Source organism: Calliopsis andreniformis, chromosome 6 (assembly GCF_051401765.1).
Source record: "Calliopsis andreniformis isolate RMS-2024a chromosome 6, iyCalAndr_principal, whole genome shotgun sequence".
In the NCBI taxonomy this organism is placed as follows: domain Eukaryota; kingdom Metazoa; phylum Arthropoda; class Insecta; order Hymenoptera; family Andrenidae; genus Calliopsis; species Calliopsis andreniformis.
The window spans coordinates 9,070,248-9,192,143 of NC_135067.1; the positions used below are offsets into that span (position 1 = coordinate 9,070,248).

Here is a 121,896-nt window from a genome sequence, read left to right on the forward strand (position 1 = left end):
TCACTTATGTAGGGCCACCTAAATATCTCTTTTTAGAATTATGGTGACATGAAAAATATTTTACATGCAATTTGAATGGTATAGAGGGACCAATATACTGCAAGGAATCTTTTTTTCTTCAAAGTCTCAAATAAAATATTCTTTATATCATCACAATTGGAATAGATATATAAGTGGCCTTATTTAACTGGACCACTCTGTAGACATAGTAACTTTAAGGCATTATTATTGCAAAATGAAGGCAGATCGGATGATATGTCATAGGACATTTTGTGTTCCATTTGAGCTCCTCTACCATCTCTTACAATATTTCAACATATACTTGTTACATCCTGTACACAAAAGCAACGTATCAAAATTGTAAATTTCAACGATATAATAAGTACTGAATTCTACAACCTTAATGTTGAGGTACTCTCCAGCGAAGCAAAATATGAATGCTTCAAAGGAACAAACAGTGTAGAACATAACGGATTTTATGAATACCGGAAGTCCGTTCTCGTTGCCAAGGGACTGCACGTAAAATCACATCTGTCTAAAATATAGCGTGCATAGGTGACATGTACGTATGCGTAAGAATTAATATGCTACTCACAACGACCATAAGAAATCCTAAGCAGCATGTAATTATGGTGTTGGATACAAGCTGACTAAGCGCTATGTACGTAAAAAGTTCTTCAGTTTTCTCTGTAAAGTTGATGATTTCTTGATGCCTGTTGATGAAGAATCGCAATTGTTTTTTACTTCCGTTAGCGATATTCGATAATGCCTGACACATTATGTCGACTTGACAGCCTATGTGAAGTATCTAAAAGTAATGTCATTATTGTACAATTCGAAAATGAGCTATATTCATAGTACATTAAATTATTGGTTGACAGAACATTATTTAATTATAATATTTGTAACATAATAGGTTGACTCATAAGTCAATAAGACTTTTCATAATTTACTTGCTTGATTAACAATGAGAAAGGAGTTATAGAATAATCAAATACTTGTAATAATGATAATTCATATGAAATGAATATCTAATTTTCATGTTTAAACGTATACAATTAGTTTACTACCTTCCCCGGTTAAGTGATCACAAGCGGGCCCAATTTTGATCAAATAACAAGGGAATTGCGAATTTTCAGGATAGACGTAGAAGGAAAAGCCCCATTAACCCGTTTATTAAATAAATAAAATAAAATAAATACTATTTGTAATGAGCTAAGTATCTCTCTTGCCCTTGTACAGTACCACTGACATCTTCTGAGCTCCTAACAGAATATTTCTCTACACAATTCTGTACAGGATAATCAAAAACAGTTGTTAGACATTTTTAAAGTTGATTTTATACGTCAAAATAAAACGAAAATGAGGAATAGTGAAATTCTATTCAAGACTTCGTTTCCATGATATTAATTGTTAGAAGAACGTCTAAAGGGCACGTGAAATGTGTCTGACTAGACTTACTCTACTGTCTTATTCTACTAACATTACTACGTCTGACCCAGCTAATTCTTGTCAGAAGTAGAATAATTCCGCGAGTCAGACACATTTCAGAAGCATTTTAAATGTATCTTTAACAACGACAGCTTGGAAATAAAACCTCAAACGAAATTTCGTCATTCTTGGTTTTCATTTCACTTTGGCTCATGAAATCACTCTTGAAAATTTCTGGTATCTGTTGTCGAACAGCCTGTGTAATTAACAACAACCGACCTGTTGTTCATTATTATTAAAATCATTGAATCGTTAATAATACATATTATCATTATCGTATCGGTATACTATAATATGAACGAACGTCGCACCATAGATTAGGTAATCAAAATTCTACATCCATAGTTAACCAAGTTCTCATTCATTTGACTACAAAATATGTATTAAGAGATGCTTCAAAAATAGAATTAAAAAATTAAAATTCACCTAAATAACATTCACTTATTAAAATCCCTAAAATTCTTTATTTATAATTAAGCTTGCCGTTAAATATTGCAACTAAATTATGTAATATTATTCCACATGAAGTAGAACTTATAGACCCATGAATTTTTTCAAAAACATATATCTTACATTCTACCAATTTACAAGAAAATATTGCGAACTCTAAATTTCCGATTTCGACACGTATTTTTATTGGTAAAAAGAAGATACATGTCGAATATTGTCGGCTACTCTACAATCCTGCCAGGTTTCATAAAAATCAGAGATTTACACTTCGTAATGTTTCTTTGTTAGTGATCTTTTAATACAGATGTATTCGCCTTCGATTAGCAGAAAAATATTCCCATTTTTTATTATGTACATTCAATTATTTAATCATTCGTAAAATATTCCAACTACTGTTCACGTAAACATAATTAATTATTTATACTCACCACCATCACAAGTAACCCACTAAAGATGCCAAATGTAGAGGCGCAGGTCGTTTGATGAAGGAATTGCATAGTTATCACGAGCTCATAAATTGGCGACACGGTAGTGTCAAAAGGAAAATCCATTTTAAGAAGAAGCTCTCTGGGCAATGAGTGATTAGTTGGTTGACATGCAAAACCGACTCCGTAAAGAACACCAGATAGTAAATAGACAAGTATGATTAAAGTCGTTATACGATAAGAAAGGCTTCCCGTTTTCGATATTATATTATTCGTATCCATAACAGCGTATTTCTTGCAGTCCTTCTCCATAGTCGATAAAATGTAGCGTAGCGCACTGCGAAACATTATTTTAAGCATTAATCCTTGTGAAACAGTAATTGTCTCCAAACATTTGGAATTACAGATCCCAATCAATTTGGAGTAATGGATTAAAGTCATACATTCACATTTAATTCTTGTATGGTGTTAGTACTATAACATAATGTGGCAGAGTCGTTAATGACATGAATGTTGATGTAACATTAAACCCTAATAAAAAAGGAAAAAAATGTGGTAGAGTCACACCATTGCACTATCAAAAATGATTAATATAATAGTAGTAAACAGAGAATTTTTTTGAAATAGTTCGACAATGATTATATGAATTGATCAGAATTTTCCAAAAACTGCAATGATTTATAGTGTCAAATAAATTATTTATACTGTTAATGATAACATATGCACACTATTAATGTAAAAAAGAATTCTTTAATCACAGAAAACTCTAACACTGATCTAGAATTATAAAATGTAATGTAAACTCATATCCAACATAAACGAAATTAATTTTCCTTTAACACAATTTTAAACACAGTTGACAGACAAATCAAGACAGCCTTTTAAGAATTACTGTTTAAACACTACATTTCAAGGCACAAAATTTTAACTTTGATACCTAGTGCACATCACAATATACACTGTGTCACTACTTGAATACGTGACTTAAAATATTAGAACTATGACTGCAATCGTGTACACACATTTTCTTTCTTCTTTTTTGCTTTTGAAAAATCAGGTCTAAAGAATTTAATACACAGTAAAAACAAAGCTGCAAAAATCAATTTACCTATGGTTCTTCCAAGCAACAATTAATTTGATAAATGTCAAACCAAATGCTGCCGTGAGGCTCAGAGTATCTATCATATCCTCAAGACTAACAGTCTTGAAGTACGATATGATATACTTGTACTGAAAGACTTGAAATAAAAGTGTGAACGTCACCCAAAATACTTTATGCACTCCTGGCCATGGCGTACCAGGCCAGATACCAACAAAATGAAGACCACATTTAACAGAATAACTAATTGTATTTCGTATCTCCTTTTCACGCATTTTTAATTTGTTCTATTTACAATTACAACTTCACTCTTTCACGAAATCGCATCAGGTGCCAACTCCCGTCTCAGATACAATCTTCAGCACTGCTTGATATTGCCATCAGTAATGCTTCGGCAACGTTCTATGACAGACTGAAAAGTTTGTAAAAATCACCGTCAAAACGCAAGCTTCTAGAGGAGGTCCCATGACAGCCATTATTTCTGCATACATCTATAATTCACGTGAATATTCTCCTGCGTTTCGCATAAATATTGCAGGCATTGTAATGGTCACGGGTTCCTCGAAAACGAAAAGACTCCTTGGGTGAGCGCTGGTGAAACTGTAGTATCACTTTTGTTGCAGTGATGACAGATTTCTATTAAAAATTCATGGCGAGCATAAGACACGCGAGCGCATATTAAATTGATTATATGGTGCCTCGGAGAAACTTCAGAAGTTTCGAAAGAATAAAAAGAAGTTTACAGAGAGGAAATTTTTCTGTGAAGTCTTCATAAGATGATACTCTACAGCAGTATAAAAAAATGTGGAAAGTTGCCTTCGTATTTTGATAGCTGAGAGAAGCTACAATTTTATATGAAAGTAATATACTTTGTTATCAATTTAATATATTTAAATTCTCAGATGTCGAAAGATGTGAATACAATTTTCATCTATTGTCTCAAACTTTATAATTGATAAAGAATTTGTTCGAATATACCTACATATATGTAGTGTACACTGAACAACGTACAAGTAGTTAAGGTTTTAAATTAAAGAAACGTAAAAGTAGGACATAAAAATATCTGACATCTAAAATTTGATGTAAGCGAAAAATCAGAAATTTAATTACAGGTAACATTTTATTTACACTTTGCCACATAATTTAACATTTAACAAACTAATTTTTTTATACCGATATTTGTAATTACACTAGATAATTAGTCACATTACATAATTTTAATCGTAGAGAATAATTTCTAATCTAAATCAATTTTCACACCACCTGGCCAAATTATAAATAGTGCTTTTACAACTCTAATATGTTAGTTTCATTTATTCTTCTTGCTGAAACATTTAAAAACTTACTTACACTTTAATCGAAATTATTGTCACATTATAATTGCTTGCCTGAATATCTGAAGATGTTCAAGGTCCCAATTAATCTTATACCATCCCTTGTTAATTATTTCAAGATTAATACATCGCGAGCAGTAATGAAATGTAGGAAGCAGAAGCCTTTAGCATCTAAAAATTTAAATAAATTTATAATGTTAAAAATATCGTATACAGAATGATTCAGTCGATCAATCACAAGGTTCGTTAGACGATGACAAAATCATTTCTTTCCACTAAATATTTATTTGTATGTGCTGTATTAATTTTTCTAAATTTTTTAGCTATTTTTATAGCATAATCATCACATCAACTTATCCGCAATTTCTTACTTAAAACTTTAGCACAATTCCATAGACTGGCAAGGAACAAGTGGTTTTCTAGGGGCCCACTGCATGACGCGCTGCTCTACGCAGGCGCGTACAGTTGACAAGAATAAACATATATTAACTAAATGAAAAATCATCGTTCTGTTCACTCATTATGCATCCCCAAGTTGATTAATCATTAATTCTGAATCATCCTGCTTAATAAATTGCTTGTAATTAACTTTTTTAATTAACTATTTTAACCATAAAATAAATCACTAAAATTATAAATACAAGTACAAGAGGGAACATTTGTTCTGAATAATGTACGAATAAGAAATAAGATATAATTAATAACTTAAAATAACAATTGAGTAATAATTTGATAATTGGTAATTGTTATTCTTACGCTGGCAAAGGTTTCCAAAGAAATATCTAAAAACTTCCCAGCTGTAAGTTTTACTGGTTTTTTAGATCGCATCAGCAGTAGCATCAAAATTCGACTATCTTGAGGTTCTAACTCGTACCAAGGTATATTATATGCAGCTTCATCGATGTTTATACTCTAGAAATAGAGTATTATGCTAGAACTGAATTTAAAAATGAACGAATTTTTTCTCATATTATCGTTGTTACCTTTAACGTTAAATATTCACTGGTGTAACAAAGTATAAAGGCTTCACAGTTCACACCAACGTAGTAAGGGAAGCATTTCGCTAATATTGTAGGCCCTTCTTCCGTCCCTATTGACTAAAATGTTTAAAATGGTTACAAAATGTTTAGAATCGGTGAACATCTTATTTAGAAGAGAGTGTATAAACTTAACTTACAGTGACGACGACGAAACCTAGACAACAGATAACTAAAGTATCTGCTAAGAACTGCACCAACGATATGTAGGTAAATAAATGTCTAATATCATTAGATAAATTAATAATCCGCTGATGCTTGGCGACCAAACATTTTAACTCCCTCTGTGTGTCTTTTTCGTTAATGCTTGAAAAATCTATGAACTTCTGGTATATTATATTAATTTGTCCACCTACGTGCAGCGCCTAAAAGTTTCAAGTTTTCCCTAATTTTTATGAAACATTTCATTTTTAAATTTTAATTTCCTATAAGTTATAACGTTCTTTTTTTTACTGTGTTCAACTACTGACAAGAGAAAATTCGAGGGTTAATTATACACCTCAGAATACAGAGTGCTCCACAACAAGTGTCAGAAATTTTAAACAATGTTTCTGTATGACAAAATAAAAGGAAAAGCAAGAATATCAAAATTGTGTTTAAAGCTTCGTTTCCAAGTTATTGAGAAAATGAATAGACGTGTAATGTGTCTGACTTAAGAACCCATTTTACTGATTTCGCTGCGTCTGTCTGACTAATGCACGCCAGCAGTAGAATAAGTCCCAAGTCAGACACTATTCTCGCGCCTTTTATGTGTATTTTTCTCAACTAATAACTCAGAAACGAAGTTTTAAAAGCAATTTCGCCATTCTCAAAATTTTCATCTTATTTTGGCATATAGAATCACTCCTTAAAATCTCTTTAAAATACCTCTTACTGAACCCCCTGTATAGTAAGACCTCGACTCATTTTCTTGACACGAGTGTCAAGTCTCATGCACCCTTTTGATAGCTGCTACTTCATATTATTCTCACTCGACTGCTATTAAATCATAGTGCAAGTCTCAATCGACGTTCTATTGTATTGTAATTATTGTTACATCGAATAACATTAGTCTTGAATAAAAGGAACTGCGAGTAACTGAGTCTCAGTTAATCGAGCTTTTGCTACAAGATGAAAATAAAAAATGATAAAAGGATGTTTGAGTCTTCGTTCATCAATCAAAAGCATTCTAAAAAAGATGGTGGTTTCTATCACACCTCATATAGCTAGAGTCAGATTCTACATTAATTATTGCTTTTCATGAGCTGATCCACCACAAACTTCACGTTGACAAATACCCTATCCGATTTATCAATTTTAGATGTATCTTAATCTTACTAATTTTGGAATATTATAATTAACAAACGAATACTCAACCTCAATTTAATTACTTTTTATTTTCAAACATAAAGTCACCCTTTAAATTTTGCCTTACCTGTAGTCGAAGAGTGTGTACAATTTAAACAAAAAATATCAAAGGAATTAAACATTAAATTATTCTCATTTTTCTAATCCTATTAAAAATAAGTATCCCCAAAATATACTTAACGAGTATACAGTTATAATTGCAATTATAAAAACTCACTAATGCCGCATATAACGCCATCAGCGTCGACGCTATAAATGTCACAGTAAACTCAAATGCAAATTGTATCATTATAAATATCTCATATAACGGAGAAATTGTAACTTGAAAAGGAAGGCTCATCTTAAGTAAGAATTTCTTCTCGTTCGAGGCCAATTCTTCGTCAGTGTCGTCCTTTATAAACAGTGCACTTATTAAATAGAAAACACAAGTCATCAAATAGGAGCCCACTAGAAAATTCGAAATACGGTTGGATAAAATGGCTTTGTCCAACATAACTTGTTTACACTGACTGGTTAGAGAATAGTTGTTCCAATCGTCGAGTATAATCGTCAGGATGTTGTGAAATACTCTATACAAAATTAATTTATATTTAAATCTTTATTATGCAGTAGATCGATACCTTGAGTTAATTGGAAAAGAAAAATTGGGGTAGTTTCTTGGAAAATTTATGTCATTTCTATGATTTTATCTATAATAAGTACTAACTGTAATCTCGCAACTCGTTGGTGATTTATTTTTGCTTGACAAAAGCGAAAAAAAAACGAGGAACTAATGATCGATTTGTATGTAATGAGAAAATTCTGTAATTTATTTATTAATTGACTTGGTAATAGCTTTTCACACTATACATTCGATACTGTTCTAAATAATATTTTTTGAAAGAATTTCTGATTTTTAAAACGCATATTCGTAACCCTTGTGAACTTTTCGAGTAAAATTAACCCAACTCAATGCTCAATTCTAATTTTGAATGTCTTTTTTGATAAGAATTCAATTCACATAAAATTCAGTAACTTGCAATAACAGTACTTAAGATATACGTACCTATTTCATGTATTTAATAATTCTTCGAACAGTGCACAAGGGTTAAAAAAAGCTTTTTAATAGAACTTCCATCTAAGAATTCTGATTCAAGGATACTGATGTAAAAGGCAACAAAATTTCACTAATTTTTAGTTTTTTCATTTAAATTAACTTCATCCCTAACATTCAGAAATTTATTTCTTTAACAAAAGAGAGAAAAGACAGCTTTCAAGTAATATCTTACCTGTAATTACACCAAATAATCATGAGCTTAAGGAATATAACAATATTTGATACGGTCAAACTCATAGCGTCCATCAAGACACGTAAATCTGCAGATTTCAAGGAAGAGATACAATACCACACCTGGCATATCACACACATTCCTAAAGTGACGAACCAAAAGACACGTCGTAAAACAGTATACGAAGATTTCGGCCAGATACCAATCAAGCGTAGGCTCAGTTCAATGGACTTGCTAATCGTACTTTTAAACATCGTCATTAATATAATTCTTCTAACAAATCGTTTCTACGTCTAAAGGAACTAATCAACGCTCTCAACTTTTTAATTTCGAAACCTTGAATGCAAAGAAGCAAACATCCCTTTACCTCTAAATCGACTATAAATCTTTGATCGAACAGTTTCTTATCCACTGAAACGTCTGCCCGAACGTCACTTAATTATTCAAAGCACTTTTAGAAATAAATTACAATTTCTTCTCTGTGCTCCTCGATCAATGCCCATTATCTATTGTGTATTATTATCTGATATTATATTCAGGCTGAGCATTTTCAATCGTAATAGAGACACAGTCGATGATTATATGTTTACCTTCTGTTTCTTTTTTTGTGTGCTGTTGCAACATAGAGCAGCAATGCGTTCGATCGAAAAGTGCAATAGCTACAGCACGCGTTCTCCTGCATTTAGTCACATTTCGTCGTTCGGATAACTTGTCTTATGTTGCATGGCAGTGCAAAAATGAGTGAACGAAATGTTTCGTATGAAACAGTGGATAGCATGTTTAGTGAAATGTGTTTGAAATAGATATGTTAGCGACAACCTATTTTAAAAGAGTTTAGAAGGCAGTCGAAGCTACTCCATATTTTGAGGGACTTAAAAGGAGGGCTCAGGATGTGTAGCTAAGAAAGAAGATGAATTAGGCTAAACAGTAAACAGTTTTGTCATCTAGCGACGGCTGGTATACGAAAATTAATCCTTTTAGTACCTCAAAGGCGATATATCAGTTTGGTGGATTTCCTGAGAAATGCTTTGGCCCGATATTTCAGCTTTCCATTTTTAATAGAATTCAAAAACCTGTGAAGACACCTTCATGTTAAAGGAAATTATGTTAAATTTGATAAATATCTTTAAAAACGCATATTTTCAAGATATTTCGGGCAGTACTTGGAAAACTTGTAAGGTACTAAAAGAGTTGATAACATCGAAAGGTCAAAACTATGGTCAAACATAAAAAAACAGTATGTCAGTATATGAACGATATAACGAAAGGATTTAGGACTTAGGCCCGATGGTTTTATGATAGGGCCTGACAGGGATGGTATGAAACTTGCTGTTCAGTGACGTCACGAGGTAGAAAGGGACCTTTTCGAATAGGGTGGGGATTGCACCACCAACCAGTGGTTGCTAAGAATCCCCATCTCATACGAAAAATACCCTCTCTACCTCGTGACGTCATTGATCAGCAGGTTTCATATCCCTGGAGCATGATGATAATAAAACAAGTCGATGGTTCTTGGATAAGTGGTATGCAAAAACATCTACCGACGCCATTCCTTCGTTAGACTTTGAAGTGAACGCTAGCAGCGTAGTGAAACGTGAAATAGCTTATTGTTAGTGTTGTTTAATTGTTACACTGGTGACTGCGATGGATCTTCCAGTTAGAGAGTGTCATGGGATTCTTTAGAGAAAAAGAGTGTTTGGGAAGGACAAGAGGCTTCATTTCTAAAGGATAAGAATATTGTTCCTGAAGGCGAACCCTAAATGTTCTAGAACTGTCGATTAAAAATGTTTTCTTAAAGAAGTAACAGGTATGTGTATACTAATCTAATAGGTATGTGTATATCTTTTATATGATAAATATATAGTACAGAATATTTAACTATCTTTTTGAGGCAACTTTCAAGGACGACATAGCTATAATAAAATAAAATAATGCATTACTTTAAATATTTTTTCAAATAATGTTATTTCAACTTTAATGTTCCCATACTGCATTCTATTTTCGACAAGTTCTGAGTTGGAAACTTTTGGCATCTCTAGTCGAGCAACTTATATAGGTATACATTTTACGATTTTAGCAGTTTAAAAGATATAAAATATGTAAAAGTATAAAATAAAAGATATAACAGATATAAAAGATATATTGTTGTTATTCCTAGATTCATTATACGTAAAACAGATTCATCAATAATAACAATACAAATCCACGTACAAAATATATTCTTGTACATATATTTTGTTTTCATGGATTAATAAATATTTAAGAACGATAAGTTGATTATTTGAATTAGGACTACATATAAATTTATTGACTTATTACAGTACGCTATAATTATAACATTTGCGACTCAGGTTTTTAAGTTACTGCCAGAAGCATCGACACGTAAGATGCCGATGCTTTCATGACCTATAAATAAAAAAGACAGAATTTAACAGGTTACTATTATATAAATTATAACATAATAATTGCATAAATATTATTCCGTCATATTACGTGAACCTAAAACTTAATTCATCATGGAATTTTGTATTAGTACATGATCTTAGAAAAAATTATATTGACGAAGCTGTAATATATTATATTTATAACTTATAAGTTATAAAATCAATGAAACATAAATTTTAAATATCTTACACTTGTAAAGCTTTCCAAAGAAAGCTGCGAAAATTTTCCAAAAGTAAGTGGTAAGCCTTTCTGAGACCTCAATAGTAAAAGCACTATAAGTCTACTTTCACTGGGACGTAAGTCATACCAAAGCATTTTGTAAGCTGTGAAACCGATCATTTCGCTCTGAAAATAGAAAGGAAATAATAAAATAATAAAATAGGATAATAATTGTAGTAAAATTGATATAACAGATATTAAGATAGTCTCAGATATCTTCCTGTAGCAATAGAGCTAGACACATTTCAAATAACATTATTTAAGATTTCATTTTAGACACTATTTTATATTATAATTATTTCGTTTTTACATAAACCCTAACGCTAACTTCATTCAATTTTACGTTTAAATTCTAATTTTCTAATATATTAAGTACATCTAGTTAAAAATAAAAAATAAAAACTGGTGTCATAAAATAATATTCTCAGTTTCTGGGACTTCATAATTAAAGTATCGGAAGATTCAGTTTTAGGCTGATTACTTAATGGGACATTTGATATGTTAAGTGTTTAGGTATTGGGACATTTATCTTAGTAATTGAAAGTTTATTAAGAAACTTATTGTGTCAAGTTGATTTACGATAATATAAAATGTTAAATATACATTAGACTCTCAGTAGTTGCATTTTATTAGCACACAGCAGGAATGGTAGTTTCGAATTAGTTAGAACTGAACAGGTTGAAACGTGATAGTGAGACAGAAAGCATTAAAGCCTTGCCATCACAATTAATCCTATTGCCTGATTGTTTATCTTGTCCATTGCATAGACATCAACGCTTGCCTTCATTTTCAGCCTTGTTTCATGCAACAAGTGAGTTCCTACTGCATATATGTAGATCATAAGGCAAACACTATCCACAATATGTGCATATGCGAACTTCTGGAAACATTTCTCACGTGCATAAATACGTGGTGTTCGACAACAGGTGTCAGAAATTTTGAAAGCTGATTCTACACGTCGAAATTGGTTGAAAATCAAGGATCATGAAATTGAGTTTGGGACTTCATTGTAAAGTTATTAATTGCGGCAAAAGCGTATGAAGTTCGCGTGAGATGTGTCTGACTTGAGATTTGTTCTATTGCTGGCGTGCAGTAATCAGGTCAAACATTGTGACGTCAGTGGAATAAGTCCCAAGTCAGACACATTTCACACGTATTTTATGCATTTTCTCCACAGTTAATAACTTGAAAATGAAGCTTGAAACTTTAGAGAAAAGAAAGATATAAAGAGAACATTTTCTTGTTTCGACCTATCTTTTCTTCTAAAAATAATTTGTGCAAAATCAGACACATTTCTCGTTCATTTAAGACATTTTTAACGATAAATAGCTCTGAAACAAAGCTTCAAGCGATAATTTTGTTATTTTTTAATTTCTCCTTATTTTAGCTTATAAAATTATCCCTTAAATTTCTAACACTCGTCGACCATCCTGCATAAAGAAGCAGCCATGTTCAACAATCACCTCCAATCGACAGCCACCGACCAAATTTTAAATGTAGAAACGACAAGTTCAAGATAGTAATTATACCTGACAAATAATAATGTTACTTGCAAATTATCTACTGTGAGTTATTTCTTAGATATAATTATTGTATTGAACCTGTACTTCCTATGTTTGAAAGGTCAGTGGCTGACGATCGATGGTGCTGGTTGAGCGTGACTGATCTCTATCAACCAAAACACGACTATACTAAATTAATTCAGGATATAGTTGATCTAGCAGTGAGCCTATGGTGAAGGGGTGTTGTATTTGACAGAGTTTGCGCAGTAGAGATCAATTACTTTATATCATGTCATTTGACAACCTTTATGGTGAGATATTCCCCAGCGAAGCAAAATATGAATACCTCGACGCAAATACTGACGTAAAATATAATAGATCTGATGATGATGGCAACTCCGTCCTCTTTGCCAACTGACTGCAACATAAAATCAGATTTGTGTGAAACACAATACGCGCAAGTGACGTGTATGTACAGTATCTGAATGTGAGAAAGGTATTCGTACACCATACGTGTGTTACTTTAAGTGACAGCAGGTTTGTTTAAATACTGTTAGTGTAATAAAGAAACACACGTATGTTGTGTGTGAATAACCTTTTGTTGATTATAGATATGTAAGAATTAGTACTCACAGTCACCATTAGAAATCCTAAACAGCATGTAATTATAGTGTTCGATACCAGCTGACTAAGCGCTACATACGTGAAAATTTCTTCAATTTTCTGTGTAAATAAGATGATTTCTTGATGCCTGATAATGAAGAATCGTAACCGGTTTTTACTTTTATTAGAGATATCCAATAATGCCTTACACATTATATCAACTTGACATCCTACATGAAGTATCTAAAAGCAATAACGCAATTGCTGTAAAACTCGAGAAACGAGCTATATATTTAACTACAGTACAATGAGACCTTAATAACAAGATTTTACAATAGACATTTTCAAAAGAGAACATGTTCAAGTGAAACTCTTTCATAAACTAAGTACAAGCAATCCCATATCAGCTATTTAATTACTGCTATATGTCCAGTTCTACTATTTCGTAATTTACGTTTATAATATATAAATTAATAGAGTGGTAAAAAGAAAATACACTGATGCTCGCTTTAGTGCCCCACATTTTGCCCACGTTATTGTCCATCGCTAAGACCAGTAATTCTTGGAACGGAGGTCTCAACGTGAGCTTCGAGTTCCATATCAGAGAAAAATAAAGTCTGAATAGCTGAATTGAAGTACAGTACAAGTCCAAAATTAGTAATTTTCAAATAATCCCAAAACTGTGTCTAGATTCCAGAACCAAAGTATATTAATTCATTCAGAAAAGTGGACTTAATACACTATCTTTAGAATCCAGATATCTAAAATGTCCCGAATTACACGTTGGAATTAAATATCTCAAAATATGGTTTTTGGATTTGTACTGTTCTTCAACTCACCGATGCATGTTTTCACGAGTCAATTTTAAATTCAATTTGATCTCGCGTACACTTGTTCTTTTTGCTACTCTTAGGCGAATATTCAGAAGGTATCTAGTTTCTGCCAAGATAACCATCTAGATATGGCCGCGGACTGCAACATTGCTGTCTGTACGTAGTAAAAAAGTAACATTTTGTGCGATGTAGATACAACTTAAAAATTAATTTTAAAACATTACAAAGCACAGAGAAGGAGTTTTTCTTATTAGAATGCTAAGAAACGTATATGTAGGTCTAAGAATTTGTCATCTAGGAAAATCAGTAAATTATAATACAGTAGAAAAGCAAAGCAAAAACGCATAATCGTGTAGGTAAAAAATCGCATACATATTCAACAATAGGAAAAGAATATTTTGATGATTATTAATTTGAAATTAAATTTAGAATTACAGCAATTACACGCCATAAGTTTGTCTCTGTCTCTACTATTTCATGGAATTACGGTCCCATTTTACTTTAGTCTATCTTGTTACAAAGAGCATGTTGTATTGCATTAATTGCATTCATTCATTCTCCGAACACATTCAGTGCTATTAACGAGTTTCGAGATTATAAAAATTGTAAATAATACAAAATTAATAAACTGTTTTGAATTAATTTTTGAGATAATTTGACTTCGTAGATATTCTAATCTAACTTGAGTCCTAAAATATTTAAATCTAACTTGATTTCGAAGGCTGTCCAAATGTTTGCACAAACATACTGAATTATTTACTCTTACCACCATTAAAAGCAACGCACTGAAGATACCAAACGTAGAAGCGACCAGCAGCTGATGAACAAATTGAGTAGTCGTCACGAGTTCGTACATAGGCGTCGCGGTCACCTCAAAAGGCAAATCCATTTTGATGAGAAGCTCTCTGGGCGTTGAGTGATTAGTTGGTTTATACATGAAACCAATTCCGTAAAAAACAACAGACAATGGGTAGACAAGAAAAACCATGGTCGTTAAGCGATAAGAAAGATACCCGGCCTTCGACATGACATTAGTTTTATCAGTTATAGCATACTTCCAACAGTCTTCCTGCATGGTTGTTAAAAGATATCGAAGCGCGCTGCAAAAGAGTATTTCAAGTATTAATCCTTTTGAAGTAATAATTACATTTCTAGTTATTTAAAACAAAATTTTTTACTAATTCTGCAATACATTAAATTTGGACATGTTATCCTTCATCACGTGTGAAATCTGTCTGACTGGTGACTTATTCTACTGACTCCGCTGTGCTTGGCTTGACTACTGGACGCTGACAGTAGAATAAGTCCTGAATCAGACATATTTGAGGTAACAATTAATAACACTGAAACGAAACTCCAAACACAGTTTCATCAGTCTTAATTAACGTCCTATTTTGACGTGTAGAACCAATCCCAGGAATTTGTGATATCTGTTGTTGTCGAACACCCTGTATACAATTAATACAAAAAAGCTTCTTCCGTTACAAAAAGCACGAACAGTTATTTAAAACATTGTCTTCGTACAAGCAAGGTTAATTTATTTCTAATAGAATCTTAAATATACTAAACTTTTTTGCTCGGTAAGAAGACTAATAAAGACAGCTTTTTTATTTAAAACTGTCGAGCGCAACATTTTAGCTATTTGACTGATTTCTCTATATCTGACTGTCTTAATCTAGTGATTTCTCTGTGTCTGGCTTAAGCCTTATTCTACTGATTTCTCTGTGTCTGGCTTAAGCCTTGTTCTACTAATTTCTTTGTCTCTAGTTTGGGACTTATTCTACTGGGTTTACTATTCCTGACATCGAACTTATTCTACTGGTTTTACTATGTCTGACTTGGGTCTTATTCTACTAATTTTCCTATGTCTGGCCAGGCTTTGAATTTGAGGCGTTTTAATCCATTACTGATCTTAGAACTTTCTCCAAATACATATGGTGTCCTAATACTTTTGGACGGGGGTGTATATCCACATGAATTTTTTTCATTTTCTACATAAGTAGAAAATATCCTCCAAAAATGTCACACATGTTTGAAAACACTCTATATTATCAAATTTTATTACGTGGCTTTACATAGCTAAATAAAAACAATAATAAAGACGTATCATGTATATCAATAGTTGAGAGTTAAGAATCACTGTTTGAAAACGACGTTTCAACATACAAACTACGTACAAAATTTTTAGCAACTCTTTGTAATACACAGGAAAAATGAAATTCTGAAAAGTAACTTACCTATGTTTTTTCCAAACAGTAATTAATTTGATAGACGTCAAACTGAACGCTGCTGCAAGGCTCAAAGTGTCTATTAGGTCCGGAAGACTAGTAGTTCTGATGTTCCGTATGATGTATTTGTACTGAAAAATGTGAAATAGACCCATGGTCGTCACCCATATGAATTTTCGTAGCGATGGCCATGGTGTCCCAGGCCAGATACCAACAAAATGTAGACCACACTTAACAGTGTAGCTGACTGTAGTCCACGATTTCGTTTCCCGTGACATTACTTTCTTATCCGCCGCCAGTCCACTTTTCAGTTATTAAAACCTACAGGACTGCCTGCTGCTATGATATCAGTGGTGCTTTCGCAACGTCCTAAGGCCGACTAGGAAGTTCATGAAAATTATTGAGAAAACAAAAGTTTGTAGGGGTAGCCCCACGACAGACATACGTGTTGCATTCATCTATAATTCGAGTAAATATTCGTGCATGACTGGCATAAATATTGCAAACGCACAATCATCGTAATGGTGACGGTCTTTCTGAAGATAGACATAATTCTTGCAGTATGGCTAACTCTGTTGCAGTGATGACAAATTTCCATTAAAAATCCATGACAAGCATGAGACACGAAGGCGCATTGTAAATTGATGGCCTCGCGTCTGGATGAAACTTCCAAAGTTTCGAAGGAATAGGAAAAGCTTAGAAAAGAAAGTGTATAGAATCTTCGTGAAACCAGAATTTACTGCAGTGTAAAAATACTTGTGACTTTCTTCCGTGATTTGACGTTCTGACTGAAGAGGTTACAATTTTTTGGAGAAAGGTGGTCATGAAACTCGTGTGCTCAATGGCTGGAATTTATAAGTGAACGTAAAGAGTGTGGATATTCTTCTAAAGCTTGTAAGTACTGTTTTTATCAAATGTTTTAAAGCTTTGGAGGTAATTTGACATTTGTTGGAATATATATTTACTGTACACAGTGTTCCACAATAGGTGTTAGAAATTTTGAAAAGTGATTCTACATATCAAAATACGACGAAATTGAAGAATAATGAAACTGCATTTGACGCTTCGTTTTAGAGTTACAAACTAATGACTGAGAAAAGGGGGGCTTATTCTACTGATTTCGCTGTATCTAACGTGGAACTTATTCTACTGATTTTGCTCTGTTTGACTTGGCTGGTGTGCAAGGACAGTACAATAAGGCCCAAGTCGAAACACATTTCATACGAATATTAGGCATTTTCTCAACAATTAATAACTCTGAAACAAAACATTAAACGCAATTTTATCTATCTTCATTTTTGTCTTATTCTGCCACGCAGAATCACCCTTTAAAATTTCTAACACCTGTCATCGAACACCTTGTATCTTTGAGAAATTAAATATTTATCAATGCTTTGTTTTATCGTTAGAGAACTAAATTTGTAAATCCAATGATATTTTAATAGATTTAACAACAAATTCTCAAAACTAATCTGCTCTAAATACTGTTAAATTAAAATTAATTTTATCATAACTATGTACGTGTAACTGCTTACAAATTAGCTTCACTCGAGACGATATTGTATGAATACGTCTTTAGTAATGCTTATGTAACTGAACAACAGTATCGACTAAAAATTTAATAAAAATTTAAATTAAATTAGGAGGAGTTATTTATAAAATTAATACACTGTTAATAAATTCTTAGACTGCAGAAAATATAATTAATAGAATCAGTGTGGCAAACCACTCTTACAATCAGAAACCCACCTTTTATACTATAATATAAACTCGTTATTGGTAACAAGAGATGAACTTATAACGAATGGATTTAGATATTGCAGTAGCTATGTTATTCGAACTCGAGGGCAGCATATTCTTTTAGATTTTTATTTGCTCACATCACATGGAAACTTCGTGTATGTACATAGCCCGTTTGTAATTTTTAACTTGTAGTAATATTCCAACCTTTACCTATCTCTATTCCTTGTGGAAAATACTTCCATCTCCATGACTAGTACATCGCATATAACACTGACATGTAAGATACAGATGCTTTCAACATCTATAAAAAAGAAATGTTAGTTTAATCTTATTTTGTACATTGAATTATATCATTTATAAATGATAATATGTTATAAATATAATATATCATATGAAATTATACACATGTTCAGTGCTGTCTCCAAATATGGTCTGCTGTCTCTGTATTCAATGTATAATCACGATCGATCTTGAAGCTCGACCATATTTTGAGACAAAAATGTATGCTATATTATCTAGTCTAAATAAAACTCTATTTCCCAATATAATATAATGCTACTACCATATGCAAGAATAAATATATAAATTAATTCTAATTTATTTAAATTCTATCTCGACTTTTACCAATTATTCTAAAACATAATTTCCAGGGTACTACTGTATCTAAATAATTTCTTATCTCAACATATGAAACTAATTATTTTGTTATTTAACTTTGTTAATATTTTTAAGGGATATTTCCACTTATGTCAGTATCAATGAATTTAAATGAAACACCTTGTATACGTATGACAGGAGGCATTATAAATGTTTTAGTAACATTTAATAAGTGGCTCGAAAAATTATAGAATTGCTGCCAAACACTATCACTTATGTCTTTGGCAATATCACATTATTGAAATTGGACGACCAGGTTGAATAGACCTCGGAAATGTGTCCTTGTTAGAAACTCATTGAACCGTGAGCCTCTAGCAAGGAGGCATTGTATTCTGTGTATTCCCTATTCGAGTCATTTATGCATAACAATAGTTAATCTTACATTAGCGAAACTTTCTAAAGATAAGTCCCCAAATTTCCCAGTTGTGACTGTCAATCGTTTTTGAGATCTCACCATAAGAAGAAGTATGGCACGAGTTTCGGTAGGCTCGAAGTAGTACCAAAGCGAATCGTATGCAGCAAAGTTAATCGATGTGGTCTGAAAACGAGTAACAAATAATTATAACTATAATTATCAGATATTTTTGTTATTGTAATTGTTGTACCACTCTATGATAGTATTTCTACTATTAGTTTCTAGGTTCATATACTAACCTTATTGGTGAGATATTCTCCAGCGAAAGAAAAAATAAATGCCTCTAACGTAATAGCAATATAAAAGAAGCATATTTTTAACATGATCTTAAAGTTTTGATCCGTATTAAACGACTAAAGCAAGATATAAAGTAAGAAATATTTGTTGAATTGGTATTATTATTATAAGTTTCCTTTACCAGTATTTTCTTGCTGTAAGTTCGTACTTGTTATTTCTGTAATTTCTTAGAATAATTCAAAGTAGACAAATTTGGCTTTTATGCTGTTGCACTTTAATAATTATGAAACAATAAAGAGTGCACCTATAACAGCGAACTCTATAAGGATAACAATTTTTACGACACGAATTTATGGCAAGAAAATGCTGTATTAACTTATACCGATATAATTGTTTAAATCACCTTTTGCTAAGTAAAATTAATATAACTGAATAATGTAATGATAATATAAATGATAATATAATATAAATAAAGAAGAATGTCTAATATTAACAACGAAAATTAATCTATATAAAAAATTTATAAATGTTACTTACAACTATTATTACAAATCCTATAGAACAAATAATGATCGTGTTGCATAGGAATTGCATCAAAGCAATGTCAGTGAAAAGATTTTCAATATCTTCTGAGAAGATAATAATTCTATAATGTTTATTAATTAAACGTTTTAGAATACTTTTCAACAATCCACGACTTCCTTTCTTGGTAATCATGTTTGCTAGAACATGCTCTATTATTTCCACCTGGCCTCCGACATGAAATACCTAAATATCATTACAAAACATAAAATACCAGCGTTTTTAAGCGTAAAGTACATATTAACGCAATTTTAATACAGTTTTTTCTCGTTATAAAATAAATCCATCATTCTAGCTCTTACTCCTTACAATTCGACTTATTTTATTCTTTTTCATAGAGGGGTAAGAAAGAGGACACGCAGCAGTGGCGAGCCATTAATTTCGATCCTTCTTAGTCCCTAACTTTAGCAAAGAAGGACAAAGTACAATAAATTTTCATTATATGTTCGCTAGATTTTATTCGTTACATTATCATCCCAGCCACTTGGAATAAAGAAAGAGAGAGTGTTCGCCTTGAAGCTTGACTCTATAGCAGCGCTGTCCAAGTGATGGTTCACTCGCCCTGTGGACTTTCCCACTGCGTTTCTGTCGTCAGAGAAACTACGCTATAAAGGCTAATATGATATGATAGTGTCTCTTTTGTCAAGAAAGCTCAAACACTATGAATGATATATGTATCAGTGGACTGAAGAAACTATTGGAAGGGGAAGTATAGCGAGGAGTTCCCTCAATGAATAGTGTTGCTCTATAGCAGCGCTGTCCAGGACTCCTCACTTGCCTGCTTCCCCTTCCAACCTTTCTGTTGTTCCACCAACACATACATCATTCGTAGTGTTTGAGCTTTCTTATAAACAGGGACACTAACATATCATGTCAGCCTGTTCAGCATTAATTTCCTTGACATTGGAATTGGGAGTGGGAGAGTCCACAGAGCTCCGCGAGCCCTCGCTTGAATAGCACTGCTCTATAGTCTGTAGCTGAACTGTCCAGCCTAGGGTCCATCATACGTCTACTTCCCCTTCCAATGACTACTGTCCCCACAGCGATTCTATGTTGTTATGGAGATACACGACGCTAAAGAGGTGGTCATGGCAAGCTGTATAGTGTGTCTATTGTTCTCCATGACGATGTGAATGAGTGGGGAAATCATCGAGGGCACACGTGCCCTGGTTTGGACAGCTCTAGTGTATAGGCTGGTTCAGGTTAGTCAGGTTACTTGGATTCAAGTGACTTGAATACAACTAATTTTGGACAACTTGACCAATGTGAATCTGTTAAGGTAAATGTCTCAATCACTGACTTTCAAGCAAGTTCAACTTGCTCAGTACGCGATATATGTTCCTGACTGGTCCCAAGCAATGAACATATAACGAGAATTTACTGTAGGTAGAATAAAGTACACGATTCAAAAAGTGCTCAAGACTGGTTTCGAGATATTATCATTTTTGGGGACTAAAACTCGTTTTCAATAAAATGAATACAAGCCTCCAAAATTGCTAATTAAGAGACTAACGTGATAATGAAAAGACTAAAGCTATTTTGTGAATAAAATTAGAAAAAGAATAGAAATCAGCAAAGGAAGTAAATAGTAAATTAGTAACAGTGATTCGAAAAAAATAATTTTCTCTTTTTCAATGAGACGATTCTAATTAATCTTAAAAAAGGTTTACGAATTTTGAATATATAACGTCTAAACAATATTTTTTTATGTAGATATATTGTACGTGAACTTTTTGCTTTTCTTATAAAGTCGTTAAAATTATTTTATAACAAGCTAATAACTAAATTAACATGTTTTCTTTACTTTGTATACTTACCAATATAAGGAAAAAGGAATTCAGTAAAGCAATAGCAAACGCAACACTTGACAATTGAAACAGTTGTCCAAGAAACAGACATTGATATATCGGAGTTTCGAAGCTTTCAATTGGAATTTTCATTTTAAGTAATAATTCCGGAGACTTCGGATCGATTTCGTCTTTATCAAGTTCGTAAACTATCTCGATAAATACACCACTGTACACAACTACGGCAATCACATATACACCCAGAATGAGATTTGACCAAAGATTTGAAAGCTTGGCTTTGTTTGTCATAGTCTCTATATTGAATTTAATACTGGAAGAATTAGCCCAATCAGTCTCCATTTCGGTTAACATATTAATCACTAACCTGTAAAATATTAAATTACATGTAACAAAGAGATTAGTATGTGTTTACCAAGGTTTTGCAAAGTACCTTTTCTTATCCTTTAATAAAGATAGTCCTGTTCTCATAGTTCAAATTGTGGCAAAATATGGGAAATTTCCTTCATTTTTATTTCTATTGATATAAACTGTTATAAATAAATGATTTCAAGGAAGGACACATTAAACCAGAGCTCACACTAATTATTTTGTTAAGTAAAATAGTGAAATAGGTACAGTAGAATCTTGATTGTTGCAATAAAATGAAGCTAACAATGCATACACTTATCGAGGTACACACAATTATTGAGGTAATGTTCAAACCAATCTAATGCTTCCAAATCGGAATCTACACTGCTAGTTTTATTAATAACCTACTAACATAACTTAATAGAATGTAATGAATAAGAGTTGTGCGAAAGTATCGAAATATTCTTACATTATTGTTAAGATCATTTTGCACATGTCGTACCCGCGCCAGAACTTGTGACAAATGACCAAAAAAGAATAAAGAATTTTCAATCTTCACTTTATTGCGTGGAATATCTCCTAATATATAAACCCTCCATAAAAGCTCGCGAACTTTTATCCAGGGAATACTGCAATTTCCTCTAAATCGATTTTTCTAACTGCGTTTGCACAATATAATGTCTTCATTGCATAAAGAAATCATATTTTATTTAAAATTTATTCTCTCTTTATTAAATTTACCCTCTCGTTCCCTCTTTTTTGCATAAAATGCAAAGTTGTAAAGAAACTAACCATTTTATTGGATTAGCAAGTATATGAGTTTCCCAAACGTTACTTGTGAACAACTAAGGACAGTGCATAATTAATACCAAAAAAGGCACAGCTTTCGTACCATGTGATTTCACAATACTAAATCTAATATTGGATTGATGTATAAATTCATGCCGCGTCACTGTTTCCCTTTCTTCATGCATCAGAAATATATTTTCTTATGCTATAAAACAGTTTTCTTATTTCAAAATGACAAATATCACAAATGTTTTACATTAATAACATTTTCTTTATGAATATCAACGATTCCACGAAGAAAAAAGGGAGAAGTGATGTAGCAGGAACTTATGCATCCCCCCAATATATTATATTCGTGAAATAAAGTAAAACATATCTCACTGATGTTTACTCCAGAATATAATCAACTTTAAATACAACAATGTGAATGGCAATGTGGTGCTGACACTGTCCACCAACTTTGCCATATCGTTGAAGTCAAGATGCTGGATTATGTACCAGTATTGAAATATTTGAGCCGTTGTCATTGAAATTATCCAAGCGAGTCGAAACAGGTACCAATAAGTCGATGGGTAAATCCCAGTCACCCATAATCCAATCTGTACTATGCGACCAATACTGCTGCTGGGCGTCATTTAGGATCAAAATATTTGTACAATATTTTTAATTCCGCAATTCCAGCCTGTTAATAACGAACAGACTATTTATTTCTATACAGTATTGCAAATATTACGTTCTGAAATCGAACATATACCAACGACTGAACTCTGTGAATTGAAGATGCCTTCAAACTGGCACCATACTATGTCTTGCGCATTGCCTACGTTTCGATAAAATATTCATATCGTGCGAAGAAAGATACAAAAACCAAAGTTGCAGCGTTGAATTCGTGAATCTATGATTGAAAAAGAAGAACAAGTTCTGTTTAGTAGTTTTGTCCTCCTGCATTCAAAATTTAAGAATACGCTGTGGCGTCTCATGGTTTCCTGTAACAGGCAAAGGGGGCATTGGAGGACACGTCAGAGAAGTGACAAGAGAAACACTAGTGTAAGTCTAAGGGAAACTTGTTAAGCATAAGTTTAAACATAAGTACAAATTTACAGCACAGTGGAAAGTGAACTTACGTGAGCATCAGTCCTTCAACGATGGCGCATTTTTACTAGCAGGAGTACTCTGCAAATAGAAATGAAAATTACGTCAATTAGAAAGTTTGTGTGTTCTAAGTGAAATGATACATACACATTTGCTAATTATTAGAACATTTTTTTTCTTAAATTGTACACAGAACCGTGGCACATTGCATATTATATGCATTTAATGCATTTAGAAATGGGAAAAGTGACAATCCGTATCTGTGACTAGAAGACAAAATAACATGAATCACATTTTCAAAAATATTAAGTTTAGGTATATCTCAGTTGAAATACATAAAGTGAAACCTGTGATACTAACAAAAGAAGATTGAATCAATAGAACTTTTTTTCTTAAAGAATGAGAATATAATACGCGATGTCAGTAGAAGAAAATCCAAGTCAGACACATTTCAAACGTATTTTAGGCATTTTGACTGAAACGTAATTTAGTCTATCTTCAATTTTATTTTATTTTAAAATTAAAAATCGCCCCTTACAATTTCTGTCATCTGTCGTAGAACTTCCTGTATAACAATAATGACAAAATATTTGTCAAAATTTTTACTCTTAAACTTCTTTTCTTCACTTTTATTCGGTTGAAAAGAAGTCTAAAATCATGTTCTTCTCTTTTTTAATAGTCGTATATATATACTACAAAATATCAAAGAAATATTTTATTTGATAAAAAACAGAGCAAATTGTTTCACGTTTCGTTATTTATAAAATTTACCAACAGTTGTTTATTCAGGTGTTCGAATCTTTTATTAACAGTCGTGTAATTGCCATTTTCTATTTCACCAAACAGGGTCTATTTTTTTGTTTTTACTTTTTCGCTTCAGTTGTTTTTTTTTTTTCGTTTTTTCCCTTGTTTGATGCATGTTTTATCAGGAATCCTGTTCATCCAAAAGTCGTTCAGTATAGAACTGTGTGTTAACTGACCAACAAAGGTTGATTCGTATTATTGAAGTTTGTATAAGTTGTACGTATGGATAATGGTATTTAATCTTTTTTTTTTGCTTAAAACTAATGGAAACGGAGTGTATACATAGTAGATATAAAAATAAATCACAGAACTCTTGATACACAAAATGTTTGAATAGAGATGCACATAGGCAAATAATGTAGGCATATAATATAGGCAAAACTAGTATACGTATAATTGTTAAAAAGTAGTGCTTTCTAACTAACAATAGTACATGCATATGGATAACTTATTTACACTTTATAAATATAAATTTAGTGTTCAGAGCGCATTTCCTTCCTTTCAGTTCTTATATAGAACTTGTTCATATTCAATTTTATATTGATCCTGCTAAGTGGATCTTCATAATCTTCATTTGTTAATAATCTTCAGATCTATAGATTCGTTCACATATTTCAAATTTAATTATAAATTGCACTTACAGGATTATAATTTCTTATTAACTTTCTATTTTTTTTACTCCCATACTTACAATAGTATTTACTTTTTACTTCGTTCTAATTTCAAATTGCAATTATTTATTTGAATATCTGAATACCTTTAAGTTCTAATTAACCTTATACTCCCACATGCTGATTATTTGAACTCCTAGTACATCGCGAGCAATATAGAGACGTAGGAAGCAGAAGCTTTTAACATCTGAAAATTTAAACACACTATCATATATTCAGTTGATCGAGCAGAGAGTGAGTAGGGTACGATAAAAGACACATTTTTATCTCTTAAATATAATACAAAGTACATCAGAGAAGGGACATTTTTGCAGGGTAGGTTCTAGACACGAAGACAATGAAAAAAGTTCGTTCAGAGTTCCTTAACCATTTTAGTTATAAAATAACGATTATATGATAGTTTCATAATTTGTAGTTAATTCACAATCCTTACGCTGGCGTACGTTTCCAGATTAAGATCTACAAATTTCCCAGCTGTCAGCGTCATTGGCTTTTTAGCTCGTATCAGTAACATCAATACAATTCGATTCTCTCGGAGATGTAACTTATACCAAGCTATATTATATGCAGCTTCATTAATTTGTGCGCTCTAGAAATAGAATTTACTGTCAAATCTGAGTTTAGAGTTCGTATAATTTTTTTCTTGTTTGCACTTACCTTCGACGTTAAGTATTCACCAGTGTAGCAAAGTACAAATGCTTCACTAATTATAGCAACGTAGTAGGGGAAGCATTTGATCGCTATTTTGGACCCATCTTTTGTCCCCAGTGACTGGAATATTTAAAACAATTGTGATATCTTTAGATATGGTAAATATTTAATTCAAAAAAGTTTAATAATTTAAACTCACAACAACCACAATGAAACCTAGGAAACAGATAACCAAAATATTTCCCAAGAACTGTACCAACGATGTGTAAGTGAACAAGTATTTAATATTATTTGATAAATGAATAATCTGCTGATGTTTAATAACCAGAGATTTTAATTCTCGATATGCTTCGTTTTCATTATCCATGGGACATTCCCTAAGCCTTCGGCACATGATATTAATTTGTCCACTTACGTGTAGCACCTAAAATAAATAATGGTAATCGAAGTTCTCAAAATTTTTCGCCTTTTTCTTAATTTCTATAAAAACATTTAATTTTATTCGGTTTATAAAAATACTAGCTAATGAAAAGCGTTTAACAGCATCAATATACCATTTTTTTATTATAAAGGATATTCGACAACAGGTGCCAAAAATTTTAAGAAGTGACACTACATGTCAAAATAGGACGAAGATGAAGAATGACAAAATTGTATTTCGGGCAATTGCATTTTTTATAAAAAAAGTAGTATTAATATCAATTGTTGTAAAAACAAGTAGAATAAGTACTATGTCAGACATAGGTAAACCAGTAGAATATGTTTCCAGCCAGGCATAGCAAAGTCAGTAGAATAAATACTAAGTCAGACATCACGAAATGGTAAGGAAAAGTTGCAAAACAGACACAGAAAAGTATAGAATAAGTTCCACGTCCAACATAGTCAAGTCAGTAGAATAAGTCGTAAATCAGACACAAAAAATCAGTAGAATAAATTATAAGTCAGGCATAACAAATCAGTAGAATCAACCTCGAGTCAGACACAGCAATAACAGTAGAATAAGTCGGTAATATAATTCTCGAGTCAGACACGACGATGTCAGCAGAACAAGACACACTTCACATATGTTTCATTTCACTTCACAATCATTTTCACTGGAAAACGAATTCTTTTTCGAAAATCAATTTCGTCTTATTTTAGCATGGAGAATCATTCCTTAAAATTTGTGACTTCTACTGTCGAATACCTTCCACAAATTTAAAATAAAATGCGAAAAGGCTTTCAAATATTATTCAACTACAAATAGTTTCAATATAACAACTATCATCATAAGTGCAATCATAAAAAAGTGATCAGAATGAATGAACCCACTAATGCAGTGAATAACGCTATAAGCATTCCCGCGCTGACAGCCATAGTGTACTCAAATACAAATTGTACGATCAGAAAGATCTCATAAATCGGAGAAACAGTGACGTCAAAAGGAAGTCTCATTTTAAGTATGAGTTGTCTCTCATTTGAGTCTAGTCCTTCGTTAATATTATTCGCCATGACCAGTAATGCGCTAAAAAAATACACGATACAAGTCGTCGAATTGGTTGCCGCTATAAAATTCGAAATACGACGGGATAAAACGACTTTGTCCATCATAAGCTTTTCATACTGAGTGGTTAGTGTATAACTGCTCGAATCACTGAAGACAATCGTCAAAATGTCCCAAAATATTCTGTACAAAATAAATTTCAACTTTCATTATTTGGTAGGATAATAGAGGGTAATACTTGAATAGGGGTAGAATAATTATTTGGAAAAATAATTCAATTCAACTACAAAGATAAAGATTCTTCACAACATTGAGGATCATTTTAATTATGAATATAAGTTGAAGAACTAATCATTAACATTCAACATTTAAGTAATGACGCTTCAAAGTACAGTTAAGGGCAGAGAAGAGATATGACGTACCTGTAATTGCACCAAATGACGATAAGTTTAACAAATGCAACAATATTTGATATGAATATACTGATACCATCCAGCAGGTCAGGTAAATCTGCAGACTTGATATAAGACACGCAATACCACAACTGAAACGACACTAAGATTCCTAAAACCACAAACAAAAGCACACGTCGCAGAATTACATACGAAGATTTCGGCCAGAGACCCATCACACGAAGACAAATCTCGATTGGACGACTAATTGTACTTTTAGGCGTTGCCATTAATATTATTCTTCCAATAAATCGTTTCCACGTATAAACTAACTAATCAGACCTCCACTTTCTAACTCTCGAATCTTGAATGCAAAGTGGTAAGCTCCGCTTTCAAGATTCAACGTAGGCCATTGCGTAAATCGAGCGTAAATTTTCGATCGAACAGTTTCTTTTCCACTGAAGAAAACGTCTTCCCGAACAGTGCTCAACTTTTCAAAGCACCTTTATAAGTAAATTATAATTTCCTCTCTGTACTCGTCGATCAATGCCCATCATCTATTGCAAACTATTATCTATCATTAAATTCAAACTGTACAATTTAAATTTGTAACAGAGGTATAATCGGTGATTATATGTATACCTCCTGTTTTTTATGCCTGCGTTGCAACCTCGCAACATAGAACAACAAATTATTCGATCGAAAAATGCATCAGCCGCAGTAGGTGTTCTCTTGCATTTGGTCACATTTCGCTGTCGAGATATAACTTGTGTGTTTTACTGTACAGCAGTGGAAATATGAGTGAACGAAATTTTTCGGATGAAAAAGTAGATAATATGTTTACTGAAACGTACGCTTGAAATAAATATGTGCATATTGTACATTCTTTATAAATTGTATTTTGATCCTATGACAATAGGATAGAAATTTGTAACTTTAATTAAGCTGTAATTTGAATTTGATTTGTATTGAAAAATAATCTGTTCGTTTCATGTGTTTCTTTAAGTGTAAAATACGTATTAATATTTAGAATAATTAATACTTGGGATTATTTTATATTTTTATGGTTTTGTTTCAGGTATTTTACCTGGAAGGCAATACTTAATAATTTATTTATTGAATTAACGTTATAAAGACTGATTTGGAAAAGTGTGTTATATGCATGTACGTAGAGTGCTTTCGCTGACAAGGAGACCCCTGGCAGCAATGCAGATCTATTGCTCCCAGGAACCTTCTTGTCAGCGGAGTACAGTATATATTCATTGAGTCGTACTACTGCCAATGTTACAAATGCTGCCGTGTAAGTAGAAATACTTGCGATATATCATCCAAATATTGCTCACAACCAGTCGTATCTGTAAGTAATTTTATGAAAATGATATTTATTATCTATTTTGCTTTCGTATTTTACAAATATCATCATTTTCTCAAGTGTATCGTGAATTATACTTCGCTCTATACAATAAATAACCAAATGCTTTATTCATTTAGCGTTTGCTTTAAAAAATGAACATTTAAGAACTAAGAATACTAGTTCGACATCAAGTGTCAGAAATTTTAAAGGGTGTTTCTACATGCCAAAATAGGACGAAAATCAAGAATGACGAAATTACATTTCAGACTTCATTTCCCAGTTATTAATTGTTGCAAAAATGTTTAAAATTCGCGTAAAATGTGTCTGACTCGGGACTTATTCTACTGACTCCGCTGTGCCTGACTTGACTACTGCACGCTGCCAGTAGAATAAGTCCCAAGTCAGACACATTTCGCGCGAATTTTAGATGCTTTTGCAACAGTTGATAACTTTGAAACAGAGTACCAAACGCAATTTCGTTATTCTTAATTTTCGTCTTATTTTAATATGTAGAATCACCTCTTAAAACTCGACACAAATATTTCTTTATTATACGAAATGATTGGCAGCAGTCTTGTGTATGCACAGATTTTTTCACTTGCAGTGGTCTGAACGTTTAAATACTAACGCGTAAGTGAAAATACTCCGTCATAGACAAACATGCGTGTCCAAGTAAATAAGTATGTAAACTCCAAACAATTTTTCTCAAAAATATAGAAGTTCACTTACAAAATTTATTACGTTTCCCTTTCTTTATACAAGGAGCTACAATTTTTTATGATACTGTAAATTATGCTTTAATTACTATGATTAATAAAATGAATGATTTTGTCGCATTGTGAAAACATAAGCTGAGCGAGCTGCAAACCATTTATTGCTCTGGATCTTCAGATCCAGGGTTTCTAGATTAAGTTGGTTCTAAACCGAACTAGGATTCATCTTGAATCACTAGCCTAGGGCCAGTGACTGTGTGAAGAAGATCTTCCCCGAAAAAGACCCAAAAAAGATGGGAAGGTATTTTTCGAACCTTTGAAACGTAAATACAAAAGTTAGTCAGCGATAAGAAACAAACGCGAATGTAATCAGTTCCTTAAAAAACAGGTTGGTAAAAACTGAAAAATTAACATTTTGAAATGAAAAATATTGTTTTTGTATAAACTCGTTTTATTGTTTCAAAAATCAATACAGTTATTAAAATAGTATATTTTATTATATAACATGATTATGTTCTTAGTACATGATTAAATTGGTAGACTGAAAAATATGGTGCATCACTATTATAGGCTTGAGTATTTGCAAGCAAAAGTGCCTTGAATTAAATACAGTTAGTGTATTTGTGGTGCATACCTAATAGTAAAGCACAATATTTTTCGGACACCTTAAAATCACACTGTACATAAAAAATAAAAAAATTGCAATTTAAGAGCTTGTTAATAATATATATTTCTCAAGTGAATCGATAAACAAAAAATATATAAACTTTTTCCTAAAATTATGAAAGATATAAATATTTAAAAAATCTCTTATGCTAATAACAATTCTTCAATTTGATTTCAGTTAGCAACTAAAATAAATTGTATAGCGGCAGTGAACAAAATTCAAGTTTAATTTACCCTTAAATCAATTCAATTTAACTATTATAACACTAGAGTTTATAAAATTCCGTTTCACTTTCTTTATATGTTACAAGTATCAATGAAAATATTTTTTTAGGTACATATGTACATATTTAAAAATCGCTCTATTAATTTATACATTATAAAAATATTCATCATTTTATCAGTTTCAATATTTATACGTTAAACAGATCCCTTATATTATATAAATTATTATAACCAACTTGCATGTCATTTTTTTATATATCTTTGTATAACAATATAAAACAAAAAATGTTGTTTACAAATTAGAGAATTCATCTGACTATCTTTAAAGCAATCGTGTTTCAGCCATGGTAGAAAAATACGATTTATATGTATAACAGTATAAAAAATTTTTAACAACAATCTACATTCCATTGTAAGCTGGGCCACCTCCACCTTCTGGCACAACCCAATTAATATTTTGGCTTGGATCTTTAATATCACATGTTTTACAGTGGATACAATTTTGTGCATTGATCTGCAGTCTCTCTCCCTCTCCAGATTCTAGGGGTACGAACTCGTACACACCTGAAACATAGAATATTGAAGTAAAGTATTATTTTATAAAAGTATTTCGAAGCCAATAAAACTCTAAAGAAGTACTCTTATAATAAGAAGACTGTATTTTACAAAATCATTACGTAACAAAAAAACCTGTCAGAGAGAAATTTGCACCAAATTAATAAAAAAGCTACAAGAAATTCACGACGAAGAAATGCACATTTAAATTTTACTTTTATAGTCAAAACATTCCTTCATTTATACATAAGTTTTCTGAAGATATTTTACATCATAATTTATATCATTATAAACATGTTCATCTACTTGAATTAAAAAAAGTGTCCTTCAAGAGAAATCCACTGATAATCAAAGACTACAAGCACTCAACGAATTTGCAAAGTCTATCTTCTAGAAATGGAGTATCGGCTAACAAACACTTTACTGCATGCTCTTGATTTATTTAAGAGGGAGGAATCACCCTATACGCGCTCATGTCATCGTTATCGCCACACCCTGTACAGGCGAATGTGCTTTTCCAGAGGTAAACGACCAGAGTTTCGTTTCGAAGGTCAAATTGTACCCTCCGCCAGACAGTCGATAACCTGGCCCCCACTACTTTCCAGACATTCGAGTTATCCTGTAGGAAAACAACTCCCCATCGAACTTCTCCCTGTTTCCACGACGACGAGCCATGGAGAAAGGAAGAAGCCGCTCCACAAGGGAAATAGAAAGAAGATAGGGCGTAGTGAATATCAAGGGTGGCAAGAGGAAGTAGCGAACACGGTAGACATATAAATCTCTCTCTTCAGATCGCGAAAGAACTTTATACTTTCTTCGTTACCTCTGAAGTATTTATGCGTCTCCAATGACTCGTAATTTAGAAACATAATACACTTTAGCATTTTACTAAATATGTAGCTATTCTGCACTAATTGACCGTATTGGTAAATTTAATTATTTTGACTAAAGAATAATTCTTCGACCACTGTTTTACTTATGAGGACGAAATATCTATAACAATCCAACGGATACATAATTCATCATCATTAATATTTACTGAAATGATATCATTGCTACTGTGGCTATTAGGTATAATTCAATTAATAGACAGAAATATGAGGTATTATAACGATATTTCCAAATTAATTATATACAAAGTATTTGTTACCAATGCTATATAGGACATTTTTTGGTGCATCAATTAAAAATTTCTTTCTAGAAACGTATGCTTGAAGAGTATGAATTCTTGGAAATTATTTAAGTAGTAAGCATTGTCTGCGTTTCTAGTAACAAATTGAAGGGTACATTGTGCGACAAGGTTGTTGGCCCGTGGTTATTTCGTGCACCCTGAATTCGGAAACCAAGCTTGATCGAGGGTAGTCTAGCCATGGGGGGTGCTGGGACGGCTCAAGTTCAAGGACGCACCGGTCGATAAACCCAGACGAGAAACGGAGAGGGAGAAGAAAAAGAAAAACTGGTGGAGGAGAGAAATGGAGAAAAAGAGGAAAGTAAGAGACGGCTGACAGCTTTTGATGAAAACTTGCTAGAAGTGTAAAATATTCGATCTACGAAGCATAAAAATCGACGTTACTGCAAACGGCATCATTACTCGAATTATGGGTCTTTTAAAATAATTCTTTATGAATTCTTTATGATAGAAAATGGAACTTCAAAGCATTCGTAGTACACTAGTTTTCTCAATAATAATTGGCAAGCTTTAAAACAGAAAAGTAGTTTAGATATAAAATCTGCAAGCTAGTAAAGATTATAAATTCTTCCTCATAATCACGCATAAATCTACAACTTTATTTATGTGTTATCTACATCCACGAACATATTTGGTTGAATTCTTCTTGATGTAAATATTACGCAATAATGGAAGCATTTTTTTCAGTTAGAGAGTGCTTTATTTTATAACTGAATAAACTATTAAATAAATACAAATACTTACCAGCAGGGCAAAATCGTCCTTCTGGCCCAGCAAATACTGCTAAATTTCTTTTTACTGGAATTGTATCATCGGCTAAGGTAAGATGAGGAGGTTGATCGCCTTCATGATTTGTACCAGTAAGAGCCACAGAGGACAATAAATCGAAAGATATTTTATTGTCTGGCTTTGGATATTCGATTGGTACACATTCGGATGCTGGTTTTAGTTTCTTGTAATCTGGACCTAGACAGACGATTTTCGTATGTGATAATGATAATCGAAGTTCTATTTCATCATTTAATTCTTTCACAAAGTTATCTTACCTCCATGAGACAAAGTCCATGGCTCTCTTCCATTAATCAACATCGAAAATCCAGAATACAGTAGACCTCCATATATACCAAGACTTGTATGAAAACTTGGTCTTATATTTCTGACAGCTTTCAATTCTTTATAAATCCAGCTACTTTTTATCTTATCTGTATAAGTCGTTGGTTCTAAGCCTTTGGTAGGTGAGGGTTGACTTTCGGCATTTATTATAGCCTCAACAGCACTTTCTGCTGCAAGCATTCCACTTTTCATAGCATTGTGCGTTCCTTTAACTTTAGGAACATTAAGGAATCCCGCTGTACAACCAATAAGACAACCACCAGGGAACTGAAGCTTGGGAATAGATTGAAAGCCTCCCTCTACTAAAGCTCTTGCACCATATGATATCCTGAAATAATAATTGAAAATTTAATGACAGAAATTGTAGAGATATTTCTGTTTGTTTATATGAAATTACCTTTTTCCTCCTTCTAGTATCTGCTTAATGCTTGGATGGTGTTTAAATCTTTGAAATTCTTTAAATGGATGTAAGTAAGGATTAGAATAATCTAATCCAATCACAAATCCTATGGCAATAAGAGGTGTGTCTTCGCTAAGGTGATATAGAAAAGAACCACCATAAGTGTCTTTCTTCAATGGCCAACCAACTGTATGTTCAACTCTCCCAGGCTTATGATTCTTTGGATCAATTTCCCAAATCTGATAAGAATTGCTTTTGTTTTATATTCTTGAAATTGAGTTTAGAAATGTGTAAACATGGAGAACACGTGTTAGTCACCTCTTTCAACCCTATACCATAGGTCTGAGGCTCACAATCCTTTCGAAGATCGAATTTCCTTGTAACCTGTTTCGTAAGATGTCCATGACAACCTTCTGCAAAAATGGTACATTTTGCATGCAATTCCATTCCACGTTCAAAAGTATCCTTTGGGGAACCATCTTTAGCAATACCAACATCATTTGTTGCTATTCCTTTAACTGATCCGTCCTCATGATAAAGCACCTCAGCTGCAGCATATCCAGGATAAAGCTCGACTCCTGCAGCTTCGGCTTGCTGTCCAAGCCACTCTACAACATGACCTAATCTACACAGAATAGTAAATAGAAAAAAAAATGTCTAAAAACAGTTGCTTATGTAATTAACTTTGCAATCACTGTGATTCACTACCTGACTATGTAGTTTCCATGATTATACATTGGCATTCCCTTCAAAATTGGTATATGTATTCTGCCTTTTTCAGTAAGAAATGCAAATTTGTCTTCTGTAACAGGGGTATTCAATGGCGCACCCAATTCCTTCCAATTTGGGAACAATTCATTTAAAGCAATTGGATCTAAACAAGCTCCACTGAGGATATGTCCTCCAATGGTCGAAGCTTTTTCAACAACGGTAACCCTAAGCTCTTTTCCATGTTTCTCTGCTAGTCTGCGTGCTTGAATTGCAGCAGATAATCCAGCTGGGCCACCACCAATGATTAAGATATCAGTTTCATCTGCATATCTTTCCATATTTATATCTACAAATTGTATTGTTTTATAAAAAAGATAAAATGGCAGTAACATCATTTATCAGAGCATTTATACAGATGTACTGATATATTTGTGGGTTTATACCTTTCCATCTTGGGTCTGTTTCTCGAGGTACAACTGTGTAATGTGTAGTGATTTTTGGAAATTTTTCTTGCGAATAGGCTCTTTGAAAAATCCATTGCAACCTCTGTACTGCCAAAACACATAAACATGATTACAATGAAACATTAACGTATGAGTTACAAGTTTTTCTTATTCTTAATCAATATAAATTCTCTTTATCTATATTCACCTAAATTATTAGAGATTGTTTATTTAAAAAAACTAAATGCAAAGTGTTCTCACAGCATTTACTTATATTTATTTTCTTATTTATCTACAAATTAATTAATAATTACACGTATATTTAAGGTATACAGTATTTGTTTATTGTTTTTCTTATCACGTATAATTTGGTACGTGTATTTACGTTATTGTCAACAACACCAGGAAATAAACAAAAGACACTAACCTAACAGCAGAATTCTAATGAATCCGTTTGACTAAAACATACGTTTCCACTTGTTTTCGCTTGTTTCTCATTCAAAAATGTGTCAAGACCTTCTATCATTAGGCGATCTGCCCTTAAAATTAAAACAATTTCAAATGTGTGTATACGTGTACTGTTTATACATATCGTCGGTGCAAAGTTCACTAACATTACGTACAAGAAAGATAGCATAATAAAATTTATCAAAAAAATGTATTTTTAAGATAAATAAAATATACGATTAACGAACAATTCATAAAATAACTTTCTTGCTTAATTTAGACAGTGTTAAAAAAAATAGTTAAATAAAATGAGATTAAATATAAATTTTACACAAGTATTATACATTTCATAGATTTAGTCATATATTTTATAGATTTATATTAAATGTTGTATATGATATACTCAGAATAAAGATTTACTGTTGACAAAAGGAATTCATTACGACCTCATTTAAAGATAACGTAAATAGTTAACTTTCAATTTTATTGACCAATTTATTAATAAAGGAAAAATTTGTTTTAATTGTTTATTTAAGGAAATAAAAAAAAATTAATTGTTTATTTAAGGAAACTCAGTGTTATCGATGAACTTACAATTGTTTGATGTGTTAGATATCGCCCGAGCCATAACTGTTCATTAACAACAAATAAATCGCTATCTAAGTAATCGAAACCGATTAAGTGTTTCACATCAGTCGCGGCCAGCTGTTACACTGCAAGCTTATTCAGAAATCAGCCTTCAAAACTGCAAACATTGCACCTTGCACCCTCCTTTTCCATTCCAAGAGTTGGACAACACTCCATACTGACTGATTATTTGAAAATGTTCGTTGTCGCCACCTGTTCATTATGCATCGTACTGTGGTCTTAGCTAGAACGTTCTACATTATCTAGAGATGATATTTTATCCACTGACGATTAAACGAATATATTCATCTCTACTTTATCATTACAGATAAGTAAACGCGTCTGCACTTTTTCACACAAAATAGACTGAACAAACAATGCTTTTCACTCAAAAGTTTTGAGACTCTAAAACCCTAACCTTATTACCATTTTTGTGTCATGCTCAATGTTAGCGGCTGTGCGTGAAATAAGAATGCAGCGCTATGAGTGGCAGGAATTAAAATTATATTCTGACGCGATATTAAATATAGGGTGTCCTGATATCAATAAGTTAGTAACAAGTTGATAAAGCATATGCAGGAATTTGATACCCTGTATAACACATTCAAGTTGCATTTCAAATCTACTATAGCTGTACTTGTACCGGTATCAACTGTATACTGTGTACAGTATAAATTGAGGGGTGTTTTCGACAGTACCGATCACCAGTGTTAGGTTAGAATATAAACACGTAAACAAAAGTGTACCAAAAAAATTTAAGAGAAGTTAATCATTCGAGGAAATATTACGAAACTAATATCGAAAGGCATGTGACACCTGGATATCAAGTTGTATCAGCAAAATGACGGACGAGAAGCAACAAACACAAGAATTCAAATTGGATCCAGATTGTGAATTACGATTCGAAGTAGAAACGAAAAATGAAAAAGTTACACTTGAGGCAAGTATTAAGAATTCTGTAAAATATAAATACATATTTAATACAATAGAACCTTCTGAATTAAAATGAAAACATAAGTATTCGAATAAAGAAATTGTGGAATTACGAAATAATTACTTGTTCCACTTTCATCGTTTTGAAGATTTTAATTATCTCACATTTTGTGTGGATCATTAAACTACACATTTCTATTTAACTACCACAATAACACTGTACAATGTTAGTTTCACATTAAATTGTTATGATCAAAATTCATTTTGGAAATACTCTATTAAGGTATTCAAATATAGAAGACTCTACTTAAATTTATGTCTTAACTTTCTTAATTATATTAATTATTGTATTATGCTTTCTCTTACAAAATTTATATGGATCTATTTCCTTGTAGCTCAAAAATGGTTTGGCAGAAGTCTTTGGTACAGAGTTAGTAAAAGGAAAAAAATATGAGTTTACAGCTGGAGCTAAAGTAGCTGTATTTACCTGGCAAGGTTGTACAGTAGAATTAGTAGGGAAAACTGATGTTAGTTATGTTGCTAAAGAGACTCCAATGGGGCTTTACCTAAATTGTCATGCTGCAATGGAGAGGCTTAGAGAAGCCTCAGAGAAAGATGATACCAGAGGACCAATAACAATGGTCGTAGGGCCTTGTGATGTAGGAAAGTCAACACTCTGTAGACTTTTACTGAATTATGCAGTTAGAATGGGCAGACGACCAATTTTTGTCGACTTGGATGTTGGCCAAGGCCACATAGCAATACCTGGTACAGTTGGAGCTTTACTAGTGGAACGTCCATCAAACATAGTTGACGGTTTTAGTCAACAAGCACCATTAGTTTTTCACTTCGGACATAAGTCTCCACAGGCCAATGTTGCCCTTTATAATCTCCTTGTAACACGTCTTGCTGAGGTCTGTTCTGATAGACTTCAAGCTAACAAAAAAGCAAGAGTTTCAGGGATCGTAATAAACACTTGTGGTTGGATCAAAGGAGATGGATACAAATTATTAACTCATGCAGCACAAGCTTTTGAAGTTGATGCTATTTTAGTACTAGATCAAGAGAGGCTGTATAATGAACTTGTCAGAGACATGCCAGATTTTGTCAAAGTCGTTTTTCTACCGAAAAGTGGTGGAGTAGTAGAAAGAAGTCAAGCACAGAGAACAGAAGCTAGAGATCAAAGTGTCAGAGAATATTTTTATGGTTCTAGAACACCACTTTATCCACATAGCTTTGAAGTAAAGTGGAGTGAAGCGAGATTATATAAAATTGGAGCTCCTGTCTTGCCTGCATCTTGTATGCCACTTGGAATGAAGGCAGAGGATAATTTGACAAAATTAGTGGCTGTTACACCAGGACCAAATCTTCTCCATCATTTGTTGTCAGTTTCATTTGCTGATTCACCAGAGGATGACGTAGTGCAAACTAACGTCGCTGGATTTGTTTGTGTGTAAGTATTAAGTAATTACATTAAAAAATGTATTAAAGAAAAGAAAGAAGTAAAAGTTTATTATTTGCAGAACCAACGTTGATGTGGACAGGCAGACATTCACAGTTCTAAGTCCACAACCAAGACCACTTCCAAACACAGTGTTATTACTTTCAGATATTCAATTTATGGATAGTCATTAATTTTTTATAAAAATATGGGTATTAAATATTCAGATATTCAATTTAGTTAAAATATGAATAAAATTAAGAATTTTTCAAGTATATGATCTTACAGTCTATCTTTTACAGTCAAAACACACCAAATTGTAGGTTCTCCTATACTTTGTAATAATTATTTAAAATAAATTACAATTGGCTTAAGGAACATATGTACAAAGTAGACTGAGAATATTTTAATCTAAAGGTAAATAATACTTCTATTAAAGTATTAGGAAATTTAGAAATGATTTATATATAACAGAACAAACTTATGCAAAGAAAACAGAAAAATTTTTTAATTTAAAATTAAAATTTCATGACTTCTTGCGTGTTTATATATTCATTAAATTTCATAAATAAAATAAAATAAAATGTATATATTTATAGTCCATGAATAATTCATTTTTATTACTATTTCCAGTTAAAAATTATTTTAATTTATAATTCTGCTAATCACAATCTAAATATAAACCCTTTCTAGAAGCTAATTCATTACAATATACATGATGTATAAAATATATATTTTCTTTTTTTAATTTTATAAAATATGTAAACATATCGAACACCCTATTATTTTATCCATTATTGTATACTTTGGAGTCCTAATGAAAATCCACCACGTGATTTCAAAATGTACGTATATAGAACGCTACCTATCGGCCTGAATTATTGTCTGTGCACGCGCTAACTTGTTGTACAAAACTTGTATTTAAATAATTTAATAGTTGTTGATTAAAAAAGTATACATGATTGCTTTTAAGAGAAAATTATTTATATAATAAATAAATAAGAGGTTAGTAAATATGAACAATTTAAGGAGGTTACGTATGTTCATGAGTTGCTTAAATAACCGGCGATTACATACCGCAAAATATGTATTAGATGCTGAAAATAGACAACTTTATGAAGATATTTTTCCTAGTATTTGTATGTAAGTGTTTTTAGCGATCGTTTTATTTAAATATCTATTTTTCGGTAAATATAAATCTGAGAAATATAATGCACTACTGCGATAAAACAAATTTTTAGAAAAGAAATAAATGAACTATGGAAGAAGCCACCGCAATGTGTTTATGCAGGATTTGACCCTACTGCAGAAAGCTTACACATAGGAAATTTATTAATTTTGATCAACCTTTTACATTGGCAGCGTTGTGGCCATCAAGTAATTATTTTATTAGGAGGTGCAACAGCCATGATCGGTGATCCTAGTTTTAGAACAACAGAACGTGCAGACATAGAACAAATTGTAGTGAAAGAAAATTTGAGGTGTATAGAAAATGATATAAAGAATATTCTTGCAAATCATGAAAGTTACTTCTGTAAGAACATTAATAGGATGATTCCTATAAAAATACTTAATAATTTAGAATGGTACAATAACATGAATATACTTTCCTTTATTAAAGAGATTGGAAAATACTTTAGGATGGGGGCAATGCTTGGACGTGCTTCTGTACAATCTAGACTGCATTCAGAAACTGGGATGAGTTTTACAGAATTCAGTTATCCAGTTTTTCAAGGTTACGATTGGTTACATTTACAGCGTAACTATAACTGTAAGTTTCAAGTTGGAGGCCAAGATCAAATGGGAAATATAGTAGCTGGCTATGACCTAGTAACTAGATACATTAAAAAACAAGTTTATGGATTAACATTGCCATTGATCACAGCTGAAGGTGGAAAGAAATTTGGGAAATCTACTGGCAATGCAGTATGGCTCTCACCTTTAAAGTCTTCTAGTTTCCAATTGTACCAATATTTTATTAGAACATATGATTCAGATATAGAAAAATTCCTTCACCTCTTTACATTTTTACCTACAGAACAAATTAAAATAATTATTGAAAACCATTTCAAAAATCCAGAACTGCGAAGAGCACAGAAAATTCTAGCAGAGAAAGTGACATTATTGGTTCATGGTGGTAGGTAAAATAACTAAAAGATATTTATTTTGTTCGTATACTGGTTCTTTAAATATAAGTTGTTATATTGGGTGTAAAAATATTTTTTTTTTTGTAGAAGAAGGATTGGTAGCAGCTAAGAGGGCATCTGCTATTCTTTATGATAAATCTATTGAGTCATTAGCAAGAGTAAGTGCAGATGAACTAGTACATGTATTAGAGGGTGCTACTATAGTGGATGTCCTTGCTCAACCTGGTGTTAGTGTCTATGAGTTAGCCATGAAAGCAAAATGTTTCAAAACTGAATCTGATGCAAGAAGGATCATCTCAGCTGGGGGTTTTTATATTAACTATCAGCAAACTACAAATACAGAAGAAGTTATTGTACCTGGAATACATATATTGAGTAACAATGTAACACTACTTAGAGTTGGAAAAAAGACTTATTATATTGTACGATGGTTGTGAAGTAATTTTCTAAATGAAAGCATTTTGCCAAAACTACTAGATATTTATGTACAGTAATTAGTCTTTATTTGTAAATATTGAAATAATAATTTTTAATACAAGCTTTTTTCATATTTCTTAATAATTCATTCCTTGATAGTTTATTTTTACATGTATATAACTAAGATTTACTCTATCGCAATTGTTTACAAAAGTAATCCTTATACAAAACATTCAAATAACATATTTAAAAAGCATCTGCATGTTGTACAAAAGAAATCACTTTGGAAATATTTTTAAGACATAATATACAACGAACGATCATTTATTTAAGTTATCGATAAATTTCATAAAAATATCATTAAAACGATTAAATTAAAGAATCTTCTGAACGAATATATTCTCCTATATCAGCTTGATGAAAACATACTGTTGCCAGTGGATCTGCATACTTACAATCTATGGTACTTTTTGCTGTAACACCAAAACCCTGAAACAAGAATTGCAATAATGTAAAAAATATCAGCACTAGATTTCCATATTTATTTCTGTAATTTTACATCACTAATTAAACTGATTAATAATTAGTTTTAAAACTGAGTAGACAGTGTTGTTAATCATATGTTTTTGTTGTATGACAGTGTTTGAAAGGGGTAATTATAAAATTACAATACAATTACCAATGGTATGTCATTTGTAGAAAAAACAATAACTCCTTGATACTGTGGTGTATTTTCTGTAATTCGATTTAAGCCAGATTTACTAACATGGTGTCCATATAAAAACTGTTGCTCAGCAGATGGTTTCAGCCAAATTTTATGCTGGAAAAATTTATTAAAATGTTAAAACAAATTTAACAACTATATAATTCGATTTATTTTTGGTTACCTTAAATCTTTGCCTTTTTAAGCTCTATCATTACAAGTGAAAGCCATCAAAATTATAAGCTATTCCATTTTTAAATAATTACCTGTGCATATGGAGCTAGATGATATAGAGCAGTAATGTGTAATCTGAATTTTCCTGATTTTGTAAATTTCCCAAAACATGTTCCACAACTTACTAATCTATCTGGATTTACCATACTTGCCAACGGTAATATTTTTTCTGAAATGTAATAGACTCTGCCTTTCTTTTCTCTGAAGCAGTAAATACCATCTGGACGGTCTATCAATAATTTCACATTGTCTCCAATACTAAAAAATGAATTTTGTATAAAACATGTTATAACATAGTTACTATCCTATTTTATCAATAAAAATGAAAATATATCAAGCTAATTTTAAAGTAAAGGATTAGGTAAAATATTAGGTAAAAGAATTATTTTAAACTCAGTAAACATTGTTAATTATAGGAAGTTACTTACTACTTCGTCAATTTTTCTAAAACAAGCTTCGTTTTTTCTTCAGTTAAACGTTTCATTTTGCCTTACGATCCTATTGACAATATAAACAAACTTTGATGCATATGAAACTGTGAATCCAATGTAGAATATTACGTCAAAGTTACACCTATTCAAAACGCTATAATTCTATAATTTATTTGTATTATTTGCAAATGCTGTATTAATTTTTAATCATTTCTACAATAAGCTTCAAGTTTTTATATTTTAAAAGGCATTGAAGGAGGTTAGGATATAAACATGCTTCCACCAGCTTCCACGTGCTAACCAATACACGTAAAGTTAAAAGGTGGGAAAACAAATCCTCTTTTCATAAGTTCTTCGAAACGTAACTATTCTTTTGTTAAATTTGAAATCAAGCATTTCACATTAATTTTTATACATTAAATGAGAAATGATTCAATGGATAAATTTGTTTTTTATTTTATACAGCATCCGAACAGTGTTTTTAACTATAATAAATCAAATAAGCAAGAATGATTAACATTAGCATTAACACGACGAACGACCTGACATCTAGTCAGAAGTCCAAACGCTACAAACCTAACTAATAAAAATGGTAAAAGACGCAAGCATAATCCGAAAAAGCACCACTACTACTACCAATCATGTGCATTTGTCGTAACCTCTTCGATGCGCGTCATCGAGCGGTCGACGGAGCACTAATCCCACGCGCATCTTTCTCGCGCATCGCGTGAGCTTCGCCCAAGTAAGAGAAAGGGATCCTCTTCCTTTGTTCCTGCCGCCTAGGGTGGAGCGAATCAATTGAGCCGCGTGTCCCTAAAGGCTCTCGAAATTTTCACCAGGCTACGTTTCATCAGCAACTACGCGAGGGCACTATGATAGGCGCTTGCGTGTCTTCTAACTAAAGATGGCGCCTTGCGGTGTTCTACCATTTGCATTTTGCTGGGCCGGCGGCGTGCGGGAAAACGATTACCACTGAGAGTCTGCCTCGTTCCACCGTATTCAACGAATATGCCTACTTAAAGCAGGCAGCCGCGACTGCCCGCTTGTTAGTGCGAGTCTCTGTCTTTCCGTGTGCACAAACGAAGTAAAACAACGGTCCCCAGTGATCCACCTTGTGTCTTCTCGATCGACTTGTTCTCAACCACCTCATCCTCGGCCCACTTTGAGGTATGTATTTCCTCTTGATTTTCACCTTTTTCGAAACTTTCGTACTCCCGACACCGGGAACCCCTCGTCTCCGCGACGAATTTATGTCACTTCGCCGCTTCAAACGTCGAGGAAACCATTCGGTTCCTGATTTTACATCGAGCACGAGTCGAAGTCGGTCGTGAAAGTTTGCGCCCACCAACTATTACCTATTAACCGCTTAATGAACGAATTTTCTACATTCTTCAGTCCCCTTTCAGGTGTTCTTGGTCCTGCATCTTTCCGAAATTTTACTCGTACGCGGTTGCCATTTCCGAGAAAGGTACAATATTTGATACTTGATGTCTCACTTTGCGGGTTTTTCTATTTAATACTTTATTCTGCTATTAATTGCTCGATTCTTCTTGTATATTTTCTCTTGTACGGATTAATGAGAGTTGAAGTGATTTTGATCGACTTCGGTGTTTATCGACTTTAATCTAATTGGAAATGATTTGTATTTTCATTTTTGTGAATTTGGTTGTGGTTTACGTTCTATTTTATTCTTGAGTTATTATTGGACCTTCTGTTTAGGTAATTTTAAGGCGACAGTGTTTTTAGTTACACTTTTCTTTCACCTAACTTTTAATATAGAATATTTCTTTTCTATAAAGCAGGTTTAAAAATTGGATTGTTAGAAATCATTGTATTAAATCTCCTTGAAATTGTCTTTTTTTTATAATTCTAAATTGCTACTTTTTCAGTCACATTTGTGTAGGGTTAGGCGCGCGGTTTCAAATAGTCTCGCTGATTCGCGAATAATCAAGATTATAAAACAAGTAACAACGCACGAACGAAATAGAAATGAACAACTTTTGCTCTCGAAACGATAGCAATGCTCTGATTCTCCCTAATTCGATTTTCGCTAGCATGAAATTCTGTTACTATTTTCCTTCAATCTTCACATCTAGAAGTGCTCGTCTTTCGATACAGATACATTAAGGAATTCTACGACTTGATAAACCCGTGAATTTTATCGCTTAGGATTCTCCATCACGCGAGCTAAAACTTTTATCTTCGTTTCTTTTACTTACAAACACATGTTATATACATGCTCGAACACGTGCTAGAGATAAACTGTCCAAAATCTGCTAGATACGTAACGATGTTTATCCTACGAATTAACAAACCGTTTACTATCTGCTGTGTGACACGCGATCGATTATAATCCATAATCGCCTACTTTCTTGTATGTACATTGAAAGAAGACGAATTTTTTTCAGTTGTATATTAACGAAGGTTCGGTTAGGGTTCTATCGGGTCGAGTGATTCCCGTTTTTTGCAACTTTCGCGACTCAAAATATTTATTTCCCGCGTCACTACGCTTCATTCTGCGCGTCGAATATTTCCTTTCAAACTGAAAAGAATCACAATGACGTCATACATTCATCAACATCGTTTTTTCGCGGAATTCATTATCATACATTACTTCTTGCCATAGACTTCTCTACGAAACGAGTGCATGGTTAACCATATGTGTACAAAGAGTTCGATATAAATTAATAACACGTACTATCTCCTTTAAATAACCCTCTAAACTCTGCTGTTAATAGAATCTCGATTAAACAAGAAGTTAAGACTGTCTCGGAATCTCGGGAAAAGAAAAGCCACGCGAAAGAATGCAATACGATCGGGATTGTCTGCTGGTCGAATTATCTAAAGCGAACGGAGCGCGGGGATTGGTCCAGCGGCGGCGTTCGGGCATCACGTGATTCGTCCTGTCTGGGAACGGGACGGTTCGTTATTTGGGATACTCTCGGTTACGGAACTCGTTCCATCGAAATAAGGAAAAAATGGAATTGAATAACATTCGAGTGCATCGGGAATCTTTGGCCCGCTAATAACGTCCTTATTTACCGTTTTTTCTCCTTTTCCTTGTCGGGTTATTCCTTCTGCCCCACTCGGCTCTTTCCGCGCCTGGGGCGCAGATAAAAGAAGTCACTCGATCATAGAGAAAGTCGTATCGCGCGATATCTTTCGGCACGCGCATGTGTAAGTTTGACGTGCGCGCATCACGCCACACGCAGAGTGCGCTGCTCGATGGAATTCGAATTCAGGACCTATTAATTATTCAAGGTAAACTGCTATTAAAAATTGTATTATGCACGAGTACGAACGTGGGTAATTGTCGCCGCGTTAACCACGTGTCTACCACGTGGTCCTCGCTTGGGAAAATTCGTGGAATTCTGAAGATGTTCCGAACCTTGGGATCCGCTATCTTCGTGTCTGTAATTAAAGTTCGAGCGGCTCATTTTTCATTAGAGTTGCTTTCTTAACGAAATATTCATTTAAGTAGCTATAACGAATAGCTAAGAAGGTGCATTAAATTACTCTGACTTAATTTATTTTTACGGTTCATCGTTTAAGACACTTTTGCAATGCAAATAATGTTTGTGTTAACGTCTATCGTGCTATACGCTGCTAGAGAAAAGACGACGGTTTTAATTGATAATGAGAGAGAAATTGTAACGTTAGATAAGTTATGATTTAGTTAAGTTATGTTCACAATATTTCGTGTTTTTGTATGTAGATAGTTTTTGTTGAAGTATTTTGAGTCAATTAAGATAACTTAACTAACGTTTTTAACTCGGGTAGACACCTCTAAGCACTAGTCTTAAAGTTACGTGATTTTGTCGCGTCTACAGGACTATTAGAAGTTATTAACATGGTTACAAAACAGCAATAATGAGTCGCGTAAAATGAAGCAATCCTACTCTCGAAGGTACTCGGCAGAAAACGTCTGATTAGTACAAAGTCCGTTGTACCGTTATACGTGCCAGTGTCAAAAGTATATTTCACACGATAACTGTCAATGTAATTTATTTTTGAGATAGGTATACGCAGTGGAAAGTAATTGGGAGAAAGATAAGTAATTTGCTGCATTTATAGAAAATTACACGTGTAGAAAAGTAAAAACTTTCTTAATTATGTTTACGCAAGATTTGTAGCCTACTTTTATTGTAGAATTTTTCCTTTAATATTAGCGATATTTTTTATCATGATATCGCAAGATCTTCGAGATAAAAATAATTAGAGCCAGTTTAATTTGTTTCTAGTACTTTTTTTTTAATTTTCTTGTCGGTCAAGTATGGCACAATGATAAGAGATTTTACTTGTTTTCGTTTGCGATTTATAGAAGCAAAGGTTACTTCTTTACTGAACTATGCCTTATCCGTTACATTGTCAAACAATGAGCTGATCTGCGCACGCATCGATTTTTCGTGCCCAACCGGCCGCCATATGCTTTTCGCGTGTGGCGTGATCTGCCGCTGTGACACGTGCGCGACTGCCCAAATATTTTCGTATAAAATTGCGTAATTCCCCTTGACCATCAACCGTAACCTTAGTAACAAACACACTTTCTTCGATTAATTAATAGTCATCTATTACATTATTCTTGAATATTACTACGACGTCGTTCCCACTTTTTTACATTTTACCCAATTTTTCATATTTTAAATCGTATTTACTCGATAGACGCATTCAAAGATCGTAAAATACGATACTGTGCATTTTAAATAGTAAAATTGAATAAAGTTTCCATTGATTAATAATTTAAAGTAATTTGTGCCTGCGATATTTTAGGTTATATACAGAATGTCCTAGAATGGATGATTCAAACGACTTCAAACGAGTCGAAAATATGGAATCATGGGATTTTGTTCTTGGAATTTGTTTCATTCTGGAGAAAATTGAATTGCAGTTTTGTTCGAATATGAGCGTATTGAAGTACAGCTTCAGACGCTGGGAGAATATGGAGGGGCAAGGGGAACGCGTCTCGCTTGCCATAGGCAGAATCCTGGTCTGACCACGAGTAGGTATTCCCCTCGCCCCTTTGTACCCCGCGACATCTAAAGATAAACTTTGGCGCATTCATAGTTGGGCAAAATTCGAACTCGATTTCCGCTAAAATAAATTTACTTATAGTGATTATTATTTTATGACTGGCAAAAGTTTTCAGTCATTAATGTAACTTCGATTTCTAACCTTTATATTTTCTATCATTAATGTAGAGGAGGAACATATTAGCTAGGAAAATACAGAAACGAATTGAAATATTTGAGAATATAGTCTTATTAGACATGAATTTTCAAAAACGTGGATTTTTCAAAATATACTACACGAAAATTGATTGAAATTAGCATCGAAGCTATAAACAGAAATAAAAACTACAAAATTATTCTGTGATAAAATTACGTTCCGAACAGCGTACTTTGGTATTAGTTTCACGTGTCTTTTTGTGCATAGATGTTTGAAAAATGCAACTCATTCTATTCAATTGCTGCTTATATTTTCGTACGCACCAATCAATGTCCTTTTTTTATTTTCTAGAAAAAAAGATTAAGTTACTTATGTTTCAAAATTATCATGTGGTGCCATGTAGACATAATAAAAGACGTTTAAAATTGAAATAACTTAAATGGCGGAAAAAGTTTATATGTCGTAAAGTTTTTTTGATTAATTATCATGTCTGGTTAAGTGACGTAAGTAGAAAATAGATTTTTTTTTGAATAAGTTTCGTTTCCGAAGAATTTTGTTCTGTTGACATGATATATTACGAAGGACCTTCTTTTTCGATGCTCGCCGACCCGTACATTTATCTTTTTAAAAAGTTTCATACTAAACACATTGTGCGTCATCTTAGCTTGTAGGGTGTAAGATGTTTCAATAAAAAAATTTTCAATGACGCATTATCGTTTTAAGAATTATTCACAGCCAACAACATTCAAGCTTTTTGTTAAATGGGAATTACGTAGTGAAATAATTTATGATTAGGAAACTTGTTCTTACTTTTTACATGCACAGAAGGGTCTGCATAAATTCTTGCTTATCGTACGTCTATCATACAAACATTTTTGCCTTTACGAATAAATACAGAAGTTTAGAATACTTTTAGATAAAATTTAATTTCAAGCATATTTGTTATCTCGTTTGCAACCTATATTTATATTCAATGAAATGAAGGGCGATGTCTGAAATAAATAAATTTGAAAGATACGAGTTCTGATAATGTTTCTTGAGTACGATTTTTTATGTTTGAAAATGTTTCGGTAGCTTTGATTGCGATAATAAATTTTGTAAAAATTTTAATTAAAACTAGTTATCTCTTTAAGGAATCCTTTTTTCATTAAAAGAAGATACTGTTTCTTTGAAAGGTGATCCAATTAAGTCTGTCTGATAAAACACTGCTTTGCATATGTTTCATAAATTCTGATCTTGATAATTAAGAAAAATTTCCGTATGCCAGTAAATGAGAAATGATTTCAGTGCTCAGTTCAGAAGTCTAAAAAGATTTTATTCAATAATAATTAATTTCATCGTCATCATACAAATTTATGTAAACGCATGCCGTGCACTTGGACGCGTTCATTCAATAATTTTATATAAACTTTCATTAAGTATCGTTTCGTTAGCAACTGTAAATTGCTTCTAATGAGATGTAATTTAATGTATTATGTGGGGTGTGTTTCATTGACTTTATTACAGAGCCAACATAATCTTATTAAACTCTACGATACAAAAGAAAACTTTTGTGTTATATTAAGGAGAGGATTTAATGTTCCTACAATAAAAATAAAACTATAATAAAAATATGTATAACTGAAGATAATAAATGAACGGTCCATTTTTTGCAGTTTTTAATTATTTTCATAGTTTATTTATAAAACGAGAAAATACAGTGTTAAATCTTATGTTATGATATTTATTACAAACAAAGTAAAATTAATTAATTTGTTTTCAGTTTTTGTTTAACATAAATATGATTTATGACTTTACGAAAGTATAATTCATAAATTGACTAGAAAGCAGTGGAAATAATAGTGCAGATATTCTGTATTTCGATTTATTAAACATCTGATCTGAATATGTACATGTGTCCATAGTACTCAGGGGGTTAACAAATATTAAAGTGTTTCTAATGCAAAGTGGGGCTGCAACGACCCCGATAGTACCGATAAAGGTTAATGAGCAATAAGTAACAAGTAGTTTGATACCTAGAGTGGGTCCAAGTACACGCTATAAATTTTATGGAAGTCTACGTGTACGTGAATTTAATTGTTTCAAGTACAGAGAAAAAATTAAATTTAATAATTCTGTCGTATCGATCAGTGCTATTCTTTTGAAACAACAATAATAAAACAATTTTCAAATTAAAGTGACGCCACAGCTGTGCCATTTTACCTGAAAGAGTTAATGCTTTGTTTGCAACACCATATTGATTGGAAATTCTTCCAGAGCATGCACAATAATTATAACTTTAAATAAAGTTGTTTTTGTTCATTATTTTATGTTATTCTTCACTGGGCAATTTTGTATACTGATATTACATACATTGTATACATAAACAGTATATAATGAAATTCATTTACATTTGAAGTTGACGTGTTTAACTGTCATTATCGTTGTTTTCCATTTAAATGCAATTATTTTTGCAGTTACTTAAATTTGTTTGAATTATCTCATATTGCCTTCAACTTACAAAGTATTTCTAAACTTACGAGTAGTAGTAGATATATACAAATAATATGCACATTAGTCAAGGTGTAAAACAATGAAGGTATGATTTTGATTACGAACTTCAAAGAATGCGGAACACTACAGTTTACATCATAAATTTACTTTCTCTGTTTTTATTTGGGGAAGTGGACCAACGTGGTTTCTGGGAAACTTACATAAAGAAGGGCAAATTTTTCCGTTTGCGTCAATTGATACTGTAGAAAAAGTAGTAAAAGAAATTATTCTTGCATTATCCTCGTATGTGTAAGGCAATTATAAAATACTACTTGGAAATTATTTCAACTCCACTATAACTTAAACTGCTTGTAAATTGATAATTACATTTTATTCCTTTTTTTCATTAATACTAGTAATCTTTGGTAATTGGAAAAGCGGTTTATATTAAGCATAAAAAACTAATATTTGGTTATCAGTGCACGTTATTTACAATGTTATATAATTCAGTATACACACACGTATATATGGCATTAATGATCCTTCTTTTTGCTATATAGAAAACATTAAAAAAGCAATCAATCATTCCAGTTTTTTTGTAGTAAGAAACCACTTAAAAGTTCGGAATAATTTTCTAAATTCAAAATACGACAGGTTATCTTATTAAATGTAATATAAATAATAATAAACAATTATATCGATTTATTCCATTATATAGAAGTAAGAAACAGTGTAATTATTGTACCTATGCAAATCAATCTTCGTTAACAATACGTAGATTCATAGATAATTTCTCGCAGCAATACTTATATCATTCTTATAAAATGAGTTCTTAATTAATTGTTCTTAGTTATTTCCTAACTAGTTTTTATATTTAGTCTTCCAAAACAGTTCTATTTTTACATAGATTTTATAACAGCGGTCTCTAGAAAGTTAAACGACTTCCAATCATAATTCTGAATAATCGACCTACTTTCTTTCTATTCCAACGTTACGGTATTGATATAGCAATTATAAAAATAATATCACTTAACGATTGAATTAACTACAAGATACACATATCAACAGAAACAAATTAATGTTTGTAAACATAATAGAAACATGTGCAAATAATGATAATTTCTGGTTTCCTGCTCGAGGAACGGAGATATATATTTCATATTTTTGTTTTCACTGGCTTATAGCAAGATATGCAATGTTTTTTGTTTTCGGTCGATAAAATTATACATTTCAAGTTCCAATCGAGTTCACCCGATACAAATGATTCAGCAGTGCATAAGAAAGTGATTATTATTATGAATTCAAATAGGGGGCTTCTCTGTCGTTTTTAGAGCGATATTTTGTATTTGTTTTTGTATTATTATTTCCTGCACATGATTTGCGTCATTGTATTCTCCTGAAATAAAAAATTAAAAAAACAATTTTAGTCTATGGATCAGTCACTGCCGACTGTGAGTTAAAATAAAACAAAGAAAATTTTGTTTAAAGTATAATTATAAAATTTTTGACTTCTTTAGATGTTAAAAAAGACTATTGTAGATGTTGGCATAATTTCAGTTTATATGATAAAGAATATCTATTTAATATGCGTATAATAAAATTTGTTAAAGATTTATTAATCTGTTCTTGAGATATCATGACAGCTATTCAGAATGATACACTACAGGAAACTTACAATAATCTGAGTAATAATAAAGATAATTGCATAACAATTATTACACTGTGTCATCTTGAAAAATAATTAAATATGTAAGAAAAATTTCAAAACTTTTGCTCTGTAATTATACAATAATTCTTTATTTTAAAAATCACTTAAAATTGACGCCTCCAAGTGGGAACTCCCCTTTAACCCCTTGACCTATAACCGTGTCAGACTCGTGCGTTTTTTACAATATCTCGCTGTCGATTACGCGATAACGCGCGACGAGAATTTTTCACAAACTTCTGTTTCAAATCACCAGCGAAGGTAATAAAATTACGAAAGGAAATCGTAGTTCAAGGAGTTGCTGATATAACAATAAACACATTAATGAATAACTAATAATAATTCAATCATTTTGTGTCTATGACCTCAAATCACTAATTGCTTCGAATGCATCACCTGACATAATTAACAAATTAACTGTCACGCCATTTTAGGGAAACCCAGATAACTACAAATTATCTCGGCAGTTAACGTATTTATTAATAATAAAGCATTAATTACAGTCGAAAAGCAAAAGATTAATATTATTATTTATTACTCGAATACTCGTCTGCAGACGATTATTATCAGCCTTCATAAAAATGTCTCCTTAAAAAATGTAAAAATATCGAACGACAATTTTTATTAAGAGATAACTCACTCTGATAACGAATTTATCGGTTCTCGGGAGAATAGCGTGATTCTCTGGTTGCTTGTTGCGCGGGGTGAGAGGTTGGGTCAGGGAAGAAAACTGGTGGGGATATCCCGCGTAACTCTAAAGGCCAATTTATACTGTCCATTCTAACGCCGAGCATTTCCGGCACAGTTCCGTTCAGACATTATCCTGGGCGAATATTTGCACGATATCCCGCAATCGTAATGCATGGTGCAGGTGGAATTAATATACTCGCGGTTCTACGCGTGGAAACAAGTCGAAAATATGGGGTGAAATTTTCTTCCAACTCCCTTCGTTTTCGAGAAAATTGGGTTTGAACTTTGACCGAGTACGAGTGCACCGAAGTGCAGCGTTAAAGTGCTTGAGAGTTAAGAGGCAAGGGGAACGCTTCTCGCCTACTGCAGGAAGAGTGCGATTTAATTAAGAGTGCTCCCCTTAACCTCGTGTAATGTACCTCGGTGCATTTGTACCTGCCCAAAATTCAGTCTCGATTTTCTGGAAGTCAAATTACGACATCGAATTATTATTTTTTTAATGAATTATTAATATTGTAGAATTTACGACAGAAATGATTTTTGTCAGTTTTTTACTTTTTCTAGGAATGTAAAAATACTGCAGCATCTTTAATTTGAGCCGCTCATTTGCCAAATCGATTAACTCCATAGAACAAAAATATTTACATATATTTATTTTAAATATAAAAAGCTGAGCATCAATCAAGTACTTTGGTACTAAAATTTTAAAGATTCAAAAAGTCGAGTTTATCATTTTGACTTATCAAACGGCTCGATTCTTGTTCAATTGATTAATATTTTCATTAACAAAATATTCATCATAGTACACATTGTATTTTTAATGGAATAGAATGGTTACTAAAGTGTGCTCTTATTAGAAACTCGTGAAATTCGATAAATACTGCTTTTATGAGCTCTTCAATTTTCTGTGTTCCAAATTTACTTTTTTATGTGAATGGAGGCTGCTCAGCGATAGGGCTATTTATTCATCTGCATGTACACTGTCAGTAAAATATGTGGAGCGGTTTTCTAAATTAAGAAGAGTAAAATTTATTGTACGATATTGGATTAAAAAATATTGCAACACTTATTTTGAAAGTAGGTCGATGTTGTATAACTTCAGAGTTCAAGAGGAGAAATAAAAACTTCGGGTTATGAAGGTTTCGTCTTATCAAAGTTTTCAAGTAGCAAAGGTTTAAAAAACGTTTAGGAAAGATAAACGAAGTTTGAAGTTTAATAAAGATTTAACAAACAGAACAGAGTTAAAATACCATTTATTAATGCATATTTGCATATATTAAGAATAAATAAAAAATCGTCGAATACATTTTGTTGTACCTGTTACAATTTAATCTTTACGAAACCTATAAGGATTTAATATCTACAAAGTTGTGGAAATGAACTTAGCTAATCTGTGCTGGTACTAGGTTAAAATCCCTGACCCAGCGATAATCTGACCTGTTCACCACAGTCACAGAAGCACTGTCTTTAAGAACCTTAAGAGCTTTCCAAAACATACATACACTTTATCGAACGACTGAAAAGTTCAGGTCGACAACCTATTTTAATGTATTTGTCTCAGCGATATGCAGAAGCTACTCTACGACCCCAAATCGTATTACAGTACTGTCTCGATACAAGCTTGCGACATGGAATCACTTAGGAGCGTAGAGGACATATCGACATACAGGAAACTCGTTCTCGTTAGTTTTCACTTTAGCGACTCGCGTCTGAATTCTGCACTTTTACTATTTTTTAAAATGGAGATAGATTGAACATTATGACATAGAATACTTAGTGTTCCTGTTGAACTCTCCTATCACCCCTTAGAATATTTACTCTTCTTTCACCCCTTAAAATATTTAATACACATATTATTCACATTAATATATATAGGGGAAGGTTGACTAAAATAGGATGGTGGTATAAAGATGTTTTAACATTTAATAAACAATTAGTAGTAAACACTATGATACAACGATGAAAATATATTTTTTTTAAATAACTTGCTTCACTGTTTTATTCTTCAAATTTAAAAAATTTTTTTTATTTAATATTGCTGATAACAGTAAATTAACTAACAAAAAAGATAACGTTTTTATACTCTGAAGATATTGTAGGCATGGTTTCTTATTTTAACCATTACGGGTCGAAGGCCTGGATATTTACAGCACATTTAGTTTATTTCCAATACTTCCGACCGCTAAGGGTTGGTATAGGTAAATTACATTATTCATGGTGTAGCTTATGTATAGATTATCTAAAAATAAAAATGAAGCATTTTTATAATCATTTCACGTTGATTTATATCGATTTGCATTGATTGATGTATTTTAATTGTACATTACACCTTATATCATATACCTAAATGAAAATATTAAATCTAATCTATCTATTTAGCCCAGGACAAGCCGTCAAGTTCCAAGTGAGAATATTATCGATCGAACATTAACCCTACACGTTGAAAATGAATCGAATATCCACTACAAAATGGAAAAGAATAGCTACAGTACTCGTGCTTTAATGACAAACATGGTAAATGAGACTTAACCCGAGCTGTGCACCTATTTTATAATCAATCGTGGCTGTATTAAATTATCATATTTACATTAAAAAAGTTGTTTTAGCGTGAAAAGGATTTACGTAACGATTTACGTAGTTAGTTTTAACTTCGCAAAATCACATTTCTTTTTGTTTTCACATTCTAATTTACTACATGTCTATACACTGTACTTAACATGCTCTTTTCACACGTTCATCAATTCATTCTGAATAAAATACGTCACATACATATATTATTCAGCTTGCAGTGAATATTTGTTATTCAATATATGGTTAGTGCTTCATTTAATCATTCCTTAATCCCTTTGAATGTTTAAACTTTTCTATTTTTAGCTTGCCCCGCATAATTATATCTACGTTGTTCGCTGAAACATATGCAAACTCATTTAAGAATATTAAAACACTATTTTCACCGAGCTTTCGCTTTGTCACGTGAATTATATATATATAATAATTATTTGTTGAACATATATTCCAATATGGCGCAAAACAAAATATTTAATACATTTCATAATACGAAAAATTTATTATGTAATTTATTATGAATGTATATATGAGAGTTCATAATACTCAAAAATAATAAGCACTTTTGTATTTGGTTTGTTTAATTATAGTAATAACTGATAAAAATGAAACTACCTTTAATTTCTGCCTATAAGTAGTATACAGGGTGTTCAAGAGTTTAAAGGTTGATTCTAAATGTGGAAATGAACCAAGAATCAAGCTTAGAGCAAAGAAAGGTGTAGAGAGAACATTTCCTCATTTCACTTTTTTTTTGCAATTTGCAAAATACAGCACTGGCAGGTGTATAGTATAAACATACTGATTCGAGTAGTCTTGTGAATCTTTGAAAAAGTCCATGTTCTTCCTGCTGACATTCCTGCATAAAATAAATTCCACTTTAATAAATCTAGCCTGTAAACGATAAGCAAAAGCAATTTGGCAGTTTTTTGGCAGAATCGCCTTGTGCTTATTTACTGAGACAAAGCTGAAACTGTCGACGAACCGCCTATTAGCCTTGCAAAATTTTTCCTCAAGGAAACATTGTCAATGTTTCCTTCTATATCTTCCTTTACTCTACGAATTCAAGACTATCGGAATTGCGTTTATACAAGTCTTCATTTGTTAATCATAAGCATAGCCACTGTCGTAAGAGACTACCGTCGATAATCGAATGACGTCATCAGAGCGAAATCGCAATGAAATCACAATGAAATCACAATGAAATCGCATCAGTCGTTTGTGTCGGGACTTACACAGTTGCGGTGAGATTCTACGACACTTGACCCGGACAGGGGCTATGATAATCACTGTTCCTCGTGGCTTGACCCCTGCCACCGAGGTTCACACAGATAATATTGCCATCCGATTTGCCGAGCTTTAAATGGATTTCACCTATTTTCAAACGCTTGTAATTGAATCGATAAATCGAAGAACAGTATAAATCAAAAATTAGTCGTTTTTAGATAATCTCAAAACTATATCTAGAATTCTAGAATGAAAGTATATTTGAGCCCCTGTGGCAGCTGCCACTTGAAAGCCTGTAACTTTGGCACTTTTTAGAATTTGTGAAATTTTCTTTCAACTATTCTTAAAGTTATTCTTTAAACATCAAAGAAGTGAAAAATGTAAAAAGAATCGAATTTTCGAACCTATGAACTGGAACACCCCCCTAAGTCATATGGAAAACAATAGACTCAATATGTAAAACACATAGAATATCTCAAAATTTGGTTTTTGAACTTGGACTTCTTCAACTCACTGACTCAATTAAAAAGTGGAATCAATCATAATTTTTATTCTTATTATTATTATTCTTAATTTTCGTCTCACTTTTATATCTAGAATCACCCTTTAAATTTTGTGATGATTAGGCTGCGAATTTTTGTGCAAATTCCAATTTTCATACACAAAATTTAATCTAACTAAAAAGTCATTTCATTCTTGAAGTATTATATGCAATTTGAACGTTATCTTGAAAATTCCAAATAAAATGACATAGCAAGAAAAGTGTTCTTCGTAGTATATTGATCCCTCGATACCATTCAAATTGCACATAAAGTATTCCTTGTGTCATTATAATTGAAAGAGATATTTAAGTAGACTATCCTGTATATTATTGGTAACATAGATTTCGTAAAATTTTGTCAATGATAAACCGTGGACACGTGAAAAATTAATTGCCTTCTCAAGGCTGAACTTCGTACGTAATACCTACATAGTTACATGCTTCTGTTGCCAGTCGAAGACCGGATGTGCTTTCACTATCATTGCGTTCTTAGGCATACGAACTTTATCATACATAATTGATGATGACTTAGTTCGTATCCTTAAGCCAGTTTGTATCAAGTATATAAATTCAGTCTTTTGAAATATGTTCGTATCGAGGTCACATTACAACTTTTTCTTGAGCGTGAGGGGTTGAAGTTCGACTATTTTACGCGGTGGTGGGATTTCTGAACTTCCTAGTTGAATAGTAGGCCTAAGAAAGACACTGTATATACACAAGCGGATAAATATAGTATACATACTACAGACCATACTTCTCACTTCATTTTTATTGGCGTTCTCGAGTGAACATGTACGTTGATACTCAGTACGTAGATCGTTATTAAAGTTGACCTGTGATTTTTCAGGTAATCAATTTTTTTCACTACGTTTCTTCCACTATCTTTATTCTGTTAGATGTAACCAAATAAAAAGTAAAGTAATTAGTCTTATATTACAATAATAATTGTACATAACACATTCAGAATTTTCGTGTGCCTGTCAATTGGTACTGACAAAACATTTTTTCAACGCAACTAAGGTTTTTAGATTAGCTTTAAATTAATTTTGAGTTAAATTAACAACGAGAGAACTGTAATGCAGAAGTCAATGAATATATAATTTGCAAGAGTCATTGACGAAGATCGAAAGTTAAATACTTGTCAAATGCACTGATCAAAAAAACATTAATCATTTCATTTGTGATGTTTGTAAACATAAATTTATGAATGAAAGCCTTCTATTATAACATTTAAGTGCCTCTTTACTAACACTATTATCTAAAGAATCGATTGCTATTGTATGACAGTTTTTCATGTTACTGCAAGTTATGACTTTTATGAATTTTCTGTGTTTTATGAATTTCCACTTATATCACAAATCAGTTTTTCATAATTTCATTTTTATTGAGAGTTTCCTGTGTCACAGTAAAATACTTAGAATGGTACTGTGTGGCACTCTCACTCTCCCTTATACAAATATTTAATGGTGTAGATTTTTCAAAATCGACTGTATGATCCTTTCATTATTTTAAATATCTCAAACATAAATTGTAGTTAAATAAATCGTAATTACTTAATCGTCAATTTATAAATGCTTTAATGTTTTAAGATTTTGAGAAGTACAAAATTAATCCACGTCGCGCAGTTTTTTTTAATCACTATATCGAATAGCACAATGGACACCCACTTTCTACGCAATTGGGTCAATTACATACAACTTATTAAAATACATTGCATTAAACAAAACGTAATGTTGCAAGTAACGCGCAGTAATGCAAGCCACAACGCATTATAAAGAACCTTCGCCATATAAAGTAATCCAGAATTGAATTATAGGTTTCATATATTTATATTTTGCTATTAACAAAAAATTGTGTGCAAGCATCATTGACGACCAAGCATTAGTCACAATCAAAAAGTGAAGTTCAGTTGAAAGAATTCTTTGCGTATCAACAGCTGTGCCTTGATACTTTCAATTTTAAATACAATGGAAAATTTTATTGCAGACAATTAAAGTTGTACAAATGAGTTTGAGGTTTCCAATTTTGTACAGTACATATCAATTTTGTATAGGATCGCGAAATCAAAGACAAGAAGAATATGCTTAAATATTATAATTATTGCTTGCTAGTGTACTATTGTATATCCATTGTTTTCCGTGAACGTACTTATTATTCCTACATATCTTTTATTCAGAATGATAATTTGATACACGCATCGAAAAAACTTATTCAATATTTCTGCAACATTCTGCATACATTGAAAAAGAAACCAATAACAGCTCAATAGGATTCTCACATTTTAAGGAAATACACATGCATCTATCTGGAAGCTTGAATAAAGTCCCATTACAGAAGTCATTTTCTTGTAAAGAAGGAAAATATTGAGCTTAAAATTAAGTAGAATTGTAAAGGATTCCTAATTTATCTTTATAATCAGTTTCGATTTTTTGTTTCATATAAATTTTGAATTTTTCAAATTTTGAGCTTTCAAATATTGGAAGCTTCCAAAACTTTTAAATATCTCTAAATTTTCAGTTTCTCAACTATTTTATTCCTGAACTTCCAAATTTTTAAATTTTCAAATCTTTCGAAGTCTTGTTATGTGCTGAATTACCTAATAAATGTAAATAATTGGATAGTTGGATTTTGATTCCTAGAACTTTATATTTGAATTCTAAAGGACGATAAGGATTACTTGGAACGATAAGGGTCTATACATGAGAATGCTTTATAATTTGATACCTCTGCAAAAGGGTTTTGCAGAGTTCTTGGAAGGTATAACGATTACACATAGAATAAGGTTTATGGAAATAGTGTCTCTACAGAATGACCACTTCCATCCCTACCGTCTCCTCTTCCTGTCCTTCATTTTTCGAATCAATAATAGACTGTTCGTTACGTAATTCGTGTCTCTTTTGAAAGACTTTTCGCTTGCCAAATATTTAAAGTTCATGAAGACGGAAACACCTTATTCGTGGTATAACTGCAATTATAATTAATAATAATACCTTATGTGCTGGCAGTTCCACTGTGAACTGATACGTGGATAACACAATCTAATGCATATATTTCTTATAAGCGTAAGCGAATTCTATTGACACTACTTTTTATGAATTTTAAAATTTTTGAAAAATTGTATTCTTTTTAACATGTGTTATTAATTTTTTAGTTGTATTCTATGGAGTTAATTAATACCTAATTAATTAATGCATATAAAAGTAGTTAATTAATACATATAAAAAATGTGTAGATTTCAGAGACATTAATTTAACATAGGCTGCACATGAAGTGAGAAATATGTACGTCGCGAGCTAGGAAAATCGAATTTCAAATCATTTTATGGACTAAATATTTGAGTATGGCAGATGTACAGTCGCCGCAGAAAGTAAGTTGACACGATTTCTAAAAATGACCTTGCTGGAAAACAAAATGTAAACAGTAGACACACAGAGCTAGCGGCCCTATACGTAACAAGCCAAGCTTGATCTTAAGTTTATATAAAACAAGTGTTGCAACAGGACAGTTTAGTGAGTTAGGAAGGAAAACCTTGCTTCGATCCTAATTTTATGGCGCGAAAGTAAGTTGACACGCTTTAAAAATAGAATTTTAGTCGTTCAATGTAAAATAAAATGTTGGAAAAATGGTAAGATATGTCATAAATGAATAATAGGTATATATATTAGAAAAGTGTTGAAAATAATTGTACAACTTTTGGGAAACTACTTCACATGCGCTATGTGCAAAAACTTTATAGCATATATGCCTTATAGATAGGCACTAATAGTAATTGCAGAGTTAAAAGGAGTAATCATTTTTGCGTTAAACAAATTTACGTATCTATAAAGGATTGCAGTACATTTATACTGACATTAGTGATTTAAAATTAATACTGATGATGGAAAGAGATATAATTGCTGATCAATTACTCATTCAATTTCGATGTAGAAGTAACTTCTTCATTTATTACGTTTTTATGAAATAGGTTTCATTATGTTATGAATTTCATTTCTGACCACTAGAATGTGTACTTATTTAAAAAATTGTAAATTTTAACAAGGATTGATTTTGTTATGAGCTCTTCAATTATTAGCTTATTGATCAGATCATGCAAATATATACCGTAATTAGTTTTAGATAAAACTGAAAAATTATCGAACGACGTAAACACCCTTAATATAAAGGTCTCTCGACATAATAAAAGCTGTTATCAATTTCTATCGAGTTATCGCGAATCCTGTCATTGGTTGCTCTAGCAACATGCGACCGACTTATCTACGCGTACAGATAATTCAATGAATTCAAATTGACAAGTTTTTACCATTACATACACGAGTTGGCGTTTGAAATTGCTCACTGATTTTATGTTTTCTGTTTTATAATACGAAAAAGTGGAACTGTTGATTATATACGCAAGCAGGCTTAACGAAGGAAAGGAAAGAAGTTAATTAGATTCATTTTTTAATTTTGTTTCGCTGATTCTAGTGTAACCGATTTTATGGAACTTTAACTTCTGTAGAATGGTTTCATCTTATTATACATATTTTTGACCGTTTTTCTACTATTTTATCAAAAATTTATTTTATATTTTTTTAGAAGATTACATTAAGTTATGTTCCACAAAGTGTTCTGTTCTTTGGGTCTAGATTTCTGTTGGAACGTTCCCAAGTTTCCAAGTTGTCAGTTACAGGAAAATAATCAATAAATAAGCCAGAACGTATGAATTATTTGAGGGTGTCGTAACAGTAACGTAAATTTGAACACACGAATCAACTAGGGAATATTTAGATGAAAGTTGATTGCTGATTTCTCGTATGTTTTTTCTTCTGCTCTTTCTTCTTTCTAAATGGAAACTTACAGAACTCTTTTTTAATGGCTTTCTACGTTTTTAAAACTTATCTATTATTTACTTGCACTATTTTTACAAATATGATTCAGTAATATTTCATTGGAAAACAAATATTCGTAATAGAAGAAATATGAAGAATAGTACACTATAATTAGTGTCTATAAAAAATAATGGTCACGCGGTTCTATCACCTCGTTCTCTTTGCTTCCATTACAAACATTAAATTCAGTCAGAACTGAAAATAAAATTACGAATTCAAAAGCAAATTCAAATGTGCTGAAACGTTTAGATATATTTTAGAGTTGAAAAAACTGAATGAAAATTTAAAACCTTAAACTGATAAAGGTGTAAGAAAAAGTACATTGATAGTAGTCTTTACAACTAAATAATGTTTTTTGTATTTTTATATATTTAATTTGCATAGTTATGATTAACCACATTTATTTCTAATAAAGATTACCTACAAAGTGAAAAAGTAAAACTACTATAATTAATTAAAAACAGCTTTATTTATTCTGTTAACTAGAAAAGATAAGCTATTCATGAAAAATTTCTAAAGGAACCTATTGATTATGAAAATTTAATATCATCTTTAGATACATTATCATAATTATTTAAATTTTCCTTCTGAGAAAAACTCTAGAGCGGAGTCTATATGAACAAATAAGTGATAAATGTAAATTTCTATTTTGTTATATTCCATAACAAAGGATGAGCCGTGAAACAAATATGTGTATTGGTTCTCCATATTTCTAAATATATGTATTAATATAAAAATACTTTTTGCTTAAGAATTGTTACAAAATTGGAAATGACCTCTGTTGATCTTCTAAAAATATTCTGCCATAAAAAAAGCCTATTTTAAATATGCCATTTTATATCAAATTACCATATTATAATATTTTTTCCTTTTATATATTTCACATTTCAATACGAAGTCCTCCTAAAATTACAAAAATTAAAAATATTCTTTCAAAATACCTTTCAAAGTTCTATCGTTCTCTCAATTTCAGCTTCTGTAATTATTTATTTATTTAGAGTCTCGATAAATCAGAGGCAAATGCTAAACAGAGCTGTGAGTTACTGTGTCCGCTATAGTCAAGATAAAAATATTGATCGTTTGAGATCGTGCCTCTCCAATTAAAAATTCCAGCACGACCTAAGTTCGCGAAAGAGAAAATGAATCCCTAAACTTAACAAGATCTAGAATCGTGCAAGTGTTCATTCGACTTGTCATTTCCTAATGACAAGATTTTCCACAATTTTAACATAATGTACGACTCCATCTCTGAAGTGCGTGTTATGTTTCCATTACTTGAGCAAAACTGTCATGTGGACAGTTGGTCGACAGTGCACGTCACATATTTCTTTAGTATAATCTCATGAATCCTTTACACACTAATAGATGGACAAACATTTTCTCTTGATCATTCTGAGAATCAAGCACAGAGCAATAATTCGCAAAATATAAGTTTCGCAAAATTGTTTTATGCAATTGGACGTGAAAATTGTATAATGAATAAGAATTTTCAAACATGTCGAACTAATACGACTCCATTCTATGTTCATGGGATTTTGATTATCGAAGCACAAATAGTTGCGTGTCTATTTTAGGAGATCGTGTTTCACCTGACCATATTAGATATGCAAATTCTTCTTTTATTTTTATTTTTATTTTTATTTGAAATAGGTATTTCATAAGAAGTGAAACACATGACGATTCAATGTATAAAGGATTGCTTATGTAAGAAGATCAAAGATTAATTATTTCGATTTCCTTTGAACTTGGACCGATTTTTTAAATTGCTATAGTTACGTAATTTCATTTTTATTTACTTATATAAATCTATGGCTGCAAGACAAAATGATATTGGTCACGTTTTATGCAAAAGTTTGAATTTATGTCTTCGTTGAAATTTACGACGTAGAATCTATATTTTTTCAAAAAAAAAAGTGAGTTAAAGGATATTTTCTTTTAGGAAACGAGAATATAATAAAATGGAAGTCTATAAATAGGTATGGATTTGATATTTAAAAGCTCGAACGTCAATATTATCTAAATAAAAATATTCGACTTTTACAACCACAGAAATATTTTTCGAAGTGATTCAGAAGAACAAATTCGTCCCGAACGAAATTTTCTAAGCTCTTTTTGAGTCATAACTTTTTATAGCGAATATTTCGAGAGTATTTCGTGAATAGTTATCATGGAGAATCAAATGGTTCAAATATTTTCGAAATTTTATTAATAGTTTAGTTTATGATTAACAATTTATATAGTTGTGAATGAAATTCGGTAAAAATAAAGCATGACAGTTAAAATTTGTGATACTATATAACTAAACATTTCTGCAAATTTTTATTTTCATACACAAAATTAAAAAAATGGAATCTAATTAAATACTGGATTAATGAATATAAACTAATTTTTATGAGACATTATGTATGTATATAGATACATAAATATTGCTTATCGGGCATATTTCTCGTTTATGATTGGCTATTATAGCTTTTTAAGGAGCTTTGTATTTAACAATGAAATTAAACGATATAATTAATTCTATTATGATATTAATCAAAAGAGTTTGCAGTTCGAATCATTGCCTTCTGTTTGATAAAAAAATATGAGAAGTAGAAAATATGGCCTTGCAAGAGTAATGCAGCACAAATGAATTCGCACAAAAGATATTTGCAATTTTATTCATGTGTAAGATTCGCTGACATTGCACCGTTGAACGCTAAATGAAACACAGTTTTTGTTCATTCATCATTTTAAATACTTTATAGGTATTATACATATTTGATAAATATTATAAATATATAGTTTGATATTATCGTTAGATTCTATCTTTTTTTTTAAATTTTAATATACATAAAGTTACCTCAATTTAAAATGCTCTGTTCGTTTTTACAAATTTATTAGTATCTGCTAAATTCTAAATTTCGAACTTTTTTAATACATATTTTAAGGTTTCTTTTATTAAACTAAATGCCATAAGTTTGTTATATCGGCTTACTTTTGAAAGCAATATGGAGTAAAAGGTATGAAAATATAGTCTTACTGTAAAATATCAACGTCCACGTGTTGTGATAAAAGATAAAGTGAATGACATAACATCAAGGGATACTGAACTTCAACAACTGAAAGTATATGGACAAAAATATTTTCCATGCAAAATAAGCTATGGTAAAAATGTTGCACAAACATTTAAAATATGTAATTAAGCAAATTATATCAAATTGCAATATATAAGTGTATCTCATTCGAAGTAAATGCTTGTCAAGATACTCAAGATTATATTGAAGGTCATTTCAAAATTTACTGATGCTGTTGAATGGAGCTTTATACTCCTATTTATGCGTTAAAATGAATGTATGCAACGAAGATTGAGTTTCTTAACATTATTAAATATAATGATATGTTATTTCATTGTGATAAATATTTCTATTTCTTACGCAAAAGTACCGTTAAAGAGTATTTCCTAAATTTGTAATTACGTTAAGTGCCAACATATACGACTTTCTAACAACTTGTTTCTTTTTATTTTCAGTACATTAAACACAGAACTGTAATAAAGTAAGTTCTACAATTTTTCGTGGGAAAGGCAGACTCTTGCTGGAAGGAGACAGAAAAAGAAATAGTCCAAGATGAATAAAGTGGATTATATGGAAGTCACTGTACCAAACTACTCATATGTCTTCAACTTTGAAGAAACCTTCAGTCATGTGGATACCAAAATATGGATGAAAAATAACTGGACAAATGGTTTCTACTACTGTGGCATTTACATGATTCTAATTTTTGGTGGGCAACATTACATGTCAAATAGACCAAAGTTTGAGCTAAGAGGCATACTTTCATTGTGGAACACATTGCTTGCAACATTCTCCATTATTGGATTTACTAGAACAGCGCCAGAATTGATCCATGTGCTTAGGCATTATGGATTCCGCCATAGTATTTGTATACCTAGGTAATCTTTTTTTTCTTTCTTTACAATCAATTTGTATTTGTTAATTAATGGATAAACTTTCGAATTATTAAAAAAAAAAGAAATAATAATAAATTAATAATGAGAGTATAATTTTCTTTTTCAGCTTCATTGAGCAAGACTGTGTGTCTGGTTTCTGGACATGGATGTTCGTATTATCAAAGCTTCCAGAACTTGGTGACACTATCTTCATCGTGTTACGAAAGCAACCCCTTATCTTTCTACATTGGTATCACCATATAACAGTACTTCTTTATTCATGGTTTTCATACACAGAGTATACAGCATCTGCTAGGTGGTTTGTTGTGATGAACTATTTTGTTCATTCTATAATGTACTCGTATTATGCTTTGAAAGCGATGCGTTACAAGCCACCCAAGTGGATTTCCATGCTGATCACTACATTGCAGCTAGCACAAATGGTTATTGGCTGCATCATAAACATTACTGCTTACCAGTACCTGGAAAGTGGTCAGATTGACTGCCATATCACACGTGTTAATGTCAAATTCAGTCTGGCCATGTACTTCAGCTACTTCGTTCTCTTTGCTAAATTCTTCCACAAAGCCTACCTGGGTAACAAACGCACTAAGATCGCGAAGAAGAGTTATACTAATGGAACAGCGGATTACGAAAAGCTCAAGGCTAACTAAAGCACACAAAACATTTTTGGAAACATTTTCTAGAGGCGCTTTCTAAAGACATTTCTTGAAAATGCTATCTGAAAGTGTTTCTTGAAGACATCATTTGGAAAAGCATCTTTCAATAAATGCTCCTTGGAAATGTTTTTTTAGAAGTCTTTGTTAACTTGAAATCATAAAAAGTTGTGGTAGGGTGAAAGTGGAGATGCGTTACTTGAAGATATAGCACACTGAATTTTATGATAATACTAAATGTTGCGCACTGAATATAGTAATAAATTTAATGATAACTTGTTTAACATGTTCAATGTTAAATGCGTTATCGAAAATAAGAAGCTTCTTAGAAGTATTTCTTGAAAATATTTTTTTTTCTAGGAACAATTTCTGAAGAAGTTTCTTAATGAAATACCTTCTGGTGACACTTCTTTATGAAGTTAACACATTGTAATAATTTTGGTAGGATGAGGTTGAAAATGTAATGCCTATAACATGTTATGTAAACATATTTAATATTGTATTATTTAATACTGAATAATGAGTCATACATCGCGCCTTTAATTACAAATATAATATATTTTATAATAAATTCAAGAATATGTTGAACATATTTGATGTTATATCTATGGGGATATATAAATGTATAATTTATGTGAATATAACATAAACTAATATTTAAAAATGTATATCCGCGATTCAAAAGAAATTCGTCTTACACTGTTTTTTTATACTAGTATAAAATTTATACTAGAAATCATCTATAAAACTACTATTGTTTTAAAGAACAGCATGAAAAAGAAAAATCGTTCCCACAGCCTCGTTCTACCAGAATAAAGATGCAAAATTGTTTTTGTAAGAGCCGTAAAAGTGGAAGTACACTGTCCACTAAAATTTTATTAGGCCTACCTCCAAAACGAGCTAAGAAATATTCTTCATAGAAAATAGTAAAATACATTTAGAGGAAAAATAAAGAGTGATACCATAAATTTGAATTTTTAACGAATGATTCGATTATTCGCTTTAAAAGAAAGAGTCAAAAAGTGGTTTATACTTACTATTTTCTATTGCGACTATTTTGTGCTACTAGTGTAATGAAATGGGCTGCTTACTGATACTTTATAACTTTCAAGGTGCAGCCAGCCCTACAAGGACGTTTGTACTATTTGCAAACTTTTGTATTACATAATTTGTTCCAAACAAATTTTTGTACAAATTATGTTACTTATTTATTTAGTTATTTAAACCATTGAAGTTCATATAACGAAATGAATTTATTATAATTTTAAGTTTTTTTAACATTGTGAAAAATGAGTAAGAGGAAGTTTTTGTTGCATATGTAAGTAAAAGGTATTAAAAATTGAAAAATCTGTTTCCCGAAAAATTATGAATTATGGAAGTTCTGAAAATACAATTTTTTATTCAAAACAAAGTGAATAGTTTAATTTAAAATAAATGAAATATTTAATATAAAAACACCCCTTTCTCCTTTTTAACTTAAAGTAATTGAATTGATATCTGCTTAGGGCTGGTCTCCCTTTGAAACGTGAACTGACCGATTCTAGTCGCATGGTCAGGATGAGAGTATGCGTTAGTTAAAAAAAGAATGTATTAAAACGTGATTCAATGTTTGAAGCATTTATTCACGCCGCTGATCGACGCGCACTTCCATTCCCGTAATTAATTTATGTACCTTCCTTTTATCCTTTTACGTGACTTTCCATTGGACACATTTTTTTTCTATAAATTGTCGACTTCTTCCTGATTCGCACAAATTTTAACGACAGAAGTTTGAAACGCTTGTATGTTAATTTCTATGCGTGCTAACGTTTATAATTTCAATATTATTTATAAGGATTCTACTGATTGATTTAGGAATGATTAATAAATAGTTCTAAGTGGTTACGTAATTTTGATAAGCAACTGATTTGTGTGAAACAGTAATAATTATTTTAACGAGTATTATTTTTTTTTATTATGTAATTGAAAGCTCTTGGTGTCAATATTAAAAAAAATCAGTCCAACGGAAAACACAATGTTTAGTTCATCAAAAATATAACAAAGGTACAGATACAGATTGACTTTAAATAATTTAAGTAGTTAAACTTGTCTATTTATTTAATTAAATAATATCAATTGTAATAAAAAATAATAATAATAATAATAATGATAATGATAATAATGACAGTCAAATGTTCGAGTTTCACTTGGTGAATAAGAAAAATTGTATTTTTGGTGTAGGCTGTTCATATTCATATAAAAAAAGCTGTCGGAGGAAGATTACATTTTATAGAAAATTCTTTCTAGCAATTAATACTTCTTATTGTAAATTTATTGTAAGAGTGGGGAAAACACGAAAATACGTAATAAAAAAGCGAGATAAATAAAATCTGTCGTGTAAAGTAATCACTGAAAAGTATTTGCAATAAACCGAAACTTTTTTCTTCAAATTTTCATTCTGTTAACATTCAACGATATTCCAAATAGCAATGGACTTAGGAAAATTACTTAATATGAAATTCATGATTAATTACCGTGCAAATGTTAACACCAGCCTGATGATATTTTATATCACGTAACGTAAAATATAATTAGCTTAAATTTATTATTAACTATGGAAATTCCAACGCTTGTCATAAGTGTAATATTAAACAGAATTATATTACCGTACTGCACTAAAATAATATTATGTGAGTAAATATTTATTAGTATACATTATAACGTAATGATGAACTTTTGTAAAAATACTATGAAAGGCCTTCACATCAGGTCTACCTTATAAATATGGAGGGTTCATTTAATGAAAATTAAATTATTTTCATCGTATCATTAACGGCGTTATTATTGTCGCCCATGTGTTTATAATTTTCTATAATTCTATTTAATGATTTACGAAAATCAATTATTGCAAATACTTATTTTTTTGTTGCTCATAAATACTTTAAGTTCAGTAGGATTTTTATAAATCCCAATAAACTAATTAATTGTTCTTTTTTATGTGTGTCTTATAAGTGCAAAATAAAATATCTTTATAGGAAAACCTTAAAGAATGAGTTCAGTCACAAATTTTCGTTTATGCAAATAACGTAATAATTAAGCGATACTCAATTTGTGTCGCCAAAAATTGCACTACTTACTAAGTTATATCAATTGTAACTTTTAAGAATCAGAAATAGTTTTTTTTAGAGAATATGAAGAAGGAGGAAAATGACAAAGCATTATTCAGGTAAATAAGAAGGAATTTTTTATTTTGCGCAAAATGTACAGTATATTAAATGTTTAAAAATTCTACAGGCTCCGAATAAATAACGAACTGTGAAGTGAAAGTTTCTATTTGCATTTGCTATTGGATTAGGAACTTCTGTAACCAGAGGCGAATACATCTCAATTAGACATACGCATATGCATGGATGAATTAAAATGAATGCAATAAAAAAGAAGGGAAAAAGAAATATAATAAGCGTGAAACAATTGTATAAATAGTATGTTTCTTTTTGTTATTACCTCCTCTAGCCCTTATTGAATACAAATACTTTGTATGAATAATAATAAATAATGGCAAAAGAAAGGAGTAATTTTTTTGAAGGAATGAACATCATTTAATTAATTCAAAATTAATTCTATGCAATTGTTGATATATTTTTTTGCTTGATAATGCTTAAATATTATAATTCACGCTACACGAAATTTAGGTAAAATTGTCTTTTAATTAAATTTTAAAACTAATGCTAAATGTTTACAGAAGAAAACAACAAAATTAAACAATTAAAAGTATAAATCTATATAATATATAGTACAAATAATTTATACTATCCATGCGAAGATTATGTAGATTTCATGCACTAAAACTGAATTGCAAATATTAACATTTCTTTCTAACGTTTTAGAAAGTTGAAAATTGTATGTAATTATGGTAATCATCTAATAGAAATTTTATATAAATTTATTCATCAATCCGAGAATCACTTATTCTTCTATTTTTATTGAATTTCTATCTTCAGGGGTAAACAATTTCTCGAAGTCCAAAATATCATCGTCACTTAACACATAGATTATTCTGTCTTGAGCATTACTGACTTATTAAATATACGTATCTATAAATGTAAAACAGTTTATTTATGAAATTTTAGAATTCTCAGATACAATATATTATTCAGAATTGAGATTAAATTCCGTACTTATTTACCAACATATTTCAAATAAAAAAAAGCATCAGGGGGTAGACTCGTAAACAATGGTGCTAATGAAAGCTAAGTGTATACGAATCATCTATACGTTTTTATACAATTTTAAAACTAAATAATGATTCCACTACCTCAATATTGAATATAATAAAGAAAACTGCTTTTGGAATTACAACTATTGTACTGGTATTATACAGGGCATTTAACTGCAAGTATTCAACTTTAAGTAGTGATTTTACATGTCAAAATAAGACAAAACTCAAGAATGACTTATGTTGTTTAATTTGGCAAGTAAAATTATATTTCAAAATCTGGTATCTGTGATTATATAGTATATTATAGCAAAATATCACTGATGAACAGGAATATAGTTTTCTTATATACTGTGACTTACCATCAAACTTCGTATAAAAGATGAAGTATTACCCAAGTCTTTGAAAATAAACAGCTGTATTTAAATATTTTTCAAATAAACTTTGCATTCATTTATTAAATTTTCTATGATTTAAAAAGAGTTGTTCTTATGTTACTAAAATGCAATAGTTCTAAATAAAATAATGTCAAGTACTTTACATACTGAATTTTATTTATGAAATAACAAGTTGCAACTACTATCCCATTTGCAGTATTTCTTTCTCTTGGCTTTAATTCATAAGTAAACAACACTATTTTTCTTTCTCAGAAGACTCAGAGATATATTGCATGAAATCAGATATACTCTCAAAGTCATTTTCCTTAGAACGAGGTTTCCCTGCATTTTTAACTATCTCTTGAAACTCTTTGAAAGATGGAGATCCAACATACTTCCACAATCCATAAGCCCACAATCCACAGCCACAAAGTGCACAGAGAGAGCCCCGGATAAGAGCTCTTCTGGCAAGAGATAAAGGAGGCTCTGGTAAATCTTTTGCTCCTGAAAGTCCCTTCTCAAAATTTGTTACATCTTCTTGCTTAGATATCCCTACAGCAGTAGCGAAACCAGCTAGAACAGCAATTCCAGCTGCTCCAGCCATAAAAGCCATAGCTGTAATATAAAATAAATTGTAGAAGGAATGTGTTTTCCTAATAAATTGACAGAAAAAGAAATAATATTCATTTATAGTATATTGATACCTTCATTCTAATACTACATACTATTTCTTATAAAATTTAAATTTTGAGTGTTTTTACATCCACTTTTAACTCTGCATCAAATTATTTTTAAAAAACAAAATAAAAGAAATCATTTACAGATTTAATTTACAATTAATTGAAACTATATATCAGACTTAGTTATTTTTAATTTCTAATGGTTACTAGGTTAATAGTTAACTGTATTAGTTGTATTATTATTAGTTGTAGATAACGCTATGAAAGCTATGCAAAAATATTTTACACAACTGTATAAAATATACAGTTACGCTGAAATAGTCATTGAAATAATCAATTTTTCTGAATGAAGGTAACAATATATGCTACTGCTTAATGCAAAAGTAATTTAATTATAATCAAATTTACTAATTAAGATACAAACATGAAATGTTAAACATAAGACAACAACATAGGATAACTGTTACATATAACACATTGTGTTATAAAGAAACAAAGTTCAATAATAATTTAACAATGATACAGAAGTACTAGAATGGTAGAATCTAATCTTTCTTTAAATTATTGTTATAATAATCTACAGTTATAAAATTATATACATATATATAGTTGAAAAAGGTAGAAAATTATCTTTTTTATATATTATTTCAAATTGATATCTTACAGTAAAACAAATCACTATTTATAAAGTTATTATTAAGATATAATATTGATATATTTTGTTGTTCATGTATCATATATAGATTTATTTTCAATACAGATAATTATAACAATTTTAAAATAAACAAGAAAATAATTTGTCAACTTGTTTAGTCATATTCCAAAATTAATACTACTATTTTAAGTATAAAGTAGCTTCTCTTATGTTTTACAGTGCAATATTTATATAACAGCCAGTAAATTAAAAAAATTATACATCTATGATCAATTAATGTTAATATTTGTCTGTTATTTTTGTATTCAACAACCGGATATCAGAATTAGCTAAAAACTTTTTTTATATTAAAACTTAAATATAAAGAATTATTGTTTTCGTAACATACACGATATGTTATATTTTTCTGACTCAGTGTCTGTATCTGGCATGATTATTATTTTATATTATAATATATTAGATAGTTAATCATATATCGTGTTGTCACGATAAATATTTGTTTACTTAAGTTTTTCAAAAGGTTTCGTGGAAACCTACACCGTATACAATCATACAGCCATGTTATTTCTACATGAGCACGTGCACGATGAACTTAGTCATAAACAATCACAAGTCACAAGTAAATGTGAAATTTGTTTCCTTGTTTAAAATCAAATTACTAGCGATTGTATATTATTTTTTCTAGTCATTAATCTGAATTGTTTTAGAAAATTGTTCTTCAGTAGTGATTACATTTTAAACGAATTTAATGTACATTTATTGTAATTCTTGAATTACAGTCAGAGAAAAAAAGTGCCGGATTCTTGAATAGTAAGTACGAATGATTTTCGTATAATTGATTTTGACTCTGGTAATTGTTTATTATTTATTTCTTAATAGTTTCTAAAAATTGTTGGTAATTAGAAACGTTGAATTTGGAAAGACTAGTATAAAGGAGGGTAGAGTTGTTCCATTATGTCTCCCACTTTGTCGTTAGTGGTCATCAGCTTTTTGTACAAAATGGTTTTATAAATTCTCATAGTGACGTTCTGCAAATTAATACACAATGATGTAAATTATTATTATTAGGTATATCTTCTTCAGATATTTGACGATGTGAATTAAAAAACCTTATTGTTAATACCGTTGACTCCTTTCAGATGGCTAATGTAGGTATGCTCAAAGATGGCGCGGTTCAAGTAATCACTGAGTTTTTCTGTACTCAGAAGCTGCATACCATGTACAGATCAGTGACTCTACAATTTAGTACAGGTCGTGGAGGGGAGCAGAGCGACACAAGGGGCCCCGCTTGTATGGAACTGAATGTAATTCTCGACTCGATTTACTTAGGAATGAATATGACAAGACAGTGTCTTAGAGATTAACGGTAGAATAAGACAGTATGTACTTGTCTTTTATATCGGCATTGTTTTATGAAATTTTACGACACTTGCCTTCCCGTTATTTGCGAATCAAAATACAATAGTTTATATACATATTTTCAGAGCTACGATCGAAAATAGAATTGCTGCTGATAGCAAGAGAAGAATATCGTTTGCGCAACTCGTCAAATTTCTAAGGATCGTGTGAGCAGGAATTGAAAGGGTTCATGTGAAAATTTCAAAGGAATATACTTTAAATGATTTTCAAACAGGATAATAGGAAGGATTTTCCAAAAACAATCGGTGAACCGAATTAAATACAAAATTCCGGTAAACAGAAGCAGTTTCTTGCTGATAGTAAATTCTTTATAGACAGATATAAATAATAACAGTATTATATGTTGTCAGAAAAATCTTCCAAGAATAATAAACAGTTTGGAATGGATTATGCAACTACAGTAGAGCAGGCTGTAAAAAAATTCTACGCTGAAGGAAATAATGAAGTGCATTCATGGCTCTTGCAAATTCAAACCTCTCCAGAGGCTTGGACCTTCGTGTGGGATCTCCTGAGCCCTTCTAAGGTATATAAACCATTTCTTTTGCTCGTGTTAGTTATTAACAGTAATTGGTTAAAAATGAAGATTGTGATGCTGGTTGCAGTCTTGGGAAGTGCAGTCTTTTGCAGCTACTACATTGTACACCAAGATTTCGAAACAATGGGTTGAAGTGCCTAAAAATGAATACCCTGTTCTCCAAGAACGTTTAGTCAACATTATAAAACAACCTAATATAGCAAAGTTTGCCCTTACAAAACTTTGTCAAGCGGTAATGTTATGTGTTTTATAAAATTTTTGTGTTATGTTTGTTTAGGCTGCTTTGACGCTACCCTGGTACATTAAGAAATTCTATGGTTTTAGTTAGCTGCATTTATGGCAAAGGTTGCAGCAGAGGAAAGTAAAGAAGAGAAACAAAATGTTGTGGAAGAAATTACAAATATGTTGTCATATGACACAGTTCCTATGTTGGAATTATTATTATGTACACTTTCATCATTGCCAGCTGAGGTAGAGTATATGTGGATTATAAATTGTGCATTGTAATATGACTGTTTGTTAATTGAATAATCATTTCCTATAATTCAATAAGTTGAAGAAAAGTCATAGAACAAAAAAAAAGCCACAGGAATCATACGAGTGTTTAGCAAATGGTTGGTGTAAGACAGCATGGGTTTTACAACAAGTTTTTTCAATGTGTGATATTGAAACATTACACCAACTGGCACTAGAATGTACATTGTCTTGGCTCAAATTTAATAGTGAACTTCCCCTGGATGCAACAGGACAAATATTTCCTCACTTGTTACGTGCTGCAGCTTATTATGCACCAAACAGGTATGTATATCTCAGCCATATTTACTTTAAAGTTGTTAACATCATAATGTCCACATTTTCTATATTATATTAAAGGGAAGGTCCCAACGAAGAGAATGCTATAGGCTGGGAAGTAGTGCAAGAATGTTTGAAAATAATATTATGCGTTGGTTATGGACCAAATGGTTTACTACCTACTCTGTGGAATTGGGCACATAGTTTAGTATCTATGGCCAAACAATACAGTGGAAAATATTTTTGTGAAATTTTAGCATGTATGGGAGAAAGTCACAGTACAACTTTTTTATATGCTCTATTGGAGGATAATGAAACTGAAAAATGGACTAGTGAAAACTTGATCGAGTTACTATTACAATGTTCAGAACAAGAAGGACGTTATCCAACCGATGAAACGCGTAGTTATATTCCATTTGGATTCTGGTATTCCTTACACGATAGTGCTACCTGTCGCAACCAATACGGTCTTCCATATGGAAGTCGTACTATAGAAGTCTTAAAGCCTGTTTATATGAGACTAGTTCACGCATTGCTGCGAAAATCTACGCTTCCTTCGTCTCCGAGCGAAGCAGGAGACGCAACTGAACGAGAGCAATTTAGGTGTTATAGACAAGATGTTGCAGACACGATGGGTTATTGTTATAGGATATTGGGAGAAGATTTATTGGCGTTTTTTGGGCAAAGGTTGAGTCAAGCGATAGAAGGTTCAGAAAAGTGGACGAACATAGAGGCAATATTACACGCGCTTGAAGCTGTAGCAGACTATATCTTCTGTATGGCAGAGTGCCAATACATTCCTGCTCTTATGGATTTGATTCTCACTCGTATACCTTATGATCTCTATCCGGGAGAGGTATACCAAGACATCTAGCTCATAGAAGGTACCCATTAAATATGTACCAAACTTAATTTGATTTAATTTTTAGGTATTAGCGTCTGCCTGCTCAATAATGGGAGCATACGCAGAATGGGTAGCAGAAAATCCAGATCCCTGGCTAGAAAAAGTACTGCGAATAGTAGTTCTAGGTCTGGCCAAAGGTTCCACATCAGCTTCTCTTGCTAGCATGGCTTTAAGAGATTTGGCGAGGGAATGCGAACAACACATAGCACCTTTCACACCCTCTATTCTCACAATAATCGAACAGTCACTTCCAAACATTACACCAGGTGATCCAGAAGGAATACGACTAATGTTCGCTGCTGGGCAATTGCTAAAAACATTACCAACTGCCGAGGAACAGTTGGTCCATCTCGATGCTACGTTGGGTTTGTGCATAATAAAGATACGAGAATTGTTAAAACAACCCTTGTTCTCGGCCCGAGTTGCAGTGACGCATCAATTGAAAATGGTTAGCAGGTTCCTTGCTGGGTTTGAAAAATCTATTGGGAAGTCCTTGATGGATAGACTACTACCAATATTTGATCAAATTACTAGTCATCCTGAATGGAGTCAAGATAATGCTACCTTAGAAGGGATGTATATTTGTGCACAGAAGTCAGTGACGGTCTTAGCGCATCCAGAAGTGGATGCTGTACCTCTTCTACTGATTTTAACTCTTTCTTATCGGAACTGGCCTCACCCAGCTGCATTGGATCTTTTACGGCAGCTTGTACTCTTACTTGGTAGACATCCGAGCAATGTGATAGGTCCTGTTTTTGCCGAATTGAGCTCTATAACTCTAAGCGTTGCTAGAGCATGCAGATGTGTACGTGGTAACTTGTCAGACTGGGCAGAACTGTTGGAATCCTATTTTTTAATGTTGGCACAGGTTTGCAAAAGGAACATTGGATTATTGCTACAATTTCCAAATCAAATTCCTGAGATGCTACAGTGCGGTGAGTCCTTAGCTTCCCTGTCTCTCTTGTGTGCCTCTGATTTCCGCCAATCTTTTGTCACAGATTTATTGTACATGGTATTTTAGGAATCGATTGCCTGCCGTTGCCGGAAACGAGAACTGGTAAAGCAGCCGGGTACTTCCTTTTCTACGCAATCATGGAAAGTCAACATTTGCACTCGTTTATTCAACCAGTAGGGCAAGAAATTGTTTCCATGATATTTCGGTGTGCTTGTATGTAAATCCTCTTTTGACAATATCGTACTTGGGTAAATAATTATAAGTAACATATTAACAGCTGGAGAAATACCAAGGCACAACCTAGAGCCTCATGCGGAAGTTTTATTTGCGTTGTTTAAAATGTGCAACAAAGCCTGGTCGGAACAGTGGTTGCGTGTTGCTTTCGAAACACAATCGGAGAAATTTTCGATCACACAAGCACAAAAGAACGCCTTCATGCATGCCGTTTTGACGCCCAACAAGATAGGACTGACCGAAATGTTGAAAGAGTTAAGCCTTCACAATTTGGCTTCGGCCAATAATTCAGCTGTGACGTCGCGCAAGCAATGAGAAAATAAAGGTAAATAAACATGAGTAACTTGATAACAGAATCGTGTTTTAAGAATAAATATTATCAGTTGTTGTATAAAATAGAATCGATCAGGGTTGCAATTATCTTTTATATAACAAATGATTTTACATAAATAAAGACTGATGTATTAAAACTGAGGAAAAGAACAAAATCTGAACATAAATAGTAAAAAGAATATACATTGTATAATACATTTCATTCCATTTTATTGATTTCCATTTATCGGAGTTTTTTACAAATTTATAAACACAATATACATTTTCTTCTTTTGTTTCTTTTTCAGTCATATTATCGATTAGATCGCATACAGATTTATCTTTTTTCTTATAAATGAAAATAAACTTGTACATATTTAAAGTAAAGCAGTCAAATCGTTAACAAAAATATAAAGAGCATAAAAATTAAAGTAACATGATCATGATTATAAAGTTGGCCATACTTAAATTACGTTTTTGTCCTTCTCCTTTTCTTTTCTTTTTCTTCAATAATTAAATGATCACATTTCACAGTTGCTTTCAACTGACATACTGAACTACGTCAAGTATTAATAGTATGTATTTATTTTTATAATACTCAATACTGTCTTTCACACAAACTTTCAATTGTATCGTATAAAAATCAATTAGATATCTCCACATCGTGATAAATCGATCTTATGATATAAACCTAATTCTTCAGTATCGTTTATACAATACAACGAGTCGATCGTATTCATACAAAAGAAATCTAAAAATAATATTACTTACAACTGAGTGTTATGTACATGTATCTTCCGCGTGTATATTTCTGCACGCGTACCATCAATAGAATTCGTCTTAATCGCAATCTTTTATTACGAAATATAAAAAAGAAATGTATGTCATTTCAATATTTTGTATCATTTTGCAGATACGTCGAACATCTTTAAGTGGAATTCTTACTGTGATTTACCTCTTGTGGTATACCAAATCTCGCGGCGACTCGCGACTTTTTAGGCTTCAGTACATTCTGTGTGTTTTGTACTTGACTGGAACTAGTATGTGCTAGTTTCTGTTTTTCAGCAGTGGTGGCGGCGGTTTCAGTTTTCGTCGTCTAGAAGAAAAAAAAAGAAACAATATTAAAATTTAAAATTGCAATTGATTAAACTTAAAAAATAAAGTCAGCTGGTATTTATAAACCTTGGCAGGCGAATCTTTCTTTTTCTGTTGAGATATTGATTGTAGATTGTCTTTGGCACACTGTTTTGTTTCTTTCTCTTTAACACTGCTCTGTTTGGCAGTGATATTTCTGCTCTTTTTTTGTGCTTGTAACGGTACAAAGGACGTGCAATTCTTTATTTCCAACTTTTGCTCATTTTGAGCAGGTTTTGGTTGGGGGTGATGTTTGTACTGATTATTCTGCTTGATAACTTGTTGATACCCAGGATTTGGTTGCATTTTTGGGGCCCATTGGAGAAAATGTTGAGGTGGCTGAGGCTTAGGAGGATAAAATGGTACTCCAGGTGGTCGTACATTCGGTAACCAAGAATTATTCTGTCGATTGGAGTACCAGTGTTGAGGAGGTGGTATAAGAGTTTTCATATTAGGCAGTACATTAGCTAAATTTAATTCCTAATAAAAGAAAGAAACATTTTTGAATAAGTTAAAATAGAATACAGTCGAGTAATAAATAGAGTATCAATTATAAAATGCATTACCGTATAAACCTTCTTTGCAGCACTTTCTGCTGCTTGCTCGTGATTCATACAAGGATCTCCTACAAATATCCTCTTATCTGGCAAAAGAATATGCGCACGAATCAAATTCGTTTCTCCATCTGTAAAGTAACTATAACGCGGCATCCCAACTCCACTAGGCTGATAGTAATTTAATAATTGTGAGCAATACCAAACTGGTGCTTTTTCATCCTTAATTTTCTCACTTTGACGAGCATGCTATAAGAAATCCATTCCATTAGATTTCGTAATATCACTCTACTTCGCAATATCACAATTATCGTCCACTACTTACATCAAATAATTGCTGCACCAAAGGAGGTGTATCTAACACTTTATTCTCTTTTTGAGGAACAGTATCACTTAAAGGGACCTTTGGTGGTACAGGCTGTATACCTCGCTGTGCATTTTCATCAGAAATCTTTAACATAGCCTTTAGAAATGCACTGGGATCTTGTGGCTGCTAAAATTATAAAACGAATAATTACAAATCAATCTTAAAAAACAACAACAACAAAGAAAATGACAACAATGCTTACGGAATTCTCAGGAAAACCCTTATTAAATTGTTTTACTCTTGTACCCATTGGTGCCAGTACGGCAATTTTCCCTGGCTCGTTTAATTTCTGGAAGATCAAAAGAGTCTATGCAAAAATGTTCACACAACCATTAAGAAAATATAAACATCATTGAACTGACCTGTGGCTCGTGCAACTCATTCCACAATGCCTGAAATTCAAGCGTCGGTTTCACTGCCGTCGATTGTTCCTTTTGCGCGTTCTGCTGGACATGTTTGACCGTCGTGTACGTTTCCTGAATATTCACAGTATTCTGAGAATTATCTGAGAAGCGCAGCTTCAACGATGTCGCTGGTTCTGCTGGCAAATGATTTTTTTCCCTGTACGACGCGAAAGCCTTCGCGTTTGCGCGTATCTGAGCTTTTTGATTGGGCATGCCCACCTTCCATGTCTCCGTGAATTCTCCGTTCACGTCCACAGTTGTCCTAACTGTGTTGTTCTCTATTCTTTCGCCATGACTTATATTTATGAAGTCAATTGCCGATAGACGATACCCGCGGAACTCGGAGCATGTGTTCAAACTGAGCCCACCTTTAAGAAGTCAATTTTTATAATGACAAAATACTTGCAGACGATGTTGTTCAAATTCTATTCGCAAATAAAATGGTTTTACCCATTTTATCAATTCTATATGGACAGCACCGTTTCAATATTAAAATAAATTCAGAAGATGATGATTTCGTTTACCTGGGAATGGTTTATCAAACAATATATCGTACATTGTGTCTAACATGTTTTCTGCTTTTTGAATGCCTATTACGGTACCCTTATAACCAAGAGGAACTGTGAAGTTGTCTTTAGTACAACAAATTCTATCCAACAAGTAAGTCTGTGTTTTTGGATCAGGCGGAGATTTGCGTAAATGCAAACCGGGTTTGAAAAGTAAATGTGGCTTCACTTGCATTGGAACGATTTTACTAGTATTATTTTGCACTTTAATAAATGCATCTATTTCTTCTTCGAGCTTTTTCACTAAGCAAGACTCGAGAGTTTCTGTGCCACAGGTGCGACTTTCAATCCCTTGGAGTTGCTCTTTCACCCATGATACTATTTCGTTTAATTCTCCCTTACTACAATATTAAAAATACAATAATAAATTTAAACATCAAATCTTATATGATAATTAAATTGTAGCAGTAAGTACTGATAAACGTAAATATTTTATCAATTTCTATATTACTTATAATTAGGGATGGACTTCTCGAAATCCAGGTAAGAAAAAAGTATCCAAATTTAAAGAAATTGTCAAAAAAATATCCCATCACGCAACCATCAACAGTATTTTCTGATTTTTCAATACATCCGGTTTCATAGTCGATAAAAAGAGAAATAGATTAGATCGAGAAAAAGTTCGAATATTAGTATCACTGAATAAATATCTAGATTACAAATTTATGGAAAAATTTTGTTAGGACTTCAATTCAAAATTAAATAGTTTTGAAAATTTCGAGTTTTAAAATTTTACGAAGTTGTGAATTCCAGTTTCGAGAATTTAAAAATTAGGTTTCGACCCACCCCTACATATAATGCATTTGATTTTGTCGTTAAAAGTAACTGACCACTCACCCTTTAATGAACAATTCTTCCTCTTTAAAAATATCATTACCCACGTTATGCGATAACCGTTCGAATAATTCTGGACACTTTATCATATAATTACGGATCAAATCAACTGTTTTTAAACTATATAACCATTGCCCGTTTTCTTTTCGAGTATAACCAGGTATCTGTAACAGTGCGTGCAATGTAAGGTCACGTTACATTTTGTATGCGATCAAGTAAATGCTGAGTCTGTATCCTGCTTACTTCCTCATTCTTCTTATTGAACTTCAGATTCAATCCAACATTCTGTTTAGTACTCTCTACATCATCCGAGGTTTGTTTAACATAAATTGTACCTGTGATTCTACTTAGAAGATTACTGTGTATTCCTAATCGTTGCGCAGCTATGCTTGCGTGCATATACTGAGTTTTAAGGTCTGCTTGAATTTGTCTTATCGTGTCTAACGATGGCTCTGACACCACATTCATAGATATTCTTATTCTGCCAACCGTTTTGCATACCTCAGATTCGATTACCTGTTAAATACATTCTTTTGTATAATACTGAAATTAAATTAACATAAAGAATGAAATTTATGTGACATACTTTTCCCATTGCACCATAATGTGGGTGTCCTAACATAAAACAGATACTGCCTGGTACAAAAATATCATCGACAGTTTCATATACCGACGTATCAAAACAATGGACTTCAATATCTTTTACTATAACTTGATAAGCATAAGCAATTGTCACATCTGACCACTGTTTCTCAAGGTAAAGTTTTCCGTGACAGCCGAAGATGTATTTACTACCAACAAGTGGTCGTGCGAGGATTAAGACATTAGTTTCACCGAGCTCTATTCCAAAACGACTTTTATACCTGTCAATGAAGTATTAAATATTGTTATACATAATTGTATTACATATTTAAATTTGAATTTATCTTAGAACTTACACTTCAGTGATAAGCTTCCTTTGAAAATTCCATTGCCCAACACGTGAACCGCTAAGTTCTTCTTCATTTATATTTTCACAAGAATAACTCATTTCTGGATTAATTAAACTTAATTTTTTATCACAAGTCAAAACACTGACCACTTGAGCTTCTACCAAATGAGGCCAATTCACAAATATTCTTTTGCCTAAGAGCTCAGACGCTAAAGATGCTAAATCTGATGGAGGTGGCGGCGTGATATGTAAAATCATACTATCTTTCCACGTAGGTCTTTCAAATACTTTAACCTATGTAATAAATGAAAATGATAAGCAAAAATTACCATATAAAAGAATTAAGGAATAAATGAACTTACCCTGGCCTTTTCTAACTTTGCAGTATGTTTTATGTATCGCAGTGTAGGAAAACCAGGACAATATGTATCTAACTTTACGCCAGGGCACAATCCTCGGACTAATTTCTCTCGTGGCACGAAAATGTCTTCGCGATTTATTAATTGTACTGATGCATAACTGACAATATCAGGAAAATACTCAGGTGCTTTATAAACGCCCATATTTTCATTCGTATGAGAGTAAACATACATTGGACCATGCTTATTTCTCTCCTGTTCATCAGGTGTTAATTTATCATAATAGGGTGCCATAGCTGTAACAATCACTCGAATAACTTCCATTTTTCATAATGGCAAATAAAACTTTTGAAATTATTCCTATTTACCATCTAGTAAACTTTTTTCATCTATGAATGGAATAAGTATAACGGCTTCCCATTCTTGCTGTTTCCCATTTAAATCTGTTTTAAACTCTGCTGGATAGTAATTGATTATAGGAGATTTTTCCTCAGTTAATAACGTCTGGAATACTGTTGGTAATAATTTTTTACTATAAGGTGGCAATGCGGCTAACAATTGCTGAAATGGTAAAAATGGCTCCCCTAACTCAAATTCCAATTTTAGATCTTTAAAATTTTTTATATCCGAAATATAAGGTGCATAATGATGCGGGTAATACCACGACCAACTACAACATCCATTGTAATAATAATTTAAATTCCACTGAATTGCTCTAACATAGCCTTCAGCTTGAGAGCGTAGAAAGTCTCTGAAATAATTTATATATAATTAATAAAATTAAAAACTTTAGAAAAAATGCTGTATTATTCCTTTCAATATACTTACTCGTCTATATTTTCATAATTTAATTTGTTCATATAATAATCCCTTTTATGTTGAACAAATTCTAAATTATAAATTTCACTATCCGACTCATTATCGTCTTCATCATCTTCGTCAAACCTGCCTCCTGACTATATTAAAAAGTGTTAAATGTAACATTGAAAACAGCAAATACACAAATACATTTAAACAAGTACCATTTCCGCTGCAGATCTAAGCAAAGCGTCAAATTCTTTATCTTGTATCTTTCTCGGAGACGGAATTTCTTCGTTTTCTTCTAACTTTTTATTATTGGACTTATCGAATTCAGTGAGACACCTTCCTGTTTTACTTTCAAAATATTTTAGATCTGCGTAATGTTCAGAGAACTGTATTGTGTCAAAACGACTTAGTCTTTCCATAAATTTTTCAAATCTGTCCAATTTCAAAGTTCCCGATTCATTTATATACCCTGAAACAAATTGCGCATTTCAAATATATCCTAATAAACATTATTTTAAAAAGTTTTTTCTTTTGTTGTAGGTAAGCCATACCTCCCAACGTTGGCAGTACATCCATATATACTTGGTACAATATGGACAATGCACCGTGTGAAATGTGTAAATTTGGTAGATGTGGAATAAAATCGTTTCCCACAAGAAATCCCATCAAAACCCAATCATCAATGATTTTCTCAATGTCATAAGGGAAAGGTAGCTTTTCTTTCAACGAAGAAAACTCGTGGCTTAAATAGTCTCTTAATAGAGACAAATGAAAGAGACAAAACTTTGTCTCCTCTGGAGTTAATATTTTTGTCTGTTTTTTACCAAACTTTACTTCTTCTCTTAATAATGTAAAATATACTTCATGAGTGCATAAACCTAACATTATTAAATCAGCATCTAGACCATACAAACAATGCCTAGTATTTGGATCATAATCTGGCTGAGACTTCATGTAACGAATATAATCCATTATTTTGTGTTCCCCTTCTCCTGGAACCTAAAACATTTTTTATATCCTTGTGAATTCTCTAATTATTTAACATACAATTTGTCTAAATTCAGATATAGGGGAATTTAGTACCTGAGATCCACTGAATATAACTTTGCATTTTTGCCAAAGTTTGTCAGTTGAAATCTTGTACGTAATAAAATATTTCAACTGTTTATCCAGCTTAGCCATAAAAAGCGTTCCTGGAGTTATACAGTTTGAGTCAAATCTATTTTCCTTTGGCAATTCGATGCCTTTAGCTCTTGCATTGGCTTCTTGTATTTCAGCATCTTTTGCTGCTCTAAAACGTCTACTTCTTTGTTGATTAATCTTAGCACGTGGTGCTACCCCATCGATTGCAAGAAAGAATAATTTCTGAGGTTGAATCATACGAAATAATATTTCAATATAATAAAATATCTTTTTAAATATTTCTTCTTCTGTGATACGAAATTGAACATCATTGTCATTAGGATGTGAACATCCATGTATAATACCATTCATGTCTAAATATAAATTATCAAATTCTGGTATCTGTAAATAATGACGTAATCATTATTATACATTGAATCTATAGCTAGAGAAGTCATTAAGATATACTTTAATGTATCTATGTGTGTGAGATAACACTGTTATATATTTTTTAAAACAAATATTGATAGAAATTTAATGATACAACTTAGAGATATACAGTTATTCTTGGCTATATGAAGTGTAAAATATGTATAAAATTCTGGAAAAAATATTATTACGCATTTATTTTCTTCATTACCTGATAATCCTTTAACATTTCACTAAGGCAAGGATATCTTTCACTTATATACCTGAAGAATTTTGGTATACCCATTTTGATTGAAGTCTTTTTTAATTACTCAAAAGTTTCTTGTGGTTCCTGCTGTAACGGCTACACTTACAATTTTACTTGTCGAAAGATTATTGTTATAAAAATTAAAAATCTTCAACCATAAGTTTACTTTTATCGTTTTTGCTTCAATACATTCATAGACAATTTAGATGTAAACAGATGGGAAACTCGTTGCGTTTGTAACATATAACAATAGCGCTTCGATGGCAACTAATGGAAAAATTATCCTCCCTAAACAGTGATTACCAATAATAACAGAGTAAATAAATAATAGATTCTCTTAAGAAGGTTTGTACTAGTTCGTATATTGATATATTTAATATATTTATGTATGCACTTAATTTCTTTAAAGGAAAAGATCGTTATAAAATTATAATTTCGAGTTTTTTGTTATCATACATTTTCATTTTTCATTATCATTAAACAAATATCACTTACATACATTTTGATTTAAGTTATTTTTACAAATCAGTATAACAAACGAACATTTTTTCCTACTGAAATTCCCCTTTCAATTGCTATAAAAATATGCAAAACTAATTTTGCATCTTGTGCTAAAACTGAACTTTTAGTTTACCCAGTACTATGGAATTTTTAATCTGTACTACATACATAAGTACAATGCATTAGGTCAAGCGTTTTATTTCATTGGCTATTATAATATTAATGAATATTAAAGGCTGTAAAAAATTCTTTTCTCCCTAAAGAAGAAAGATTACTGAAATTGCATATGAAAATGCAAGAGAACACTTCCGGTCGAATGGTAGCGTTTTAAAGTTACTATAGAATCGATAGAAGTTCAGAATGGAAGCCAGTCATAAACAGCTTATTTATCTTCCTAATAATCGTTCACCTCGGTTATTTGCAATACAAAAAACGTCATCCTGAGGCTTTAAGCAGGTACTGTTGATATTTTTTTTCAATTTCGATTTTGTCCGTATCGCAAATGTATTCTCATTTCTTACTTAAATTATACATCATCGTCGACTTATCTTCTGTTTTCGAAAACTTAACCTTTAGCTGGATTGAAGTAATTATCAATGTAAGATCTGCAATTTTACTCACGCAAAAGTACAAACGTGTAATGTTTTATAACTGTAAGGTAAATGGTTGAGGAGGGTATTTCATTTTTGCACATTATCAAATGGAATAATATTTTTTTAAGTAATCATTGAAGTTTTGTTTGTTATCAGATGATCAATGTTGGAAGGATGGTATTGTCGTTCAATTGCAAACAACAATGCAGATGCAGAGGACGATGATGAAGATAGCCCGGAAGAGGAAGTGCCTAATTACAAGGATCAGTATCGAAATCTTAAAAGGAAATTGAAGTTTCTGATTTATGTATGTAAATTTAAAAGCAATGTGTTCAAAAGATATTCTTCTAAATGACACTAATGTTAGATCGAGATGAAACTTGGTGTTTATTATGGAAAAAAATTGTAAATCCTAAATATGAAATCTCAGTTTCTATTATTTATGTCTTTGGAAGCTAGACATCCTTATATACTACATGAAACTTACCAATTTTCATCTGGATTGGCTATAAGTATCATTTGGAAGTATAGTCTATTTAAATGCTTTTTGTACCTTTTTTATTTATTTGAATATGGCAACTTAATATCTGTTTTAGGAAAATGAATGTTTCCAAGAGGCTCTGCGATCTACGCAGAGGAAATTACTTAAAGTAAATAGAGACAAAAGTTTTTTACTGGATCGATTGTTGCAATATGAAAAAGTAGATGCATCATTTAGCGAAAGTGATGAAACAGAATCCTCAGACGAAGAAGTTACTCGTCTTGATACTTCTAAAAGGTGAAGAGACAGAGTATTATAGAACTGTACCAATAGGAGTCCAAGTCCCAATTTCATTAAACAAATTTTAATCTCTACTATTTTGGTGTTAGATTTACAGCTTAGTGTGGACTCCTATAGGGACAAAAATACTGTATTATTATTTAAATTAGTTTCATATACTTATAAGATATATTTCTTGAAGGAAAAAGATAGAAATGGGCATTAGTAACCACACTTCACATCATATGCCAACAGTAACAAAGCCCCTCAACGCCAGTAAGAAGAAAAAACCTACTCCAAAAGTGGCGAAATCAAATAATATACCAATAGTAAGTGATCTCTTATAACTATAATTAATAATTATATCATGGAAATGTTGTGTATTTTCAGGTACAATCATCCAATAGCATAGTACCAATGTCTTTAATGTCAGATGGTCATATGACACCAGAAGAAGTCGAGAGACATTTAGAGTCTCGTCAAACTTATTTGGAACTAGTACCCGAAAAAGCACCACCCACAGTTCCAACAGAAATGTTCAGCAATGATCCTTCATTGGATAGGTGAATAATTCGCTCGCTTGTTACGAAACTCATACAAGATTTATTATTATATCCGATTTTGTTTTTATAGCGAGTCGAATGAAATCGGAGAGTTAGAAACATCTCCGAGCAATATGGGCGAAGATTGTCTTAGTGTAGACATGATGGCTGAGTGATAAACATTCGTTTATAGCTTAGCGATAAATTACAAATTGCACATAATTATTGCGTTAATATTACCGTATTCAACTAACGTAATCATTTTCGTAACATAATACACATTTTTATACATATAACAGAATGGTCACGAGTATCGACAATTTTCTTCACTCCTTTACTCTTCCTTGTTTCAGTTTTTATAAAAAAAACAGTATGGCAGGTATTTGTAATATATCTTTGTATGTAAAGGAAAAAAACATTAAATTTTGTTATGCTCTGTAACCAAATTCGGATTTCAATTATGTACGTTAGCGCGTGACCTGCTAAGTTTAAGTTTGGGGAGGCGGGGTGATGCCCTTTTGCGCCCTCACCGAACGTGGCCACTGACCTGAATGTTATAAAAGCGAAAAAAAAAGATCGTGAGCTTCAGTCGAAAATTGAGGAACGGTCGAGAACGATCATTTTGGAAGAGGCATTCGCGGCCCATTGACACGTTTACCGTTCTAGTTTCTCTTTCTTTATATCTTGTGTTCCTGTGGGTATTTAGTGTAAATAACTGTGTTCCTTTTGTGTTGTTTATTTCAAATAATTGTGTTTGTTCTGTGGTTTTCTGCTTCAAATTAATTGTGTTATTTTGTTCCTTCGTGCAAATCTATTTCGAAAATGAAACAACGTCGACACGATGTCGGATGTGATTGAGTAACCGCTCTCCCCAAGATATAATAAAATTATATGGATTATAACGATAATTCGAATATTTCGTTTGCAATATTTGAATTGTAATAGTTTTTCAGTTGTTTATTTTTTTTTTTTCGATACGTTGCGTACAATTCAATAGGTTATTATTTAAATGAAACATTTAAATAAAACATTGTCATTTAAATGAAACATTGTAAAAATAACTTAAAATGACTGATGAGAAGAGTTCAATTGAGAGTATTTTGGAAAAAATAATAGAAAAAGTTGAAACGGAATGTAATCAAGAGAAAAACTTTACTAAACCGGCGATTAAACGGAAACTCGATGACAATCTGACAACAAATAAAAGACGTAAATTAACTTTGCGTGAGTCTTTTGATGAGGAAATATACTGTCGTATCTGTTACGATACTTTTCAACAGTTACCCATTATACATCCCTGTAAATGCAAGGTTGGCTAATCAATTTCTTTATCGATACATATTTTACAGTAATGAAGGCAATAAACTAAATTTCTTCAAGGGTACCATGGGCGCAGTTCACTTAAAATGCTTAGAACGCTGGTTAGAGGAAAGTAATAGAAGTAGCTGCGAATTATGTGGACATCAGTTTGTAGTTTCGCGCACTCCACGCTATCATGCTTTCCAATCAATCATAATCTGGTTGTGTTTGAAACAACGACACCACCAATTATATGTTCGCAGCTTGAGGGCGGATTTAATACGAAGCGCCATTATTACGCCAATGGCGATCGGATGCTCGTATGTGTGTATAATCGCAGCTGACTTTTATGCCAAAAATAATTACGATAATTTCCCTCCAGCACGGTGGACTACGTATTTGTTATTAGCAACAATGTTTTTTTTACTTTTCTCATACTTTATATGGATGTATATGGCAATACAGTATCACCAAAAAGTTTGGTTTTATTGGTGGCAAAAGACAAGTACAGTAAGAATTCTATTGAATCCAGAAAATATAACTCCAATAAACTATAAATCTAATATATCACAAGTTTAACGATTACTGAACACTCTGATTCATGTGGCGATGGAATATTTTTTTCCGCTGTACAGTTACTAGGATGCTCTTCTTTTAATCGAAATTTTTCCTCGGCTTAGTTGCGATATGTATATTCGTACTTTACTTCCGTCTGAAACTTTCTTCACCCAGATCTACAAAACAAGGAAATTATTATTCAAATAAATATAATAAGAAAAACGAGTAGTTCTATGAATTTAGAAAATTATCGTTTACTTACTGCTTCGGTTCCAATAGCTGAAATGTTGGCAGCAAACCTCGTTAAATCCTTCCCTTCTACATAGACAGGTTGTCCGCGGTGAAACCTGTAATTGTTCAAATTGAATACAAAATTCAATTCTTGTGAAAAGGAACTAAAAATAAATAGTACCATCGTCGTTCGTGTAGAAGTTTTCCATCTTCTATCCTAGTTTCTACTAGGGTTGTGTCAGAAGGTGGAGAAATATGGGACGAAGGTATATTCACTGTATTGTAATGTGGTAATACTACTGTAAACAAAAAAATGCTATTAATTTATGCATATTGCGACAAAACATTTAATCAGTACCTGGTTTTCGAACAGTAGTCAGTACTTTACCGCGACTAATGGCTTTTAAATCACTTTCGATTTCTTTTTCATCTAATAAGTAGTTTAACTGTGCCGGAGGAGGTTTCCTTCGCTTTTCTACTTTCTCGGGGACAGGATCGTTTGGTCGTCTCCGCAATTTCCTTGTCATTACAGGCTTGACCTAATCCATAAATAAAAGTAAATAAGCAAATAGGTAAAAGTAAAATTATTAAGTCTATACCTCCATGGAATCGCCTGTGAGTTCCATTGTATGTCGATCAGATTCAATCATCTTTCTTTTTTCTTCCATATCAGTTAACAAATTCTCTTTTAAATCTATTTTTTTTTCTTCAAATTCCTTGACTGCTGCTTTCTTTTCTAATATGTAATCTCGTTCTACCCATTCCGTTAAGTAATCGCGGTAAATTGTATTTAATCGTAATCTAAAAACAAATGCTTAGTCAAAAAGGAATACAAATCACAATAAAAATATACTATATTTGATAAATCTAAACCTTTCTTTGTATTGTGCTTCCAAGCGTTTTAATTTGCGATTATATTCTGGATGAGTACCATCCTTCAATTGTTGTAACTGTTTCTTCAGACTAGCTAGTTTATCCTGATAAACTCTGAAAAAGTTATATCACTTAATAAATTATTGTCTCAAACAGTGATATCTTTCTGCTACAAATATATGGCTTCAACATAATGTAACACGTATGCTATATTCTGGTAAACATATTAATGGTTTATTACTCAAGGTTTTCAATTAAAACTTCAATTGAAACTAACTATAATGCTAATAAAATGCTGAATGCAAAATCCAAATGGACATAGCTTACACCTAGAAAGCTCAAGTAGTAGCAACGTAGGCTATAGAAGTTTTAAACTTAATATATAGGCTTCATTAACTTACTGCTCTTTTATTTCTGTATATTCTTCCGATTTACCAAGGTCAGTTTCACTTGCCTCTTCCGTATCTGCAAATGCATACAAATTATTAGGAAATTCAGAAACATCGTAAATTATGTCAATAAACACTTATACCTTCATCACTCTCATCCTGTTCCTCTGCTTCCCGCTCATCCTCTAAATATTCTTCGTTATCTTCGTCAATATCGTAATCGTCCTGACCATACATGGTCGAAAACGGCGAATCTTGATATGACATTTTACGGTACAGTAATCATTTCCTTATTTTAGAAGACACGATTATTTAGAATCAATGGGGACACAGTAAACAAACAGTCGTTCTCGGGACAGGTTAAGCTGTCAATTGCATTTTTAATGAAGAGAAAGATTTACTGATAGAAATAAATTAGTAGAGAGTAAGAGTATATTAGAAAAAATGTATATTAAAAAGAAATTTTTAAATATATCACTTTTGTTTATTTGTACTACAGAACTCGCCTATCACAGGCATCAATCATAGAATACAATTCTATAGCTTCCATTGAAATTAATCCTCTGAAGAGCCTTCAGTGTGACAGCAGGTTTTACAATTAATAATTGTAACTTAAAATACGTTCGATACAACAAAGTATAATAAATTGTTTGTAATCAAAATCTTCATAAACATTTTCATTTATTCGTATTTATTTATTAAAAGCTACAGTTTAGTTTGCTTTTTTGTAAATTCGAATATTCATCTCGTGTTTGTTGTTTAAAACTGTTTTGAGCTTTTTGGAAGAACAATTTGAGAATGATCTATCAACTATTCTAAATATATATACACGTTTAGCATGCGTATATATATGGATTTATGTAATCCAGCACATTTTTGTAAGAGCATAAGTCAGTATATTTTTGATCAGTTTTACTCTTGGCAATTGACATTACGCATTTGCGTTTAAATACGCTTGATAGTCTGACGATTGGCAGCACTTGTTAACGTACTTCGCAGTTGTATAGTTGCGGTTTTAAAATGAATGCACGAGTAATGAAACGAATTTAAATTGATACTGATTTTCCCTCGCGTGTTTCTAAATTCTATCGTGTCTCGAATACTTTGTTGAACAATACATTGTATATGCACAACCTATGTTCGTAATAATCAGCTTTACAGAAACGTAACAGGACTATTAAAATTTGGCGGCAACATAACCTTATGGTGACCTTAGTGAAGAAGCTTATAAATGATTTTTTGGTATTGGCTATATATTGATACTAAATACAAAATATGAGAGAATTAGAAGAAGTCAACTGCGAGGTAATTCATAACATTTACGTATCTTCTTTCTTGGAGAAATATTTTCGTCGTACCCATGTTAAGTTGTATTATTTGTTTATATTGTCTCAGTAAGAATGATACCATTGTTAATTTAATAACGATATTGTTTTTCTACAGATTCGCAGTGTTATAGATATTCAGCATTCTGTGTCAGATCGTTTGAATAATATAGAAAGAGATGACGGTGGATCGTCCAATGGTTCACAAGTATACAATAATCTTGACAGTCCTATTGGAGGGTTTTTAAATGATGCCACATATGCTTGGTTAAGTCATGGTTGTTATTTAGCAGTTATCAATGTGAAAACAGGTGAAAATGTTAGTTCATGGACTTTCCGAGGGAAGATTACATGTGCTTGTCAATTTCCTGCACAATGTGGAGAATTACCATTACTTCTTGTTGGTTTGGATAACGAAGCCACTAGAATTAAAGATTCCATGGGTTTATTATGCATCTTTGATTGTGCCAGTTCTCGTGTTTTGAGAGCTATAAGAGTACGTATTCCTAAACTACTGTAAACTGTCTGAAATTATACTCATGATGCTAATATGTTTGTTGTACAGATGCCAGCTGGTGTAGAACAGGTTTGTATTGTGTCTGGTGGTGCAGAATGGGAGGAATTCAATGATAAGAGATCGGACAATATTCTTATGCAAATGGATGGAATAGCTTGTGTAGTGCTACGCAATCTTCATCATCTTATGATTGATCTTCGAAGATCTACTTGGGAGACGTCTGACTTATCTGCTTTAATGGATGAAGGTTCCCCAGCTGAAATAGAATTTTTAACAAAGGATTCTTTTCATAGAAATCAATTAAACAAAAGTAAACACATCTCTTTTAATTTGTTGAATCAACGTAAGAAAGATTCTACTATGTGACATGTTTTTTATTTTCATTGATTTTTCAAGTAGTATGTAATAATTGTATTTATGTATATTTATAGGCATAGAAAAACATATTGGATTTAACAGAGAAGAATTCGAATCAGGAGCTTTCTTAGATGAGAAGTTAACAAATACCATCATTAGTTCAACAAAGATTGGCTGTTTGATATCAGGATGTTTAGGTAGAGTGATAATATGGCAGAATGATGGGTCTGTAGGATGGATCAGTTTACCTGTCGATGAAACAATGATAGTAACGCATTTCGCGTTATTAGAGCCCACCGACGACCCTAGACCTTTTTACTACTTGTGGGTTGTATTTCAAGATGAATCACAGAAGGTGCCTCCTCTTTTGAGAATGTTTACCTTACTTTTTGAGCAGAAATACTGCGATAGAGGGACCAATTTGTATTTTAATTTGGAAGGTGAACCTAGCCTTAAATTCGAATTCGAATTAGATACAAAGGATAGAGTCATTAGTTTATCCACAATCGAAAGAGGAATAAATTTAGATCAAACTGAGTCAGAGTCTAAACGAGGTGAAGACAGTTTGTTATTAATCTCAACTACTGGTTCAACACTACTCTTCGACTTGAATCAGTGGTATAAAGAGCAAATGCCTCGAACTATTATTGAATGTAAAAATCCAAACAGTATATTGGCCAGTTATAATATGAAACACCGTAACGTGGCACTCGATAAGATAATTAGTTGCTCTTATATCCCTCGTACGTTGCAAGAATTTCCAAATAACAGTCTGAATCCATCAGAAGAACTATTTTATCCAAATTCATTGTCTCTCGAGTGGATAGAATTGAGTTTGACAAAGTTAACATTTTGGATGGCTCGTGGTGTTCAAGCTGAATTGCTTCGTGAAATGGCTCTTGCCGGGCCAATCGCGTTAACTCAACCTTCTGAAATGTTTCACAAATGTCTTTCTATTGGTTTGGTGCCTTTCAGCTCAGAAGTTTCCTTCTCGAGTGATCACAATGCTCAAAGAGATATGTTGCTGTCCCTTTGCTTAGAACAGCGTTGGGCAACTTACTTAATAAAATGCGGGAAGGAATGGTCAGATGGAAGTGCCGCATTCATGTACCCAAGTTTTTTGAAATGGGGTATACAACGAGCGTCGACTATTAAAATGCTTGCAGATCGTTTATGCGTCCCACTGTTCGATCAGTCGGGTAGCAATATCGGAGAATCTGAAATAAAAACGTTACGATTTTGTTATCAACAGTTAGAATGCTTATCGAACGTAGTGGCAAAGTTGCCCGTCGATACGAGTAATCTTGTGAAGCAACAAAGAGCCCTTAAACGTGTTTCCATGTATTTTCAAGTACTCCTTTGGTTTTGTGACGTAGGTTTATTGCCTGAGTCACAGGATCTAGAGGAAGGACCTTTACCATTGTCTCTTGCATTTAAGATCCCATATCCATACGAAAAATTATTCGCCTTGTACAAGGAAAAGAGGGAGTTAATTAAAAACAGTAATCAGGAAGATGAAATTGAAGAAATCTTTTTTATTGATGAATTAATAGCACGTGAATGTCCTGCTTTGAATTTGCAATGGGAAAGGGAAGCTGGAGATGCATCTACAAATGGTCATTATCCTCCACCTTCGTTGCAAACATTGTTAAGAAGTTATTTAACTGATTGCGAACAAGCAGAGTCAAATGAAATTGAATGTAAACATCAAATTACAATTTATCTTTTGATGGATCTAGCTATGTTATTGCAAGGATCCTATCCTGGCATAGACCAATTGATCAAATATCCTTCCTCGTTTAAGATGAGCCCAAGTCTGATAAAACTTACTCAAGCATTTTGGCTCCTCGATCATGAAGACTATCATGGATTTTTGGATATGATGACTGGTCAGTTAATTTGTGATTCTGATGTCAAAGATTGGCATCATAAATTAGTTCTGCGAACATTGATTCAGAATAATCAACACAAACTGGCTTTGATGTATCTGCGCATCAGAAAACCTCCTCTATCATCCATTCAAGATCAAAGTACATTAATCGGTTTGTCAGTGGAACATGGTTTAGTTCAATCAGCTTTTCATCACAGACCACAGTCTCATTATGCACAGCTATTAATGTGTTTTTTTCAAGCGTGTAAAACATACGACAAACTTGGGGATATTTTGCATCTAGTTTTGGATCCAGAGGAAGAGGAAATGTTTGTCAAATTTTTAGAAGACTCAAAGTCTGAAGATATACGATTACTATATTATTTACAACGTTGTCGTTACATGGAAGCCAATAGCGGTAACTTGATGAGTCGGTATAGTACTATCACTTCGAGAAATATACACATTAATATGCTGAATGCTTACAACGCAACTTTACCAGATGTCGTAAAAAAATTCTCCGTTAATTCAAGTAAAACAAATTTAAATACAGGCTCGGAACCAAGGTACCCTAGACCGATGACCCATAATAAAAGTTCTGAGCGAACTTCCAGTATTTATGAGACAGTCATTAAGAAGGCAAGGGAGACTTATCCTAGAGGAGAAAAGTCTGTAATTCCTTTCATTACTGCTCCATGCACAACGTTAAAACTGAACGACGATCGTGTTAACATAAATTGTGTAATGTCTCCGAAAGTAGTGCAAACTAATCGAAAGCGTATTTTGGATGAAATACAGAGCGAAGACGATAGTAGAATGAGAACGCCAGATAGAGTAAAGCGCAGAAAATTGTTGAATGACAGTGAGGCAGCTTTGAATGCGGCATTCAGTACTCCATTGGTAAAACGTAAAATACATAGCAATAGAGATACACCCGTAGAAACTCCCCATTCTATTTTAAAAATTCGGCAGCTTATAAGAAATTCAGCGTCTCCAATTAGCATCTTACAAAATGAAGTCTCAGATAGTCCAATTTCCAATAAGGAAAAGAAAACTAATCGACAAATAAGATTCAGTATTAATCAGTCAAAGAGAAACAACTGCCATAATGAAATGAATGATGAAGAGAATATATCTATGCGTAATACATCTGAGGAAAATGAAGAAATATTTCTTAGTCCCAAGAATGAAACTTCTTTTATGGAGACTACAGTTTTGTCAGATAGTAGTTATACTTGTAAGAATTTATATACTGCTCGTCCTAGACCCAGCCTTAGAAGAACTTACTTGCAAGAGTCCACAGAATCAATACAAGATCCCTCAACCAAGAGTTCGAGATTAAGAACCTCTATAAATTCTTGTTCAAGCGGTTCATCCAGTGTATTAGAAAGTTACTCTAGAATTTCATCAAAAGTATCTCCGTCGATATCAAGGCACACTTTAACAGTTTCTCCATCTATTCATTCTCCTACGATACTGTATCCTGATAGTAGTTTTGAAACTTCTTTAAAGAAGTCCAGTGATATTGACTTACAATCTTCGTTAATACTTCCCCAAGAAGAAAACGTTGCACATAATAAAGTGTCCCCTTCGATAAAGAATTCTATGCCTAAGGAATTGTGCCTGGACGTCGAAGAGTCGATGATCGTAGATGAAGAACAAGAAAATATATCGAATATTGTACATAAACCAAATCATTCTCAGTCAAGTGAGAATGATAAACTAAAAGAAAACATACGTGATAATTACAAGAATGGAGATCTTACAAAAAATAGTACTTTAAGAACTCATTATGAACAAACGAAGAGTGACAATTACATAGATGCTGGGAGAGACGAAGTCGATAGTGAAGAAGAATTTGAGAATTGTTCTGCTTCGGTAAAAAATGACTCTGCTCACTTGGAAAACAGGAGACATCACGCGTGGTCACTCGTGAAAGAATCTGATAATCTTCAAGAACGTACAGATTTGAAGAATGGCGAACATTTCGATATCACTGATGATGAATCTTCGAACAGCGCTGACGAAATAGTTTTGGCTCTCGATGAAGCAGATGATAAATTAAAGGGTACGTCGCAAACAGCACCAATACAAGTGGACAACATTTATGATGCTGTCAATATAACTGACGATGAATCTGATTCAAGCATAGATGCAAATGAAAAGAAAAATGTTGCACTTCTAAGTGTACAGCAAAGTACGAGCAAGGAATTCAAATTTTCAACGAAGGATAAAACGAACACAGAAGAATGTAGGATAGATAACGAATCGATACAACCCGATAATTATGACTCTAATAGTAGAAAAGAGTTAGAAAAGTCAGTTCAAAATTCATCAGAGCATATAAGTCATAAAGATACTGTTAATTCTTCGCACATCGATGTAGAGCCTTTAGAAAATAATGAAGGTGTTACACCAAGGAAGATTAGATCTCGTAGAGCTTCCTCAATAACAAAAGAAGTGAAGAACTCACCTTCTCAAAGCGTTGAAAACACTACAAGATCAAAACGTGCAACTTCGTTGGCAAAAGAAGTGTTGAGCGCTTCTATCGTAGATGAAGAAATCAAACGTACAGCTTCATCTGGATCAGAAAATTCGTCTGGCACTCCATCGTCAAGAAAAGCTAGAGGCAGAAGGGCGTCATTCATGGCAAAAGATGTTTCTTCAACAGAGATAGAAGATGAAGAAGTACCGATTAGACGAAGCACGCGACGCGCTGCTTCCGTACAGAAGGAATTAGAACCGACAAAACCTTTGATGAAAAGCAGTAGATCATCCTCGACATCTAGTGTGAAAGCTGAAAGTGAAGAGAAAAAAATGCAAGTAGAAACTATAGGAAAATCCTCAACTACAAGCGAAAGAAAAACTGTAACAAAATCAGTGAAAAAGTCTAAAACAGTTGAAGAAGAAGTAGAAGTGAAAGCTGTTAAGCCAACTAGAAAGAGAGGTAGTTCTGTACCTAAAGAGACTGTGATTACGACAAGATCACTGAGATCTAGCAGCGTGACAAAGGAAATTGTCGAAGACGTTGAACCATTACTAGATACCTCAAGAAGACGTTCAGTAGTACAAACAGTAAACAGTCCAGCTGCAAATACGCGTAGTCGCAGGTCGTCGATACAGTCAATACCGGAGGAACTTGAAGAAATCTTAAGTGTCCCATCGAAAGAAAGAATCTCGACTGCGATTAAGAAAAAGCAGGCTACACAAGCTTCTCGACAAAGAAGAGCTGCAAGCGTTGAACCTTTACAAGCTGAAACAAAGATAAGTACTAGAAGTACTCGTAGTAAGTCCATTTTGAGCGAAACAATACTGGAGGAGGAAGTAGAAGAAGCGAAGGATCAAACAAATGTAAAATTCTCCAGTAGTAAAAGGGTTCCAACAAGAAGGAAACGTGTACCGTTGGACGCAACTATTCAAGAAGCAGCCGAAGCTGTACCGAAACAAAGGAGAAATCGAAAAACAAGCACGAAACAGGAAAGTACTGAGCAGTTCTCATTTTCGAATCCAGAGAAAACAAATAATCCGCCATTAGATCACAAAGGTGAATTGTAATACATTTAACGAAAATTCTTTACTCTTTTATCGAGTAATTAATATACTTTTTAATTTTTTAGGTCTTGGGGAAGTACCGAGTTATATCTTTTCACCACCCCATACTAGGTCAAAGACAATCGCACCTGAATCTCGTAGGTGGTTACTTTTCAAGTAGACTAATACAGTACAGCCTTTTTTATCGGCTTTATCTTCACTTTTTTCTGTACTGACATCACTCTGACCTATTTTGTGTTCAACGCTTCTTAATAATTTCGTGAAACATATATTATTTACGAATCGTACACCTTTTTCTGCTGCATGTGCTGTATATTTTGACCTTCTCCATTTTAATAATTAATAAGAGAAAATTAAAGATATCTGTCATTTCTGTTCAGAGGGAGAATCAGCTTCATTCCAAATGTAAAGGAAAGTAAACTAGAGGAATAGGGGGAAAAGCCATGCATTGTACAGAAACCGTCACAGTGTGAAGAAGAGATTAATTACAACCGTGTGACTACAAATCGCTGTAGAACGAAATTTGTATGCCCCAGAAGGTTAAAAAGTGTAGAAAATTAAATCGGATTTTAAGTAATTTTCTTTTTGACCCTCTTTGTTCGATGACGTTTTGGGTTTACCTAATTAAAGAGAAAATAAAACATTGCGATAAATGGTGGGACCATGTAAAATGAAACTTGTTACAACGTAAAAGTGTTAAAAGTCATCACAGCACAGGATTAATTTTTTAAAGAATGTGGTTGAAAAAGAGAATGCTTTTTGCTATGAATTCAGTGTATTCAGTACAAAAGCAGCTATAGTATCTAATGAGTGATTCTATACGTCATTAATAGTTTAAGATATACCAACATAATATTTTGCGAAGAGCATATTTTTTAAAATATACATGCTTTGTCACAAAAATTATTTGGTATAATCTATAAATCTGTTTGTTTAGTTTATATTTTATGCATTTTGCATTTAAAAATAGCTCTTGTTACGATTCTTTTTATGTCATTTAATTTTTCTAAGCGAGTAGGCAAAATTGTATAGGGAAAAATTGATTTATATTTTCAGAACATTAAAGCAGCATAGCGTTTTGAGAATGTACTATATTGAACAAACATTAAATACTATATTAATTATAAATCGAAAAATTCATTACTTTTATATGCTACTCATCAAACATAATTGTTAAATTAATCATTCTAATTTTTTTTAATATGTTCATAGAATGATTTATTGTTATATCATATATTGACTTCTAGAGGGTTTTCGATGAAAATATGTACTATAACTTTGTAAATAATTTATTAATATACCCATGTATAGCTGTATTCGTACAATAAATGTAAAAAAGAATTAATACGTACTATTGCTAGAAAATAATTTCCAAACACCATAAATAATAGATCGTTATGTTTAAATATTAAAGCGGCATTAAATAATACTATAAATGAACTGTACCTACATATCTGAATGCAATTCTTATATGTACGTATAGATTATCGCATATTACATGTAACATGATCCTCAAAATTACATTCTTCAAACTAACGATAAGATACTTAAAATGTTGTAGATATTCCTAGCATTAGAGCACACTTTCTTTTTACAACTTCGAGCCCTAACAGTTTTTTAAAATGTATTTAAGTTACACTTGCTAAGCACTTTGTTAAAGCACGCGTTCGTAACTTCATATACATCCAAAATGGATTTTTGCTTTCTTAATGATCTACTTCATTTCATCTGGTACAAAATGAACATTATTAATGTCATCTTTGGCAGTTACTCTTTGTTCTGCACCTTAATCAGTTATAAAAGTTCCCTAAAAAAGAAGCACAATTTTTAAATATATTAGATCTATCTATAATAAATTCTATTTAGAGAGCATGTGTCTATACTCGATTAAAGTTCATCTCAATTAAATCATTTCATTTTGTATTCAGTCTAAACGGTCAACCTTTGTACATTATCTTTTGCTTATCCGATACTTGATTATTTTATTTTACTCTTAATTCTGATTGTCTACTTTGCTATGTATTTCCTCTATAATAAAAATCTTGATATTAGCTTCATAGAATATATTGATAGATATATCACTGTATCTGAATTCAACATGAATGTACATGGAAAAAGGCAAATCTACGATTTAGGACGGTGCGACTTATCATTTCATGCATTCGTTCATTTTACTTGCACCGTACCCTTTCAAAAGGCACATTTAACTTTGTTCTATACAAAAGCGTCGCTTTAGGTAGAACAAAGAATTTTAAATTAAATTTCTTGAAAATTAAATTTCTAGTAAAACTAATTACATTTGTGTTTCTGAGATAAGGCCTGTTCTACTAAATAACTTATAATAAGTAACTTATAGTACTTCATGGCAACGAAACGATGCTTTTCATCAAACTGTACTTTTTAATGAATGAACTTTCACTCCATTGCTTTACTGCTGTTTGCAACTATTTTTTACTCGACGCTTATGTTTCTCTTCATGAGTTTGAGACGGAGATTGCATTTGATTTCTTCGTTGTCCTTGAATAGGCATGTAACACGGGGCATCATCGTTCATAAGTTCTTGGGGAGGTGTAGGTAACGCATATGTGGGGCTTACAGTACTGCTTGAACTACTTGAAGTGTGTCTATGTACACTTCCATTATAAGTAGGATCAATAATTGCAGCAACGTTTGGTACTTCTCTTATACTCTCAACAGGTTCATCTAATGTCTGTATTTCTTCAGGATCAGGATACTGTGGATAATTTGTTGTATGCTGAATTCTACTTTTAGTTGGTGTGCTTTTTAAGTCTAATTTATCTGGTCTCTGAGGTTTCTCTACAAGATTTTGTTCCTCCAACTTCTGAAGTTGTTGTCGCTCTAATTTTCTCTGTCTTGCTTTTTCTTTTGCTTTCCTGAGCTTTGCACGCTCTTTTTCTTGAAGCATACGTGCGAATTCAGCATCTTGTGCTTCCATTGCAATCTTTTGATCCAGCAAAATCTGTTCATCAACTGGTGCATCATGAGTATCTACAGTATTTTCTTCCTCTTCTTGCTGCAACTTTCTTGCTAGTTCCTTTATTTAATAAACAAATTATAAACGTAAATTTAACATAAATATGTTTGTACAAGATGTATACTCTACTATAAATACCTCATCTTTTTCTTCTTGGATATGTCGTTCAATCTCAAGTTGTGTCGCCTCATCATCCAATCGCAATTGCAATCTCATTTGCTCCTGTAAGTCCCGTTCTTTTTGTCTTTCTTCCCACTCCATGGACAGTGCAATTTGCCTCGCAACAAATGCATCACTTTCTTCCCTTGAGAAATGAATCATTCTAGTAAAACTTCAGATCAACCAAATGTAATTAATATAATTAGAAATAAATACTGACTGTTGCTGGATATACGTCTGATATCTTAGTGTTTCTAATTCTTGCTCGACACGAGCTTTTGGTACATCTTCCCTTACTTGAGCATTGCGAACTTTATTACCAGTGTAATGTTCTTTAACTGCAAAGCACAATACGATGACAGCAATCCATTAAACAGAATCAATAGTATTATGAAAGTAGTTAAACATATTTTGTACTCACTTTCTTCATCCTGAAGTCGGTATGCTAGTGCCCCATCTTCATGCACCAACCATTCCCGACATACTGCAACATTGTCAAGCGACTTCGTTAAAGGTGCGACTGCAATGAGTAATATTCACAAAGAATGACAGAAGGCATCTGGAATACGAATGTCCTACCTTCGTTTACTCGACCAGCTTTCGGCAATGTGTCCGAGCTCAGCGCAGATTTCGCCATTTCGCATGAAATCTTCAGTATCCTTGCAAAGTAGACACTTGATTTATCCGATTTTCTTATTTACAACGACCACCTTACGGAAGACGTACGTTGTTTTCTCTCCATCTTGAATAGCAGTGAATAGACTTCATACGTATGTGTGCAGCGGTGTACTTTTCACATGTGCATTTCTCTTTTCTTAGTATGTATAGGGAATGTTTCCGTATGTGTTAAAACGTAGTACGGAAAGCGTGCGTACGCATCACACAGACACTTCACCACCAGGTTTCTCCGAATAATAGTAGGAACGGATATCATCCGTTTTCTCATGTGCAAATAAGGAATTCTTCTTAAGTATCTTTAAATTATTCAACAGAAAGTATATGAATATTAATAATAATAGTGTCTGGAAAATAGGAAAAGAATGAGAAAGGATGTAAAAGGAAATAGAAGGGGAGAAAGCGGATGCTGTATTATGATCCAATGCTATCTGTGTGTAGAGTCCTTTTAGACTATACATACAAGGTGTACCAAATAAGGTCAAAATCAGAAATAATAAAATAGTATTTCAGCCTTCGTTTGTTAATTATAAGCGTTCAAAGAAAAATAGTGGCTATCGTAGCTATAAAATAAAGGAACATTTGCTTCATGTAGCTGTGAGAGAATTTCGCATACGATTCTCAACCCGAACAATGGATACAACAATTACTACTGTTCTGCTCAACTATATGTAGAGAAAAGCAGTACCTACTAAAAATATTTTACTGCTATTTTACACTAAAACAAGACGTAAAATGTTTGGAATTATTTATGGATGCAGAAAACTTAACTTCATATTTTTTTGTAGTTACTGCCTTCCTCCATAGATAAGTAGTAAGTATTGTCCATATTTTGATTCCTGTGAGTTTTGCGTTGAAAATGGTCCCATTCGATTTATCGAATTTTACCAGTTTTTAAACGCTTATAACTACCGAATGAAAGATCAACTGCAGTTTCATTAGATATTCTTAATTTTCGTCTTATTTTGATGTCTAGAATCACTTCTTAAATTTTGATTCACCTATAATAGTTGGACACTCTTTAGTTTTTATAATACTCTGGCTCAGGTAGATCGGGGGAAGATTGTTTTATTTGCAAGTAGAGCTTAGATAGCATCATTAATTTAATTTAATAAACAAAATTTTTGAATATGTGTATTTTAAGTATTTCAAATTAAAAAATAAGTCGAATATATTTGAGGTGGTTAATCAATAGACACATAAATGTGGTTAACTAAAAACTGGTTTTATTAGCACGATGAAGTGTAACCTACAGCAGTTTGACTCCGACTGTTTACGCGCCCTCACATCATCCCTTCTTATACCTTACAAACTAGAGAAAGTAACAGGAAGAAAGAAGGATGGAAAGAGGGCTGGAAAACGAAGAGGAAAGCGGACAGAACAGAGAGAAAAGTGGAGAAAGTAAAAAGGGGAAAATTGTCCTGAGCCTCGCGCGGATCTGGCCGCCAGATGTAACTGACGATGACCAGACCCGTGCCAATCCTTGGGATCGGATGTAGAAAGAATAGGCAGGAAATTGTAAAGCATTAGAAGAAAAGGTTAAGAACAGCGAAAGTTGAAGAGAAAGTCAGAACAGAAAACGGAAATGGAAATTGAGAAAAAATGACAAGGCCGTGGTGGCAGTGCCGAACTGCCACATCACCCCCTTGCCAGTGATTGACCTAATCACGAAAGTCCGGCTTGGAATCGCTCCGGAAAGTGTACTCGTCTGCCTGACCGAGTTGTTCTTGGGCCCCGACCTGCTGTTGCCGTGGATTCAGGGACCGACTGTGCTTGAGGAAGCATCCGTGGTTCAGGTGTCGGCTGTGAAACAGGTAGCGACCCTGGATCCGATGGCCGTTGAGGTTCCTCAGCGGTCGATGTCCCTTGCGCCTCCTCATCGTCCGTCACGATGTAGGCCGGTTTAAGTCGGTCAATGGTTACCGTCACCTGTTTGCCCTTGATGTCCAAGGAGAAGGTTTTTGACCCTCGATTGAGGACCCTGAATGGTCCGTCGTACGGGTGCTGGAGGATTCCCTTGACGGTATCATTACGGACGAAAACATAGTTTGTATCGGCCAAGTCTTTAAAAATGAAAGTTCGTCGTGCACCATGCCGAATTCCTCCAACCGGACTGAGGGCGTGAAAATGCTGTCGCAACCCTTGTACATAGTCGCCTGCGTCGCTGGAACACTCGGCTGGTCGTGGCGCCAAGAACTCTCCAGGAAGACGAAGCGTCTCGCCATAGACCAACTCTGATGCCGTTGCCTTTAGGTCCTCCCGCCAAGCTGAGCGTATACCCAACAATATGGTGGGAAGAACCTCTGTCCACCGGGAATTCTGATGGCACCGAATAGCTGCCTTCAGCTGCCGGTGAAATCGCTCCACCATGCCATTTGCCGCTGGATGGTAGGCTGTCGTCTTCAGGTGTGACGTTCCTAGCAGTATATTCAAGTGCCTGAACAAATGGGATTCGAACTGCTTGCCCCTATCAGTGGTAACCCGTAATGGTGTGCCGAAACGCGAGATCCAACCCTCGTAAAATGTTCGTGCTACCGTGGCTGCTTCCTGGTCGCGCATCGGAAATGCCTCCGGCCACCGCGTAAAGCGGTCCACACATGTAAGACAGTATCGAAAGCCCTCGGAAACTGGCAAGACAACAATGTCAACATGCACATGTTCGAACCTTGCTGATGGTGACGTGAAAACTCCAACCGGTGCTGACACGTGACGCCCAATTTTCGACCGTTGACACTCTATACAGGCACGTGCCCACTTTCGGCAGTCTGTTTTCACCGACGGCCAAACATAACGTTGAGTTATGAGTTTGACCGTGGCGTTAATTCCAGGATGTGCAAGGCGATGCACCGTGTTGAACGCTGTTTGCCGAAAGGGTGGTGTTATGAATGGACGCACCGCCGATGTCGAAACGTCACAGTACACTTGCGCGCGTGCATCCGGGAGAGTCATCTTCTTGAGGCATAAACCCCTTCCTTCGCGCAGGTAGATTTGCAGCTCTTCGTCCTTTTCCTGGGATTTTGCTAGTTCCGCAAAGTCTAGCGTTTGCTCCACCTCTTCAATCCTCGATAATGCATCGGCAACAACGTTGTCTTCACCGGAAACGTGGCGGATGTCTGTGGTAAACTGGCTGATGAACTCCAAGTATCGAAATTGCCTTGGAGAACACTTCTCTAATTTCTGACGGAAAGCAAATATCAGTGGTTTGTGGTCTGTATAAATCCGAAAACTTCTTCCCTCAATCATATGCCGGAAATGCTTAATCGATAGGTAAATCGCTAAGAGTTCCCTATCGTAAGCTCCATATTTAGTTTCTGCGGCTGTTAGTTTTTTAGAAAAGAATGCCAATGGTTCCCAGTCATTGCCTATGCGCTGTTGAAGGACGGCTCCTACCGTAAAATCGGAAGCGTCGCAGGTAATCGCCAACGGTGCGTTGACCTCAGGATGGGCCAGCAGTGCAGCCTGTGCCAAGCTTTGTTTGCAGGTCATAAATGCTGATGAGGCCTCTGGTGTCCAATGCACCGGTGTGCTACCCTTTATGTTGCCGTGTAGCAGGTTGTTGAGGGGTGCTTGATCAAGTGCAGCCTTAGGCATAAAGCGTCTGTAAAAATTCACCATACCTAAGAACTGCCTCAACTGCTTAGCTGTGGTTGGTTGAGGATATTGCAGGATAACATCCACTTTGTCCGTTAATGGGCGAGTTCCCTCCTTGGACACCAAATAACCGAGAAACTTCACTTCAGCTTTACCAAAAATGCACTTCGCGGGGTTAACTACCACTCCATACTTCTGCAGTTTATCGAAAAGGATTTCCAGATGCTGAAAATGCTCTTGTTCGGTCGATGATGCTACCAAGATGTCGTCGATGTATGCATAGCAGAAATCCAGACCTCGTAACACCTCATCGATAAACCGCTGAAACGTTTGCGCTGCATTGCGTAGTCCGAATGACATGTACGGAAATTCAAAAAGTCCAAATGGGGTGGTGATAGCTGTTTTTGGTATGTCTTCGGCAGCAACAGGAATCTGGTTGTAAGCTCGAACTAGGTCTATTGTTGAAAAAATGGTTTTACCCCGTAAAGCCTGCGCGAAGTCCTCGATATGTCTAACTGGGTACCGATCAGGAAGTGTGCGCGCGTTAAGGGCACGGTAATCGCCGCATGGTCGCCATTCGTTCTGTCCTTTTTTCGGGACCATGTGCAAAGGTGACGACCAACTGCTCTCCGAAGGTCTAGTTGTTCCTAAACGCATCATGGTCTCGAATTCTCTTTTCGCCGCCTTGAGTCTGTCAGGTGCAAGTCTCCGCGGTTTGCAAGCCACCGGCGGTCCTGGGGTGGTGTGGATATGATGTACCGTAGAATGCTTCGGTTCCGTAGGCGTGCCTTCTGGTCTCGTAATGTTTGGGAACTTCCGTAAAAGTTTATGGTACGCAGAACAACCCATGATTGTCTTGATGCATGGAATTGCTTGCACCGTTCCGACAGCCGGACGTCCCCTTGCTGATAACGATGTGACCTGATCCAGCAGTTGCCTATTTCTCACATCTACAAGTAACCCAAAATGTGACAAAAAATCTGCACCGATGATGGGTTTTGCCACATCCGCAACGATGAATCGCCAGGTAAAAACCCGCCGTAGCCCGAAATTGAGCGTGAGTGTTCTCGCACCGTACGTCGCAATCGCGGTACCGTTTGCTGCAGCGAGTTCGTAGGTAGACTTCTCGCATGGCCCTCTAATCATCTTCCGAGGAAAAACACAAAGGTCGGCTCCTGTGTCGACCAAGTATTGTGTCTTCGTGTCGCGGTCGGTAACGAAAAGACGGCGTGACGTCGGGCTAGGGTCGCTGGCCGCCATTAGCGACTGCCCTGATCGTTTCCCGCATTGAAGGTACAGGGCGCAATGCATTTACGAGCATCCGTATCAAACATCCAATGATACCAGCAAACACCGCGTTTGCCATGTCTGCGGCTCCTTGAACCCGACCGAGCACTCGAACGTGCAGGTGATCGTGGGCGCGAATCCCTATCGCGGCGCGAAGGGCGAACGTCAGACGTCAATTCTTGCCGAATTGCCGAGATTTCTTGGCGTAAAGATATCGCTAATTGTGCCATCTTCATACTTAATAATGCCTCGAGATCATTGGCAGGAGCAGAATTTACCTCGGAGATTTGCACTCTGGGAGTTGACGATTCAGCAATCGCATCTGCAAGCTCGGCAACCTTGTCCAACTCCACGTCCCTCTGCGTCGCTAAGACTACCTGCATTCCTTGGGGAAGTCGTCCCATCCAGAGGGTCCGCAAGACAGAATCAGGCACCGCCGTCCCAGCTAATCCACGCAGGTGTCTCAGGAACTGCGAAGGCTTGCGGTCTCCGATCTCCTCATGTTCGAGCAGACGTCGTGTCTTCTGCTCCTGCGACGAACTCAAACGACGTATCAGCTCCGTTTTTAATTTTTGATATGGCTCCAACGGTGGTGGATTCATAATAATGTCTCGGACCTCCGCGGCGTACTGTGGAGGTAGAGCACCCAAGATATACCCGAACTTGGTATTTTCTAGGGTTACTCCAGACGCTTCGAAGCTGCGTTCCGACATCCCGAACCACATCTCCGGATCGGAAGGGCAGAATTCGGGAATCCGAACCGCTACGCGATCCACCGAAGGTGCTCCAACGCCAAGAGAATCGTTAGTCACCTGACCTGTAGCCATCTTCACTCACAGTTCTTATATATACACTGAGTCACTAAAAATAAAAAATCTACGCGGATAACACTGTTCAGTTTCTACCGTTGTAATGTCCACCACAATCAACAGTCACCGATCACGTCGGGGTCACCAATAATTGAGGTGGTTAATCAATAGACACATAAATGTGGTTAACTAAAAACTGGTTTTATTAGCACGATGAAGTGTAACCTACAGCAGTTTGACTCCGACTGTTTACGCGCCCTCACATCATCCCTTCTTATACCTTACAAACTAGAGAAAGTAACAGGAAGAAAGAAGGATGGAAAGAGGGCTGGAAAACGAAGAGGAAAGCGGACAGAACAGAGAGAAAAGTGGAGAAAGTAAAAAGGGGAAAATTGTCCTGAGCCTCGCGCGGATCTGGCCGCCAGATGTAACTGACGATGACCAGACCCGTGCCAATCCTTGGGATCGGATGTAGAAAGAATAGGCAGGAAATTGTAAAGCATTAGAAGAAAAGGTTAAGAACAGCGAAAGTTGAAGAGAAAGTCAGAACAGAAAACGGAAATGGAAATTGAGAAAAAATGACAAGGCCGTGGTGGCAGTGCCGAACTGCCACATATTCGACTTCGAAAATTCGAGTTTAAATTTAGTCAAATAGAAGTATATTAAAATATACTTATAAGGTGTTTATACCTATCACTATCTGCGCAGATTATAATGGCCATAGTAGTAGTATCTCTAGTAAGGGTGGTAGAGTGGTAGTAGAGTGGTAGTAAGGCGAGCGTACTCACGTTGAACGTCAGTAAAATGGATAGTAAATGTCTCTCAACGTAGACTTCAATAAGACGGATTTTTCCATGTTTCTTTATTTATTACAATATAAAATTCTTTTACTTTACATTCATCCTTACGATATAAATTTTAGTAATTATTTACAGAATTTAATTGTTTAAGCGACACTCATTTTAAAATAATCGTTTTCCTTATCGAAGATGACAAAATACAAAAGATAAATTTCAGAAATTGAGAAACATACAAATTTCAATTAAAATCGCAGAGGTATCTTCTGCACAGCGAATTTTACATAATTTAATAGTAATTCATAAAGCGCCATCATTTCATTTGATGTGATAAATTATTATTGGCAGTAATTATCCTCGCCCTTCGTACTTACGTTATTGACGAAGTATAGAATAGACTTATTCTAATGTATTTTTGTGTCACTCAGTCACTTTTTCCAAGAACTACTTAACTATTCTTACTAATTTCATGTTACACCAGAACCAACGTTATTGATTCAGTTTAAAATGAGATTATAATGCTATAAATAGTATAAATGAAAATTAGGTACATGTATTATATAAAACATTTCAGATCTGAAGTCACATAAATGTGAAAACATTGTTGCATGATTTCGTTTACTAAAGCATTTTCATAGAAAAATAGATTGTATCTACTTCCATAAATTTTGATTATTGGTATTACATAAAAATTAGAAAATTCATATTTTTCATAAACATTGATATTTATACCTATAAATGCTTTTTGCTAATTGCATTAGCCCTGGGAGACTATTTATACCTTTTCAGGTAAGACAGGTTTAATTTGTGTTTAATATTCCAAACATTGTTTGTTAAATAAATGTTTAAAGAGGTTCTTAGCAAAAGATAAATAATTTTGCTGATCCATATCGTTGCATAATTATTTGCATTATTAATAAGCATAAAGTGTTTTTCCACGAAAAGTTGTTAATAAAGAGAATCATGTATCCTATTTTTTGAAATTGGTCGCAATATTCAAAATTTATTCGGAAATGTTTAGTTTCATTTCCTCACACTCGTGGCATTGTAATCTTATTTGAAACAAAATCGATAATGTTGGGTGTGACATGAAATGGTAAGAAGGATAAGATAATCCGATAGAAACACTAGATGGCTCTAGTAGTTCTTGATTCACGATGTATAAATTGATAAAATAATAATTTTATTATATGAGTTGATTATTTCTCGAAGAATTAAATTAACATAAGATTTTCTAAGTGTATAAATATATTAATTATGCTAATGTGAGTTGTTGCTAATAATTAATTAGAATTACAGAATACTCCATTAGATCCTTTTAATTACTTACGTTACAATAGAGAATCTAAATTTAATATACTTCGACAAAAAATGTTAGAAATATTGAAAAACAATAGTTTTTTATCATTAATAAAGAAATGTAGCGAAATATTTCTATCAATATCATTTTCCTACTTTCGTAATATTATCAATCAGGAAAATTTTAACATTGAAGGCACCAATAAAATAAAATTTTGTTTACCTGGAATACCATTTAAATATTCTTAGTGTAAGAAAATTTACATTTCTTTAATTAACTTTATCGTAAAGAATAAATTAATAATTGTGAAAAAGATGTTACATATAGAAACATTTTTCTGTTGTTTAAATACTGTTAAATAATGCTTTTAAAATAAGGGATCATCATAGATGTTACTCATTTGCCAAATTGATTAACTCCATGAAATAAAAGTATTTATAATTTATTTTAAATATAAGAAGTTAAGCATCAATCGTTTTTTCACTCAAATTTAAAATTTTAAAAATGGAGTTAATCATGTTCGCTTGTGAACAGCTCATATATCGCGAGTGAAATGTATTCAGCAACTCTGCAGTCGCTGCATTTGTTAATGATACGTCTGTTGTGTGAAGATGTCGTTAGGAATGTTCGTTCAGACAGGTCTAAACTTGCACAGACTCGCCACGGATGAGGCGAGGCAACGTTTAGTCAGATTCAGCGCGGTGCATAGCAACTCTGCGATTAAAATTCTAGTGGTCAAGAGTTCAGATGTCAAGACACTAGTAAACACTTTAAAGTTTGTATTCACTCTAATCTTGTGACTTGTTATTGTATAATAATAAATTTATAAAGCACAAAAAACTTATTGTTGAAATTTAATTCGAGTGTTTTAAAGTAATTCATATTTGTTTGAGAATTTATATCTGAGGTGAAAATAAGGATAGATTATGGTGACAACAAGAAAGACAAACGACAAAGATAGTAAGGAGTTTATAACGAATAAATACAGTACTTAAAATTATGTATAATTTATTCTCTATGTAAATTTGTTGTATGTCTTGCTTTTTACTACTTTTATTTTCATGCAGCAAAGGTATTTAAACTTTTTTCTAATATACGTACATATGACTTAATATAACTTTAATAATTCTTTAAATTAATTTAAAAATCTGTGATATTGCTAAACGGTATAATTTATTGGTATAAGTAAATAGTGATTTTTCACGATCTAAATATTATAACTTTATTGTAGAAATTGTTTGTATTCCTTCGTCTTATGTCTATCCTGCATTTTCCTTCACGTTGAAATTTCTCATAATTGCATAAACATGCGCAATTTAAATACCAGTGATATCAAGCATTAGTTCTGATACCAGCATTAGTTGAACGAATTTTTAGAAACAAGTTTCCCAGTATTTTATATTTTCCTGAAATTATCATGTAAATTCAAACAGTTTAATTATCGTTTTTTAATTCTGTCAACACATTTGTTCCATTTTCACACATTTGTCAACTTCTACAATGTCCTGTAAGTCTACCAATCGTCGATAGATGGTGGTATAGTTGCTTTTCTCTCTTTGAACATGTACGCAGTTTCTCAAATGAAATTATACAATCAGCGATTGAAATATAATTTAAAAAATATAATAATAATCTCCTCTCTGAAATCTCTTAAACCGATTTGCATGTGGACCATCATCATCCATTAAAGAAATAGATCGCAGTTGACTAGCGTAGTGCAGTATAACTGTTTCCGAGCTGAAAGGCACAGCCATCTTTTTTAGGGAGATGATGCAATCGATGACGCGTATCGATCGTATCGCCAATCTCCTTTAAAATGCGAAATTCCTCGCCAATTGGTACTCGTTTTCAAGAGAAATTCAAAAACCAGACATCAATCGAATCGATTTTGTTTGAACAAGAAATCGAAACGATCTCTATCAAGTCGCAGCCTCTATCGGATGTTAAGCGAAAGCCGCCAGCTGGGAGTGCTATTTTGAACATAGCGCGACGTTGCCAGCTCCACAAGACCGAGCAAGTTCAAACACGTGCCCTGTGTTTTGCTCTTGGAGAGAGATAACTGCGCTGCCTGGCAAAACAGAAATGTTTGCCTTCCACTTAGTTCGTTGTCGATGTTCCTCGACCAGAGGCGCGAACGATGTCAAATTGCAATTAAACGCTTTTAAACACTCGTAAAACATCATCCAGTCCCTACTTAACATCCATTAAATACATTTCCCTCGAAGCATATGAATATTCGAACGAAGAGGGAAACTTAAATTCAAGAATACCCAAAATATAATATGCCTCCATAAATATTTCATGCCTTTCTGAATTCAATCCCAGATTATATTCTCTTAATATAATGAAAATGAGAAGATATTTTAACGAATTCTATTGAAAATAGTTCTCTTTTAGTTGAAATTGATTAATTTCGAAAAGAATTTCGCGAAAGTCGAGCTCACAGCTGGACAAGAAAGTTCAGAGGCTGAAAGAATGGAAACGTGGCAACGCAGCGACTGCGTGAGTCGAGATGCGCGGCATGAATAGCAGCGACGTGATGGGCCGCCCCGTTGTCAGAGGCTCGGCGGGGCAAAGGACGGGGTAAAAGTTTCCACAGTGGTGGGGAGTGCCAAGGGACGCTGGGACGCTAGGAGGGGAGCGATACGCTTCGCGTGTGGTGGTCGTCCGTGAGCGTAACATAACCGAGGTAATGTTACAGAGTTGCTGTTTACGGGCGAGTTTTTGGAAATTTCATGAACACATCCAGCTACTCTGTTGAATTCGAAACGCGCGGCAAATTGAACTTAGCGAGGATCTACACGTTACGGCTGCTGCATGATCGCCATATGGTTCATGAAAATAGAACTAACGGAAATAGTACGCGACCTAACGTTTCACCGTGACTATCGAATATGTAGATAATATATTATTGATACTTCCTCGTGGAACTTTCTGCCGCGCGAATCGATTCGAACTCGCGATTAACTTCGCGATACAGAATATTCCAGTACTCTGGTATTTCGAATATACAGCTGTTGGGAAAAAATGGTATCGATTTGAAGAAATTTATATGTACATATATGTGTGTGTGTGTACATACACGTATGTAACTGATGTTGTATTGGGTAGGAGGGTTGAGAAAAAAATTTGAAGAGCGTTAAGCTCCCTTCACACTAGTCCTCTTTTAGCGATGCGATTATAAGACCTTGGGAGCGTACACACTACGCCTCGACGATCGAACTGCCAGTTTAAGCTTTCATTTGAACGAATTGGCCGCGTTTGCGTCATGGGACAAGAAACGATTGTCAGTTCTTTGTTTGTACATAAACGTAAGAAACACAAGAAGGTGCGTGTGAGAAAATTCTAGGCGCCTTCTATGTAATATGTGGCGTTTGTTAATAAAATACTCATCTATGCATTCAAAATCGAATTCTCTACGGATTTTTTATTTTTGTACCGTGTTACCTGCAGCCAGAGCTCGCCTTTTATCCCGCGATACGTGCCAATTACGCAGCCAGTGTCTGCCTTGGCGCGCTACAATCGCTAGGACAAAGTTAAACGCCATATAAAGCGCGAAATCTTATAAACTATGATTAGATACGTGCTTACGCGTATTGTGTGTGAGGTTCATTTTTGGTTAAGTAATTTTCAATTTTTGTAAATATTTTACTTGTAAATTCGTTAACCAATAATCTATATCTAGAATAATCACTGATCAGATATGCTGCAGCGATTACGATCAAATCTTGGATTTTTTCAAATTTTAAAGTTAGAGTACTAAGAACGCCCCCTCTGTAAAGTTTGCTGTATTTATGAGTAAACGAGTTTAGTTTTCGTGTATTCTTACTCGTCTTTGAGAAGACAAAAATTAGCAGTATATACAAGTTGTTGTTGAAAACATATAAAATTGAATGTCAGTAGTTAAAGACGTTATATCTTTTTTAGCTAAGAATGAAATACTTTTTATGATCACACCTTCGATAAGAGAAAATCGAATTACGAATACAAGTTCTTAGTCTCTCAATGTATCTAAGTTCATCGTAAGTGAATCGAAATACGAAAGTTAATATCAATATCAATAATAACACTTTTCTTTACTCCATATGCATGGACCATATTTGTTCCAAAGGGATTTCTCGAAAACTAATGTATGTTCTATATAAAGATTACAATAACAGTATTTTTTTTAATTAGAGGCAATAATTCTTACATAGAACGTTTAAAGAAGTTCCATGAACTGTTTTAAAGTTCCACTTATTGCTAAACGTGTAATAAATGACCAACGTTTAAAGGTATCGAAATTACGTTTAACCCTCAGCTACGAACACTCAATTTCAAGCTACGAAGTCTGACTAAATCTATTGATATTAATTATTTGGAGTATACGTGCGACATATACTCCAAATCTTCTTGATATAAAATCTTTCATATTTAACTGCGAGCAATAAAAATATATCACGTGGAGCCTACCAAGCTCCATATCAATAATTAAAGGTTAAGGAGGAAGGGTTAAATTAAAAAATCCAATTCAAGATTATCCATTCCATCTACTGAATCACATCCCAAACAATCCCGTGCTTTCTCACCGCTGTCCACCGGCAAACTGAGCCCTCCGATCCGATGAATCATCGGCATGTCCGAACAAGTCGGCCACTTTCCATTGGCCTTTACAAATTCAGCCATTATTAAGTCAGGCCTAACTCAGACGACCCGTTTCGACGCGATGATAGCAGCCCAGGCGACGATAACGCGCCTCGAGAAAAGTAAACGATGCCCTGGAACAAATTCTCGGGCATTAGAAGAAGTTCGAAATTCGAATTGAAATTCGCTGGGTCCCGCGTCGAAACGGGAGACGGTAGTGTGAAGGGGGCCTTATATGCGCTCGAAATCTTCCGTTTGAAGATTCTCGAGAAACGTCGTCGTATGTGGTGCGCCGCTGGCGCGCGCTAGCGACGGTGAAATCGTAGAGGGGGCGACCCCTCTTGCCCTGCTCCGTAGCGCGCAACGTCATTGTGCCGTGCGGGGCCATGATCGTTGGAGTGTGTGTGCGTCCCTCGAGCTTCGCGCGGACCTGCCCAGTAAATACGAGGCTTCCGTTCCCCGTGTACGTGTCGAACGCGAGCGCGTAGCGAAAAGGAAGGAGGAAAGTGCGGTCTTGGCGTGATCGTTCCACCGCGTCCCGTATCACCGGCGTGGCCCATCATGCCGTTGAGTATTGGGGTTAACCTAAGAGTGACCGGCCACTGTAACCAGGGCGGTCGGAAATACATGGAGGACATGTTCAGCGTGGCCTTTCAGTCGACACCGGACGACAAGGACCTGGAGTACGCCTTCTTCGGGATATTCGATGGCCACGGGGGCGGCGAGGCGGCGACCTACGCCAAGGAACACCTGATGAACGTGATCATCAAACAGAAGAACTTTTGGAGCGACCGCGACGAGGATGTGCTGCGAGCCATCAAAGAAGGATACGTGAACACGCATTACGCGATGTGGCGGGAGCTTGGTAAGAGTGCCCCTTGATTACTTCCTGTTCCGTTGTTTTACCGTTTCGCGAGCTTCTTTCGCGTTCGGAACGTCCTCCAAACGTATTTCGCACGAAAAGATACGGTATCGAGGATTTGTTGGGGAATTTCTGTCATTGTCCCGCGTATTTCCCCCACCACTCATGCCTGATTAGGTTAGAATTTAGGTTATGTAATCTGAGCTAACCTGAAAGGTTCTGTTCCATGAAAAAGTTGTTCAGAGAAAATGTTTGATATCGGTGGATATAGTGTGATTGATTTGTTGTTCGTGGGAACGAACATTTTGGGGAAGTGGAATATTGGAAATGTATCTTCGGTGTGTAATCACTGATGGATATCTGTTTTTTGGTAGATAAGTGGCCAAGAACGGCGTCTGGATTACCATCTACGGCTGGGACCACTGCTAGCATAGCGTTCATTCGAAAGGGGAAGATTTATATAGGTCATGTTGGTGACTCTGGCATAATATTAGGATATCAAGTGGATGGTGATCCCCAATGGCGAGCAAAAGCTTTGACAAAGGATCATAAGCCAGAGAGCACGCCAGAGATGATAAGGATACGAAAGTCTGGTGGGAAAGTAGTCAGTAAATCTGGCGTTCCAAGAGTTGTTTGGAATAGACCTCGTATAGGACATAAGGGACCGGTTCGAAGGTCCACCCATATAGATGAAATTCCTTTTCTTGCTGTTGCTAGATCTTTAGGTATATTTTTGTCTCTAATTGATATCAGATTCATGATTCTGTGGAAGTTACTAAATTATTAACTATTTTATATTTTATAGGCGATCTCTGGAGTTACAATTCTGAATTAGATACATTTGTTGTATCTCCAGAACCGGATGTTAAAGTAGTTGCGATTGATGTTGAGTCACATCGTTGCCTTATTTTTGGAACAGATGGACTGTGGAACATGTTAACACCACAAGCTGCTGTGGCTATTGTTCAAGCTGCAGATAGACATAATGAGAAACATTTGATTGCTTCTCAGCAAACGTGTAATGGGGTATGTTTCACAAATTTTTAACACAAAATTGAAGAGTTATTCTATACAACAAAATAAGACAGAAATCAAGAATAACGAAATTGCGTTTTAACCTTTATGAATTATATTTTTAAAGAAACCATGATCATTGCTTTCCATGATCTGTGATCTAATTTGCCAAATTTCCAAGCAGATTTGATCTATTTTTAAACATAATTAACAAACGAAATCTCAAACGCAATTTCGTCATTTTTTATTTTTGCTATTGAACTTCTGTAGTTGAATACTGTATATAACACAACACATTAATAATATATTTATGATTGTTTCTTTAAACAGCAAACTGACAATGTACAGTTATGGATTAATCCTTCCAAGAGTTTAGTAGATAAAGCATTAGAAAGGTGGTCATCAAAGAGGCTACGCGCGGATAATACAAGCGTTGTTACATTAATGTTGGATCCACCAGGTCCATCCCGGAAGGTATGTATTCATTAATTATAGTTTACTAGCAAGCTAGGGACATGGTATCTTAGTTTACAATCACTTTAAAATTTTTTAAAATAATGCTCACCTCTAAATTTAAAAAATTGTGATTGATCAAACTTATTTTCTACTTTAAAAGGTTCTATTGAGTCAAAAAGAATGCATGACGCATGAAAGTGTACATACAGCTGCGACTACACTTGCCACTGAAAGCACAGAGAAGCCTGCTTATAATCCAGAAGCTTCATACATACCAAGACCTCTTCCCATGACAAATCACAATGTCGATCTTCATAAATCAGACTTCTTGGACAGAATTGAAGAAAACATCCAGGAAACGAAATCGGAAGAAATACAGATGGAAAAAGTAGAAGAAAGTACCAATACGATTCAAACATTGCATGAAGAGACAACGCACAAAACTATCAAAGAAACATTTGTGGAAGAAAGTATTACATTAATAAAAACAACAACCGATAATAGCACTGAAGAAAATGTGAAGGTAAATAACGAAGAATTAGAAACACCGCTAGAAGAACTTGAGGAGAAGCTTATCCAGGAGGAGACCAAAGCAACGGAAGTGCAACACGATGTTGCGAATGTACTGATTCATCAGAACATTATGAAATCTCAAGAAACATCTGAACTAGAAAATAATAATGAGGTCAACCAAGACGGTGCTTCAAATGTGATACACCAAAGTGCATTTTCTGGTGAATGTGATGATGTACATTCTTCCAGTCCTGTTGCTAGTAATTTACAAAAAAATAATGGAACTGTCTCGGAGAACGGTCCCTCCAACGAAAACGAAGTGAAAGCTAATGTTTTAAACGGATCGCATCATAAACAACACGCGCTGTTCTCTGCTTCCAGGACAGAAATCCGAAGTGTGAGAAAAAGGCATAGTTTAAATTCGCACACGCGAACCACCCTTAAAGAATCGAGTTCGTTGGACACGAAAACGTACGTGAACTCGAGGTTTAGGCCGCGTAATACAAAAGTGTCTGTAACAGGAAACACAGTGGAAGAAGGTGTAAGGAACTCTGCGAGTAAAACAACTGGTAGTGCCGTCGGTACGAAAAGAAGACATAGTGCAATATCATCAAGTGTAGTTAGTACGGTGGAAGACACATGTATATTGCAGGAGCCTTGTGTCAAAAGAAGGACGCGTTCGGAAGATAGAAGGAATCCTGTCGACGAGAATGATCCAGCTAATCAGACCATGAAGGATGCGAGCAGCAGCATAAGCTGGCCTGCTGCAGAATCTAATATCACTCGTTCCACAGGAAGCACTACCACTGTACCTATACAAGAAAAACTATCTTCGTTAAATACCTTCCAAAGAAGTTTGGGAAAAAAAGCTACGCCAGTGAAGGCTATCAGAAGGCCGTCTATTAAAGGTCTGTTGAAGCAACTGTGGGCTGCTAGTCTTGGTGCGAGAGAATGGGATCAGGGGAGAAGTAATCGGTCGAATAGTTGTAGCGAGCGGAGGATAAATCGAAGTGTGTCTATTATAGGTTCTACGGATAGTACGACTGTTCCACAACGTTGGCTCAGGTTTGTCTTTTTACTTTGTACGATTCTATTAGACACGCATTAGTAGACTGCGGCTCTTCATGCATTTATAGCAAATTCCGATATGCAGAAACATACAGAATCCATATAATGCACAAAATTCTGCAAAATATCAGAATTTAAGTAGACTTTATAGTATTTAAAGGTTCGAACAAATCTTTCATTAGGTTGCACTTCTCTAACTTTCTGTAGGTACACTGAGTTCATTTTCTTTGCAGTGAATTCTGCTTCTTTGTAAACTGCTTCCGAATTTTTATGTTTCCTAATTAATCCTACAAACATTTCACTCAAGTAACGATGGCGCATTCAAATGGAGACTTCAATAAGTATCCCAGAATTTTATCAGATTTTTTTGAAAACTTAAAACTGTAAAAAAATAGTCGTGGGCAAAATGGACTTAGTGTGTCCACGGAGGGATAATTGCACTTATTTATGAAAATGGAGATTTGCATAAACATTCGCAGTCTACTTTTAGACTCACACTTTTACAGTAGTCTATATAATGTGATGATATTTTTTTCAGATCGGACACCATCGCCGCTGCAGCACCTGTAAAAACATTGCGCTCACGTAATATAGACATAAACGGTCACACAATATCCGCACAATTAGTACATCAGTACGGACTGGTGAAGCAAAATCGACTCTCATTGCCTAGCAAGTTAAAACAGTCTAATAATAACGGATTTCTACAGTCGAGTAGAGTAAGATCTTCCTCCTTGTCGTCCAGTATTAAGCAAAGTAGTAGTAATACTGGAAGCGGGACCTGCGCTACGATTAGTTCTACGAATACGGGATGCTCTAGTTCTGGAATGGCTAAAAGAGTAAAATCACCCTATAATCCTAGCGCTAGGTCATTAAGTACGCGATCTCGCATTAAGCGTCTTGGAAAATGAAGTAGGATAACATACTTTAATTATATTATGCGTTCAACAGGGTATTGTCTGTTACCCTCACCTGTGTTTATTTCACGCGCGCATCATCTCTCCGTCTTGAACGGAAGGTACGCTGGTTAAAAATCGCGTCTGTAGTATATTATTATTGCATTTTATTCTCGAGTCCTAAGAGAAACGCGAATATGTTGCGGGCACGGCTCTCGGCCCCGACCTTCCAGACATCTTGACGGAATTGGGTTTTGCATTTGGTGGACCAACCGATTCAATGTTTCAAATATTGAACCTCGTTGTTTACTGTTTTAGTATAGCTCTGACCTCCTCTTGAACTGTTTTTTAGGAGTAAGTAAACGCATATATATGAAGAATTTTTAGAACAACAGTTTGCTAATGCAGAACGGTATTCTAACAAACTTCCATGGCACTTTTACGGGTAAAAATTCACCGTATTTTTCGCATATGTGCATAGATTAGATGTATAGTAATTATTTGTTTGTTGAAAGATTGATCCAATTGCAGAGGTTTCGCAAACAGTGCTTAAGTCATTAAATAGGACTCGTTTCATTGGTTTCTCTTCTTTTTTTTCCCCATTCCTTTTTCCATTTTCATTTTTTTTTTTAACTGATTTCAAATATGTTGTCTTATTTTATTATACTTTAAAGTTTTGCGAATAGCCAGCACTGTGCAGTGCGAAATGTATTTCAGGAGAATTTAGGTTGAACGTTTTAGTTAAACGTGCGTTTACCGAATAAGGCAAATGATCAATGTGCGAGACAGTAAATCCACTATTAATATAGTTTTACTTTGCGATATTGTTCAGTAGGTGTTAAAACTAATGATATTTTCTACCCATGATGTTATTGCGAGCCTTTATTAAGAATTTTATTGTTATTACGAGATAACGTTGGGACCTTTTTTAGTTGACTTTGATTTATTCAAATAATCGATATTTTGTACATATGAGAATATCGCGAGTAAAAAAATTTACTGTGTCCACAGATTATTTGACCTTTCGAAAAATAAAAGGAACTGTGTATACTTTCGATAAACGTACATACGTGTTTATATGAGTATACTATTTTTATATTTTTATGTTTCATCAAAGACAGTGCAGGGGAGCATAAAATATATCAAAGAATAGAGAAAAATGTACGATAATGATAATGACACGTGCCTACAATAGTTACCATAAATGTATGTATATATGTATATACGTATGTATGTGTATATGTATAAAGTGTATGCACGCATGGGCTAAGAGGAAAACTTAGAAATATTTTTCTTTACTCTTATTACCGAGGAGTAGAATAAACCACCTAAATATCTTTTAACAAATTTTTTCTACAAAAAAGAGTAGCGCTCTTAATATTTCACATTTTACGAATTCTATTTCTTCTTGGCACATGCGTCAAAGGAGCACAATATATACATATAAATATACAAAACTATGTATGTATGTATATATATATATGTAATGTACACGTATATTTATGAATCTTTTCTATATGTACGTGTAGATGAAGTGTAGATGATTATGCTCATAGAAAACGAAATAAAGAGAAAAGAATATTTGCTAGCGTTTATTTATATACAAACAAGAAAAAATTATATTAAACATAGAGAAATGGACGAAAGTAGTAAAAGATGAAGAGAACCGTCTGGTTGCGCTTGTAGATTTAACATTCGTTGTATGTATAGGGCGTGAAGGAAAAACAAGTATTTTCTGAGAGTCGATATAAGAGAAACAAAAAAAGAAAATTTATCACAGACACAGAAACGTATAGTGAGCGAAAATTTATAGTTGTTTATCTCAGGTTAAGAATAGGTCGAAGAAGGCGGCGAACTCGAACAAATGTGTGATCACGTTTAAATTCTGTATATTTTAATTAAATAAACTGAAATATACAAATGTCTTTAGGAAATTTTCTTTTTAATTATTGCTATTGCTTCATTGTACAGTAGCCCAGTAGTGCCAGAATCTTGAGACGTAGAGATAGTGTTTCTACAGGCCCTAGTTTCTTATAAAAATGGAGACAAATAGTTTAGAGAGTAGTCTAATCTAAAACATTAAAGAATAATTCTGATAGTACACTCATCATCAAAGAGAGACCGATTTGGA

At 33.4% G+C, this 121,896-nt stretch overlaps 19 protein-coding genes across 33 annotated transcripts in view; 8 read left to right on the forward strand and 11 right to left on the reverse strand.

The window, feature by feature from the left end:
* LOC143180057 (uncharacterized) overlaps positions 1–8,711 on the reverse strand; it is a 9,642-nt gene extending 931 nt beyond the window's left edge. The window contains exons 1-10 of the mRNA XM_076379583.1: positions 8,452–8,711; positions 7,401–7,752; positions 5,977–6,201; positions 5,783–5,896; positions 5,556–5,711; positions 3,900–3,956; positions 3,475–3,752; positions 2,370–2,703; positions 596–808; positions 400–513 (exon numbers count right to left, since the gene is read on the reverse strand). Coding sequence (XP_076235698.1) covers positions 400–513; positions 596–808; positions 2,370–2,703; positions 3,475–3,752; positions 3,900–3,956; positions 5,556–5,711; positions 5,783–5,896; positions 5,977–6,201; positions 7,401–7,752; positions 8,452–8,711 — 2,103 coding nt within the window. The remainder of the gene's footprint in view (positions 1–399; positions 514–595; positions 809–2,369; positions 2,704–3,474; positions 3,753–3,899; positions 3,957–5,555; positions 5,712–5,782; positions 5,897–5,976; positions 6,202–7,400; positions 7,753–8,451) is intronic.
* A 2,095-nt stretch (positions 8,712–10,806) lies between these two features.
* LOC143180058 (uncharacterized) lies at positions 10,807–22,062 on the reverse strand. The gene is made up of 8 exons (XM_076379584.1): positions 21,733–22,062; positions 16,291–16,412; positions 14,820–15,153; positions 13,717–13,845; positions 13,251–13,463; positions 12,922–13,035; positions 11,086–11,241; positions 10,807–10,857 (listed from the first exon to the last, which is right to left on the reverse strand). The coding sequence occupies exons 1-8, from the start codon at positions 22,060–22,062 to the stop codon at positions 10,807–10,809; spliced, it is 1,449 nt and encodes a 482-aa protein (XP_076235699.1).
* Positions 18,275–20,008, reverse strand: LOC143180228 (odorant receptor 47a-like). The gene is made up of 4 exons (XM_076379808.1): positions 19,871–20,008; positions 19,336–19,449; positions 19,064–19,219; positions 18,275–18,325 (listed from the first exon to the last, which is right to left on the reverse strand). The coding sequence occupies exons 1-4, from the start codon at positions 19,925–19,927 to the stop codon at positions 18,275–18,277; spliced, it is 378 nt and encodes a 125-aa protein (XP_076235923.1). The 5' UTR covers positions 19,928–20,008.
* Positions 22,063–25,563: 3,501 nt separating the features above from the next.
* On the reverse strand, positions 25,564–28,243 carry LOC143180059 (odorant receptor 4-like). The gene is made up of 6 exons (XM_076379585.1): positions 27,984–28,243; positions 27,390–27,582; positions 26,335–26,502; positions 26,085–26,198; positions 25,861–26,016; positions 25,564–25,614 (listed from the first exon to the last, which is right to left on the reverse strand). The coding sequence occupies exons 1-6, from the start codon at positions 28,241–28,243 to the stop codon at positions 25,564–25,566; spliced, it is 942 nt and encodes a 313-aa protein (XP_076235700.1).
* A 2,846-nt stretch (positions 28,244–31,089) lies between these two features.
* Etf-qo (electron transfer flavoprotein-ubiquinone oxidoreductase) lies at positions 31,090–36,495 on the reverse strand. Its single transcript, XM_076381591.1, has 8 exons — positions 36,364–36,495; positions 35,323–35,430; positions 34,877–35,225; positions 34,487–34,793; positions 34,166–34,407; positions 33,702–34,096; positions 33,400–33,621; positions 31,090–31,475 (listed from the first exon to the last, which is right to left on the reverse strand). Exons 1-8 carry the CDS (start codon positions 36,395–36,397, stop codon positions 31,312–31,314), a joined length of 1,821 nt encoding a protein of 606 aa, XP_076237706.1. The 5' UTR covers positions 36,398–36,495; the 3' UTR covers positions 31,090–31,311.
* Positions 36,496–37,053: 558 nt separating this feature from the next.
* Cbc (protein CLP1 homolog) lies at positions 37,054–39,203 on the forward strand. The gene is made up of 3 exons (XM_076380105.1): positions 37,054–37,336; positions 37,725–38,782; positions 38,853–39,203. Exons 1-3 carry the CDS (start codon positions 37,238–37,240, stop codon positions 38,962–38,964), a joined length of 1,269 nt encoding a protein of 422 aa, XP_076236220.1. The 5' UTR covers positions 37,054–37,237; the 3' UTR covers positions 38,965–39,203.
* A 238-nt stretch (positions 39,204–39,441) lies between these two features.
* On the forward strand, positions 39,442–41,551 carry Tyrrs-m (Tyrosine--tRNA ligase, mitochondrial). The gene is made up of 3 exons (XM_076381592.1): positions 39,442–39,913; positions 40,012–40,907; positions 41,005–41,551. Exons 1-3 carry the CDS (start codon positions 39,786–39,788, stop codon positions 41,352–41,354), a joined length of 1,374 nt encoding a protein of 457 aa, XP_076237707.1. The 5' UTR covers positions 39,442–39,785; the 3' UTR covers positions 41,355–41,551.
* A 91-nt stretch (positions 41,552–41,642) lies between these two features.
* LOC143181243 (60S ribosome subunit biogenesis protein NIP7 homolog) lies at positions 41,643–45,763 on the reverse strand. Of its 5 annotated transcripts, none has more exons than XM_076381601.1 (5): positions 45,745–45,763; positions 42,700–42,769; positions 42,304–42,529; positions 42,014–42,154; positions 41,643–41,823 (listed from the first exon to the last, which is right to left on the reverse strand). In XM_076381601.1, the coding sequence occupies exons 2-5, from the start codon at positions 42,753–42,755 to the stop codon at positions 41,704–41,706; spliced, it is 543 nt and encodes a 180-aa protein (XP_076237716.1). In that variant the 5' UTR covers positions 42,756–42,769; positions 45,745–45,763; the 3' UTR covers positions 41,643–41,703. The 5 variants fall into 5 exon arrangements, with proteins under 5 accessions (XP_076237716.1, XP_076237715.1, XP_076237714.1 ...); XM_076381600.1 differs by lacking the exon at positions 45,745–45,763 and adding an exon at positions 43,362–43,630; XM_076381599.1 differs by lacking the exon at positions 45,745–45,763 and adding an exon at positions 43,339–43,630.
* Positions 43,662–70,000, forward strand: LOC143181242 (very long chain fatty acid elongase 6-like). 3 transcript variants are annotated; one of them, XM_076381593.1, is made up of 3 exons: positions 43,662–43,869; positions 65,445–65,867; positions 65,992–70,000. In XM_076381593.1, exons 2-3 carry the CDS (start codon positions 65,542–65,544, stop codon positions 66,536–66,538), a joined length of 873 nt encoding a protein of 290 aa, XP_076237708.1. In that variant the 5' UTR covers positions 43,662–43,869; positions 65,445–65,541; the 3' UTR covers positions 66,539–70,000. The 3 variants fall into 3 exon arrangements, with proteins under 3 accessions (XP_076237708.1, XP_076237709.1, XP_076237710.1); XM_076381594.1 differs by lacking the exon at positions 43,662–43,869 and adding an exon at positions 45,822–45,963; XM_076381595.1 differs by lacking the exon at positions 43,662–43,869 and adding an exon at positions 55,172–55,249.
* A 358-nt stretch (positions 70,001–70,358) lies between these two features.
* On the reverse strand, positions 70,359–72,979 carry LOC143181244 (transmembrane protein 242). Of its 4 annotated transcripts, XM_076381605.1 has the most exons (3): positions 72,837–72,979; positions 71,509–71,728; positions 70,359–70,614 (listed from the first exon to the last, which is right to left on the reverse strand). In XM_076381605.1, exons 1-3 carry the CDS (start codon positions 72,877–72,879, stop codon positions 70,590–70,592), a joined length of 288 nt encoding a protein of 95 aa, XP_076237720.1. In that variant the 5' UTR covers positions 72,880–72,979; the 3' UTR covers positions 70,359–70,589. The 4 variants fall into 4 exon arrangements, with proteins under 4 accessions (XP_076237720.1, XP_076237717.1, XP_076237718.1 ...); XM_076381602.1 differs by lacking the exon at positions 70,359–70,614 and having other exon boundaries at positions 71,270–71,728; XM_076381603.1 differs by lacking the exons at positions 70,359–70,614; positions 72,837–72,979 and adding an exon at positions 72,218–72,328 and having other exon boundaries at positions 71,270–71,728.
* A 709-nt stretch (positions 72,980–73,688) lies between these two features.
* On the forward strand, positions 73,689–84,343 carry Cdm (importin-13-like protein cdm). 3 transcript variants are annotated; one of them, XM_076380102.1, is made up of 11 exons: positions 73,689–73,827; positions 73,933–74,139; positions 74,218–74,390; positions 74,470–74,634; positions 74,727–74,873; positions 74,956–75,200; positions 75,276–76,050; positions 76,124–77,033; positions 77,120–77,266; positions 77,331–77,612; positions 78,513–78,772. In XM_076380102.1, exons 3-10 carry the CDS (start codon positions 74,250–74,252, stop codon positions 77,600–77,602), a joined length of 2,802 nt encoding a protein of 933 aa, XP_076236217.1. In that variant the 5' UTR covers positions 73,689–73,827; positions 73,933–74,139; positions 74,218–74,249; the 3' UTR covers positions 77,603–77,612; positions 78,513–78,772. The 3 variants fall into 3 exon arrangements, with proteins under 3 accessions (XP_076236217.1, XP_076236216.1, XP_076236218.1); XM_076380101.1 differs by lacking the exon at positions 78,513–78,772 and adding an exon at positions 84,096–84,343 and having other exon boundaries at positions 73,690–73,827; XM_076380103.1 differs by lacking the exons at positions 73,689–73,827; positions 73,933–74,139; positions 74,470–74,634; positions 78,513–78,772 and adding an exon at positions 84,096–84,343 and having other exon boundaries at positions 74,252–74,390; positions 74,680–74,873.
* On the reverse strand, positions 77,752–85,422 carry Pcm (5'-3' exoribonuclease pacman). Its single transcript, XM_076380104.1, has 18 exons — positions 85,318–85,422; positions 84,639–85,079; positions 84,107–84,554; positions 83,771–84,024; positions 83,577–83,704; positions 83,117–83,499; positions 82,752–83,044; positions 82,397–82,683; positions 82,045–82,321; positions 81,702–81,974; positions 81,462–81,622; positions 80,583–80,965; positions 80,017–80,426; positions 79,857–79,943; positions 79,613–79,780; positions 79,300–79,536; positions 78,782–79,213; positions 77,752–78,695 (listed from the first exon to the last, which is right to left on the reverse strand). The coding sequence occupies exons 1-18, from the start codon at positions 85,390–85,392 to the stop codon at positions 78,528–78,530; spliced, it is 4,905 nt and encodes a 1,634-aa protein (XP_076236219.1). The 5' UTR covers positions 85,393–85,422; the 3' UTR covers positions 77,752–78,527.
* Positions 85,423–86,131: 709 nt separating this feature from the next.
* LOC143180696 (uncharacterized) lies at positions 86,132–88,740 on the forward strand. Its single transcript, XM_076380603.1, has 6 exons — positions 86,132–86,310; positions 86,604–86,754; positions 87,044–87,225; positions 87,410–87,536; positions 87,598–87,770; positions 87,841–88,740. Exons 2-6 carry the CDS (start codon positions 86,611–86,613, stop codon positions 87,923–87,925), a joined length of 711 nt encoding a protein of 236 aa, XP_076236718.1. The 5' UTR covers positions 86,132–86,310; positions 86,604–86,610; the 3' UTR covers positions 87,926–88,740.
* Positions 88,741–88,815: 75 nt separating this feature from the next.
* On the forward strand, positions 88,816–89,627 carry LOC143180697 (E3 ubiquitin-protein ligase MARCHF3). The gene is made up of 2 exons (XM_076380604.1): positions 88,816–89,059; positions 89,130–89,627. The coding sequence occupies exons 1-2, from the start codon at positions 88,817–88,819 to the stop codon at positions 89,625–89,627; spliced, it is 741 nt and encodes a 246-aa protein (XP_076236719.1). The 5' UTR covers position 88,816.
* LOC143180695 (sin3 histone deacetylase corepressor complex component SDS3) lies at positions 89,516–92,021 on the reverse strand. 4 transcript variants are annotated; one of them, XM_076380602.1, is made up of 8 exons: positions 91,243–92,021; positions 91,112–91,175; positions 90,711–90,824; positions 90,437–90,638; positions 90,226–90,376; positions 90,019–90,133; positions 89,869–89,953; positions 89,516–89,782 (listed from the first exon to the last, which is right to left on the reverse strand). In XM_076380602.1, exons 1-8 carry the CDS (start codon positions 91,364–91,366, stop codon positions 89,687–89,689), a joined length of 951 nt encoding a protein of 316 aa, XP_076236717.1. In that variant the 5' UTR covers positions 91,367–92,021; the 3' UTR covers positions 89,516–89,686. The 4 variants fall into 4 exon arrangements, with proteins under 4 accessions (XP_076236717.1, XP_076236716.1, XP_076236715.1 ...); XM_076380601.1 differs by having other exon boundaries at positions 90,019–90,136; XM_076380600.1 differs by having other exon boundaries at positions 90,196–90,376; positions 91,243–92,020.
* Positions 92,022–92,374: 353 nt separating this feature from the next.
* Elys (AT hook containing transcription factor 1 homolog) lies at positions 92,375–99,905 on the forward strand. Its single transcript, XM_076380584.1, has 6 exons — positions 92,375–92,404; positions 92,543–92,920; positions 92,990–93,284; positions 93,373–98,712; positions 98,786–98,857; positions 99,101–99,905. Exons 1-6 carry the CDS (start codon positions 92,375–92,377, stop codon positions 99,127–99,129), a joined length of 6,144 nt encoding a protein of 2,047 aa, XP_076236699.1. The 3' UTR covers positions 99,130–99,905.
* A 385-nt stretch (positions 99,906–100,290) lies between these two features.
* LOC143180689 (uncharacterized) lies at positions 100,291–102,659 on the reverse strand. Its single transcript, XM_076380585.1, has 5 exons — positions 102,454–102,659; positions 102,296–102,358; positions 102,095–102,212; positions 101,854–102,019; positions 100,291–101,775 (listed from the first exon to the last, which is right to left on the reverse strand). Exons 1-5 carry the CDS (start codon positions 102,509–102,511, stop codon positions 101,149–101,151), a joined length of 1,032 nt encoding a protein of 343 aa, XP_076236700.1. The 5' UTR covers positions 102,512–102,659; the 3' UTR covers positions 100,291–101,148.
* Positions 102,660–107,399: 4,740 nt separating this feature from the next.
* Positions 107,400–108,254, reverse strand: LOC143180060 (uncharacterized). Its single transcript, XM_076379586.1, has one exon. The coding sequence runs from the start codon at positions 108,252–108,254 to the stop codon at positions 107,400–107,402; it is 855 nt and encodes a 284-aa protein (XP_076235701.1).
* Positions 108,255–115,354: 7,100 nt separating this feature from the next.
* Positions 115,355–121,690, forward strand: Pp2c1 (protein phosphatase 2C). Its single transcript, XM_076380740.1, has 6 exons — positions 115,355–115,821; positions 116,193–116,543; positions 116,624–116,844; positions 117,163–117,306; positions 117,449–118,866; positions 119,408–121,690. Exons 1-6 carry the CDS (start codon positions 115,518–115,520, stop codon positions 119,778–119,780), a joined length of 2,811 nt encoding a protein of 936 aa, XP_076236855.1. The 5' UTR covers positions 115,355–115,517; the 3' UTR covers positions 119,781–121,690.
* The last annotated feature ends 206 nt before the right edge of the window (positions 121,691–121,896 follow it).

Coding starts and splice junctions, on each gene's coding strand:
- LOC143180058 (XM_076379584.1), bottom strand. CDS start 22,062: ATGGAGACTGATTGGGCTAATTCTTCCAGTATTAAATTCAATATAGAG. Junction 16,413..21,732: donor ATTCCTTTTTCCTTATATTG/GTAAGTATACAA, acceptor CACATTTTTCAG/TACAAATACATCATACGGAA. Junction 11,242..12,921: donor GGGAATATCTCACCATAAAG/GTTGTCAAATGA, acceptor TTCTATTTTCAG/AGCGAAATGATCGGTTTCAC.
- LOC143180060 (XM_076379586.1), bottom strand. CDS start 108,254: ATGGCTACAGGTCAGGTGACTAACGATTCTCTTGGCGTTGGAGCACCT.
- LOC143180697 (XM_076380604.1), top strand. CDS start 88,817: ATGACTGATGAGAAGAGTTCAATTGAGAGTATTTTGGAAAAAATAATA. Junction 89,060..89,129: donor TACATCCCTGTAAATGCAAG/GTTGGCTAATCA, acceptor AATTTCTTCAAG/GGTACCATGGGCGCAGTTCA.
- Cdm (XM_076380102.1), top strand. CDS start 74,250: ATGGATTATGCAACTACAGTAGAGCAGGCTGTAAAAAAATTCTACGCT. Junction 75,201..75,275: donor GCTTATTATGCACCAAACAG/GTATGTATATCT, acceptor ATTATATTAAAG/GGAAGGTCCCAACGAAGAGA. Junction 77,267..77,330: donor CATGATATTTCGGTGTGCTT/GTATGTAAATCC, acceptor ACATATTAACAG/CTGGAGAAATACCAAGGCAC.
- LOC143180695 (XM_076380599.1), bottom strand. CDS start 91,366: ATGTCATATCAAGATTCGCCGTTTTCGACCATGTATGGTCAGGACGAT. Junction 90,639..90,710: donor GAAGCACAATACAAAGAAAG/GTTTAGATTTAT, acceptor ATTTGTTTTTAG/ATTACGATTAAATACAATTT. Junction 90,137..90,195: donor GACTACTGTTCGAAAACCAG/GTACTGATTAAA, acceptor TTTTGTTTACAG/TAGTATTACCACATTACAAT.
- LOC143180696 (XM_076380603.1), top strand. CDS start 86,611: ATGTTGGAAGGATGGTATTGTCGTTCAATTGCAAACAACAATGCAGAT. Junction 86,755..87,043: donor AATTGAAGTTTCTGATTTAT/GTATGTAAATTT, acceptor TATCTGTTTTAG/GAAAATGAATGTTTCCAAGA. Junction 87,537..87,597: donor AATCAAATAATATACCAATA/GTAAGTGATCTC, acceptor GTGTATTTTCAG/GTACAATCATCCAATAGCAT.
- Pp2c1 (XM_076380740.1), top strand. CDS start 115,518: ATGCCGTTGAGTATTGGGGTTAACCTAAGAGTGACCGGCCACTGTAAC. Junction 115,822..116,192: donor CGCGATGTGGCGGGAGCTTG/GTAAGAGTGCCC, acceptor GTTTTTTGGTAG/ATAAGTGGCCAAGAACGGCG. Junction 116,845..117,162: donor CTCAGCAAACGTGTAATGGG/GTATGTTTCACA, acceptor TTCTTTAAACAG/CAAACTGACAATGTACAGTT.
- Pcm (XM_076380104.1), bottom strand. CDS start 85,392: ATGGGTATACCAAAATTCTTCAGGTATATAAGTGAAAGATATCCTTGC. Junction 84,025..84,106: donor TGTACTGCCAACGTTGGGAG/GTATGGCTTACC, acceptor AATTTGTTTCAG/GGTATATAAATGAATCGGGA. Junction 80,966..81,461: donor GAAGAATTGTTCATTAAAGG/GTGAGTGGTCAG, acceptor TTAATATTGTAG/TAAGGGAGAATTAAACGAAA.
- Cbc (XM_076380105.1), top strand. CDS start 37,238: ATGACGGACGAGAAGCAACAAACACAAGAATTCAAATTGGATCCAGAT. Junction 37,337..37,724: donor ATGAAAAAGTTACACTTGAG/GCAAGTATTAAG, acceptor ATTTCCTTGTAG/CTCAAAAATGGTTTGGCAGA. Junction 38,783..38,852: donor GTCGCTGGATTTGTTTGTGT/GTAAGTATTAAG, acceptor TATTATTTGCAG/AACCAACGTTGATGTGGACA.
- Tyrrs-m (XM_076381592.1), top strand. CDS start 39,786: ATGAACAATTTAAGGAGGTTACGTATGTTCATGAGTTGCTTAAATAAC. Junction 39,914..40,011: donor ATTTTTCCTAGTATTTGTAT/GTAAGTGTTTTT, acceptor ACAAATTTTTAG/AAAAGAAATAAATGAACTAT. Junction 40,908..41,004: donor GACATTATTGGTTCATGGTG/GTAGGTAAAATA, acceptor TTTTTTTTGTAG/AAGAAGGATTGGTAGCAGCT.
- Elys (XM_076380584.1), top strand. CDS start 92,375: ATGAGAGAATTAGAAGAAGTCAACTGCGAG. Junction 92,921..92,989: donor GTGTTTTGAGAGCTATAAGA/GTACGTATTCCT, acceptor TTTGTTGTACAG/ATGCCAGCTGGTGTAGAACA. Junction 98,858..99,100: donor GACAATCGCACCTGAATCTC/GTAGGTGGTTAC, acceptor ATTTCTGTTCAG/AGGGAGAATCAGCTTCATTC.
- LOC143181242 (XM_076381593.1), top strand. CDS start 65,542: ATGAATAAAGTGGATTATATGGAAGTCACTGTACCAAACTACTCATAT. Junction 65,868..65,991: donor CATAGTATTTGTATACCTAG/GTAATCTTTTTT, acceptor TTTCTTTTTCAG/CTTCATTGAGCAAGACTGTG.
- LOC143180689 (XM_076380585.1), bottom strand. CDS start 102,511: ATGGCGAAATCTGCGCTGAGCTCGGACACATTGCCGAAAGCTGGTCGA. Junction 102,213..102,295: donor CCGACTTCAGGATGAAGAAA/GTGAGTACAAAA, acceptor TGTGCTTTGCAG/TTAAAGAACATTACACTGGT. Junction 102,020..102,094: donor CAGACGTATATCCAGCAACA/GTCAGTATTTAT, acceptor TCATTTCTCAAG/GGAAGAAAGTGATGCATTTG.
- LOC143181244 (XM_076381602.1), bottom strand. CDS start 72,879: ATGCCAGATACAGACACTGAGTCAGAAAAATATAACATATCGT. Junction 71,729..72,836: donor AGAAAAATATAACATATCGT/GTATGTTACGAA, acceptor TTTATATTACAG/CTATGGCTTTTATGGCTGGA.
- LOC143180059 (XM_076379585.1), bottom strand. CDS start 28,243: ATGGCAACGCCTAAAAGTACAATTAGTCGTCCAATCGAGATTTGTCTT. Junction 26,017..26,084: donor GTGAATACTTAACGTCGAAG/GTAAGTGCAAAC, acceptor TTCTATTTCTAG/AGCGCACAAATTAATGAAGC. Junction 25,615..25,860: donor ATCTGGAAACGTACGCCAGC/GTAAGGATTGTG, acceptor TTAAATTTTCAG/ATGTTAAAAGCTTCTGCTTC.
- LOC143181243 (XM_076381601.1), bottom strand. CDS start 42,755: ATGAAACGTTTAACTGAAGAAAAAACGAAGCTTGTTTTAGAAAAATTG. Junction 42,530..42,699: donor TTAGAAAAATTGACGAAGTA/GTAAGTAACTTC, acceptor TTCATTTTTTAG/TATTGGAGACAATGTGAAAT. Junction 42,155..42,303: donor ATCTAGCTCCATATGCACAG/GTAATTATTTAA, acceptor AAATTTTTCCAG/CATAAAATTTGGCTGAAACC.
- Etf-qo (XM_076381591.1), bottom strand. CDS start 36,397: ATGGCTCGGGCGATATCTAACACATCAAACAATT. Junction 35,431..36,363: donor ATCTAACACATCAAACAATT/GTAAGTTCATCG, acceptor GTGTTTTGGCAG/TACAGAGGTTGCAATGGATT. Junction 31,476..33,399: donor AGGACGATTTTGCCCTGCTG/GTAAGTATTTGT, acceptor TCTATGTTTCAG/GTGTGTACGAGTTCGTACCC.
- LOC143180228 (XM_076379808.1), bottom strand. CDS start 19,927: ATGCAATTCCTATGCAACACGATCATTATTTGTTCTATAGGATTTGTA. Junction 19,450..19,870: donor TAGGATTTGTAATAATAGTT/GTAAGTAACATT, acceptor ATCTTGCTTTAG/TCGTTTAATACGGATCAAAA. Junction 19,220..19,335: donor GAGAATATCTCACCAATAAG/GTTAGTATATGA, acceptor ACTCGTTTTCAG/ACCACATCGATTAACTTTGC.